Source organism: Aythya fuligula, chromosome 1, assembly GCF_009819795.1.
Source record: "Aythya fuligula isolate bAytFul2 chromosome 1, bAytFul2.pri, whole genome shotgun sequence".
Lineage (NCBI taxonomy): Eukaryota > Metazoa > Chordata > Aves > Anseriformes > Anatidae > Aythya > Aythya fuligula.
Genome location: NC_045559.1, coordinates 143,893,292 through 144,009,769, shown reverse-complemented (window position 1 = coordinate 144,009,769; position 116,478 = coordinate 143,893,292). Strand labels below are relative to the sequence as shown.

Here is a 116,478-nt window from a genome sequence, read left to right as displayed (position 1 = left end):
CTGCCGACCTCCCTGCTACCCCTAAATCCTTCCTCTCACTTTCTCCCTCCTCTGCCTCAGCCTTGCCTCAGCCTCTTGCTCCCGTAGGACCCTTCCCAGGGGCATCCCCCAAAATACTTGTAGGCAGCATGACTGCTTCAGACACATTTCCAGAGCAAGTCAGGAGAAAAGCATAACAAAACTCTCTTGAGTAGGCCGGACATGGCCACCCTCCGATCCCACTGGGGTGTTCGTGTCCCATTTCTTTTCTTTCCACTTGTGTTTCTCCTTTCTTTTAAGACTTCGACCCTCAAAAGCAGGTCCCAGCCCGTCTTTTATCCTCCCTCATATGGAAGCCAGGAGATGCTGGGTGCTGCATGAACAGCACATATACCACAGACTCACCGTGATAGTCTCCTAAAAGTGTCATTCATCAAAATGGAAAGGATAGAGGTCCCCACAAACAACTGCCATGCATAAATACACGAGGAGATAATATTAAGATTAAAGGCCTGATGCCTTTTGTTTGGTAGGGAAATATTGGATGTTGTATAGCAGGAAATTTTATACACAGTAAAAAAACAGCAGCTCATAAATCAGCAAGTAGCTTCTCGTTTAAAAAAAAAAAAATCTAAGTAAGAAGTAAAAAATGGAACAAAGTGCTCTAGGAAGGGAATGCCTAGTGCTTATTTATGGTGCACTGTAGTTAAAAGGGCAAAAGGAATGGTAGACATTTATGTCCAAAGCAGAATTGAACACCCACCTGCATGCATGGAAATTGTTTGCTGATAATTAAAAGTCTCTAAAAGCTGGGTAAGATTAAGGTTTGTTGTCAACAGGTGGCCATAATCTTCCAGACTGATTAAGATGGTTTTGTTGAACTGTGTGGAAGTTCTCTAGATTTATGAGGATTCTGTAGTAATTAAAGTTATTAAATACTTGTGTACAGAAAGAACAACCTACATGCATCAAGAATTAGAATGATGTGCATTTTTTATTTGACCACTTTCAAAAATTGCTTTCATTATAGCAGGAATGTTGGTCTCAGTTCTTGCTATATTTCCGTGGCTTATATTGCTTTATTATCATTTTTAAAATTTATTATCCTTTTTCCCAGTGGAATGGAAAGTGGCCTTGTGTTCATCATGGACGAACACCATGCACATGAGCCCAGCAGAAAGCTGATAGAGGTAACATTTACACAGTAGTTCAACCCATGTTAATAGAGGTGTTTGTCCATAAGCTGATGATCATACAAGTTCTGCCCAAGTTGAATTCAAACCTTGGAAACAGCCCAGGGACTGTTACGCAGTGTGCATGGAGTTTGAGGAAGGATCACAAAGAGTGGTCTGTAGCAATGCCATTCTCCAAGATTTAGGTACATCCTAAATGGCTGCAGGCAAGATGCCTCTGTCAAGGGCCACGAAGGATGTGGATTAATGGTGTACCAACCATTAATGGTGTTGACAGTAGCCCCGTGGCACTCAGCTATCTGCCTCTGAAAACATTAGTACAGGATTTGAAGGAAGAATTGCCAGGAATCTGTGAAGAGATTTAACATATAGCTATGAAACAATGACTGGGAATGGAGCTTGTCCAAACCGAGGTCTTTAAGCATCACACTATTTCTTTATGTTGATATTAAATAATTCTCATATTCATGTTGTAGATTATGAATGAATTCTGTTGGGGTTCCAGCTTAGCTGGTGTGTTCAGGAAACTTGTGTTTAATTTTACTCTGCATACCCTGAATATTTCCTTTTTTTTATTTTTTTTTTATTTTTTTTTCCCCAATTGTGTGAATTTGTGAATTTTCCAAAGACTGTGACTTCAGGCCTAGCTCGTTTGACTTTGCTAACCTCAACTGTGCCAGATTCTGACATCATGCATAAAAGCTTCCTACAGATGTAAGGAGGGCCAGGCTCAATATCTTAAATTATGCTAAGTGTACTGTCAGGATGGAGAGCCCTTGGGTCTCATGCCATGTCCCTTGAGCATGCCAGGCTGGCATTATGCTCAGCAGGAATTTGGATGCAAAGGAAATGTAAAATCAAGGTCCATACAAGCAGACTTGGTTTAGGATATAAGTGCTCCCAAGCGACTAAAAAGTAACTTTGGAAAAGTACATCAGTAATCTCTTCTCAGAAAGCCCTCCAGGGATTATAAAGTGGATCAGTAAACTTCGTTATTACTAAAGGATTTATGTGGAGAGAAAAATGCCTTTACTTGAAAGAACATGAATTAAAACTTAACAGCCAAATGAAAGCCCTTTTGGAAGTATTATTACAGGAGAAAGCAGTAACCACCTATAGCACTTGCAATGAGCCGCTGTGTATTAGTAGGTGTGATCACATCTACTGACTCATTTGGACCTCGGGGTAACTATTATTTAAAATGAAACACATACATAGCACGTGTTTAACTCAAATGCAGCAAGCAGCAGCCAGGTCCCCTGTCTCCTCTTTGTCCTGTGCAGCCCAGCAGATACAGGGAGCCATAAAACTGAGTCCCTCCCTAAAAGTCCCTCCGCAAAGCCAGAATTCACTTTTATGAATGCTGATGCAATTCAGATTTAATGCAAAGTTCCCATTTCAAGGTTTGGTGGTTTGATTTTACTAGAATAAGACCAAAAATATTTCAGACTCAGAAATATTTATTCTTTATAACTGAATGTCTAGGCTATGCTAATTATGTTACTTTTATTATAGGTTGTTCATAACCTTTGTGCAGGTGAAATTTTGTTTGCATAAATGTTCAAGAAACAGCTTACCTCTGTATAAACTCAAACATTGATGAGCAAGCATTGTAAGAGCTATGTCAAATTGTTATTCACATTTATCTTAAAAGGCTTATCTTCCTAGGCAAGGTGGGCACGTGGGCAGGAGCAGGTATGTTTGTGCAAAGGGGGCTGAAGCCTTGGGTTCAGGAGCCATCAGCTCCCCACCATCATGGCAAGGGACTTCAGTGCCATCCTGGGAAGTCTCCTTGTCCCTGTATGGGCATAACACGAGGCTGAGGACATACAACAACACTGAGGCAGTAATCCGAGGGAAAATCCTTCGTTCCTTCATTCTGGGGCAATGATCCCATGCCACAAACATTGGAAACCATCGAAGAGAGGTGCCTGACCACACACCACAAAAATAGATCAGTGAGAATAGATCAAATGAATGGCTTATTTCTTGTATTAAATTACATCTTTAGGATTAATTATGGTAACACACATATGCATAGACCTTAAGATCAATTCACAGGGGAAGGGTCAATGTAAATTCAAAAATTTTCAAATAGCTACAGTAAAATATCCTACTGGTGCTGAGCCCCACTAAGGATGGGGATGTGTGGTACAGCTCATGCCTTTATGAATCCAACAGCATGTTCTAATAGGGTGCATGAGCCTGTCTGTATAAATATTTAAATAGAAATAGATACTCCCATAGAGGGGAGTAATGCCAGTGTGACGGCTTTAGCTATGTGCAATTGCATTTCATTCACCAGGTATTTTTTTAACATCTCACCTGCACCCTGTTCCACTGCTCTGTATTCTTTGGGCTTAGTTTTTGTATTATAAAACCCTGATGCTTTCAGGCTGCTGCTGCCACGGAGGATGAGCAAGTGATGCACTCCTGCCAGCACCAGTTCTCAGGAACCATTCCCTTTCTGAAGATGGATCTTTCTCCTACGCTGTCTCTGCAGTGTTTTTCCTCCCGTCCTTATGCCCTTCATTATCCCTCCCAATGACACTAGAGGTGAGGAAACATCTTAATTCCTGAAACAGTCAGATTTAAGACCTGAAATCTCAACATGCAACAAGGCCAGCGCTGAAGGCTTTATGCAAGTGGAAATGGAGAATAAGAAGAGAACAGAACAGAATATTTCACTAAACAGGAAAGAGAAGAGACCATCATCTTCTTCTCCATTTCCCCTCCTCAGGAAGTTGTAGGGAGCAGTGAGGTCAGCTCTTAGCCTCCTTTTCTCCAAATAGACAAACCAAGAGTCTTCAGGCTGTTCTTGGAAAGGGAAAGATACATAAATATTAGCCTAAATAAATATACAATAGTGTTTTCTTGGAGGTTGTTTATTAAAATATTAGGTTTCTTACAGCTTCATTTATCTCATCAACATAAACAGAAGTTTGATTTGTAGGTAACTGATCACAGAATTAGAACTTTAAGAAGAAGGGCCAGGAATTCAGGAATATCTGTTGCATTTATGCTGCAACCAAGCAGATGCTGTGGCTAAGGGGAACAACCTGAAAAATGACGTCTTGATCAAAATCTGGGAAGGAAATCAGAACTGTAGGAGACCTTGTGTGCAAACCCATCACAGCTACTTAATAAGTTTAAGTTTGTTGAAACATGAGTGGACAAAGTTAATGCAATATCAGATATAAATGGTCATTCTCAGTCTGTGAGGCAAAAGAAGTGCCTCATTTACCAAGATATCTGTGTACCATGAACAGCCAGCTCACCTCCACATATAACCTATTTTGTCTCTTTAAAAGTCCATGAAATCAAGAATGATACACATGTACCTCCCCAAGCGTGTCGGTGCTTACAGCCCACAGAAGCTGATAGATTTTTCCCTCTCAGTCTACTTTTAACCACTTTTGTTGCTGGCACTGAAAAAGTGCATGATGGGGAGGCTGATTTCCTGCTCTCAGCCTGTTTTTCTTATCTGTTTTCAAGCATGCATAGGCAAAAAAAAATACATTTAAAAAAATATTTTATTTTTTCCCCTCTATCTAGTGCTGTACCTTGTTTACTGAGGAGAAATAAAGTAGCTAATTAAAAAGTGTCTGTCTTCTGAGGGTGCCCTCCCAGAGACTTTGAAAGTCCTCCTGAGCAGCTCTCTAGTCACTTCGTCACCTTTTGAGCTGCCTCACCGGACTGTCACCCTTCAGCTCCCCTGCACCACTGCCAATATCAGCAGGGCTTTCTTCCAGGGCAGCAGGCAGTTCTGCATGAAAGAGAGTGAGTGAGACAGAAGGGCTTTGATTTTGTCCTCCTCCTGCCACTTCAGTTCTGCGGGATGGGCAGGGTCCTTCAGGAACATCCTCTTCGTCTCCACCCAGCCCCTTGCATCCAGTGTCCAAAGGGCTCTGTCCGTGGGAATCCACAGAAAGGGAAGATGCAGCTTTGTCAGGGGGAAAAAATCGATGTATGAGAGAAACGTCTATGACTGACAATTGAAGGAGACAAAAATGGGGGACAGAAGTAACCTAAAAGTGATGCGTGCTTCCTAGACCAAGTGTATTACTGTCAGCATCAGAAGAGGACACCTTCACAGAATCTCTTTCCCTCTGACAACTCAGGTGAGAGGGACAGAGGAAGACGTACCTGTGTGAAGTGTTCCCCTTAACTCCTCTGCATATCATGAAATCATTTAGGTTGGAAAAGACCTCTAAGATATGAGATATGAGAGCCTTAAAGCTGTGAAAAAGAGACGCGGGGAATGAAAACACTTTTTAAATTTTCCAAATGTAGTTTTCTTCTGCACATTTTTTCCCTTAGTGAAATGTTTTGGGCTCTGCATCTTTTGTCCTCTACCTGGATTGCTAAGCCATAGTCCATCTCCTGGATGGTTAAACCTGCCTGGCAGCGAGTCATGGTCCACCAGCTCCTTTTAACTCTCATTTACTGATAATTTACTATTTTACAAAACAAAGTGACTGGAGAACTCTAAAATGCTGCTGAAAGTGTCTTGGCCCTGAAAGTAGAGAATGCATTTTAAAACCCGTCACCTTTTTTTATTTCAACCCTCCATCTCTCCGTATCTCCACAGGCAGCCCATGTCATCACAAGCACCATTAATTCTGGTACTTTCAAATCAAGCAGAAGAAATAAACCAGGCTGTTGCCCTTCCTTTGTGTTGCCATCATGAACCGAGCTAGGAATTTGGAAGATGACGTAATGGCATTTTAACGTTTGATTGAAGACTTTCTTCCCCACAGAGGTATCAGCAGAGAATGGAGCATCATCTTTCCTTTTAAAATTAAAGGTCAAGCTCCTTGCCTTTGTCTGAGCCAATATATTCTCACCTGACCAGACCATCACAATTGACCAAACCATCACAACCTCCAAACTTTGCTGTTCTTCTTACCAAGAAATTTTTGACACACTGGAAACCGCAGTGCATGCCAGAATGTTACTTGTATGTCATGTTTTGTTGTCCAGAGTTTCTGAATACTTTGAGTTACCTGAGCTTGAGGATTACATCTGTAGAGCAATTATGAGATCAGCTTAACATATGTTGGGATAAATTACAATTCTTACAGGGGTTCTTGGTGTGGAACTTGCCTCTTGGCTCTCCTCAGTAGCAGGTAAACTGTCAAACAGCCTGTCGAGGTAAGGAGGAGAACCTTGTAACTGAGACTTTAAATCTGAACTGAACAAAGCTGTTGAGCACATACTAGAGGAAACAACTTTGCACGGGCAGAGAGAGGAGCAAGGAGTTCTTTTCCATCGCTGGGACTGCTTTGTGCATTGTCCGTGACTTTAACAGTGTCTGCTCCAGCAGACAAGAAGGGCACCTTGACTAAATGTGGCATCAGATGATAGAGGAGAGGTGCAGGATGCTTCATTTACTTTTGGACTTAAAAAAAAAAAAATAAAAAAAATCAATGGATAGTACAATTCACTGTGCTGCTAAAGGAATTTTTGAAGATGCTTTGAGACAGGCAAAATAATTAATCAAACTTTATGTTTACTACTTAGAAATGTAATTGAAATTATGCCTTTTAAAACAATACCAGTACCACATCTGCATTTCAGATTGATTTATTCTTTCAACAATGGAATAGATAATTTTGAAACTTAAGCCACATTTTCCAGAGGAGTTCCTGTAACACGCATTCCAAAAACTGATGATCCATTTCTGATTGCACTGATAGAGATACAGCCATATGTATACACTTTTACCCATGCACAAATTCATGTAACAGTTCACAGGACAAATTAAGTGATTTCATTTTTTTGCTTGGTCCCCCTTCTGATGTGCTATCATTGCTGCATTGCGAGCACACTTCTACTAATCATCTTGCAGAGGAAGACATCCAATGGCTTTTGGTATCATGTAGCAAGTGTTTTCCTTTGTAAGGGCAACGTTCCTTTCCTCAGGTTCATTCTCCTGTGGCTCTAAATACTCCTGGCATTTAACTTGACTTTTTTTTTTTTTTTCCTAGCACTTTTCAGTTTGCTTCTCACCCCCATTGGGACATCCCACTTCTTCACGTGGCATACAGATGTCTGTGGAACCCGTTGTCAGAAAATGCCGTGAATCCTAAAAGCTGATAGAGTTAGCAAACTGACTGCATAAATTGATGGATGAAAACCCTATGGAAGGCAATTAACTCCCCTTATGACACACATGTACCTGTGTGTCATTCATTTATCTTGGATACCTCTAAAAATTGTTATATACAGCTGTACCTTTTTGAGTCCCTTTTTAGGCTGACAGCCTTTTAAATCTCCTGCTAGTGAAAACACAACACACCACAACAAAATACACCTTGGAAACTGGCTGGAGCCAGGAAGCAGGTTTTCTGAAGTGAATTCTTCAGCAATTTTCTTTTAATAGCCAATGACTGTTTACCTCATGGTTACTTATCCTGGACCTTTCTTCGCTTCCTGCATGATTTCCTTAGAATGCCCAGCTGAATTACAGCAATGTATTCATAGAGGGACCGTGCCAGTAACCGTGCCAATAAATACCATTTATAAATTATGAACAAAGGAATTCTTCTTACCTCATGGTCATAATCCCATATCAGTGGGTGAGCTGGCTTATTAAGAGCCCTGAATTTAGCCTCAGCGATGACTGCTTTACTGGTTTTCAATTAGGGGTTCAAATAATGGGAGGTGGGGACGAGTCCTAAACTTTTCGAGGAATACAAACGCACTCTGACTATTAGGGTGAAGAATTAGGAGCATCAGGATCATTTAAGAAATAAACTCCTGCTGAGAGCAAAAGTCATGGAAAAAAGCTGGGTTTTGTGCTTTGAACTTTATTAAAAAACAAATAAACAACCTTTCCTCAAAGACACTGCCACCACCAACAAAAGCCCACAATGGATTTCCAAAAGGGGCTATTGAGAAAATAACTCTCGTGAGAGAAAGAAGCTGATGTAATAGGACTTAGTACCAAACCAGACCTTTCTACAGAGAAATAGTCTAAATTACAATAGTACAGAAGAGATGAAAAATGTAGCTGGAGTGTCATGCCCACAAATAGTCATGGAAGATGGAAAGTGCTGAGGTATTTCCACTGTATGATACCACTCAATTATCACTGATGGCCTTGATGGGATAGAGGGTGTATTAAATTTGTGGAGGACGTAAACCTGGGAGAAACTGTTGAGTATGTTGGAAGAAGTATGCTTGTAGACAGGCTGTGAGTTCAAAGTGATCTTGAATATTGCCCAGCCTTTGGGCATCATCCTTTAAGAAAGGAATGGCCTCCAAAGCTTGTGATGACAGAGACAAGGGGAAAGCAATGGGAAAGTCCACTAGCCTAGAAAACATGACCTGTGAGGAATAACCAGACAGGCTGTGTTTGCTTAAAATAAAGAGGAGACTTCAGGAACCCACAGGATACAAATTTCACGTGTCACCAACATCATCTCCAAAACATTCACCAGTATAAAGAAGATCTGTAGGATGGGAAACAAAAACCTTCAAAGCTACAGTGTGCCACAGGAAAGAAGTAAGAGAAATCAAGGTCATTGTGGAGGCCTTCAGGCCCTCTACTGACAGGGAACATTTTAGGTGAGAATGCAAACATTATCCTGACAATTATCTATGCTTCATGAGACACAGTCTCTGGAAAAACTCTTAACACTCTCTCCAGCCTGCCCTTGAAGCATGGGGACTTCTGGGCACAGATCTAGCAAATTATTTAATTTTGACATGTAAGCAAGTACATAAGCCAGACATCTAAGAAACAGAGATCTGAAAAAAAAATATTAATTAAGAAAATTCAGGTCCAAGTTACACACAAAATTAGGGAGAAAAAACAAAACACAACACCCACAAAAAAAAAAAAAAAAACACACGACAACAACAAAAAACCCTTTTGGCTTTAAAGACAACCAGAAGTATAAAAAAAAATGAAGTTCGACCAGACTTACAGTGCATTGAACTAATTAGCAATTATTAAATAACATCACAGAACACATCTGTTTAGCAGTCCTTGAACTGGAGTCTTGCAAGTACTGCAAGTACTGTCAGTGGTTCACAGATCCCTTCTTGGTTTCACTGAACTGGTGAGACTCCAAAGTTGCAATAAAAGTTAGTTTCTAAGTGTGTAAACTCCACTTCATCATATTTTTAATATGCTAATATGCTCCCATGTCCATAGTCCTCAGTAATCATAGAATCACAGAATGGTTTGGGTTGGCATGGACCTTAAAGCCCACCCAGTTCCAACCTCCTACCATGGGCAGGGACACCTCCCACCAGCCCAGGCTGCCCAAAACCCCATCCAGCCTGGCCTTGAACACCTCCAGGGATGGGGCAGCCACAGCTTCTTGAGGACATCTGTTCGAGTGCCTCACCACTCTCATCGTGAAATATTTTTTATTTTTCTCCTGTGAGGTTTGGGTTGTTCAGCTTGGAGAAGAGAAGGCTGTAGAAAGACCTTATAGCGACCTTCTAATACCTAAAGGGGTCTACAAGAAAGATTGGAAGAGACTCTTTTTCAGAGAGTGTAGTGATCGGTGTGTTGGTTTTACTCCGCTGGGCAGCTGAGCTCCACCACAGCTGTGCTCTCCCACTCTGCATCCTAAAAGGGAAAGAAGAAGAAAATACAATAAAAATGGCTCAAGGGTTGAGATAAGGACAGGGAGATAACTCAACAATTATCGTCACAGGCAAAACAGACTCAGCACACGGAGATTAATGAAATTTATTACCTATTGCTAACAAGCTAGAGCAGTGAGAAACAAACAAACAAACAAACAAAAACAAACTTAAAAACACCTTCCCCCCACCTATTCTCTCCCACCTCCTTCCCCCAAATGGCACAGGGGAACAGGGAATGGGGGTTGTGGTCAGTCCATGATGCTTTCTCTCCACTACTCCTTCATGGTCACTTTCTGCCCCTGTTCCACTGTGGGGTCCTTTTTGCCACATAAACCCAATACAATAGGACCAGGAGTAATAGTTTTAACTGAAAGAGGTTAGATTTAGATTAAACATTAGGAAGAAGTTCTTCACTAAGAGGGTGGCGATTGCCCAGAGAAGCTGCAGATGCCCCATCCCTAGAATTGTTAATTCAATTGCTCAAGGCCAGGTTGGATGGGGCTTTGGGCAATTTGATTTAGTGGGAGGTGTTGCTGTCCCTACTGAGGGGTGTGAACCAGATGATCTTTACAGGTTCCTTCCAACCCAAAGCATTTTATGATGCTCTTATTCAGTGACGATAAACACATATACCTTAAACCCAGTTCCAGAGATCTTGCCTTCAGATTGGTCCCTGAGGTGTACCCAGGCAGCCTGCCTCTTTCACTATCCTGGCTCCCCTTTAGCAATCTCCACACCTGATGGGTGAACTGTACTTGTACTTGGCTGCTCCAAGTTAAGCCATTTTCTCTGGAGGACTCTACCAAATGCTTCATGTAATCCAGACAGATTTGCTTCACTGCTTTCCTTTTGCCTCAGGAATTATTTACTTTATCAAAGATTTTGTCAGTTTGACATAGTCTAGCTTTGATGAAAGACACTGGATTTGAACACATTTTTCACTTGCCTGTAAGACTTTTCCTAGTCAAATCAATGGGGCATGGAGTTGCTGTTCTCACCTCCTCTGCCTTCTTGTGGGAGAGGTTTCCTGCTCTCCAGTGATACAGCTTCATTTCCAGCTTACCTGATTCACTTTGCTAAGGGCTTGAGAAGATAGCTACCAATTCTTGCAACTTTTGGGGTGCAATTTTCCTGGGCCTGCCACAGGAAACAACCTAAGTTATGCTTCTACTTCACTTCTGCTAATGTCATTTACATTATTCCTGCTTGCTTTGGGTTCTCTACCATTACCCTCATAGAGATAAATTTTTGATTGAAAACTGAGTCAATGTGTTCATCCAAGGTTTGAAGCAGCCTCATTCTTCATCCTATCCTCAGCATCTAGTGGTCATACATCTCCCTTATTTGAATCACGGTTATTTATATAACTGAAGAATTCTTGGTTATCTGTTATATTTTTCTTTGCAACATCAGCCTCAGCTAGATTTATATCCATTCTTTCTCCCTGGTTCTGCAGTTCCTGCCCTGCAGGATGTAGCTCACCTATTTTCTTTCCTATAGGTTCACTCACTACTTCAATATCCTCTTTCAGGTAGTTACATATCCAGTACGTCTATAGCTGTTCTGAAGCTATTCTACTTTTTTTTTTTTTAGGGGATGAGAGTGCTACATGTTATTTTTTACATTGGATTTAAATTAATTCCATGACTCTTCCACAATCAAATGTTTGAGTACTTAGGTCCAGGCAGTCTCACCAATCATTTTCCCATAGTTTCCTGATATTTGCCCTCTGATATCCAGGACTTTAGGACCAGATCTATTTTTGACTCTCCTGAAATTTACAGTGAAACATATGAGTCATCAATCAAAGGTTATTTTCCATAATCAACTTATTTTTAAAACGTTTTATAAGATCATTTCTGTTTACTGAAAAGAAGTTGAAAACAACTTCCCATTGGGCTGTTGTGTCTGTTCGGTGGCTGCTGGTAGAAAAAGCTATTGCCCATCACACCCAAGAATACATTCTGCATTCAGATATATTTTTTCCAAACTATGGCTGGGGAATGGACATTTTCCACAGTCCTTCCTGTTAATGTTAATGGAAATCTCTGTCCAAAACCACCCCTGAAGCTGAGGGGCTATACTAGCTTTTGAGGCTTTGTTATCACTCTTCTGCATCTCACTTTCACTAGGAGAAATGTTTCATTTGTACCATCACCTCTTCTGTCTTCATGCCTTCATTAATTTCTGTTAATAATTAGTAATCAATACGTAGAACAAATAATACATTTATCCTCATTTTTCTCTTTTCTACACAGACTACAGCCTTCAAGCCCTCCGGGTTAGAGGACACAAAGAGAAAAATGTGGCTTTGACTCAGAGTGGACATAGTTTATGCTTGGCCTGAGCTCCTGGCTTACTTGACTTCATAGACTAGGAGCGGTATCTGAGAAAGTTGTCTCCTTTTATGTAAACATTTCCTGGGGAAATATGGGAAAGACTGAGAAAGTAGGGAGAAGTCCTGCAAAAGGAACAGCAGACAATGCAGTGGCTGGTGGCTGTTTCTTCTCGGCTGTTCCTAGACTCTTTCTGAAAGACCTCACACCTCCCTGCAGTGGGTAACACCAAGAGCAGCATCCAGCAGCTCCTGTGTAGCAGCAGGACAAGCAGCAGGATCAATTGCAGGAATGAAAAATAAGATGTAAGGAGAGAGATGGTGAGGCTGAGAAATTGATAAATACTCTTTAAGAAAAGGAACAGCCTTGCAATATGTCTTCACTATTGGCATTGCCTGTCTTAGCCTATGCCTACCTTAACCTATATCTCAAAGATTCCTACTTTTTTTAATTCATTTGATTAATATTTATGGTTGCTGTGATATTTTATTTCTGTTTGGTATTGATTATTTTTTTTAAAGGAAAGAGGAAAGCTGAAAGGAAAGCTTTATAACTCTAATCTCCACCAGGTGACAAATTGGTCCCCTGCCATAGGCCAAGAACAAATGAAGAAGTGAAGCCAAGCCTGAGACATGGTTAGAAGATGTAATGAATGAAGCTATTGACTACTGCACAAACAAAAATCTAGTACCTGCCCCTCCGTCCCCCCAAAACGCTCAAAGGCCAGCCTGAAAATGAACTGCTCAGAGTGTGCACAGGTAGTTTTGGGGGGAAAAGGTGGCAGAAAGACAAGAAGAGCTGCATCTATTAAGGGTGCAGGCGGAGAGGAGGTGGACCTGCACTTGGAGCAGACCTGAAAAAGTTTGTGTGAGGTCCCAGCTTCTGGCTAGGACATTTTACAGAGCAGGGAGATGGGCTGAGGGAATTTAGGTTGGACATTAGGAAGAACTTCCTTTATGAAAGGGTTGTGAGGCATTGTAACGGGCTGCCCAGGGAAGTGCTGGATTCCCCATCCCTGGAGCTCTTGACAAGACCAGAGACCCCAAGAAGCTCCGGGGACATCCCTACGGGAAAGAAGCTCCGGGGAAGTCCCCCCCTCGGGTCCCCCCCTCGGCGAAGCGCCCGCTCGCCCCGCCTCGCCCCCCGCCGGGCTCCCCCCCGGGGCGGTCCCGGGGCCGGGGCCGGTGCCGGTGCCGGTGCCTCCCGCACCCCTCCGCGGGCAGCGGCGGAGCGGAGGCTCCGGTGCGGGGCTGGGGGATGGCTCCTCCGGGCGCCCCGGCCGTGCCGGGCCCGCTGGCCCTGCTGGACCCCACAGGTGAGGCGGCTGCGGGACCCCCGGGGGGGCGGCGGGCAGCCCGGGAGCCTCCCGGAGGGGAGAAGGGACCGAGGGGTTTTAGGGTCTTTGAGGGGTGGGGGGGGGGGGGGGGCGCAGCACAGCGTAGATTTTTTTTTTTCTCTTCATAATGCAATCGTGAAAGAGCACAGCAGCGTTTCTCAAGGAATATATAAGGCGCGGATGGGTTCTTCCTCGCAAATTCGTCATCAAGGTAAGAGACAGACCCGGCGCGGAGCCGCCGTCTCGTGGCTCGCCGTGGATGCTGTTGCATGGGGTTTCATGAGTTCAGCACGCTGGACAAGTCAAGCATTTCATCAGGAAAGGGAAAAAGCGATTGGCAATAGCGGCTGCGGGTAGCCCCCCGAAGCATCTCAGCCCATCGCGTTTAGTTTTGGGAGGCAGCAGAGTAGGATTAACTCGCTGGCACAAGCCGCTTTTGGAAACGCACAGTGCAAAGCATAGCCAGGGGAGAGACGGTGCTGAAATGAAGACTGCGGTAATTAAAAATGATTAATTTAACTCCAAAGACCTTCCCTTAAATGTTTGCTTGACAACATCAAAGCAGTGCAGGCAGAATTGGCATTTCTGCTTTGATACTGTGCTCCTCTGTCTGTGGTGACTTTCTGCTTAATTATCTGGTTACGTATGGTTAGTGCCACTCTGTCTGAAGCAGGCTATCACAGTTCTTTCATTAAGTAATGAAAATATACTTTCTTTCTTTTTTAATCCTGCTGCAAAACTTTCCTCCCTCATCTTTTCTCGTATTAGGATGCTCATACACATTTGGCTGGAGCATTATTTCAGATTGGTGTTTCCATTTGGATCACCTTAACGGGCTCAAAGAGGAAGGTATGAAATTGGGTGGCACTGATGTCCAGCAAATGTGATTGTGGTCCCAGCAAATTGCGACATCCTGCAGTGTTTTCTTCCTTGCCAAAAATCGTTCCACACATTTTTATAGGTTTTATGATGTCTGGAGCCTGATTTTTAAAAGGAGTTGTGAAGTTAGCAAAATACAGTTGCCTTAGTTTTAATTAAGCCTTTTTACAGTTAAATTCCAGACCATATGCAAGTTTTCTGGAGTTGAGAGATACCGTTTCACTCTATTTTTCTGTCCTTTGACCATTGCCCACGTTCCATGCTATGGACACATTTCATTGTAAATTCATTCGTTCTCCTTTTAAACTCATCCTTTTCTTCATTCAGATCCGGAGCCTACTGTTTATCAAAGGATCTACCTCTTTGCATTCTCCCAGAAATCTGATCTATGCCCTCCCCACAAAATCATCCATTTTCCACAGTCTTCCTGCAAATTAAATTTACCTCTCTGCCCATTGTGAGCAGGGTATTGTAAATACAATTTTATTTTCTGCACAATAAATTCTGATGAACGGAGAAGTTCTGCTGAGTCTTTTGCTGCTGTGTGGCCTGCGGAGCTTGATCTTCAGCAGGCACTTTTTCTTTTTGCTCTGGAGGAAGAGGTAATAATAACACGTTCACGCCCTCTGTTGACCCTGGCCACAAGCTAATGCTAATGTGGATATGATGAGAAGATTTCTTTCCACACGCTTGATTTTTGGTAAGCTGAATTGTAAATTTGAAGCTTTAATAAATTGGAATGAGGTTCAGACTAAGAGTATGTGCTCACACTGAATCATTGTTAAAGAAGTTAGAGGGGATGAATGTCAAAATTATTTTGAGAGTCACTTAATTATTAAAAACTTGGAAGGTCAGTAGCCTTCAGTAACTGTTTCCTGCACTACAGAAACATCAGCACTGGAGGAAAAATCAACCTAGAATTACTGATAGCAACACTTCCTCCACTCCTAAATGACTTTCCTTTTATATGGTTGGCCTTTGTTCCAACACCTGGCACAGAGATTGTTGGGGAAGAGGGCTGAATCAGACCCTCTGTCTGTGCTACGGACGGTGTTCCTGGGGAAACAGTCTGGCATTGCTTTTTGGCTGCACAGACCCATGGGTAGGTACAGTAAAAGTGGATCCAAAAAACTGCTTGGCAACTGCTACAAACAGCAGTAAACAAAGATTCGAAAAATCTCGGGAGCCAACATGACCGAAATAGCAGAAGGGTGGTAACAGTAGGAACCATTTGCAGCTGTAGCCCTTTTCGTTTGAAGATACCATGCTGCTTTATGAAAATTACTTTGGCCTCACAATAAGCTTGTGACTTATATACATATAATTGTACACATTTTGATAAGGACAGCAATGATTTCTGTTGATGTGACTAAGGAAACCCCGACGATCAGAGCAGAAACCAATTGAGAACCCAGTTTCTACCCATCTACCCTTAGCATGTGGCAGTCCTTGAAAACAGGGGCTTGCATGTGCCAATCTCTGCTCCAGAAGGGGCCTTCCTCTTCCCCAGTAAGTCACCTTTGCTAAGCGTGGAGTTTGTGGCTACCTGCAGGTAGTTATGAGGGCTCCCAAAGTGGGATATAAAATAGAAAGTATGATTGGATATTTGCATCCAGCGTGAGGTGCAGCTGGTAAAAGATCAAAGCACGTGAGGATTGAGGGGTATCACATACATAAATCGATAGTGCTTTCTAGGAGCTGTACATTTCAAAGTTAAAATGTAGTTCAGTCCAAAAAAATGACCTTATAAATAAGGGCATCCTTTTCTGTTTTATCTCAGTAAGTCCGTATCCGATTCACTCCAATTACAAATGAGAGCATGCCTTTTCCTAAGACATTTTTGAGAAAACACAATCTGGAGAATCAAACTCACATTTCTTTTTTGTGTATCATTGATAATCAAAACTTTGGAAGGCATCTTGGACGTATGCTTTATGTCCTTTCAATCTGATCGGCCTTTGCCAGTACAGGTGTTGCTGTGAAAATGCAGTAGCTTTGCTCCTCAGGCACTTCTCATAAAAGCCAACACTCAGTGCTTTCAAAAACACCTGCCTGAGGAGCATCTGTCCCATTGACTTACAGAAGGTTTGTATTACTACATCCCTTTAGTGTATGCCTGCATTAAAGCTGTGGTTTTGTAGCAGTGTGGGTGTTTAAATGAGCTGTCTTGACCATTGTAAAATCACAGAATGATAGATTAAATCAGGTGGGAAGCTACCTCAGGAGGCTGCTAGTCCAACCTCCTCCTGCCAGCAGGGTCAGCTGTGAGGTCAGGCCAGGTTGCTCAGGGCCTGTGGTACTCCACTTGTCACCGGCTCCAGGTAGAACCCAATACATTAACCACTCCCTCTGAACCCAACCATCCAGCCAATTTTTTAAACATTTGCATGCCTACCCATCCAGGTCATGACATCCTAACTTGGTTTTGAGAATAGTGTAGGATGCAGTGTTAAAATCTGTGCCAAATGTGGTGTAGATGATATCCACTGCTCCACAAATACAGACATTTTGTCATAGGAGGCAGTTGGCTTGGTCAGGCATGATTACTTTTGGTAAATCCATGTTGACCGTTGCCAATCTTCTTTTGCTTACGTGCCCAGAAATGTCTTCCAAGAGGATCTGCTCTGTAATTTTTCATTCCAGTCTCCAGGAAGCCAAGTGAGACTGATTGGCCTGTAATTCTCTGCATCATTGTTTTGACTCTCTCTGGAGATAGACAGAGTGTTTGCCTTTCTTTACTTATTGGGGATTCCCTGATCTTCATGTTTTTTCAAAGGTGGTAGGGAGCAGCAAGGACATCAGCCAGTTCTGGTGGCATCCCCGGATGCAGTCAGTCAGGTGGACTTGAATGCACTGAGATTTCTCAAGGAATCCCTAATTCAATCCTTACCCACTGCTGATCATTCTCCTCCTTGAATCATCTCTCAGAGGGGGACCTTGCTGGTGAGCATAGGCAAAGAAGGTGCTGAGTACCTCAGCTTGATTTGTGTCTGCTGCCACTAGTTTATCTGCTCAGGGTTGGCCCACATTTGTTTTCTTTCAGTCTCTGTAAGGACATGGCAACTGGGAATAACAGAGTGGCTCACCACTTGAATAAAGGTTTAGGTTTCTAATAATATTTTATAGCTCTAGTTTTTCTAGGTTGGACTGTATGGATTAAAGCTGGCTCAGGTCTGTGCTGCTCTCTACTGCAGCACTTCATGTTGGTGACCCTGGTCCTGGCCACTTCTCCCATTTTTCCTTTGCCTTTCAAGCACTTGTTTACAGAAATGCTCTATTTATAGGACGGGGTTCATTCTCCTCCCTGTTGCATCAGTGTTGATAGGTCTGAGCTGTAAACTGGAGTAATTCAGTTATTAGGGCTTAAAATAGCCCCTTACAAATCAGTTGTCAGGCTCAGTACTGCTAGGAGACAAGATGGGTGGGTGACCAAAGATGGGCACTTAAGGTGACCTAAACTGTGAAGCCAATATCTTGGAGAGCCAGTATCTTGGTAGCTTCTGGGGATACTGCACTAGTAAAACCACCGGGGATACTGCAGAGTATCCCCTTTGGCTGAGTGTTGATGTTTTCATGCCCTGTCACAAAGCAACCTGTACTTCATAGCCATCAAAGCACTGGGAAAGTGGAGAACGACTTAGGTTCTGTGAAGCACTGAGCAAACTTAAATTTCTGCTGTCTCTGAGACCTGAGGACACCTGGCGCTTGTTTTAATATTGACTATGCAATGGGGATTCCTTTTGGGGAGACTTAAATTTCTGAGTGCAATTCTTACAAATGCAACCACAGGTAAATGAGTTTCTTGTGTTGAAACTACATGTGGGCCTTACACTTTTTTACTGTCAGGCCCTCCTTTCATTTCCATCCACTTGCATAGTTTTGAGCTGGCATATGGTCTGTGAGCTGCACTGGCTATAAACAGCACACAAAGGTACATTTTGAACATCCACTTTTCCATAGCAGCTCTTTCAGGTATCCAGTAGTTCTGAAAAGGCTGCATGGTTATGAAGCTTCACCATTTCTCCCAGCCTGATTTTCATGGCTGTGGAAGGTTGGGCTGGGATAAAGATTCCCAATAGTGAATTTAGGTCTTGCCCGCAGTCATGCTCCTTTTGATTTTGCACTGAAAAACATTTCTGCAATGTAAATGGAGTGGTCAACAGAAATTTCCCTGCTATGGGAGGCTTGGCTGGTTCATGCAGCAGCTGCTGCTACTAAAGCAGTAGCTGCCCTGGGTCGTATGGCTCCATCATGTAAAATCAGTGCATGCTTGCACAAGGCTTCACGCAGACACAGCAACCTCCAGACATATTCAGAATAAAGATACTTCGTTGTTTACTTCTCCCTCTTCCTTTTTTCAACACCAGTGACTTTTCTTGTGTTCCATAAAGGTTGTGAGCATAGCCAAGCATCAGTTTCCTAAATCCGTGGGGACACACGAGATTTTATGTGTCTCTTAGTGTAAGCTGTAAGGTTATGGAGTAGGCTGGACAAATGACTACAGCAGCAGTGTAACTATGAGATACAACAAGCAACTAGTTTGGGTATTGTCTGGGAATCTGAAGTGAAGTAGCTTAATCCATATGCTGATTGAAGCATTCCACTTCTTTTTTATTTTATTATTTTCCTGAGACTTGGGGTGTTAGTGGTGTTCTTCTATTTGCTGTGCAGTGTGCTGCATTTCCATGCATTTCCTAACACCTAGCTCCTGGAGCTGCATGCCTGAGAGCTGCATCTTTGAGGTGGAGCAGAGAGCAGTTTGCTGTCTCAGTAATGTCAGAAAATCTTAAAAGCCTGAGCTGTAAGAACACGATCACTTCAAATATTTCCAAAAAATCCAATCTTTGTGGGAAAGGTAACTGACTTGCGGAGTTGTAAGTGTAAAGTCTGCTTTCCTCTCCTGAGCTGGCTGCAGTGAAATGGAAGTGGCTTCATTTAACCCTTCGCACTTGGTAAAGAGCAGATTGATAATGAAGAGCCTCTCCGTTTCCATGTCCTCTCTGACCCTGCATGGATTAATGGGGAATCACCAGAGGCAAGCAGCTGGGGCACAGAATGGAGGGGAGAGTGCAGAGAGTTATTGGAGAGTCCTGTGAATTATTTCTTGATCTTTAACAGGAAGACTTCATACATGCAGTGAAAGAGATGTACGTAAGGGCAATAGATGATACTTATCTTCAGTAAAGTTGCTTGCTTCTCATACTAAAAGGCTGGACTCGTTTTGTCTGTTAGCGCCAGTGGAAAGATGCCAGCAAACATACAGATTTTGATTATGAATTCATTCAAATTATTTGATTTGGTTTGAGAGCATCCGTAATCTAGCCTGGCTTTTGAACTGTCACCATTTAACTGAGTTACCTGCCTTGGAATAATATAGGTTGGTTTGGATACATTAATATGAACAGCAGATTCATTTTCATGAATGATAGTGTGTAGAGCTTATGCTCATCTCATTTAAAATATAAGTTTATACGTTCTGTCCACATGGAGTTAAACTGGAACTTCACAAATGTAAGCATTGTTCAAGGCCTGCAGGGTTTGACTTAGGGACGTGAGCAACAACTTAATTATAAATGTTACTGCAGATAAGGCATAATTATAATTGTCACCGACATTCAGTTCAGCTTGATAAAAACTCATCTCGTACGTGTACCTGATGTTTGCAATTAAAAACTCTTTCCCCCCTCCACTTTCTACAGGGCAGTTTGCAAAAAGGAAGAAGACCTCACTTTGGTTCACAGTCGCCCTGCTAGTGGTGTCTACTTTCATCCTGACCATAGGGCTGGCAGCGACAACAAGGACAGAAAATGTTACTGTGGGAGGCTACTACCCAGGCATCATTGTGAGTAAAGAAGCCTACTCTAGGATATTGGGTACAACTAAATAAATTATCATCAGCTGGATATAGGATTATTACAAAGGAAAAGAAAAATCAGTTGTCTTGAATTTCACAGGAGGGAGATGCTCATTTGTTTTGATCTGGTTCTAGAGTGCGATTAAACAGGGAGGTAAACTCAGGTTTTCTGAATTACCCTAAGGGAGGGGAGGCTTTTAGGTGGCACAGGAGGGTCAAGTTTACACTGCACAGCGGTATGCTGATCTCACGGTACTGTGGTGGAGGCTGTGCTTGACAAGTGAGTGGACAACAGGCATGGGATAGATTTAAATGGCCTTTTAGAGATTCACTGCTTTGATGGCTGAAAAAGTCACTTTGCTCTTGTCTCCATGTGGCAGGAATTTTGCTGGATCCAGTGCAGGGAAAATGCTGGTTATGGGCATATGGAAGCTTCTCCCTAGAGTCTGCCCAACTTCTACATCCTCTCATACAGTCTTGGTGTCTGTCCTGCTGTACAAGTTCCCCTTCCAAAATCCTTAGTCTTGTTTTTACCTTGGAAATATGTACCCTGGAACATCTACCTGCACTGGACACAAGGCTTATGTTGCATCTCTTTAACCCTGTAGTGCCTTCTTGGTGGCTTCTGGGGAAGTGTAGCCCTTCCAGGCCTTGCACCCATGGCCCTTTCCAATCTCAGAAGTGATCAGTCATACCCCAAAAGAGTGGAAACCTCTGGAGGAGAAAGTTTTTTGAGATGAATGGGTTGAATTTTAGAAAGAGTAAGGGCAGCAAATAGTCTCTCTGCCTTATTTAGTCTCCTGTGGCCAGCCACAGGAGGCAAAGGGTGCAAGGTGAAGAAAAGAGGTAGGCATCTGCTTAGGTATGTGGCTCCACCAGTGCCAACATATGCTGTGAGGTACCCTTAGTTCTTGTTCTCTGCAGAATGAAATGCCCAGAGGAGAGGGATCTGTATCTTCTAATACAGTGCATACATTTTGCATTGCCATTAATAATTGAACTATTCTTCCTAAGCAAGTCCTCTTACATCTTGGTGTCACGCTGAGAACAGGTCTTTCAGAAAGATAATTTTGGGATAATGATCTATAAGGAGCAGTGTTCTAAAAATAGAACAAAAAGTAGCTACAGGAATAAAACCTTAAAAGAATGGGTTTTCCTTTCATTAAGCTGAAATAGATAGATTAATCCCGATAAAAAGTCTTCTTTGGTAATTTTGAATTAAAGTATTTCAGAAGGCCACATTATCTGCATTCATTCCCTTGAAAGGAGTTTCATTTTTAAAGTAGATTCGGTATGATAAGTAATAAGCCCATGTGCACAAACCAGTTTACTTCAGCATTTAGGTTCTTTTAGGAAGAAAACAATGTCTATTCACTCAGAAAAAAATAATAAAATGTTTTTTGAAATATTAATCATTAGTAATCTGTTAGAATAACTAGACTATATCAGAACACTTTGAAAGCAAAACCTTTAGTAATAATTTTCCCTGTAAAAAGATTGTTGGAGCTAAATAGTTTTCATGAAATTCAGAATTCTTTTCATGCACACATAGTGTATTATTGAAGCAACAGAAAAACGATGGTTATTTATCAATGTAAATGTTTAGGAAGAGCTAAAGGTGCTGCACAAACCCTGTGTGATAACTTACCAAAAGCCTAGTTAGAGGAGCACAGCAGTGTTCCTGCCCTGCTGCTGGAGGTTGCTGGCTCATGAGTAGCACTGACAGACAGATGGACTAAGGGAAGGCCTTGCAAAGCTGAATAACCCTCCAAAGGTGCTCCTCTTCTCCACTGGCAGTAGAGGGAGCTTAGAAAGCTGTCATAGCACTGATCTTGAACTTGTAGATAGCTAGAGCTTAGTAAGTGAATCTGACATTACATATTTAACTCTTGGGCTGGAAGAAATTTATCTTAAAGTTAATTACAATTAAAAATAAGTTATAGTTTGCACAGAATTTAACAATAAAATCATAACCTTGAGGATGGTTTATGTGACCTAAATCTCCATTGGTCTTAGGTAAGGGACTTTGGTCTTAAAACACATGTAGAATTAGACCCTTACCATGCAAACACCTACAAATGTGAACAGGACTGTTCACGTCCATTGACTTGCCTCTAGAAGCATTTGCAGATCAGGGCTTTAGGGTCAGATTCACAATAAAAGTTGGACATCTGCTTAGTTCCCATTGCTTTCAAGAAGAGTTAGGTGCCTTAATTTCTCTTTCTGTTTGGTGATTTGTCATTTGTTTTGGGAAAAGCTTTTTTTATAAATGCATCTTTTTAGCAGCAGGTATTAACTACATTTACACATCCGAAGTAATTTAACATACAATATTGCTGTATGTAGGTGAGTTAGTATAATGTTCCACTTCGGAAGGTGTCTGCATTTAGTAGATTACTGCTTGATCATCTGTTTGGGTTTAGGGCTCTCTTTGTGGAACAGGTTGCAAAGCTGGGTTGGAGCTTCAACCTTATTTCCTTATAAACACTGTTTATACTTAAGTATTTCATATCACTTCTCTGTGACTACTGCTTGTATTATTTTAATTAGCTATTTTTAAAATCTTTCAGCCAGGAGACCACAGAGTCCAGATATCCCAGTCATCATACAAGAAAAGCAGCACATATAACCCTAAACCAATCTCAGCAATGTCGTGGCTTACAACATGATCTCTATCTGGTTCTTTTTTTAAAAAAAATAATATATATATATATTTTTTTTTCCTGTATGTGGATAATAATGCTCTGCTCTCTGCCCTCATTTGTAAGCCTTAAATGGGACTGCATGGATTGCTCCTTTTAGGATGAAAAACTGGGGCTGGAACCAGCTGTCATTTTGATGTAGCTGTGTTAATTTACAGAGTTGCTGTCCCCTGAACAATGTGTCCTTGCTCACGGTTCCAAGTCTCTCCCCTACTCAGCAGTCAGCACAGACGTGCTTGCACACTCTTTTTCAAAATCTCTTCAGTACTTTTGCCTTTCTTTCACATAAATCTTCCCAGAGCACTCAGTAGCTAATCCCCTTTCCCTACATTTGTCTTCTTGAGGGGGAATCACGGATTCCTGTTGTTACGTTGAGCGATTGAAGTGCTTACAGGAGATTTGCTTTCTGCTGCGAGTGGTTGTGCGTAACAGCAAGGAATTCATGGGCCTTGCTCAAGCCGTTGGCTGGGACACTTCGTCCTTAAAAACCTAACTGGGCTTGGAAAAGAGGCTTTGAACCAGATTTGGAGAGCTAGTGCCAGCCTTACTGAGTGCCTGCAGAGAAGCATACATCCAGTAAGGCAGTGAGCGAACGCAGTGGAAACAGACCTGCTGGTGACACCGACACTCCTACTGTGGCTCTTTCTGTGTCTGTGGCCAGCTAAGTCTTAGGTGTGTGGCACTGAGGAACAGCCTTTTCTCCAAGCCCACATCAGCCTGGTGAGAATCCTGGTGCCAGGAAGGTCTGGTGAGGGCTGGAGCACCTCTCCTCTGAAGTAAGGGTGAGGGAGCTGGGGATGTTCAACCTGAGGAAGAGAAAGCTTTGGGATGACCTCATTGCAGCTTTTCAGTACTTAAAGGGAGCTTATAAAAAAGATGGAGAGCAAATTATTGCTCAGGCAGACAATGAGAGGACAAGGGGGAATGGTTTTAAACTAAAAGAGGGGTGATTTAAGTTAGAGGTTAGGAGGAAATTCTTCCCCCAGAGGGTGGTGAGGCCCTGGCACAGGTTGCCCAGAGAAGCTGTGGCTGCCCCATCCCTGGAGGTGCTCAAGGCCAGGCTGGATGGGGCTTTGGGCAACCTGGGCTGGTGGGAGGTGTCCCTGCCCATAGCAGGGGATTGGAATTAAATGATCTTTAAGGTCCCTTCCAAGCCAGGCTGTTCTATAATTCTGTGATAACATTCACCCTTTCCCTGACACACCCCAATTATCCCATCTGTATGATGCACCTGCTCAGATGTCACTGTGATGGTTTGGTATGTTGACCAAATAAGCTGACCTCATGTGTTTCTGTTGGTTTTGTTCTTTGCCTTAGCTTGGCTTTGGATCTTTCCTAGGGATTGTTGGCATCCACCTGGTAGAGAACAGAAGACAAATGGTAAGCAACTGCCCTTTTTGTATTCTTATTTTGTACCTTAGTGTCTTAAGAACATGAAAAGCAGAGATTTCCAGCTGACTTAAAACTGCTGCATCTGCTCCAAAACATTTTTTCTTTCTTTTTTTTTTTTTTTTTTTACCTTTTCTGAGAAGTTTCTGAGAAGTATGAAGTGGCCAGTGATTCTCTCTGTATGGGGCAAGGGATAATTTAAGGGGTTATCACTTCTGGATCACTTTTTTTTTTTTTTCTTGAGCAAATTAATCCCCTGATAGTTTGGTGAGTTCAACTGACTCAGGGCAGGGTCAGATGAGTGCCAGAATTTGGCCAGGAGTGTGTAGCAGAGAAAAGGATGAGGAGAGAGGTAAAATACACGGGATGTGCCAGTCTGAGCAGCAGTGAGCCATGTTCTCAGCTCTACCATAACACACGATCTCATCCTGCACGAGAAGTTTAAGTCTGCAACACTTTCCTGAAAATTTACATGTTAAGAGAAAACAAACCTCAGAGCGCTTGCTATCAAGGCTAGATCAGACAGGATCTGATGATACTTTGTGGTTTGTTTTTAGATTTATCTTGGCTTTGCAAGCTGCTTGCTTTTATTTATGTGAGGAAGTCAAATAAAGTCCTTGGGTCCCTCTGGGCAAAGGAAAGTATATGGGACTTGTGCAGTCTTATACTTTCCTTGCTCTCAGCAAAAAATTGCAGTGTCTTGATCAAAAGCATGTCCAACGTGCACTGTACAGTAGACTGATTATAGCTAAGCATTATGAAATACAATTCGTTTCATAATACAGAACCTTCACAGGTATAAATCAAAAGAGTGCCGTTGAGCTCAGAGGAGGAAATGATTGATTTACCTTGCATTTTGCTAACAATTTAGAAGTAGTCTGCTGTGATTTCCTGTTTTCTTCTTAGTAATTCCAGTCTTGATTTGATTATTTATAGTCAAACTTCTTTTGTAATAACTGTTGTTTGTTTGTTTTTTTTTTTTTTTTTTTTTTTTTTTTTTTTTAATTGTCTGAAAGTTTCAGTGGTGTATTTCAAGTATTCTTCTACTTTCAGCTTTTGTTTCTAGCTGTGTTTCCCAGAGGTGAGACTGATAAAGCCATGATGTTTGTCTGTGTCTTTTTCTCTTCCCTATTCCATTTTTAAAATGTGTTGGCCAATCTCAGGCAAATTTGGCAGGAAGGTAGAGAAGTCAGGGATGTGCAGCACCTTCAGGTTTTGTGGAAATTCATGTGTGGGTTCAGAAAAGAAGTGTAAATCCCCCATGGTGGTAAAGGCTGCAGTGTCAGCTCATCACCCTGAACAACTAAGGAGTCCAAATGGAACATGACCTGTGAGATACAAAACTGCAGCAAGCCAGGCCTGATTAATATTGCTGGTAACAAAACAAATTATTTGTTTTTAAGAATTATTGTTCCTCATTTCTACACATAGGTATATGGTCTTAGTCTTTGTTTGCATTTACCAAACTGGAACAATGAAAACTAGTTTCTAACAGTTATGATCTGGCTGTTGAAAGATTGTTGTGTTGGGGAACAGACCAAGAAGGTAACTAGAAAGTTTAATTATATGTCTTGTCTTGAGCATCATCCACAGTGTGCTAAGCCTGGAACACTGTCTAAGGCTGAGCTGCTTGTTTTCAGATGCTTTGGAAATGAATTGGAAAGGGTTTACATCATACCACAGCTGAGGACAGTAATTATTCCCTGGAGTGTAACTGAGTGTATTCAATTGAAAAGGTTTAGGGCAGCTTAAACAAATTTGTAGTCATCAATAAGACTTCAAAGACTTAGATAAGCATTAAAATGTAACAGAGATATCATTTTCTGGTAACTAAAAATTCTGTTCATTGCATCATAACAAAAGTGTGTGGGGAAGAAAAGGAATTATTTACTCAGTTACTTCTATTTTAACTGGACTTCCTTTGAACAGTTACATCTATATAATTTGAGTTTAACCCAGTGTAGCTCTGGCAATTTTTTGGCCCTTGTAATGACTCAATATTTCATTTTCGGTTTTTAAAATTGAAAATAAATGCAGGTTCAATTACACTAGAGAAAAATCCATTTTAATTGACCTTTTCTGCATATATCTATTTCTCTCTTTGTCTTGAAGTTGTATTTATTTGTGACCTATCCTCTCTAAGTCTGGATTTATCCATAGTTTATGAAACACTAAGTGCAATATGAAATATGTAATGGTTAGCAGAGCTAGTCCAGCAAAAACCCAGCACTCAGTAAATGCAAACACAGGGTTTGAGAAGGAATGAAAGCACAGTTAGGCCAAATGGACAATAGTTTGTTCTTAAAACAGAACATTAATAACATTGCACTTCTTTGACCTTCTTCTTGGCATGCCAGGGTCCACAGTGGGAGTTCAATGTGCTGACCAAGGTATAACCCTTAATTCAAAGGAACTGCTGCTTGCAGAATCGGGCTCTGCCTCATTGACTAGCATGATTTCAGCTGAGCTCTCAGCATTCATGCTTGCCTCTGTTATGCAGAGCTTGGCACCAGCAGAACAAAATCTCCCTTTGACTGAGGATAAGATGCCTTTGCACTGATTTGGGATGTTTATAACTAGCAAACAGCAGAAATGAAAGCATAATGTTTTGCTGTCCCTTTTTTCCTCCCTTTTACCCCGCAAAGCAGGTCATGGATCGAAGAAGAGCATAGCTATAAGTCATTCCATTACACAGGCACACTTAGTCCAGCCGGATGTGTGGAAGATAATGTACTGCTCAAATCAAATGGATTTGCTTGCAAGATACGAAGTCTCCTCACTTGTTTGCTTGCTTGCCATCTCCTCGTGTTACAGTACAACATATTTCCCATTAGAAAATGAGATGCTGAAATTACATACAGAGGTAGGGAAGGCTGGAGCGTGCTGGGGGTCTGTGGCTGTAGGGCTGAGCTGAGAGCTGTAGGCAGTGCTGAGCAGGTAGGTAGACACCTCTTTCAGCAGAGTCCCTGGTGTTTCCAAAAGGATGGTTTTAAGCACTGCAAAAGGTTTCTCCACAGATAAGTGTGGAGGTAGCATGAACTAGCACCAAAAGACTCATCACTCTTTAAATGTGCAGTGTTAGTAAGACACAATGCATATGGTTTTGGCTAACCCTGTGGAAAAAACAAGCACTGTCTCACACTTTCCACTCATACATCTCTCCAACTCATCAAGCCATTCTTTCACAAGGCTGAAAATGAATGTGCTGAAACAGTAGTGCCTCCAAGAGTGACCAAGAGATACCAGGGCACCATGATAACTGTTGGGTTTTGGAACATCTGCAGTATTACGGTGCTGCCTGGAATGTATGTGAGGTAATATTTCATTACTACTTCAGATTATTTTCTTGCCACCAGACTTTGTGTCTGTTGCAGAAGAAAAGCTTTTTCAAAGAGGTTATGTGTGTGGGCCAGTTTTCAGAAGTATATGAGCCAAACCTCTTTTGCTACTCAAAACCAATTATATTTTAAAAATAGATTTTGTCCATCAGAAAATCCCCCCTGGGAATTTTGTGTAAAGGTTGTGGTTAGCAATACGTATACAAAGAAAAGATACTAACACAGATACCTACTGTGCTCTGTTCAAACAAATTGTGCTTTGTTTTCCTTTTCATGACAATTGAACATCCTGACAGCAACTGGCTTTCGTACCGATTAGCATCAAAGATGCTAATTGCTGATAGATTCCATATCACACATTAAGCTAATTAAAGCAGCTTGTTTACCTTAAGAGAAATACAGTTACAATTCTGTAGATCTCCTGGGCCTGTCTTTGTTGTTCCTGCACAAATAAATGGAAAAAAAGTCTTTACTGTAGTACCGGGGGACATGCAGATCATGTAAAGGTAGTCATCATTACGGAGGTATTATTTCTCACTGGAACTCAAGCTGCTGAGAAAGTCAATAGTACTTAACTTTTTAGTGATTACTTTTCTGTGTGCTTATATCTCACAGCATCCAGGGTAAAACAATTAATGTTGATGTAAAAATGATAACAGTGGAATAAATTAGCAATCATCCTTGTCTTGTTTAGCACCTTTAAAATGATTACAACTGAAAAGACCTATTACCATCTTTTCAGCTGTAAATGTGCACTAGATTTTGTGGTGTGATTTAGCTGCATGTTTTAGAAGCAGGCACAGAGATTTGTATACAGCTAAACAGTTCACATTGACACTGACGCTTGTGTGAGCATGTCTCTTCTTTACATATCTGTGTTTCTTTCAAAATATAACAGCATCTTATTAGTTGATAAAAGTCAAGCAGTCTATTCTTTGAGAACTTCTTCTTGGTCACTTATGTCTAGTTCCTAGGCTGCTGCAATGAGGTGCCATTTAGAGGCGTCTCTTTTTCCCCTTAGATTCTAGAAGGAACCTTAAACAGTGATTAAGTATTTCATGAATGAAGGACCAAGTAAAATATTTTATGTTTTCTAATGCAGATCTTTGACCTTGTGTGTTAGAAGTGAGGATTTCCACCACATAATAAATATGCAACAAGTATAGACACCAAAGTCGTACTTCATGGCACCTCTTGTCTTCTGTAAGGTTTGAATGACTCAGTATTATTAATGTCTCAGTATTATGACAAGTTCATTCCAAATGTTGAATATGGGGTGGTATTTTCTGTTATTTCCCCCCCCCCCGTTTTCAGTGTTTTGGCAGAATCAGAGAAAGGTTTAAGTTGGGAAGGGCCTTTGGTTCAACTAGTTACTTAAAACAGGGGCAAATTCAAAGTTAGATCAAGTTGTGCAGGGTTACATGTAGACTCTAAATGTCTGTAAGGATGTGGTTGACTGCTGCCTCATGCCATGGTGTCTTCGGTGAACCTGCTGAGGGTGCAGAGTCAGAGTCAGAGACTCAAACCATCAATTCCCTTTAAATCCTCCATCTTATTAAATGTAAGTCTTTGGGGACGTAATTCCTTTAAGATCTGTGCTTGGAAACATCACACAGAGTTAAGTGCATAACAGAACTTTTTTTTTTTTTTTTTCCTGCCAGTTTGTTTTCTCATGGTGTTTATGTAATGAAAGCATTACTGTCACACAGCTGAGAACAAAAGTAAACTTTATGACCCATGAAATGTGTTTGTGGAACAATAGAGAAATCAATTATTCTCCATTGCAAGCAGGAGGCAGGGGATAAAAAGTGTTGGTAAGGAATCCTGGACAAATTCTCATGTGTGCACGGGTGAGAAGGTGAGGCAGGATGTGCCCAGAGAAGACAGGCAGTTTCTGATCCTGTTTGAAGAACGAGATCAAATTAAAGAGATGAGTATCCCAGTTGGCCAGATAAAATCTTCCAGACTCAGCAGGCAGAATTTCAGTACATGAAAGCTTGTAATTTGATTGTAATGCATTTTGGATAAAGAGCATACACATATCAGAAAACAGCGCAGTCACTGTAATGTGGAAGAGGGTTTGTAAAGACACTAACAGACTTTGGTGTTGAAAAAGTACCTGCTGCTGAACACTGTCAGCTGTAAGTAGCCTTGGTCTATGTCAGTTCCACCATTTTTCACCAGGAAGCACAAACTTCTGTGACACACAACATGCTATTTATTTCTGTTTTATTGTTCTCATACTGCTCTGAACAGCTGCCTCTGTTTAAGTGATGAAATGAGCTTGCTCCACTTGCATCAATAAAAGAGCATCCATGAAAGGAAAAATGTGCTGGATTCCTATAATGTCAGCACTGCTGAGCAGTGAATCTAAATTTATGTTTCACTTTTGTGCCCATTCCACTTAATACTGCATTTATTTTTCTCTTCTTGTCTGTATATTTGATATCCCTAAATCTGCAACCGTCTTAACCCATTGTTAAATAAGCTCTTTTGCTGATGTTTGCAATGGGAATTCTTACCAGTTTGATGTTTCTGGTGGACTAAGGCTTGCTTAGGCTTGTTCCAAAACCATCAGCATTTCTCCAGCTGTGAAATCCAGCTATTCTTGTTTATTTTTATTTATTCATTTTTTTTCCCTTCTGTTTTGTATTACTCTGTCCTCACCAAATCTAAGGCATCCTCTTTTCCTTCCACATTACTTCTTTTGCTCCCCTGCAAGTCCCAGGCAATATGACTGAGGCGAAGTAAAAAGAGAAGAGAAAGCACAGAAAGAAGTATTGACTGCAGGTTGATTTCGCAGCACAGGTACTTCCATATCTAGAGTCCCTCTACAACCAGTGGAAAAAAGAGAGTTTCAGAAAGTAATTAATCCCATCCTGTAATAGGTGTAGAAGGTTTCTGGAAGTGCCTAGCTCTCCATTGACTACAGAGGAACAGAGATGACCAGCTGAAATACTCAACTGTAGAGATGCAAAAAAAATACAAATAAGACCATTGCCAAATGACAGCTCTTGAAACAAAGTAGTAATTTGCAGTTGTGCTTCTATTTAGAAATGTTAGATTAGGAAGGCAAGGACTTGGGAAAGCAGAGTAAGATGACTGGAGAGCACGGTCTCCTGTAAAAGCACACTACATCTAGAATTGCCCCAGGAAGCCTCAGTGCTCCTCTATCTAGTAGTAAGAAGCTGAAAGAGGGGGAAAGGATTTTGATCGTATAATTGATGCCCGTTCTGTTTGGGCTGAAAGAAAAACAGAACAGCTATTTAAACAAATCTCTTTAAAAACAGTTAGAACATGTGAGGAGCAGAGCATTTGTGTTGCACCTGCTGGAAGGAGAGAGGATCGGTCATTAGGGTTGCTGTATCAGACCGAGGAGAAAATACATCAGTGCTGTTTGAATCAGTAACTGTGTGGTAAAGGTACTGGGATGTGAACAGGGGTCCTCAGATGCTATGAGGGCTTAAAATTGCACAGATAATAAAACCAGCCCCATGCCAGGAGATCAAAAAAACTTCAGGTTGCCTTCTGTTTCTTGTCTTGGATAACATGAAGCAAGTACAGCTCAGTCTTTCGTCTAACACTGGTTTAATAACATCTGCTGGCCTCCAGTAGCTGGTACTCTCCCAAGAATTAGAGTGTTTCAGCAGAGATGAGAGACAGCACAGCAGCAGTAGTGATAATTTTAATTGATTCAAGACAAGCATTTACTCATCAGTGAATGAATTATCTTGAATTTGATATGTTCTCTTTATTTACACATACATCAAATTCATTCTCTGGCTGCAGTGTAACAGTGGATCCAGTTTTAAAGTTTAAGAGCTTGTACTTGATACAGGTTGATTTCATTCAGTTGGTTGGTCATTCCAGTAAGTACTTGCTCATAAAACAATTTGAAATAATTTTCTCGCTGTTTTAGATCTAGATTTGTAGCTGATAATAGATTAGGAGAGAAGGAAGAATATATTAATCAAGGAGCCCTTCTCAATAACTTTGGCTCATGTTTCATAGGAGCTAGTGATTGAATTCCCGTTGTTCTTTCCTTGCTTGAAGATGAAAATACGGGAAAAATCACCTTTATTTCATACAGCATCTTCCACAGAAACCAGATCTTCAAATGTTTTAAGCAGGTTAGAAGAAAAGACAAGATACGTTACAGAAAATTAATGGAAAGTGGATTGGTGTAAATCATGGATTAGTTCAAGTTCATTTCTAGACGGTGAAACCATCTGAGAGATAGAGACTAGGGAACTGAGTTAACATACAAGGTTTTTATTTGGACAGTGCAATGTTAATGCAAAATGCTTCCATTACACCTCTGTAGGTGACTGGAGTTGCAGAAGAGTTAAGTTGCTGTTCTCAAAAGCAGTGAGAGTGGCTCAGTGCTGCTGACTGACAGGGAGGGAGGAGGGAGAATGGGAGAGGTGCTGTGTGCGTGGTTGGCTGTGAAAGCCCGGTGAGGAAACTTAACAACAAGAGTATTAAGGGGCAGTTTTGAACCATGGGCTCTTACGTTCTGAAGAAGAATGGCAAGAGGGCTGCTTGGGAATGGTTGATACATTTATAATGATGTCATTTTATTCCTGTTCAACAAGGCAGTAGTGAAGATGTTGTAAAGGAGGACTCCCTGATTTTGAAATAAAAACAAGAATTTAAGACTAATAGAGGTGGGGAGACAGTAATGAATGTGCTGATGGATGTAGGAGTAATAATAGATGGGTGCTCCTGAAACAGGGTGCCCCCATGCTAGACTGTGAAAACCATTAAGAAAGCCAAAAGCAATGGGAGAAGAGGTTGAGGTGGGTTTGCCTGTGCATCTCTTAAGTAAAATATTTGTTTTGAAAACATGAAGTCCTTCAACTTCCAGCTGAAGGAAACTGAGGCAAAGCCAGTTGAACACCCAGTTAGTCAAAGTGTGCAGGGAAATTTGCTGGGAAGAAATCATTGTGTATGTGCAGAGGTATCCATAACAGAGCATCTGCAGCAGAGAATCCAGTGCTGATAGCAGAAAGAGAGGTAAAGGAGAGCAGTAATGCTGCCTGGTGATTCAGGTAAGTCTTTATTCTTTGTAAAGATGTTCAGACAGTTATGTGGCATTATGCACTTAGGGAGATTGCTGTGTGGGCCAATTCCTCCCATCTCCATAACTGTCGCAGCAATTGTCACAGGTAAAGTCCCCAATAACTCAAGAAGTTTGCTTCCCTGACCAGTAAGGAAATTGTCCCTTTCCTCCACATCTCTTTGTGTGCCTGGAGGAGCTGGAGTGAGCAGGCTCTGTTGCCTGTGCTCCTTTTTCCTCTGTGTTACTTACGTGTGCAACACAAGCCGTCTTGGGCTGGAGGAGGGCTGGGACTGTTAAGTCACCCTGTTGCATGTTTCCTGACCGTGGGCACTTCTGTCATCCCTTGTCATTGTGAGTTGTGAAATTAATGAATTATCTGCACAAGTTAAGCAAAAAGACCACTGGAGGAGAAAAAGAGAAAGCAATATTCATTAACTGTGCCTACATATGATGTGAATTAACCGTGCCAATCTAAAGAATAACAAAAGATGTTATTCTGCCTTTTACCATTCTGTATGTGGGGCAAGAAAAAAAAATCTGAATGGAGATGCTGCCTTTATTTTCAAAGTGGATTTTGATCTTATTTTTTTCTCCTTGGCATAATAATTGATACCTCTCATGCGGTTTCTGTATTCTTTACCAACATTTGTTTATCTAATTACTTCTGCCCTTTTATGCATGCAAGTTTGCTTAAATTCCTCATGAGACCTTTCCCCTCCCCATGTTCCACCAACTGGCCTTTTCACATTTCTGTTCTTCCTAATTAACCCTGACACAGTGCTGGCAAACAGCAAACTTCTTCACAGGCAGGAAAACAAAAGTCTCCTTGACCACAAGCAGCACAACCAATCCAGCCCTTATCATTTATTCATTACAGCTAAAACCTACCTTTTACTTCAATAAACCCTAGGAGTGCAAATTACATGAAAGAGGTGAGAAAACCTAATAGCTGCTGCCAGCACTTCTCCTTTCTTCTCTTTTATCTTGGTTGCATGGTCCCACCAGCCCATTTGTGCTAGGTCTAGTGCTCGTCTCCCCTTTTAGCAACCTGGTTTTACTTATTTGGGGAAACAAACAAGTTTTCTGCCTCGTGAGTGAATTACACTAGCTGGCTGTGTATTCAGGCAAGCACCGGAGCTGGTTTGCAAGGATGGACCTCTTGGGGACAGGCAGCAGGAGACAGGGCTGGAAAGGCAGGATCCCAGAGGCAGGGGTCCCAGCCCTTCTCTTCATGAGCTGTACCAGCACTGGTGCTCTCAAAACAGACATTTCATGTTTTCTTTTTCTCCCCTCCTTCATCTGGATGTCAGTCTAAGAAGCAGTTCTTCTGCCATTGGTTGGGCAATCACAGAAGTCTGCATCATTAGGAATTTGTGTCATTGTAATTAGTGCTATGACTGGGATTGGCATCAATGAATAGCGAACGGGAACCAGTCAAAACCTCCATGGAATTAAACTGTATTTTGGGGAATGTAATGTTAGGGATAGCCTTCAACAAACTGCCTGGTCCATTTCTTTTCCAGATACGTTTGCTAGAATCTGCATGGGGATAAAAAGGGCTTTATAAACCTGTGGCATAACATTTACATAGGCTGTTGCAAAGCTTTCACTTCTCAGAGCAAAAGGCACTGGCTGACAGCGTTTCTCAGTTTACATTGATGAGGGTAATTGCGATTCTTCCTCTGTCTGGAAAGAGATCCCAGAGAGACTTGATGAAGAGCACAGTACTCAGAGACACTGAAGGCTGTGCAATGCAAAAAGCCATTTAGGATGAAAAAAGAGAGTCTGTTAGATATAATGTAACTTACATTTGATACCAAGGTGATTTAGAAAACAAAAATCCATAAATTACCTGAAGTATCAGATCTACTTAGTCTAAATTCAGAGGATGAGACACTTCAGAAAGCATCTGGTGCTAGAGGTGATGGTCATTATCTGAACAGTTGTGCCTTTTGACTGAAAGTGGGTAGGGGATAATCCAGAGCCATGAAGAAACCAGGCATCTGCCAGGACTGTGACCTAGTGAGCCTCACAGAGATGCTTCACAGGGGTATCTAAAACAGCTGCTGAGGTACTAGCCTCTAGCTTGTGCTGGGGACTGGTGTGATTTTCTATGTCTGCTGGACAATGTTCTTTCTGAAACCTATGTAAGTCAGTTTAAGTCAGAAGGCCTCCCAACATGACCGAGGAGAGCAAAGTCAACTCCATAGCTCCTGTCCATCCTGCAATTTACTGTGCACTTTTGTATGGGTCTCTTAGAGCTATCTGGTGAAATTGAAAAGCCAGCATGCTCTTATTAGGTGATTTAAGCTCTCCCCATGAGTGGAAAATGTTGGTTTAGGGATTGTAAATCATCAATAAATTGCTCATGTGTGAAATGAAAAGCCACCTTGAGGTCAACTTCCAGTAAATTGATCCTGAGCTCACGCAATTTGGAAACACCTGGCTAAGCCCACTAATTATGTGATTGACTGCTATGACTTGAAAAACAAGATAAGGGTATCAGACAATAATGACTTAATCTGGACTTTTAAACACTGCTGCTTTTTCAAATCAAGAGATCAGGTACTGTAACAAATGTACCTGCCACAGGGCAGCACAGCCCACTAGTCTGCATTGGTAATAACTCCCTGCAAGGAGCCCACAGCCTTATTGATCTTAAGAGTTTCATGCCAAGATTTTTAGATAGCCAGGTTCACAAGACATGACCTGTTATGCTGAAGAGACAAGGGACAGTGGGGGTTGAAGGGTGGTGCAACCAACAGTGGTTTCTCAGGGTTTCAGCTTTACTACTGCAGAAGGGGGCCGGTTGCAGGGGATGTGCAGCAGGTTCCCAAGATCAGCCAGTACCATCAGCCTCAGCCACTTCTGCTTTCCCATCTCCTCCCCACACAGGGGATTCAGATCACTCATCAATCCCTGTGTCAGTGCTGGCCTACCTGTGATTACAAGTTGCAATCTGAGAGCCACGAGCTAGTGAGAGATTAAGAGTATATCAGAAAGCGTTCGAAAGATGTGATTCTAGTTTGGACTTCTGCTTTTAAGTTGTACTTTTTGCTGATTCACTAAAAGCTCATATTTCCAAATGTTCGATATTGCTTTGACCCGTATGTCCAATGCTATGGGCTTCAAAGGCTGTAATTTAGCCAACAAGGCTAAGTGCTGGGTCCTGCACTTGGGGCACAACAACCCCAGGCAGTACTACAAAACTTCTTTACCGAAAGGGTTGTTAGGCATTGGAATGGGCTGCCCAGGGAAGTGGTTGAGTCACCATCCCTGGAGGTCTTGAAAAGACATCTAGATGTAGAGCTCAGTAATATGGTTTAGTGGAGGACTGGTTAGTGTTAGGTCAGAGGTTGGACTCGGTGATCTTGGAGGTCTCTTCCAAACTAGATGATTCTGGGATTCTGTGACTTGCTTACAAAGCTATTGTTAACAGCTGAGCAGAACAGACAGTTATGATGTTACTTAAAAGACATATAAAAGTGGTGCTTAGGGATATGGCTTAATGGTAGACTTGGCAGTGCTATGTTAACAGTTGGACTTGATCTTAGAGGTCTTTTCCAACCTAAGTGATTATAGGATTTGATGGTTCTAATTTCTTACTTGCCCAATATGCATTTTCCTGAGCAAGTCATGAGTGCCCTGTCCCCTATTGACGTTGTTGACTTTATAATCTTCTTAGCATTACATTAGCAAAAGAGTCCATTTCTTTTTTTTTTTTTTTTTTTTTTTTTTTACATCATTTTGTGGTATCTTACATGTTTTAGGCATGTAAAAACAGTACATAGGTAATGCAGATATGGGTTTTGTATATGCAGAGGGGATATGTGGACTATATGGCTGTGATTTTGGTAATCTGTACCTGGGCACTTCTGGAATAAATGTTGTGAAGGAGCAGTTAATGACTGGTAAGTAACAAATTCTAAGCTGAAACCCTCAGTAAGTGTGCTCTTCTATCAATTATCTAAAAATTAAGGTCACTGTTCTGTAAATTTTCAAAGGAATTTTTTAATCTATTGCAATTATTAACTGTAACTTAATACTGTGGTAAATTAGACCTGAGCTATCATATAGGTTGCTTCTGAGGGTTCTTCTTGTGACTTTGCAACAACAATGCCAGGAATATGAGAAAGGAATATTATATTAAAAATATAGCCAGAGAGTGCATGTTAGGTTCCTCATACTTCCTACAGGTGTCAATGGTCCAAACCCAAGGTGCAGAGTCCTCATAGTCACTAACCCATTAATCGGAGGGAGGAAGGAATGAAGTAATCCCTCTGATCAGATAGCACTGGGGAAATGAGTACCAGGTGATAGTGCCCTGTCAGGCATTTCTTTTTCAGGACCCACCTCCTCTTACTTCACTCACAGCATTGTATCCTTCAAATATGCCCTCAAAAGGATCCAGTGCCATCAAAAGTGTGTGCTAACAGCACTCTGGTTAGTCTCTGAAGGCACACACGATGAAGTACTGGCAAGCCACAAACCTATTGACTGTTGGTAAGGGAGAGGCCAAGAGTTTTGCCTTCCAAAGTGCTGTTGATATAGAATTAATAACATTTATTGAGCAAAGCTGGCTGGCAAGCTAACAGAGACAGCATGGTGTTTGTGCTGTAGCTGTGACATGGGCTGAGCTCTGCTGGCCTTTGCATTACCCACCCTGACACCGAGGGGCAGGCTGAGAGCCCCAGCCCTTCCAGGGGTACCACTTCAATGAGCCTCTGCTTTAAGCTACCTTTGCTGCAGCTCAAGGTGTCATAGACTATGTGGGATGAGAAAAGTTTTCTGAGAGTGCCCAGGCTAGGTATGAACATATTACAGTGCCTTTATCAGTATGTGTGAGTTGCTACCAGTGTAGAGATTGATGTGAGCCAACAGGAACATGGCTTTTTGCCATGCTCCCTGTGGACACCACTGCTGTTTTATTAAATAAGTTGATTTAGAAGAAATCACCACTGAATTTAATAACTCTTACAACTGACCTAATTTTCTTAAGAAAGATTTAAGCTTTTCCAGTAGACTTGATTTTAAGTCAACTCAGTGTCAAGAATTTCTGGTTTTTTTTTTGTTTTTTTTTTTTTTTTTTTTTTTCTGCTGTGTATCTGGCAGCCTGCCACACTGATATGACACGCATTACAGCAAGAGAAAATGTCATTTAAAAATGCTGGAAAAAATACTATGATTGTCTTACTTAAAGAATTATATTGAAAACATTACTCACTCTGCTTTTCTCTTCTCAGTTGGTAGCCTCCATTGTATTTATCAGCTTTGGCGTGGTGGCAGCATTCTGTTGTGCAATAGTTGATGGAGTGTTTGCAGCACGACACATAGTAAGTACAGCAATCTTCTGTCATCTTTCATTTTTGATTACTTATGTCATTTCTGGCAGGAAAGCATTTTCTTCTGTTTTATGTCTAGCAGCATATTATTTCTTGATGGTTCTCTTTGTTGGAGAAATGTCTTTTGGCAAAAGATCAACAGGAAAGCCCATCATGCGAGTGCCCAGAGATGGTGCCAACTGCTTATTCATCCCTCAGGGAGCTCCAAAGACTGATGTGATGTAAAATGATGTAATGACAGGTGTGCTAAAATGCATAAAGGGAAGACACTTTGATCACCACCAGCTTTTATTTCCTTTTGCACATAGGATTTGTGAGCATGGTCAGAATTTAGAATGCATCGAGCAGTGATGAGCACCAGAAGTCCCCTTGGGATCTGTAGCAGAGAAGTGGATTGCAACAGCACAAAGGGAACATTTTGTTGGAGCACAGGCAGCAGAGGAAGTGACAGGCTTTGGTTAGAAGTAGCATGAAGGGGTAACCACTGAGTTACGAACAACTCAGACTTCACCATCTGCCTGCCATCAGAGGATGGTTTATTTAATTAGAACAATGAGTATTTCCAGTGTGTCTTTCTCCAAATCTATTGCCATCTTTGCCTCAGAAGGACATTTATAGATATTTGCAGTACTGTAGTAGCAGTGTTACTAGTAGTTCTTTACCATCTGTGAGTCTAGGAGTCTTTCTCCTGACCTTCTTGTGTAAGTGCTATACAAACTTAGAACAAATATATATATTTTTTTTCTGCTCACAGAGTTCAAATTAAAATATTAAGCAAAAAGGGTCAATCTAGGGACAAGACAGACTGGACTGTGGGGTCATTTAAACATGCCAGTTTACACATTAGACTTCTTTAATTTTATTTTTTGCTCTTCTATCTTTTGCAATTGAACACCTCAAATCAGTCTTAAACCAACCTTTCAGTAGAGCTTTGATTTCAGAAAACCTCAGGAAATAATTAGCTGTATGTTTCAATAGGCACTAGGACTCAGATGCAGTATGCTGCTTAGCACAGCAAGTATGGTACATGATTCCCTCACTGCCATAAAATACCATGGTCTTGATCATCTTTCTGCTTATGTTCATGAAGCAGTAGCATAACACCACTGGCATCAGTAGAACTATACATAATTTTCAAATGCATCAGAATATTTAAGCTCTGGATCACTTGGAGAATAAAGCTGTAAGCCAGTTTTTATTTTAATATTACTGAAGAAGATTTTAAACAAAATGTGGGCTTGAAAACCCCATGTGCATTGCATAAGGGAGGAGACATTTATTGGTATAAACAAGTAGGTTGTGCAATATGAGCTTGAATAAACACTGCAATCATGTTTTGTGCTAAACAGACACTGTCAGATGCTGACGTGGCCTGCTTTTACTCGGGTTTGCATTTTTGTTGCATTGGATGACACCTGGTATAACTTTGTCTCTGATTAGGATGGAAGTATAAACCCAGGGAACCTTTCCATGGGAGGTACTTAAAAGAGGAAGGGAGCAGATTCTTATTCAGATATCCTGCTGCCAAAAATTGAGTTGTTGTGGCCCAGGAAACCATTGCCATTTTTTTCAAATATTGTTTCCAACTCATGATTTTCCAGGAATCACGCTTATTTTTGTCCTGCTTTGATATGATCATTAGAAAGTGTTCATACTGCACTTGTAGAGGGAGAGAAATGTTAACAATTTGTGTTTTCTGGAAAAGATCTCTGAATCTCATGCTTCTCAAGGGGACAGGTTATTCTCTTTCAATCAGTGTTGGCTCGTAATGCTATAGTTTACCTGAGACTCTTTAACATAGCAAGATTAGCTACTATTCAGCACCACTTCAACACTTTTAGTGGTTTTACTTGTATTTCTACCAAGTTTTATGGTGTGGTAGCTTCCTGATCTCCCTTGATTCCTTTGCAGGGCTTTCAGAAAATCAATGCCATTCTGAATATAAGCGTAATGTGATTTGTAGTCATCCTTGGGTACAGTATAGCACACAATCTACACTAAGAGCAGGGAGGAGGTTATATTAACAGCTCTGCTCGCCATCAGCCCGAGAACCGAAGTGGTGTAGGGAGCCCCATGACCTCCCTGTGGTGTGCTGCCATCTCACTGGCACCGTGACCACTCTGCCCTTATCACTGTGGTGCAATTATACAGCCACAACCTCATTATGCTGAGGTTAGATGTGCCGTCGCCTTCTGGGAGGTGAGCTCCTCTGTTGGAGGACAGTGTGTGTGCCGAATCTCAAACACAGAGACAGACATCAGTCCTTTTGTCTTCCTAGGCATTTCATGTGTCAGTTTTGACTTTTTTGGGCTTTAAGTTCCTTTCACGTGTGTTACTTAGGCATTCCTTCCAATCTAAATCAAACAGCAATATTGTTTTTGAATATTATTCTGTCATGACATGCCCTTAATGTGGCATTATGGACTAAAAGAGATTCAGTTCATTGCAGTGAACTGCTGTCCAGGAAGAATATGGGCCAGAGAGTCATTGCAGGGGAACAACAAGGCACAAAGTCATCGCCGTGGTGCAGCAAGAAGTCATCCTGCAGTTCTGTATCTGGTTAAGTCAGTGAATGGGGAGTGGGCATGGTTGGGTCGCATCTGTGGAACTGGAGACTGGAAGGGGCTGGTCGCTGCCCAGGCACTCCTTAGTGTGCTGGAGATGTACAATCCAGTGACATGGAGGTGGTGCAGTCATGCCGTGACACGCTTCACAGAAATCCATTTCCATCTGTTTATATTTGATCTGTATTTATATCATGGTGCTGACACCAAGGCACCACGTCCCTTTCCTCCTGGATGGGGGAGTGCTAGCTGCAGTGCTGGTCTTCAAACGTCCAACAAATACAACATCCTCCTTCACATCAATTTGGAATAAGAAATGTCTCCCGTTTTTCACTTTATTTTTAACTTCATTTGATCTAGGAGGGGTGCTAAGAAGACAAATCATGATGTTACAGATTTTTCTCAGTGTGTACCTGCTGTCAAATGGGAGACTATTACTGTTGCACATTTTCTCCTGCTCTTGTAACACCGTGGATAGAATAAGAAAACACTTTCTCTGCTTTATTTTCTTCTCAAGAAGGCATAAAACTGACAAAAAAACTTCCTGGAAAGGAACGTATTTCAGAAAAGAAATATTTAAATTATTTAAGACTCATTTAAAACCACTTTGCCGAATAGAAAGCTCTGGAGCACAGCACTTATAAAATTAAAAACACTGAGAGAAAAGTAGCTTGATTTAAAATAGCAGTAGCTAATTTAAAAAATAATGCAGATGTAATTTATTGTGTGAAGTTAATCTCACCCTTGGTCCCTACAGCTGCGCTTTTCAAAAAAAAAAAAAAAAAAAAAAAAAAAAAAGGGCCAGAATCAAATGAAACAAATCAAAGTTAGAATTAATGTGCACTGATGTTATTTCAGAAAAATATGGTGATCACAGTAACCCATTATCTGCATTAGTGTTTGCTTGAGGCATTTTGGTATTCAGCAGATGAGTGACTTGGCTGTGCCACAGCTAATGGAGGTGACTCAGCAACCTCCTGTCACCACACGGGGACACCCCCTGTCCCACCTCACATGCACATTCCCTGCAGTATCTGCTGTCTTCCTGCCCATGACTGCAAGACTTGACCATTGCTACATGTTCCAAGACTTGACCATTGCTACATGTTCCTTAACTTTGCAGTTATCCCCCAGACAGGTCCTAAAGTAGCCATCAGCAAGAAATCCAATTATGAAGTGAGGAAATTGCCTGCAAGAGCTTCCTGAGGAGATCAGGAAGATGACAGGTAGCAAAACCATAATCAGACATTTTAAGCTGTGGAGACAAACGCTTTGTATCATCTTTTTACACACTAAGCTGGGAATCAAGGAATATCAATACTGACACATGGCCAGTCACATTTTCCTGAAGCATGAGACAAAAAGAGACTCTGATGTGCCTGAAAGCTCTAGGTGAAACCAGGGACTCAGACAGGGGAAGTACTCTCTTCTTGACTATTAAAATTGCTTTTTGATCTTGTTCAATTGAATTCACAGACCACATCAGGGCAGATGTATTTGAGGAGATTTACTTAAAAACAAAACAAAAAACAGCAGAAGTGAAGGATACCTTACATGAAGGATACCTTAGGATAGCACCAGTGAGAACACCAGAAAATGTACCAGTGGCATTGCAACTTAGGATAGTTGCCATTATCCTTTCTCTACACACTTCTTTGGTTCTGTCTTCTGTGTAACAATTCTTCAGGTAGCTCAGTACAGCAACAAACATCCCCTGAAGCCTTTCTTTCTTTTCTCTGAACAAGCCTTCATACTGTCCTGCCACATCCCATCCTCCAGTCCCCTCATCATCTACTGATGCTCCGTTGGTCTGAGCTGCAACTGGTGCCTGTCTTTCTTATATAGGAGAGGGATTAAAACTGGACACCCTACTCAGATGTGGACCCATGACTTTCCATCAAAAAGGAGTAATTACTTCCTCCAGCCTGCAAGTGATGCTTTTGCTAGTGCAGCACACTACACAGCTGGCCGTAACTGCTTGCAGGGTTGCCCTTGCCAGCGTTTGTTCAGCTTCTCCATAGGAACCTCAGATCTTGTTTTGCTGAGTTGCTACCTAGCCAGCCTGAGCTGTTGCCTGGAGTTATTCCAGCTCAGATGCAGGATTTTACATTGACAGTATACAAAAACTGACAAAATATAGTGAGGGATTTTAGGTTCAGGTTCAGCTATTTTTAAAGGTTAGATTTCTCTTCTCAATTTATCACCAGCAGAAAGGAGTAAAGAGATTTGGATGCTATATTAATTGGAATTTCATTACCATTTTTGGCTTTCTTTTTATCATCAAATTGACTTATTTTTCTCTGTTTATAAAGCTTAAGTCTTTGAAAATGACCCTCGTGTACCTTGTCGTTAATTACTGCTACATCCTCTTAGCTGAAGTTCTGTTTTAATGTGGTTTATAGTCAGGCATGAACGGCTTTAAAAGAAAGTGATTTTTAAAAGAGTGTGATTTTTAAGAGTCTGGTTTTATGTGGTGCAGTGAAGGAACAGCAAAAAACTACAGCTCAGAGCTGCTGCACATATGCACTGCCCTGTCCCTTTGTTATTGGAGCTGGGCTCCTCTGCTACAGAAAGCTGTAAGGTTCAGTAAAAACCTTGGCCAACAACTGTATTGTTAAATGTCTTAGTAGTGCTTCCAGGGTGTTCCTCTGCAATAGTCATTATTTCAGGGGCCTTCTAACATCAGCCTCTGTATTTCTTATCTGGGTGGGTTGGATGGACACATCTTTGAATGCTTGTTTAAATAGTGTAATGGATGGTGACTCTTCGAGTGGTTATAATCTGCTTACGGCTTTTGGTAGTGAATGTGACAAATTGGTAGCATAATCAGATGCACTTCAGCTCAGTTTTTATAGGACACCAACGACATAGTATAGTTTCATTACATTATTACCAGGAATTTGAGGAAACACTACAGTAAGGTGCCATATCAGGAGTGAAACCTGAAGTGGGCTGTCTGGAGGGAAATTATGTTGTAAGAGCCTGAAGAGAAGAACATCTTGCTATATTGTTATGTGATTTCAGAACTTTTCACATAGATAGACCCTAATCCATTCAAGAATTTTCTTAAGTCTTCATAAATAAGAAACTGGGAAAGTGATGGAAAGTGAAAAGTTAGGAAAACTGGTCCAGAGAAAGGATAAAATAGAAAATCCTTATCCATAGAATTATTCTGCCCAAGATCAGTGGAGATTTGCTGATCTTCACTGAAAAAAACAAACACAAATGAATGGTTTGATTTTGGAGGTCTGGGGAGTTTTTTTTATTCTTGCTCGACTTCTCTGTATCACAGCAGTGAAATGGTGGAGAAATGAGAGACCACCTGCAGGTTTTTGATGAGGTAGGATAAGGAATTCTGTTAACAGTAGCTGTTCCAAAGGAGGCAAGGCCTCAATTTTAGAGCCTCTAGGATAAAAAAGTGTGTTGCAGTGGCTTTGAAATTGTATACTGTAAATACACATGATGAGTAATCTTGTCTAGCCGAAGCATTTTGATGTGACTGCAAGTATATAGAGGAGAGGCTGCTAGGTGCCTCAGGAATTACATCACTCATTTCAAGCAAAGGTTTAAATTCCAGTCTTGCCTAGAAACAGAGACAACACATTGGATTTTGATTTACAATAGCAGATTCTCACAAGCTGTTCTCAACACTTCAAATGTGCAAGAATTGGAACAGAAAAAGAGGTAGGCTCCAGTCCTGGGCTCCCTTCTTGCACTCTTTCTGACTTTATGTGCCAGCATTACTTTTATCATAGGTGTCATTCTCTTCCACTGAAGTTAACAAAACTCATGTAGATACTCGAGGGATACATGTATAAGTAAGGTTGAGGGTGCTGTGGAAAGGCTGAGTTGCTTGTCTGTCATGACATCTAAAATGTACATTAAACCATGCAGTGCTAAACTATCCCTTAGATTCCTCTCCCTTTCTGCAAAACCACTTCAGCTCCTCATTTTTTTCATTTCATTTTTGGCCGATCTGGCTTCTTCCTCTTGATAGGGGTGGTTTAAGGAATTAGTTAAAATGGAACATACCAAGATAACTAAGCCCTGGGCCTGCAGCTGAACCAGAGGAGGCTAAAATACATAGTTCTCATGTGGGATCTTTACCCAAATGATTTAAGCGTAGCTTAAATTAGTGCACTGCAGAAGCCTATCAGCTGAGTATAGATTTGGGGGTTTAGAAACTAAACCTGAGATATTTGTTTTACCCTTATGCATGTTAACTCAGATTGCTATTTAGTAAAACTGGCTTTATGTAAACTCACTTTATAGGAAGCTTAGATACCTGAGAATGGAAAAATGGAGTCTTTCATCTGGGTGATGCTAACATGAGTTGACCTCTGGTGAGCAGGGCTCAAAATCTGCCATACTAAGTAATAGCAATATGGCAGGCCCCAGCTAATGAATAAATAACTGTGTTATAAAACTACAGGCCCAGCCAGCCCCAGCAAAATGTAGTGTTTGACTAATGTGGATTTCAGTTCCTTCAGCTTGCGCAAAGGATTTAGATCAGGGCTATTTTGCACTGTAACTCCCAGTTCTGGCTGAAACACTGCAAGCAGAACCCTTTTTCCCCTGGGGGCACTGGCTGCCCTTCTGGAGCCAGGCAGCCTACATCCCTCTGCTTTGAATTGTTGGCAGTCACAGTGTGACAGTCCTGACGTCTACACACACCCCTGTGGGTCAGAACATGGGCTGCCTGGGACTGCTGAGCTCTAGCTGTGGGGTCTGGACATACACACATTGCTGCTGGCCAGTATGTTCTCTCTGCTTTCTGCACTACAGCCACATACCCATATCAAGGAGATGGGCATTGCTATTTTCTCACAGGAAGCATGTGTAAAATACTGTTACGTGGCATTTTATGGCTTTAGACTGAATCATCACAGCCATGGAGGACAATGGGTGGCAGTGAGACTAGATTGCCTGGCTGCAACATTAGCGTATTTAGTGTTTTATGGATTACCGAGTACTGTAGCTCAGGTAAGCTGTCTGAGGTCAAAAAAATTGTGAGATTTCAAGTAAGATGGCTGTCAAAAAGATGCATCCACCTTCCCCTGCTTTCATGTTTCTGCCTCTCCTCCTGTACTAAAACTTAGGAGCCTGCCTGAAGGGAAGACTCACCATGTGTGTTTGTCCTGCTAGGTTGGCTCATTTGGATGGGCCCTCCATCCAGTTTATCAGGCAGACCCACAGCAGTCAGTGGCAACCCAAGGTAAGGGTTGGAAGGCAAAGCTGAGAATGGAGGGAGGACAGGACCAGGTCTTCTGGCTGTAGTGTTCATTTGGTTCAGCTTAAATCCAGTGTACAACCAAGTTGAAAGCAACGAATCCAGTGGTGACTGAAAATCAAACGTTGTGAGGTCTCTGCTCTGGACATGAGTTAGTCAAAGAAGTACAGTCTGAAATTACATAAAGATCTGATGATTTCTGCTTTTTTGAGTTCAAGAAGTGTTTGGACAATGCTCTCAGAAATATGGTTTGATTTTTGTGTGGTCCTGTGTGGAGCCAGGAGCTGGACTCGATGGTCCTTGTGGGTCCCTTCCAACTCAGGCTATTCCATGAGTCTAAACCAGAAGCCCAGGCAGGGATGCCTGCACAGCACCAAGCTACTGGTTCCCTGCTGCTTCCCGACAGACAAGGCTGATGCTGCATGTGTGCACTCAAGAATTGATGGCACCATCTGGTGGTTGTACGTACAACGGCCAAGAATTTCAGTCTTTTCCTCATCTTTGAAGTTTCTTGTGCAGATTGCAGAAACTCGGCTTGCAACATGCCTTACCTGCACGCCTACACCAATGCCTTGCAAGCTTCAAGCCAGGTTCTGCAGATCTCTTAAAAAGCTATCCAAAATGTTCTGAACGACTCTGTTGACCTTTCATTTAAAGAAAAACAACAACAACAACAAACAACAAACAAATAGCTGTATTTCATGTCTAATGAAGTTGTTACCTTGACAACTGGCGGTAGAAAGCTCAACTCAAAGAATAAGTAATTTCTTATCGCAATTAAATTAGCTAGCTTCTCTGGAGAAGAACACTAAATGCATTTTACTTTCTCCATGCTGCTACATGAGGCAAAATTACAGCTAATTACTTTTAATTCCATTTCCATCCTGTATGACTCATTAATATAATAGCATAGAATAGAATATACCATAGAGGTGTGTTGTTTTTTTTTTTAGTGGAGTGAGCTCTAATTATTTCTAACTGAAAACCAGCACTAGTTCAGTACAGATGTTTACATTGGTGGTCCACCAAGGTAAAAAATATTTTATTGATTAACTTCTTAAATACAAAGTGCTTAAGTTTGTATTCTGCACATTTTGAAGCCAATGGTCAACTACCCCACAGTATTTATTCACTTCAGTATTAGACCTTGCATCTGACATTGAGCTGGAAAGCACTGACTGTGTTCCTGTAGTACCAATTAATTATAAGGGGAAATTTATTCTTTTTTATGGACTTAAGTTAGAGATTGGAGCAAAGGAGGACTCTTGCAGCCACCTTGAGCCATTCTTCCAAGACTTCTCTGTTGTACTGTAAGATGACCACATTGGCATAACAGTTATGTTCATGCATCAAAATGCGATTGAATATGCCTTAAATCAAAGGACAAATACTCTTGTTTGAACATCACAATTCAGATGGTAGAGCTCCTCATGCTGGATAGGTCTCCAACCTAATTTGAAGAGCCCTGGCCTGAGTGACAGATATCTTCAGTAGTCTGTACCCTTCCAGCCATAGCAGAGCCTGGAATTCCTACATTGCTGTCTGCTCTGGCACATACTCAACAAGCAAAACCAGTTCCTTTCAGGTAAAGATCTCCCCCACAGCAACCACAGTTACACTGGTGCTCTTGTAGGTCAATGTTTCAGAAGAACTTTCCTGGGAAAGGAGGCCTTTTGGGATGCCTTTTTTCTTAGCAAATATTTTCAGTCAACACACAATGATCAAAGCAAAGAAAAAGAACATCTAGCTCGAGGATGCAGCCACAGGAAAAGTGGAAAGCAGTAGGTCTAAGGAAGGTTTAGACTTCAATTTGGTAAAGAATCTAAATGCAAAGTCATCTCCCAGGGTGGTGGTGTACTGCAAGAGGAAGCTGAGTTACCTATAAAGACAGGTATTTTGTGAAATATTAGTAGCCATGTCTATGGAATAAATTGAAGCACTAAAACCCTGTCTAATGGCTTGCTGCCACTGCAGCTCTGTTTCAGACCACCCCCCCCCCCCCCCCCCCACGCTCTCTTGAAAACAAATCTGCTCTAGAGGGGTAATGCTAAGCTGCATGGGAGTGAGCAGTGTGGATGGGTCTATTTGAACTCAGGACCAAAAAATCAGTCCCTGGATTTTGTTTGGCAATATTAGTATAGCCTGTGGGAGTATTGCTAGATTGCTGACTCCAGCTCTTGTGTTTCTCTGTGTGTCACAAAAGGCATTATCCTCTTGGAAGGAGTTCAGATTGGTCTTGGCCTCTATATGGTATCTATATAATCAAAGGTTATCTGATAGCAGAGGGCTCTTTAGTCTCACACAAAAGCACAGTTAAGTGCATGGAGCTGAAATCAGAGTTAAACAGATTGAAACCATGAAGTAGACACTGGTTGGATGGTAGTAAACTATGGAAACAGCTTTGTCAAGGGTATGTATGTTTCTTGATCAATGATGTCTTTAAATCCCAAGTTTCTTTTTACATGATCTCATGAAATTTATCCAGAATTTATTAACTTGATGCAGATATCTTGGAGCAAAATAACTCTTTCAGAAGGTCATTCTAGAGCAAGGTCTTAAAAGAAGGGTCCTGTGGAGTATTTTTATGGTCAGATAAAAACTCTTGTTGCCAGGACCTGCTCCTTGGTGAAAGATATTTCGGGGTTCACAGATTAAAAACAGCTGAAAGCACTGGTCAGAATTTCTGATTCAGGTTTTCTGGATTTCAAATCTGCAAAGGAAACATAATCTTTGACATGACTGTAACTGAAGTAGTATCTCTGCTAAAATCACTATTCCTCAGGTATCAGATAACACACAAGACAACCCAATGAGGAGTATGTTGGATGCATACAAGGGCTTGTCAGCCAAACTGTCATCCAGCGAATATTTTCTAGGCTAGAACACAAAGAGCTTACACTGTATGAGGGACAGGGGAAGGCTTCAGGGTATTTTTCTCAAGAATCTGCAGTCTGATGTTCCTCCATTTTTGGTCAGGTAAGTACTATGCATACAGCCTGAATACATTGATATTACAGAGGAGCTGGTAGGGTACTTTAATTTGGTTGCCAGATATTTTTCAGCAAGAAAAATAATTACAAGCCTTTCTTTGGAGAACTCCCTCTAGTTTGCAGAGCCTCTCATATTGGCAGGGATAAAGCCTTCTGGTTATACAGCTCTTTTTTCTTTTTTTCCCTGAAATTCCTTTCAAGTTTAGCTGAGTTGCAAGTTCTTAAGAATCACATTTTCTTCCCTGCTGTGACTTGTTTTCCTGAGGGAGAACAGTTGGCATTGTGTCAACCACATACAAACGTCTGAACCATTAGCCAGCACATACATTGTGTTTGGATGCCAAAGAGCAATTCTCCTGTCAATGGGATGGAAAAAAAGAGAGATTCCTGGTCCCTTTCCTAGCAGCATCTCTCTAGATCTACAGTGTGGTCTCCTCCTTCTTTTCTGCAGCCCCAGGACAGGACCAGAGAGCAAGCTCCCTCAGGCCTCCCAGCTCTTCATCTTCTGCACTACAGGACAGGACAAAAGCCTTCACTATTGAGGAAAACAAGGACTAGTGCAGCTTCTTCTAGCCCACAGTGGACACAGACCTTGCTCATTGCCTCCCCTTCTTGAGATCTAACAGCCCACATTTAAACATTCTACACAAATAATTACACTGCAAAAACAGGGGGAAGTGAGCAGGATTTGATCCATGTTTAAAACGATGCTCGTATTCTTGTTTCCATAGGTTATAGTCTTCTGCATCTGTAAAGTGCTCCTTGTCTCCTAGACATCCAAAATTCAATTCTGGGTGGAATTTGTTTAGTAAAGTAGAATCAACAGCTTGAATCAAGGGAGATTTACTGTCTACTTCCATCTTTAACCTTCCTTATAAAGCAGTAGCCATGCTGGAATTTATGCAAGGCATACAAAGCAGGTTAATTACAATTCAGTCCTACGAAAGGTGGTGCCTGGGGCAAAGGGTTTGCAGTCTGCTCTGAAAAGCATCATCTACTTCACTCTTATGGGCTGCCAGCAGAAGAGAATTCCCTTCATTGTTTCTTATTCTCAAGAAATGTTTCTAGACTATCAGCAGATGTTTCTATTCTAGGGAAAAAAAAAATAATAATAATAAAAAAAGTAAAGCTGCTAGAAAGATACATAGAGGGGATAGAGGGGAGAGGTAGTAACCACCTGCAGAGTTCAGACTGGAACAATAATACTTGGCATTTTTTTTCCAGTCGTTTGTCAAAAGAAGATCAGTGCTTTAGGTTGCTCTGTGCAAAAACTAGTGGAGTGAACAAAGTAAAATGTGCCATTTATTCACATTGATCTGAATTAGCAAAGCAAAGCACGTAGAAGTCCTTAAATTCTACTGGAGTAAAAATTTAGGGTATTTAAGTGTATGCTGCATATTGCCCTTGCAAAAGGTTTCAAAAGGCCAGAGGTTTTATTTGTTTCATTTTTAAGAAGAAACCATGATTAATATGAATAATAATATCATGTAGCAGAAATTGTTCTCTGTGGGTGGATGACTGTCGAGCTTCAAATAGTGTCAATAACTAGGTTTCCAGGTATTCTGTAGTTTTGCTCTGTCACACCAAGATTGTGAGTTATGAAAGTTCACACTTCTAATACATTTATTTAGTCTTATATGAGAAATTCAAGTTTAAAAAAATTTGCTTATCTATATACGTATGATGCTTTAAAACTATCATAGCTCTAAAAAAAATTTACAGAACCTGCCTCTAATCTCCTTGTGTGTATGCCCCAGTGCAGTTCTCTCCATGCTCTCATTTACCACTATATGCAGTAGGGTTTTTCACCTCTGGAGCACTGAGCACCATGTATTTGAACATCTCAGATCTTCTGAAGTGCATGCAAGCTTCACAATGACAAGCCCATGGAGATAGGCTCATCGTGCCTGAACAATCAGAGTGTGCATGAACCATTTCACACTAATTGTTTAGACCATCTTGATTCTGTAACTTCTGTCTCTCCATTCCTCCCGGGGCTTCTTGCATGGACTTTTAACTTTCTTAAATTCTGGGCTCTGGTCCTGCAGTCCCATCCATTTGGGGGGACCCTTTCAGCCTGGCCCCTTGTGTGCTGTGATGAGTGCCAGCAGGGGGACTTCCCTTTACAGAGATGAGAGGGAGCTTTGATGGCAAATTGCTGGGCATAAACACCCATAGACATAAATTTGTTATTAGATTACTTAGATTATAATGGGGTTACTTAGGGGTCCCTATCAGTGGTGTGCCATGCCCTGAAAATTAAAAGCAACAGTGTTCCTATGCAACATTGATTAAGCCTCAAATATTTTATTTGAATATGTGTATATTCAATATAAACACTGCTCAAATAGTGCATTTAATACAGCCTCTTTTCCTTCTCTTTAAATTAAAAAAAAATAAAAAAATAAAAAATCCAAAAAAGTATTATAAATGTAAAAAACGCTATGTTTCAGTCAGCAAGATATTCGGTATTTCAGATGTGTAAAGGTTAGTGTCTGGCAAAATGCCATTTCCCGCAGTAGTATACTTAAAGATTCAGATATTTGTTATATATACTAAAAGCTTTAAAGGAAAGGGAAGGAGATGAGTTGTATTTCATATATCTGAGTTACGTTACCAGAAGCAGAATAAACAGCCCTTGCTTTCTTGTGGAAAAGTTAATTACTTATATGACACAACATCATTTTAATCAAGGCAGAACAATCAGTTCACATTACAAACCCTATAATTGAGGTAATGTAATCAATGTAAGTAATCAGCTATAACAAGTAATTAAATATCTAACCCCATCAAGCAATAACTAAAATTACAGCTTTGAATAATATCAGCTAATTGCATCATTAGAAACTTGTGTGAAAGCCATTGGTAAATCTAAGTTTTTAACTGTGCAAAGGAGCTCTTGCAGGTATCATTGGAAGGTCTGCAGCCTCATCCTGAGGCACATTAGATACAACATGACTACAGAAATGCAGCCATATTCTAGTGTCAGGCTTGGATTTATCACAGATCTGACATAGTAAGGTAGGAGTCATCTTCCTCCTTGGAGTCTTGTGTTGCCCCAGCTCTCCAGCACAGCCAGAGCAACCACCTGTGATGACACACGGGTTTGCACACACCTCTTTTCTGCCTGCCACCACTGACATGCATCAGCACCCGAGCTGCTGAACCTCGACGGTGATGTGCAGGGATGTCAGCTCTTGCTTCTCTTACTTGTATTGAAAATCATTAAAACAACACAGCAACAAAACAACAAAAACTATTTGGAGAGGATTTAACCCCTCCTAACAGAACTGTATCCATATGGAGCAGACCTGTCTGTGCACATCATGTAGCAGTGGATCAGCTCCAGCATCTGAAGGCTATTTATTCAACTGCAGCAGTACTGCCAGCTCAGAAACTTTCCCAAATAAAGAACAGTGCAACTGAGGCTACCAGTACAAAGCATTTAAAATGGAACAAAAATCACAGAGGAAAACCAAAGTGAGATAGATCCACGTATGTGTATTTTTCAACCATGATGGTATGTAGGTATTCTGAGTGCTCACTGGTTTGAAAGAGCTGAATGTGAATATCTAGTGCTCCTCGGCATTAAGAGAAGAGAATTCTGTAGCATCTAGACTTTCAAATTAAATAGAAAGCCTAAAAAGAGCCCCTGGAAAGCACAGCATGAAATAAATCTAGTTTGTGAGAGTAAAGAAGTGTTTCAGCCATGCCAGCTGCTTTTCCTATTTTCAGCACTGGAGTTGGATTATTTCTGATCAGCAGACGAGACAGGCAAGGACCCTAGACTGGAGCTCAGCATTTCTGGAAGAAGCTTAGCTCCTAAGTTAAGTTCATGCAAGGCAGACAGAGAAGCACGAGACAGAGTAAGTGGTGAGTGAAGTCTGCAGTGAAGCTCACAGCATTGCCATCGTGGCATGGCATCACTCAAAGTATTTCAACAAATACTGACCTGACTGCATCCAAAGCATTGAACAAAACTGGGAATGTGTTATTTGCACTAGGAGATCACAAATGTCTTGTTACAGTAGTGGTACAGTCTGGACAGAAGGAAAACCTTTTGTTCCTGATGCTCCAGTCCATTGCAGCCCTTGGGCAGTAGCATAACCTCAGGGCTAGGCTGGTTCACAGAAGTCGGTCTGTGGGAGTCCAGAAATAGCTGGCTCTTTGTCTTTGTGCTCACCCTTCCAAATCCCAGCCAGAATGCACTGGATACTCTTTAGCAGCCTGGGACTTTCTATGTTGTTAGTCAAGGTGATGCTCCCAAGAGGACAAAACAGAGAATAAAAAATAGGAAGCAAGCATTGATATCACAGGGGAGGAGAACTGCTGAAATGCAGAAATGGCAAGATTGGGAGTCCCACTTGATGAAGTAAAATTACACTGACATTTGGATTCAAAAGCTGATGATGAGCTTGGTGGCAATGAAAACAAAAGCTGTTAATAACTCTAGGAGAGACTCACAATGCATAGTCAAAATATGAAACAGGTAGGAAATATAGAGTTCATTTGTTTCCCATAATTGGTTGTACTTTCCCAATTTACTTCCTTTCATAAAAAAAAAAAAAAAAAAAAAAAAAAGTAAACAAAGGTACAAAATTTTCTTTACAGTTGCTGTCTTTCAGACATCTTTCCATATTATTATTTATTATGTGTTTTGATTTTTTTAGTGGATGTGAGAGAGATGGAGATGCTGTAGCTGGTTCAAGAATCAGCCCCCTTAGCATCCCCAGCACTGAAGGGGCACATTTTTTTTCAACCAGAAGAGAGGATACAGGTCTATAAGAAGCTAACTGGTTTAAAAAGGTTATTGTAATTAGTTTGTTTTCTATCAGCTGATGTGGATTTAATATTTGGAATTGGAGAGTCTGGTGGGGAGAGGGTTATTATTTCTGTCCTTCTCTTAAAATAGTGAAATTATGCAAGATAAGTTGTTTTCTGAACGCCTCTTCTGCTTCAGAAACTGAAAACTGAAAAACGAACTGCATATTTAGCTGCCAATTAGTAAAAGCTGAAAACAGCAGTGAAAAAAAACCTTGTGTCTTATTTCAGGAGGTGTAATTGTATGTGTTGTGTGTGAGTTGCAAGGCTCAGGAGCACCTATAAGATGTTTTGTTTCTTGTGGATGATACCCTCTCGCTGTCGTAAGATGTTCCTTAATGTCCACCTTGTCACAGCCTGTATGGAAGCTAGTCATAATGTTTCAAAAATAAGCAAAAAATATTTTATTAATGAATGAAAGCACAAAGATACTTACACTGATCATTCATGGGAATCCTTGGGATCTTCTAGCCATGGTCCTACTCAGAAGACACCCATCTTGTTGGGAATGTTGTTGAAAGACTGAGAAATAGTTCTACAGAGAGGCAGTGTGAGGCGGACAGATACTTATGCTCCATCTTGCTCTCCAGAAAAGCATAAGAGCTGGTTGCTAGTAACATCTGTTTGTTCATATTTACAAGTCTGCTTCCATAAAGCTTGCGGAGAGCCTGATCCTGAAGGGATTGATAATCTCCAGAACACCCAGCTGCTGGCACAGGGCTGAGCTGGCACTGAAGAACTGAGTTTTGGTTTGTGCTTAGGATAAAACTTGAAAAATCTTGGCAGCTCCCTCTCCTGTTCACTGCTAGCTGTGCTGTGGATAAAAAGGACCTGCAAAAAAAAATGTATTAGGAACAAATAGAAAATAAGAAACTTCAAGTTAATGAACCACTAAAAACCTCAGTCTGATTTCGGACTCATCAGTTTTCTTTATATTAGTCTTTCAAATGTGCCTGGGAGCATTTTGTGGTCCCCAGGCCAACTGGTGTGGTAAAGCCCACGTCCTTACTGTTAAAGTCTCTTAGAGTCACAAACAGCATGGCAATGTCCAAATTGCTTATTGGGAATGGTTCTTGGCCCACACTGATGTCAAACCAGGCCCAGAAATTGTTTTGGAAGAGTGATAGCTTGCCTAGGCCAAAGTTATCGCAGGCCCAATTCTAGCAAGTTATTGGGCTACATGATCAAGTTTCAGGCCTGGGAACAGCTGCTGGCAATGATTAATCTACGCTTCTATCGATGTAGCCATGGAAGCTAAGACTAAATAAATACCGTAATTGGAAAAAACCAGCCCTCGCTATGTCATTATTTCGGTGGATTCTTAGCAAGATTATATTTTGTGTATGTAAAGTGTGGCATAAATTTCAGTCAGTCCAATTTATGCTATATCTCCCTTTTCAGAAAGTGGTTTTAAGCATAAGGGAGGTGGAATTTTCCTTATGTTATCCAAAATATGTGTGTTCTCCAAGGAAACAAAAACTGGAATAGAAAAATCTACTTTCCATACCTCACTCAAAACCCACACAACCTCTCCCCCCAAAGACATTCTATCAAGTTCCCCAAAGATGCTGTTCATAGAGTACTTTCCTTACACAAATAACGTATTGCAATGCTCTCACCATCAGATTTTTTATTTATTTATTGTATGCTCTTAAAAGAAGGCTACCAACACAAAAAAAAAACTCTATATTTGGACCTAATCTTCTCTTTCTTGGCGTAAAGCCTTCCTTCTTATCTGTCTGTTTATCACTCCCAGGTTCTACTGTACATGCAAGCAAATATGGAAATAAAAAACATGCAAAAATATCAGGGAGAGCTACAGTTTTCTCTGTAGGGTTCAAGACTGAGCAATTTTGATTTCCTTGAAATTACAGGGAATAACTGGGTGTCCAGATTTCTTTTGATAACTCTGAAAATAGCAGCGGTAGGCCTCGTAGGAGCCGTGACAGTCAAATTGCAGAGGCGTGTGGGTGTTCTTCAGTAGCCTGATTTTAATATAGCACTGAAGCCAAATCCTGTTTCTGCTGAATTCAGCAGCAAGCCTTCTTTTTATTTCAGTGCATCAAGTTTTCATAGAGTGCCACAAGTTCAAAATTACTTCCTAGCACAGTGTATTACATGACCATATTTTACCAGCAACTTCCTTAAACAGTTTTGAGTTAGAGCTGTGCAATGCTTCCCACTAACATTAATTTATTAATACATGATTAATAACATATTCCCCTTCTCTGCTTCTTTGAGTAACTCCTTTTAACTGGAAACGGGCAGGCTGGAAAGATCTGCAAGCTAAAACTCTGCTGGAGTACATAGAGCTCAATCACCAGTACGCTGGCCAAAGAGGAAGAAATCTGTACAGAAATTTAGCTGCAAGCTTGGGTTTGTTCATTGATGTTTTTATGAGTGGTAGTCACCTTTTCTGCTCTGTGTATGCATATTTAGGTCTTTTTTGTTATATGCTAATGACATTTTTATATATATATATGTAACAGGCAAGTATGGTCAAACTTCCATCAGTTTAAGTTTAGAAAATGTAGTTTCATTTACATTTATTTATTTATATATAGTAATAAGTGAGGATATTGGAGAATATTGTTGCTGTATGCTTCAAAGCCACTGTGAAAAGCAGATATATCTATATATGCACTTATATATAGTATATGCACTTATATATAGTATAGCATAGAAAAGTAGCTCTGTCTCTACCAGCGTTGCTCTGAGCAGTAGAATCAAGTACTGGTGGCTATCTTATTTTCATACACTGCCTGTAATGAGCAATATAAAAGTACGAAGTATTTTATGAGCAGTCCATGTGAGCAGTCCCATCATGAATACTTTCATAGCTTTGAAACATGTCTCATTTGGCTCTGTTTTTAAAGAGGCCAATAAAATCCACTGGGTGCTAATGCTGTTGGATATTTTTTAAACACTTTTTAATGTCTGTGTGGTGTCTTATTCATGTAAGTGCTTTAGTAGTCAGACAAACTGTAGCACATCTGAGACATGGAAATCAAATTGAAGCTTTTAACAAGTCAGCCTTTTGGTATCCCCAGTGTGCCTGTATTTAAAAGCTACACGCTTTAGGCGTTGAGTTCTGTGGGTGTCTGAATAAAGTCAATGTTATCTAACCTTTGTTATTTTTACACACTCATCATTCATTTATTTTGATTTGGGATCTCCAGGCTGACTTCACATACGGATGCATTTAGAAGAGCAGGATGGATGTAGGAAGCTGGCTATAGCAGCACAGCAGGCTTGCTTCTCACAGTCAGGTGGATGAAGGGATGTACATGTCTGCCATGGCTGTGCATACGGATGTATTGACTGCATTCACAGTGGTAACTTCCATGTCACAGCTCTGATCCCTTTGCTGCACACCACTATGAAGCAATAATAGCTGGTATGACTTAATTAATCACCTCTCTCTCCTGGAGACAGTGCTGCTTCCAGCCACAAGCACACCCAGATAAAAACTATGTTTGCATTCTCCCTCAAAAATCAAACCAATAAAAGGACCAATTTCTTTTTTCAAGAGGAAGGAAGTGTAAAGCGTCAGAAAGCTGTCTGAAAACTGCTTCCTTGACTGCTGGTTCTCATCTCCCTCCCCTTTTGTTCTCAGTTTAAAGCTCTCCTCGCCAGTTGTCTAGACTGCAGGTAAAAATGTTGTTGCCCTGGTCAGTCACATAGATCCTGATTCTTCCAAGCAACCCTTGGTTGTTGAAGATGGTTCCATGGCCATAAACATGAAGTTACTGTTGCCAACTCCAGATGCACAAGCAGTTGTTGACCCACTAGATCCATCCAGTCCTCCTCAAGCCATTCTCCTCATCAGCAGGACCACCTGGGCCCCCACGCTCTTGACCATTTTCCCCTTCCAGAATCTTCCAGGATAAAATAGAAGCTTGTTGTTGATGTGAATATGACAGACATGTTTTTCATGGATTTGCTTCTTTTGGTAGAAAAAGACATTTCTACTGCTCACTTTTCTCTCATTTCATCCTGATTTCATCCCCATTCAATAGGTGAATCAGTGCTGGAGGATGGATGGTTCTCTATGAAAAAAAAAAAAAAAAAAAAAAAAAAAAAAAAAAAACAAAGAAAAAAATGATTTTTATATAAATAAATAAAAAAAAAAAAAAAAAAAAAAAAAAAAAAAACAGCACAGCCTTTGGCTGATCCCATGCTTGCTGTGCTGACTGAGAAACTGCATCCTGTCAGACCTCACAACCAGATCTGTCCCTCGAAGTCATGGCTGAAGCCTAATGCTTTCCCAGGCCTGTAGAAAAATGCTGTCCTAGTTCAAGACATGGCATGCTGTTTGTGTGATACTTACTTTTTCTCTAGAGAAAAAAAGAGTTACTAATGCATTTTTTTCTTATACTTGTGTGATACAAATAAATATTTTGGATGCAGGAAGCTAACCTTTCCGTAACCCTTCATAGTTGGTGTCCAAACTTTCTTAGGTTTGCCAGAAAAATCAGAAAGGCAAACAAGTTGATGGATGACCTTTATTCATTGACTTGCCTGCATTCCTGCCTAGCTCTGCTTTTTTACTGGTTATGTATTTTGGGTCAACAGATTTGTACAGTTCACACTTCATTATCTAACAAACATCGAATACTGAGAAGTGATCTTAAGTAGTGTAGCTCTTTCTGCAGTTCCTGGGTTAGTCCTGGATGGGTCAAAAAGTTTTAAAGCCCATGCTGATGCAGTGAAAGTTAATCGACACAGCTTTCTGCTAAAATCTGAAGTATTCCTTTGCTTGAAAATTAGTGTAGAAAGAAGAAATGGCAGATAGTGAATTTCCATCTTCTCTCTTGGCATTGATCTGACTGGCAGTGGCATTTGAGTGCTTTGAAGGCATAGATCATGACCAAGGACTATATAAGTGACAAAAACTTGAAAAAGACTTCTTCAACAACAAGTTACTCCCACACTTTGCTTTGGGAGATACAGCTTATCACAGAGAACTCTTCAACCATTAAATGCTCCCTAGACAAATATGGTGAAGTCCTGAAATTGGCTCTAGCCTTACAGGGGCCATTCCCTAAGTTCAGAAACACACATCTTCCATCTAGACAAGGATATTTCATTGAGTCCTTCCTTTATATCAGTTTTTGGAAACTGTCCCAACCCAAAATATAAATTGTGAGCAATGAATGCATCTTTTGCAATAATCATAAATGGAGAAGGAGGCAAAAGCAAATTTATTGCAAATTACTTCTCTGAATGCCTTCATTTCTTCACTATTCCTTGTTTTGAAGTGTATGTAGTAAGCAGAATGCTCAAAGTGTTAGGTGCTTTACCCTGTTGTCACTGTGGACATTGTTGAAATCCTTTAAAAGAAAGTCCCATCAAAGTAATTCTTTTTGCTGGGTAAGAAACTGTACCAGCAAAAAGATTGACTGGACAGTTCTCATAGAGCAATGCTATCCAACATTGGGGAAGGAAGTATTTAATTAGAGGGGTGACGTCCTCTCAAAAAGGGTGACTGGGATAGAGAAAATTAAGTGATACTCACATAGCTTAGTGGCAGAGTGAGGAAGGAAAATGTAACCCTGAGGAGATCCTTTCTGGAAAGAAGCCAGCGCTGGAGTGTGCGAGCTGCTTACCCGGCTGTCCGCTTTGGCTCCAGCTCCGCAGGGCTGTAAACATCTGGCAAGGGGACACGGGACATGACGCCTTCAAACTTCCCCCAGACCGAGTACTTTGGCTGTTTTTCTCTCTACAGGAACCCAGACCTTTGTATAACAGAAGGTGCCAGTTTTATTCGAGCGGAGTAGGATTCCTGTATGATGCCTACCAGACAGAGGTAAGCAAAGTCACCTCATCGCATGTTCATTTCTGTAGTATATTGAGGGGCTGGGGAGGAGGGAGGCAGCTATTTGAGAGTGTCTCTGTGCATGTCAGCCATGGGTTGATGAAAACCCAACTGTTTTTTCCTCCCACAAGTGATTCCCTGTCTATCCAAGCCTCCGATGATTGCAAATCATTACAACCAGTGAGGTTTTGAGTCATCATCAATGTCTGCATCCAGCACACTACACTGGGACTGGAACAATTCCTAGTCCATCCATACTGTTTAATAGCTGTCTGGAATGTATTTATCACACCGGCATCATTCTCTAAGGAGGGTTTTGTAGACTTCAAGTGGTATAGGAAATATCTAGAAGAGTCCATCTGCATTGCCCAGAAGGCTTCAAATATTCTCTGTATTTATCCAGCACAGGCCAAGAATGTCAGTGGTTTGTGTGCAGCTTTTTATTATCGCAAGGACATTAACATGGTAGGAAAAGTGCCCATACCCGAACGGCTGGCCTCCTGAGAAGTCCAGATTTAGTTTCTTCTCATATTTTTCATTTGGTTATTATGGTAAATTGGTGGGAGTGAAAAGGAAATCAGGCAGAACGGGATGGAAAACAAACCCTCGTATAACTTGCAAGAAGCCAGATGTCCTTCATCACCATTCCTCCCGTTGCTGTGAAAAAGCATGTGGGGAATGTTACTGTTAATAATTCTAGACAGGTTAGCAAGGTCTATCGCCAGGCTAATACTGCTTAAATCTCACTGCGAGGGCACCCTGCTGTTGGTTCCAGAAAATGCGTGACAAAAATGTTTCAGTGACCTCCTTGCTTAAAGACCTACCCAAACCAAGCCAGGGTCAGTGACAACACACTTTCCTGTACGTTTTACTCTGTCTCTAGTGTTCATGTGCATTCAGATGGAGACATGGCCCAAGGAATGCTTCTGAGTCCTCTAATTAAAATGCATAGCTGGGGTCACACCGAGCACATCTCCCTGCAGGTGACCCCAGCCTTGGGCTTCTGGCCAGACAGCTTCCCCTGGCTCTGCAGTTATAGGCAATGTCTCAAGATTGGGCACCCTGAACTCCCGTCTCTATTCTGGGCAAAAATTCCCCTACAAAGCTATCTTTTTAAAGTGTAGCTAGCTTGTAATAACATTCCTGTCTGCTTGTCCACTGATCTAGAGTCAGCATGTGCTAATTCAGAGTTAATGATCCATGGCATTTGAACTTGGCTTTCGCTTTCCTGAAGTTAGCCAGCTGGTGAGCAGGGGACGTGCTCTGCAGTCCAGGTGATCACCTAAGCAGGAAGGCAGATTGTTTACGGAGTGTGAGTTTCCTTTTGATCACCATCACTCATGGAGTCTTGTTTTCAGTTCTTTCCTTTGCTGATAACAGAAGCAATTTGATTTTATTGCAATTACTATGAGGTGAGAACATCTCTTCAATTGTGCTGAGGGGATAGACAAGGCACAAACAGCCAGAACCTGAAAAAGCGAAATGTGTGGTCACTGAAATGAAAAAAATAGGTCTTGACATGCAGGATACCCACAAATGGCCTGTTTCCACCATCCTTGCTCACACCACACAGCAATTTGTTTATTTTGGTTTATCCACTGATCTCCTAAAAAGGAGTGTCTTGCTCTTTGCATGTTTTAAAAATGCAGTGATAAAAATAGACAACTACAGTAACTCCCTTGGCCAAAAATTCAGTATGTCTTGTAGCCTAGAAGCAGCTGAAAACATGTCTAAGATCTTGCTGAGCTCCCTCTGTGTGGGTCCTAGGCCATTTTGACCCAATACAGAGGGTCAAAACCAAGGCCTTATGTTCCACTCAGTGCAAAAGGACTAGAACATCCCAACAAAATATCTTTGGCAGCAGGTACATTGGCATGGTCTGCTCCAGGATCGGTCTTCAAAATGCTTTACGAAATAGCCACGTGATATTTCAGTCACTTCTGAGCTGGATGTTGATTAGTCTGACATAATCGTTGACATTGGTGTCCTCTTCTGCAGTAAACTGCAGCTTGGGCTGAGGAAGGCTACAGCTGATTATGCCTTCAGGTCAGCAAAGCCCTTGTGTGAAATTCCAGTATGTTCAAACACAAGAGGAGGAGGTTAATGAAATTAGGTCATGTCTCAGGTTGAGATACTCTTGTGACAAGTGGGACATAGGCTGTGAACTCCAGTTCTGGATTGCAACTCAGATTGGAACCATCCTTTTGTAACCTAATTTCAGTTTGGGGTTAGAACAGCTGATTTGTATTAGAGACTAACTAACCATATGTATAGCCTTATCCTGGGCAGCAAAGCAATCCTGAGGCATCACTTTAACTTCTTTTTAGCCTTATCACCCTCTCACTTCCACTGCTCAAACAAGTCATGCTGAGGACAACAACTGTAGCAAGTCTGAGACCAGCAGCAAGATGAAATTTCTCAGGTGCTGTGTGTAAGACTTTTTTTTTCTGCCTGGAACAAACACGTGAGGAGTATAGGCACATAGCCAGTGGCTGTTTTCACACTAAAAAGGATGCACAGATCCAAAAGTTGGGAGCTGAGAAATGTGGTGTAACATCTTTGGGTACTGTCTCACAGAGGAATGCATTCATGGCACAGCAGGAGTGAGAATGACTGGCTGACAGATGCTTTTCAAAGGCAGGCATGTATTCTTAAGCAAGCTACTTCTACTCTTTCGTTGTGAGGAATTTTCTGTTCAATAATGTGTTTTATATGCATTTTTTAAGCAAAATACCTCTCAGTTGTTCCAGCACGTTCTTTCTATCAAAATAAAAACTATAGCAAGAATGTGTTTGCTGTCCTGCTAGCTTTTAAAATGTGACAGTTCTCCAGGATTTCAAACTCAGTAAACTAAAAATCTCAGAAAACAAAACAAAACCAACATTGCATATAAAATATTTCAGTTGGTGCCACATAGAAGTGCTATATCCTAACCACACCTAAGGATTCATTAAAATGATTTCTTGTCTGTGTGGAGAGTGGCTTGTGTGTATCTACCCTTATTGTTCCAACATCTAGTCCCTGTAACTCCTGCTCACACAAATAAATCTTTTGAAGTTTTATATCCAAGAGCCTCTGTAAATGGTAATTACTTGCTGGAGTGCTTGGATCTTTTCTGAGTGGTTTTGTTTGTGGGTTTGGAGATTGTTGCTGTTGTTATTCTTACTTCCTTCTTCAGGAGGATGGTACTAAAAGGAAAGAGCTCCCATTTACCAGAAGCTGCTCAGAAAATTGTCATTTTTGCCCAGTTCCCCACTATAATGGTGCGGGGTTCTTATCCGCTGCAGTGGCTTGCCATACTGTATCCCTCAAGACCTGTGGTGCCAGTGTCACAGCTGTAGGGATCTGCTGTGGACTCTGGGTCTTCAAAATAGCATGAAGCAGTGAAACTGAAAACTCCAGCAGCCCTGGCACATTGTCCAGCCAACACAACAGCCCATAAAACCTGGTGCTGCTTCTTGGGGTCAGTAGGACGACTTGAATGCTGTGCTGAAATGCTGAGACTAAAAGTCAGTCTCTTCTCTTTGGCAGGTGACGTGTTATACCTTAAACAGCAAATGCCAGCTGAAAGTAAAGAGCAACACGTGCTATTGCTGTGACCTGTACAACTGTGAGAAGTAAGTACCTGTGTGCAGTCAGCGGCCTCTGAGAAGTCCTTGGTTGGTTGTCCCTCCTCCTAGGTGATGGGGAGTTTTGCCCTTAGGCCTGGAGAAGCAGCATACAGGGCTTGTGTGCTGTGTGATCCAGCTCCTCTCTCACTGAAGTTCTGGTGCTGGGGGAGAAGAGCTCAGGGGCTACATGTTAGTGCTGTCATGATTTCAGTATCTTTTTCTTAAAGTATATCACTAAGCTTTTTGGTGTGTTATCAAAGTCAACCACTCAGGCATAGCCCTGTCAAGATTTACCGGTGATCTTGCAATGCAGTTTTCTCATTAGATTTAAATAATAATTTTTATTTTCTACCAAACTCTACCAAAGACAAAATAAATAGGAACATAGGTGTCCTTACAGAGAGATCATGTGGCAGACAAACGCAGAGCTCTTTGGTTAGCAATAGCCTCTAGATGCGTGGGTTTTCACTAAGTTGCCAGTGTAGATACAGAAGGCCTTGTGAGTGTTTCCTGAAGCTGTCTGTTTGACTTCATCATTACTAAAGCATGAGAAGCCAGGAGATAAGAAGTGAGGAAATGTCTGGGTATGCTTACAAAGACCAGCAGAAGGTTAGCACAGGGTTGCCATGCAGTGATTTATCAGGAGTACAAGGGCGGTTAGGAAAACTACATCACAGCCAAGCCCGCGGGTTTGTAATGTGGAAGATGGATGAAATGAACTCACACAGCTGACTGGCCACCTGGAACACAGAGATTTCAACTGCAAACAGCATCATGTCTTGCCATAAATAAGAGGCTGGAGAGAATTTCCCAGGGTTGAGCTTCTGCCTGACTCACTCCCTGTGGGCTCAGTATCATCTATCATGCACCCTCATGCAACCTTTGTAACCCTCTAGTTGACTCACAGTCCCTCTTCTTCCTTTTCCTCTGTGTCTTTCCCATCTTTCTTCCTTCCTATGTCTCCTGAAGTTTGTTTGTTGTTTTTTTTTTCTTCCTCCTTTTCTCATGCCACCAGTCCTGAAAAACCTCAGTCCTGTGTAAACTTTGGCTAGCATGCTACAGGACACGAACGTTTTTGGTGTGTGAGAATGAGGCTGGCACTATGAAGTAAAACACAAGGTTTCTGCTTGAGAAAGTAGTTTTTGCCCATACCCTAACTAAATTAGAGAAGTAAATTTAAATTCGGGACTAGAGGGAAGTCTTCTGTGAATATTGCTCAGGCACACAGACACAAGGTGAGTGCAGCTCTGTGGAATGAATTAAAACAGCCCAACCCAACACAGAAAAGAACAGGAGTCTTAAAGGGGTGAAAGCATTCAGAGTTATCAAATAAATTGACTGAAACTCTTTTGCTTGAAGCGTAAGGTAGCAACGAGGAGAGAACAGGAATCCCTAGCAAGGTGGGGATTGGGCTCTTCTCCCAAGCACCAAGTGACAAGATGGGGGGAAATGGCCTCAAGTTGCACCAGGGGAGGTTTAGGTTGGATATTAGGAGAAATTTCTTTACCAAAAGAGTTGTGCAACACTGGAGCAGGCTGCCCAGGGAAGAGGTTGAGTCACCATCTCTGCAGGCCTTCAAGAAACGTTCAGATATAGAATTTAGTAGGATGGTTTAGTGGTGGGCTTCAGTCCTAGTTTAAAAGTTGGACTAGATGACCTTGGAGGTCTTTTCCAACCTGAATGGTTCTATGATTGCATGAACCCTCCTCCTCCATCTCCTCAGTGCCAATTTTCTAATACATTGGGTTTGTTGGAAACATCAGAGAGTCATCATTGCTGTGGCAGTGTTTAATGATATAATTAAAGGTGTGTTCTGCCAGTGTAAGCAATCCTCAGTGGACAGCAAGACCTTATGGGACAGGCAGGGACAAATCCAGAGTAGAGCAGCAGTCTCACTGCTTTACAGACTCAGCAATTCCAGTTCCTAGGACAGACAAAGAGAAGCTGGAGGATGTCACGGTCACAGTAAGTGACTTGGTGTCAGCCATACAACAGGCCAGTACACAGGCAGGGTCGCAAGTCAGACACCCTCAGCCTGATGGCAGCTGGAGCTGTGGCTTTATTTAGTGAAGTGATGTCTGGGCTCGTATTGGAGGGCCCAAGTGAACTTGACAACAGCAAATCCACAGTGCCAGAACCATGCCCCACAACAAATGATTTGACATTTCCAGAGATTCCCAAGCTTGGCTTGGTCCTACCCAGAAGTGTTGTGGGTTTCTCCATGCTGCTACCTCTGCAGAGCTTTCCCTAACCACCCTTCCCACACCTGCCCCACGTGCTGGGGAGGAGGGAACAGAAAAATATTCCACAAACCGCTCGCTTCTGCTTTCCGCCATAATCTGATGGCACTTTCCTAACAGTGCAAAACCAGACTTGGCATTTAACAAATCTTTCCAGCTCTTTTCCAGCTGCTCTGGGAGCTCATTAGTGGGCCAGTGCTAAGACAGGTGCTGGGAAGAACTGCAGGAAACTTCTTAAATTTTGGAGTAGAATATTTCTCACTGTCAGCGAGGTAATGAGGATTGACTTCATGACATGCCTGATTTACAGTAACCATTGCAGTGTAGAAATACACAGAAATAAAATTTTCTGGATAGTACAACCCATAGTTTAAAGGCACATCTTTATACTGCAGTAAGTTGCATCTGTTAATTTGGAACTGCAGACACCATAACCAAATGGCCAGCTGGCTAAACCTCCCTTCCTGTGGTTGATAAATGCTTAAGCAACTTGTCTTTCCCGCTGTTGGAGATGCCAGAAGATTTCCAGGTGAAGTGGGAAAGAAAGTCATGTTAAATGTTTTGGTTGGTAGCTACGTGGCCAGGGCAGCACCCATATACCAGGACTGTCTCTGTGTTCAGAGACCCTTTGCAAAAGAGGGAGTCCCAGCCGAACCAGGGTTGGTATTAGTAGGTCTACATGTCTAATGTCAGCTGAGCAGAGCTTTCTCCAGTTCATCTGAGCAGTGTTCACACCCATAGGTGGGAGTATGGATTACGTCCTTTGCCAGAGAGAAAACTAAGCAGGAGGGACTCAGATCCTCATGCTCTTTATTTCATGCAACGTGCAGTCGTGACCCCGTCTGTGTTCCCTTTCAGCTCAGAGCAGTCCTCCAGCTACTACGAATTTCTCGGTGTGAGCAGCTGCCAGGACGTGGTTCACCTCTACAGACTGCTGTGGTCCTCCACGGTCCTCAACATCATCGGGTTGTTCCTGGGGATTATCACGGCAGCCATTCTCGGGGCCTTTAAAGACATGGTAAGGCTCGCGGTCTCCTGCCTTCTGTAGTGACTTCCGTGCTTGTTGACGTTATCAGGCGAGTTAGAAAGCCAAGGAAGCGTGAGTGTACAAAGGAGGCACTTTAAACATGTTTCCTGTGTGGTCTGGGAGTCTGGAGTCGCATATTTAGGCTAAGCAGTTGCCAGCTGCTCACAGCTAAGTAGGTCAGGCCTGGTCAATACATGAGTGGAGGGGAAAAAAACAGGCGTCTGCATGAACAGATGCTGGCCCTTCGCTTACTGACATCTTTTTTCTTCTAATTCAGCACTGGACATGGGGGCCAGCACAGGCTTTAAGCATGCTAGTCTGTAGGAAACGTAAAGCGCAGGTCCCAGGTGTGCCTATTTGTGCAGCTCTTTTTCCAAGAATGGGGATTAACTCTGAAGGAGCTGTCAAGTTTTTATTTGAACAGTTGTATTCGGGTCACATTAATCCTCTGCTGTTGCACTAAGGAGCGCCGCTCTCTGACTGCTCCCTGTGCCACACTGATAAACGCTGTGGCAGTCAGAAGAGTTTGTGCCAGGAGGGGTAGAGAGCCAAGAGGCTCCCAATTTACTAACACTCAGAAGAGTAGATGGTATTTATTCCCCCAGAGAGCTTCCAAACTAAAACAGGCAGAGGTGAGGGGATGGGGCTGAAACGCAGGAGCAGAGGGGAGGCGTAATAGCAACAAATGTCCTCTTAGTTCCATGGTGTTTCAGGTGACTGTTCAGAGGGGGGAGAATTAAATAGAAAGAAAGGTGAAAGGAAAGAAGAGAGGGATGGAGCAGGGAAGAGAAAGTAGGAGAGCTGAGGGTGATGTGCACTGGGGGACAGACTAAAGGAGAGGGGCTGCTCCAAGCTGGCAGCCAAGGACCCGGTCAGTCTGGAGGACACCCAGGGCTTGCTCTGACCACCCAGCATCTTTGCAGCACTCCTCCACGCAGAGCAGTCTCCTCTTCACGGCCTTTACCTGAAATTCACCTTTGTTAAGTTGCAAACATTTGCTTTGTAGCAGGGTGAGCTCAAACCCAAGCAGATCTCCGTGCTGTGAGGATGTCCTGGGAGAACTGGAGTCTCGGTGACCTGGTGGGGTTTCGGTGACCTGGTGCATTCCCCGTGCTGGGAAGCAGAGTCCCAGGTCAAGCTCTGGGTCCTCCAACCAGGTGGCAAAAAGCCATGCAAGCAATTTGCAGCAGCTTCCCCCTGGACTTGGCTGGCGTGAGTCTGCTGAGGCTCCAACCTAAAACCTGATCTGAATAAGCTGTTTAATAAGACCTCTGCAGCAGTATTGGGGAAAAAACAAAAAACAGAAACAACTCACTAGCCTAAGGGGAAGGATGAATTTGTGTCAATTAGCTTAGCAGAGGAACCATGCTATGTTTGTGACAGTGTTACTAAAAGCGATCCAAAATTAAATGACCATTTCTTGCTCCTTTGCTTTTTCAGGGTCCTTTTGAGGTATGTACCATGACTGTTTTGTTGATCTGCTGCTTGCTTTCATTACTAACAGAGTAATTCTTGGGAAAAGTGTGGGGGAGAGGAGGGGAGGGCAAGAAAACATCAAACAGAAGGGAGAGAGAAGGGGGCATGGGACTGAAATAAGAAAAAGCTTTGAAATGTGTGGGAGAACAATTCTCACTTTCTTTCAGGATGTCACCTTCCCACAGATATGCTCACTGGCATTTTCCAGGGGGAGCTTTAAAGCCCATTGAAATGCCTCAGGGCATTGCTCTGAGGTTGACTTCCAGAAAACACAAGGCTGGCTGACTAGTCAAACAAAAAAAACCAGCATGTTTATCTCTGGGAATGCTGGCAGCCAAAACATGCTGCAAGGAAGAGAGTTTGCAAAACAGCGCAGTTGCTTCTAAATCCATCATGTTTCCTGGACAGAAAAAAAAAAAAAAATGTTGTTTTGGTTGTTGTGTGTTTCTTCCTTGTGACAAATTCAGTGCAGACCTTGGCATGCTTGCCGTGGCTTTGCTGTGTGCCAGAGAGTAGTGCTGGCTTAGTGGGAAACCCTTCATCCTTCCCTGACCCCAGGGTATCAGCTCGTGGTGGCCCCTAGGTCACCTGTGGGGCTGTCCCCTCTGATCTGCTGGGGGAGCTGTGGTGTTTGTGATGGTACCTTCCTCTCCAGATCTGCCATGAGCCTGGATATAATCTTAAATTCACCTTTAACAAAAAGCAGGTTAAGACGTAATGGAAATAGGAGTGTCCAAAACGGTGAAATGCCCTGATCATTTCTTATGTGAGAGGTAAAGTGCGTGAAAAAAATCACTTGCTAGTACAAAGGGTTGATCTCAAATCTCTCTTCCCTGCCCTGGTATTCAGCTGATGACTTGGAGATGTTTTCCTGACACACCTTGCCAAGGAATCTGCCTGCCCTGAGTTTAGGGTTGCAGTAATCAGAGTGACCTCTGGTCCTGGAGGAGTATTCTGGCTTTTAATTATTATTATTATTATTTTATTAAATTAGTTTCCTCCTCAGAGTCCTCAGGGGAATGTGGACAGATGAAATATCATTCCTATCTCTCCTTTCCTCTTCCCTCATCCTGCTCAAAAGTAAAGAAAACTAAATAACCCCCTAATCACCGAGCTACTTTCCACTTGTTCGTATCTTAGCACTCCTGCAACTAAGGTTGCAATTTGCTGTTAAATTCGTTGTGTGGAGCTGCTCCCCGGCTGGAGATGCCTACACTGACAGTGCTTCCAGGCCGGTTAACAGCTTATCTCTTTGACTTGGGTGCATGTTTTGGTTTAAAACATCTCCACCTACCCTTGTGTTTTAGATGACTAATTAAATGTAGTACCACTACTAGAATACCTGATGCAGGACCAGAGGGAATGGCCTCAGGTTGCACCAGGAGAGGTTCAGGTTGGCAATGAGGAGCCATTTCTGCTCAGAAAGAGCAGTCAGGCACTGGGACGGGTTGCCCAGGGAGGTGGTGGAGTCACCGTCCCTGGGGGTGTGCAAGGACAGGTTGGGCCTGGTGCTTGGGGACATGGTTTGGTGGTGACAGTGGTGGTAGGGGGATGGTGGGACCAGGTGATCTTGGAGCTCTCTTCCAACCCTAATGGTTCTGTGATTCTATGAATACCTGCAAGTCATTACTGGCTCCAGGCTGAGACCAGATAGTCTGATAATAAGATGCTCGATGAGTGGGTTTGGAGTGTTTGACTCCCTAAATCTGCCTACTAGGTCTGTTGTGATGTTTGTCCTTAGCAATGGGAGAGTGTTCCTGTTATTGGTGGAGAGAACGTGAAAGGATTTAGAGGCACTCTTGGAAGGACAGAGACACCTTAGAGGTCCCAGAGCAGAAAGTTGGTAGCAGATTCAGACCAGAAATCTGTATTTTGTGTTGTGCAAAACAAGTGTTTCTTGCCTTATGTCCATAGCCAGAGGGATACGGCTGCTCTAGAGCCTCCCTCCTCCAAGGATGGACATGTGCTGGTTGCTGGTCCTGCCCCAGCCCGTGTGAGCCATGTTGCTGGCCTGAAGCTTTTGGATCTGAGGCAATCTCATGAGCTCCTTCTTGCTACTGCTGTCTGAAGGGCAGTTTCTCTCTTTCTTCCCACCATACTCACCCTGCAGGGCAGATAGAAGGGAAGTGTTTTGAGAGAGTACCTCAAAACGGAGAGATTTTCCTTCTCACACGAACTAGGCCTTCTGCTTTAACCTTGTGTGGTACATCAGTGACCTAGATGACATTTTCCATGTAAAAACACAACGAATGCACCCCTGCCTCAATCACGACGTGTGCGCTATCTCTGAAGGATGCAGTGGTTCATGTCTCTCACAGATAAGTCTGAGAGGAAATGCCAAAAAAATCCTGGCAGCTGCTTTCAGTATGTGTCTTGCAACCACCAACTTTTATTATTTCAATAAAAAGAGAATTCCATGCTCTCATGTGAAGGAATCTGCTAATAAAAACCAACAGAGCAGAGAGAAACCACTGAATTTGTCTCAGTTTGCAAAGCAGAGGGTCACGAAAATCTTTCACAGAGCTCTGCTGTCCTTCACAAATGGTTATGTAGCACGGGGTTTTAGGAACACAAGTCCCCCGTCACGTTCAACCTTCTGTTTTGTTTGTGCTTTTTTTTGTTGTTGTTGTTGTTTTGTTTTGTTTTGTTTTGTTGTTTGTTTTTTCCTAATTTTATTGGTTGGTTTAAAATGAGCTATTACTTCCTCCTGCAAAATTTATCTCACATCGTGGTCAAGGGACATGCCACTAGAGCCATGAGATATGGTCAAGGAGTCGATTCAACTCTGATACAGATGACAATCCTAATTTTGTGCAGTAGAAATGAGATACACGTGTAGGGAGTGGTATTGGAAAGCCAGCAGAAAACTCCATTTCACAAGTGAGAAGAAGCTGTGAAAGACAAACAAGTGGTCTGGACAGATCTGTGTAGGAAAGTGGTGAGAAAAGACACGAGGGCATCAGGTAGTTGCTATTGGGAAGAGTCTGCAGCAAAGGGTGAAGGAAGGGTTGCTGGAGTGGGTAAGACGAGGCGGTCAAAGCCGTATGCTGTGCTTTTCAGGGTGTCTCTGGTCTGGAGCCCTGCCAGAGCTTCTGTAACTGGTGCTAGGGAAGCACCAGTAGTCTTTTTTTTTTTTTTTTTTTTCTTTCCGAGGGAAGAAGATTAAAATAGCAGTGTAATTCTGGCCAGAAAATTCACTCCAGATACACCCTCTACTCATTATGTCTGTCACTTATTTTTATTTATTTATTTATTTTGTAGTACTGGCGTTATACAGGAAAATAGGAAGTTGTTAGCTGTTAGTCACTTCTGTTGGGACCGGTTCCTGCCCCAGACCCCTCTGCGCTGTGCTGATAAATTGTTGTTTTCTGTGCTCAACAGGTACCTATGTCCCAAATTGCTTTCAGTGCTGCACCTCCTCCTCAGATCCTGTACAATCCTGCCCAGCAGATCCTGACGTATGCTGGGTTTTGTCCTTCTGCTGCCACTATTTCTACATATCCATCCTACCCGTTGCCTCTTCAGGTACAGTACAAAATGGTGCCATTTGCTCCATCAGAAAACCTTGAGCTGCTTCTCGGTACAAACTCTGCAGTGGTAGGTCTTGGCTTCTGCGGGGTCTGCAACCAGGTCAGGAAGTTGGATCCCAATGCACAGGTTTGCCTCTGGGATGATTTAGCCTGGGTCTTGTTCTGAGGTTTGTCCCCAGATCTCCGATTTTCTCTGGTTGTCCTTTGGTCTCTATCTGTTGGTCAGAAATCCCAGTGTGGGATAAGGGCTGTGTTGTGGCAGTCACAAAGGTGAAAGCAGCCCCTGTGTTGGGCTAGATGAAACAGGAGCAGAGGCATATGGGGGAGCCAAAGGAATATCAGTTACACAGGACTTATCAGAAAGGTTTACATGCCTTAGTCCATGCTACTCATAATATAGGAACTAGTAGATGAGGACTCAACAGATGGAAAGGAGACAAGAAAGGTGAGGAAATAAGAGGTCTGTAAAACTGAGTGATATGGAAAGGACTGTGGCTGGATATTATTGATAACTACTCATCACACAGTTTTGGTTCTACTGGTAGAGCTTTTTGGTGGCAAGACAAGCCAGATGGAGGAAGTGTTTTGACACACCAAGGAAGATGCAAATGCCATGGGATGTTGTAGAAGAGTATAAATGAGGGGTTAGGGGCATAGTCCCTCAGCTGCTGTTAAACAGAGGGAGTCCAGCCCAGAGCTGACCTGGAAAAAGCAGTGAGTGATGCTGAGGACGGTGCTTGATTTTTATTTATTTTTTGCCAAAGTAGCCTGGTGACAAGACAGTTCTTGACTCTCCTTTGCCTGAAGGGTCCTTCACCTGCTCCTATGCCACTTGGCTATCAAATAGCGTCAGTGGAGAAGGCACCATTCCCACCATCAGTCCCACTGCCAGGGACCCTCTGTGGAGCACAGGCAAGACTAATTCCCTCCACAGAGGGTCCCTGACAGCATGTCCCATGAGCTACGTGCCTTTTGTCCTGACAGGACTGTTGTGGAAGGTAAATGCTCACGCATACTTGTCCATCCACAGTGGCTCCCTACTTAACATGGGTATTACTCAAATTTTCTCTTTTAGGACACTTGTCTCTCCCCCTGCACAACATCTAGGTGTCTGTTCTCAGAGTATACGTGCTCTGCAGGCCCACGCTGGTTGCTGTAACTCTCCCTCACAGAGCTGGGAGGCCAGCAGTGCTCCTGGCCTTGGGCCTGGCATGACAGGCACCAGTCACCATCATGGCTGGGCTCAGGCCGTACAGCACAGAGCGGACAAAGCGAGATGAAGAACATTAGGGAGGAGGTGGTAAATAGCCATACTGAGACACTAGAGAGATTGCTGGCATTTTTTAGGTTTTTAAATCACAATAAAGCTGGTTTGTTCAGTCCAATGCCTTGTTACGCTTTGGCAGTCTACTGTCAGACCGATGGGTACTGCATGTTTTGCAATTCTTAATAGAAAACACTGCATGTTTAGCACAAGCTGGCTGTGGACCAGCTCCCCACAGCCTCCCAGGCCACATCTCCTCAGGGCCAATGACCACCCACACCAGTGAGTTGTTAGCATCCTCCTGGCATGGGTTTGGCCCAGACCATCTAATAGTCTCCCATCAACACCTAGGAAGGGGTCAGGAGCCAGCAGGAGCCTTGGACCATTCCTGGTAAGTGGTATGCATACAGAGAGACACACTGGTTTGGTTCAGCTGTATGGATGTGATGTGTGCTGTGCCAGTTGGCTTCACAGCCAAAGAACAGTCCTTGGCACATTTTAATAAATAAGATAATGGGGCCAGGCACTTTTGGAGACCACTGATTGAGAGGAGAAAAAAAAAAAAAAAAAGAGTACACATGGAGATCTTTTTTTTGTTTGCTTTTAGCTGAAAAGCTGTGCTGTTCTGCAGAGTTCAGTTAGCACGTAGCCAAGAATAGAGAAGGGGATAAACAGAGACGAAAGAAAGCAATGAGGCTGAAAAGATGCCTGTAAGTAGTCTTGAGGATCAATTATAATGGTTCAGTCCTGTGTCCACTGAGAAACAGAAATATTTACCCCCAAATTCTTAACTGCATTCCAAAACAAACACTTTTTTCCCCTACATTTCTACTTTTTCTAAGAAGGGTGTTCATTTATCTTCTCTCCCCTTCATAACACTCAGGGGCAGACATCACCAGCTGTCCTCAAGCCAGGAGAGGTTAGCAAGAAGCACTGGGCTCCAAAAGGGGAAGCACTTAATCCTTTTCTTGGAAAAGAAAAAGAAAAAATAAGAGAGATACTCATACTGCATGTATGAGCTAATTATGTTGTAGTTTAGAGAGAATTAATTTCTGCATCAGCATTCAGCATAATGGAATACTTATGAGTTAAAAATTGTAATAAACTTACTCAAAGTTACAAAAGGGTGAATGTGAGAAGCCGGCCTGATTTGCAACAGCCAGATGCTCAAATGACATGCACATCCATTGAGAGCTGTGGGCTGAAACCATAGGGCTGGAGGCCTTCATAATCCATCTAAGTGCTCCAAGCAGCTGGTGGCCTGGTGTCTAGCTGCTGAATTCAGGCCTTCACAAGCCCTCCTCAGCTGGTTCTGGTCCTTAAGGCAACTACAGGCTTTATGGCTGGGATTCAGCTGGCTAAACACGGTCTGTTGACATGTAGGGATCTAGTGATGTGAGATAATGAGATCAAGTAGCCACCTGGCCCATGATGCTGCTCTATGAGGGTCCAGGTCCTGTAGTTGCTGTACCACGTCTGTGTGGATATCTGGCATGCCCCATGACATCCCCAAAGGGCTAGACACTCGTGTGGGCAGCTGAATTAAGCTTTAGATGTCTACAGTGTAGAAGACTCCACCCAAGCAGGTCTACCCTTCAGAGTCCACAGAGAGCGCAAGGCACTTCTCACATGTGGATTATCACAGGTGAAAGATGTATGAAGTAAGTGCTATGAATGCACCCTAGAGGCCTTTCCACCGACCAGGGGTGGGAATCAGTCTTTATGCTGTGCACTATGTGTTTGAGGTGGCGCTGAGCGTGCTGTGCTGCTGGCCAGCCCCAGCAGGAGCTCACCCCTGTGTCCTGTCCACATGTGAAGCCCAGCAGGAGGCCAGCATCTCACCCTCAGGCCTCATTCCTTTTCCAGTGACCTTGCTAACCATACAGCAAGGTGGGCCCCATGACACACCTCTCTTTTCAGCATTCCCTTTGGCTCCCTGCTTTGTTGGGGTCCCCAGTTGGGGTCACACGTGGAGGCTCAGCTCAGCTAAGACTAAGATTTGTTCTCAGTCTTCTGCTGAATTCAGTATCTCACTGCATACCTGCTTGCTGAGGCAAACAAAGTCTTAAAAAAAATAATCACACCTTGAGCTGGTGCCAAACCAGCTTAGTTTACCTCACAGTTTGCCCACAAGCAGAAATCAGCCAAATACACAAACAGAGGTGACACCAGGAATGCATTTTGACGAAGTTGTAACCAGCATTTCATTTGTTTACCATGGCATGTGGTAACAAAATCACTCATCCCTTACTGGTACAGGTCAGTCACAGCCGGTCTGGGTAGGAGGCCTGCCAACCAGGTAAATGATGAGCTGTGCAGGGGCAGCTGGGGTTGTGAAAACCAAACCAAAACAAACAAACAAAAAAGAGCAATAAAACCCAATAACTCCATTTGGAGCTGATCTAGCCAGCAGGTCTATAGGTATACTTGCACTGCCTCCTGCATAGTTACGGTGCACAAACAACCTTCCTGTCACAAAGTCCCCTTTCGTCAAAGTCCCCCCCGTGGCATGGGGACTGGCAACCCTGGGCAGCTCTGAGATGCCACCAGCCAAGTATCAGCCCTGGTACTGGCCTTCTAAATGATGACTACTATTTTTTTTTTTTTATCATGGTAAGTACCCAAGACAGCATTGTTTCCTTGCCTGGATTTTAGATTTCCCTTGAAATAGATCCATGTTTACTATTTTTTCTTTTAAATTCCAGGCATTTTAGGCCTGAACTTGAAGGGAGCTGAGCCCAACTCTTCTGATGGAGCCCATGGACTGGCATGTGAGGGGAGGAGTGAAATCCTGACCCTCTTGAAAACAATGGCAAAACTTGGTTTAGAGTAGTGGAGGATTTTATCCAGAACAATAGTCCCTAGAGGCATCCTGTTGTTTTAATAAATCCTAGTTGTTACTCAACATGGGCTGCTTATTTTTCATGCCTCTTCCAGCCAAGGCCTCCTTGTAACTGGGACAGCCGAGGTGAAAGACCTACAAGGAGGTCTTTTAAAGAATGCCTACCTGTAAAGTTTCTCTTATAAGGAGTCTGCATTTGGCACATCAATAAGAAAAAAACCTGCATTTATGCAAGTATTACAACTTTGAGATTTTAGAGTGATGCCTAGAAATTTGCAGCTATATGTAACTTAATCAGGCAGTTGGGTGCCATGCCTCACCCAGGAAACCAAAGCACCTTCTGCAGAAATTCCTGTTCTGTTGTCCAGCTGTATGCACAATGTCTATTAAAAATGACTTGGATTACAGGTGGAATCTGTCTTCTTTCACTGCACACTGTAATCGCTGTCCTTTAGCAGGTTCTCTAATACTGAAGTGAGTGTTGTGCTGCGATGCATGAGAAATGTAACCGTGGGACATAATACTTACATGGTAAACACTTAAATCAGAGCCACAAACGGGATCATAATCATTTATTGAAGCGTTTTTCTTTGTCTGTATACAGCCTGCCAGCAATTTTCCAGGAACATCATCTACTGACATTTCTTTATCAGAAGAAACTCAGCCTCCATCTCAGTCCAGCTCCAACTACGGCCTTCCCCCCAATGCTCCACCCCTCTATGCACCGACTTACTTTTTGCCTGGAGAAAAGCCTCCACCGTACGCACCGTAGGACAAAGAATGTCTTTTAGGCAGCTGGTAGGCTTCTTTGTTTTTAAGAAACCTTTGGAAACCCTGTGCCCCGCAGGCACTAGACTTACCAAGGAACCCACCACAGAGTGTGTCACGGCCACTCTGCTTTTAGCCACATCCCCCCAAGCAGAGCAGAAACCTGGCGATGTCAGGGCAGGCACATCACCAGCAGTGTGACAGGTAACCACCCAGTTTGCCTACCTGCAGTCAAATGCAGTATTGCTTTCTGCCTACCCTGAGTTTTTTCCTTCTCCATATACTGCAGAGTGATTTTTCTTCAAGAGGAGAAGTGAAGAAAACGCTCTGGATACGTGTTCTGCTTTCATAGACCAGTATAGAGGGGTTTTAGTCTGTGCTGTCTGAGTGGGTAGTCTGGAGCTCTCTGAGTAAATCACTTTGGGTAGGAAGAGCCTCGGTGTTTGTTTGCTTGTAGTATTTATTTAAGAACCCTTTTTTTTGGTGAAAGAGTTGTACCAATAAAAAAAATGTGTGGCAATTATTTTGCAATAAAATTGACTGTGTATATTTATACTGTACCTAAGGCTGTTATATTTATTAGAACAAAAGAAAGAAAAAAAAAAAAAAGAAAAAAAAAAAAAAGAAGAAGAAGGAAAACTACCCTATGGAATAATTCCATCAAGTTTCAAATAGAAAGGTTAATTTTATTGGATTTTTTTAAAAATTTGCACCTCATGGCAGTCTAGTCTGCATAGTAAAATGTCATGTCAGCACGCTAGAGGTGCAATTTCTAGACAGATGTTTAATCTGCACTTTAGTGTTGGAATTAATTCCTTTCTAGTCAAAAGAGGATCACAACCAAAAGCGCTCTCTGTGAACCCCAGTTATTTAAGTTTAACAAGGTCTGGTAATTCTGCAACCACTGAAAGAGAGCTGGTGAAGGGTCGGAATTCCTTCATAATTTTCCCCATTGTAAAGCACTGGAAATACTTTGACAAGGCTAAGCGGCAATACTTGTAACAGTGCCTTTGACAGGAACAGAGTTGTGTGTGCCCTGTCCCCCTTCTGTACATCATATTGGTTGAGATCCCTCTTAGAGTGTGGCTTTCATATTTAGTGGCTACACAGGCATGGAAACCCATCAGATTATGGCACCACGCCACTGCGTTTTGCTCCTGGAAGAGGGATGGTGCTGCTGCTTGCTCTGTAGATCTTGCAGTCTAGACAGCAACGAAGCTATAGATATTTTCTGAAAGGCCAAAGAGCAAAGCAAGGAAAGGGAGGTATTTCTCATTAGCTTTTTAAGCAGCTGCTTCATATTATGGAAATATAAAGAAACACTATATAAACAAAACCAGCCTACTTGACAGTTTCCTTTGAAAGGAAGTGACACCATCAGACCAGCTGAAAATAGACCAAAGAATGATCATCCTTTTACATAATACTTTCCACCTTTCAAGAATTTCTATTGATTCATGTGCTGTACCTCTACGTATAAAAAAAAAAAGATTCAGAACTAATACAAATAAGGTCAGAGGTTAATTTATATGGATCATAAAAAACATACTGTATTCCATCTTTTTTTTCTGATATGCAAAGTTTTAGGCCAGTGATGTTAACGTTGGTGACAAGGCGCCTTCCTTGTATTGTTGACGAGGTCAGTGATATGAACTGGGTTAAGAGAAACAAAGTCAGAGGGGAGGCTGCTGTTTACTGCTACTCATGAATTCAACACATCGAAAATTCGTAGTTGTTGTGCAAATGCATGCTGTGAAGAGCACGATCACCCTAATCATGCACTGAGTGGAACTGCAAATGGACTTATTTTGAGTTACTATGCATACTCCCTGGGGAACCACCTGGGTTCATTTTTGGGCACTTTTGGAGTCAAAAGAAAACCACACCCCAGACTTGGTCCCTTTGAGCTGAGCACCTAGACTGCAAACAGAACAAAAATGAAATCAGTGTTTCTCTTGGGTTGAAGCACAGTGACTGAGGAGGAATGAAGGAATGCTTATCATTTCATTTCTTCATCTCAACAATATATAGAAGTAGCTGCCTCTTCCTCCAGTGCCCAGGGTATTAAAAGCAATCAAGCTTGACAGAAAAGCACCCCCACACACACTCCTTGCCTCCCTTTCTGTAATTCTCCAGACTTGCAAACTCTGGCTTTTTTTTCTAAGCCACATTTTGGTTGGAGTTTGTTGTAGTCCACGCAAAATATCTTCTCATACATGCACAGATACGCACAATCCTAGCGATATTTTTAGTTCCGAATTAGACTGTTATTAAAAAAAAAAGAATTATAGTCTTTTTCATATAATACTAAGCCTGCAACTGCAGGCTGCCACAATGTACCACAAGATTTGCGTTTCCAGGATCTGGCTTCATAAACAGTACCACTTACATTAACACAAAGGTCAGACATATTTGTGATTCATTTATGCCACATGTTATTTTTTTGGGATCCACCACAGAAGCTATACCAAAAAACAAATGCTAGACATAAGACTGCTTTGCTAACATGCTTCCTTTGAAAAGAACAAAGTAAAATGGGGTTTGTTCCATCTACTTGGTTTAAAAAATAGTAGGTGCCATCCAAGTTTGTACTGTTTTCATTAGAGCTCCTCCAAGTTAAAAGAATGGGAGATGTATTTTGGTAAAGTACTAAAATAACCAGGAAAAGCAAACAGAAAACAAACCACCACAGTGAGGAAGTGCTGTTCACCACAATACCTTCAGGATTCCCTGCTCTCACTGGAATAATAAGCTGATGTTTCTTCGGTTCTCCATCAAATCTCAAGTTGATCCAGCATCATTGACTATAACAGAAAGCACTCCTGCACATAACTTGGTATCCTTTGCTCAATATCAAAAAGCGAACCCATAGAAATACTTCTGGGTTTTCCTATCCACACACAGTCCACCAGTGAGTCTGTCCCCGTTATCACTGTCTCATTAGCAATTATCCTTCCAAACTGGCATCTGGTCATTCCTGAGTGTAAAAACCTTTGTCAGCTGGATACAGTTGGGATAGTCTTGCCCTGCCTCCCTTCATTTCTCTGGGACAGTTACATCTCCACACCTCGGTCACTTACCTTGTCACGTGTGCTTTATTAGGTTAATCCATCAGCTCCGTATTTGACTAGGCAAAACATGGCATAGAACGACTGGGAACAATTTATTAAAAAACCCTTGTAGAATTAGACCTGTTCCATATTAACCCTGTGAAGCACAGGGTGACCTTAGCCACTTAATGTTCAGATATCCACCACAGCATACCTCTCGTTCTCATTTCTTTAACCCACTGGAAGGCAAGGAGCAAATAAGCAAGATTCAGTTGCCTCAAAGCAGGCTAGGCAAAGCCTGCCCCAGCAGCACCAGGATAGTTTAGAAGTTAAATGCACTTTATGGCTCTACAACCTCTCCCAAGTAAACCCACAAGCATATTCTCACCGCACTGCAATTCAGCCTGGCTAACTCTCAGAATCACAAGCCTCTGTACTCCCGTTAGGCTCACGGTGAATGAGCCAACCTCAAAATTAAGCAGCAAAAAAATGTCATCACCACTTAATATTCCCAATTCTCAACACCTCATCATTTGCTTCAGTGGTTATTGACACAAAAGCCATATGGCTTTCAGCTTATGAGTCTTTTCTTCTAATTGTTTCCTGCTGACCCAGTTTTTTCTTTTTTTTTTTCCATTCTCTGTTGACCAAGAGTTTTTCTAAAGGTCACAACTGAGTCTTCCATCTGTGGTACCAGCAAGAAAAACTGTAGCAATAATAATAGCAGCAACCGTGCGCTTTCCAGCCCAAGGATATGTAATACTGACACAAACACATAACCCCCACCTCCAAACAAATTGAAACAAAAAAAACCCAACACTGTTGTAATCTCCATATCAGGCACAGCCTGAGTCATCATCTCCAAATAGCAGAGTACAGAATAATGTGAGTACAGGTAAATTAAAAACTTGTATGTAAATATTTTATTCTCTCATACTTTGCAAATCAGAAAGCAGTGTTGGTAATAAAAATAATACAGAATTATTATTTTTCTTCCAGTCCATACTCATATATTACCAGGTTTTCCACATTCCAGATAAAACTGTCTCTTACAGTTTAGACATGACATTCATTTAGGCATATTCTGTACTTTTGGCTTATTTAATATTAGTCTTCTGAACTATTTACAAATATATTACAACCTTTAAACCTCAAAGCAAAGGAGTATTTCAATAATCAATCTGACATAAGGATCAGTAGCTCCTACATAACTTCAGTGTTTAAGAGAAACTATACACGCAGTGCGGTAGGTCTGAATAATTTATATCTTAAAAAAAAAAAAAAAAAAAGAAAAGCATTGAAAGTTCCCTAGTATAAAACTTTCGCCTTGCAGTGGTACCTACGGACCCGCCTCAGCTGGAGGACACGAGTGTGACGTGATGTCGCTGTGCTTGTACAGTGCCTCGTCCAAGTCCAGTGCCTTGCTGTTCAGCTTCACAGTCATGCAGCCGTGGTAGAACGCCGTGACCGGAGTCGAGGTGACGGGAACATCTGTGCCAAAGGGGAGACAAGCATCTTTGGGGGCCCGTTTTGCACGAAAAGCTGTCCCACCTATGCTCTGATGAGCATCAGTGAACATGACAGGAAGGCTCACTACTCCTAACTTCTGCTGTATTACTTACACGCTGACCATAAAGAAACGAGCAAAAATTAACACGACCCGTGTCCTCTACCCTTCCCCGAAGGTTATTAGCTTACTTACAACCCAAAGCTGACCCAGCCGTGCTGGTTGTGCAATGGCAAGCAAGGAATGTCTCACAGATGAGGCAGCCTCCCACTGAGGCAGGTAGCAAAGCAACCCCCTTATCTCTACACCGAAGCAAGGACGAGGTGAACAATAGGTTGCCCTGTTGGTCTGAGATTACACGCCATTTAAAGGGTTCTGCCAGGCCAAATTCAACACTGATGTAATCAAACACAGCTCACACTGTGGCGGACTCCAGGACTGAGCGAGAGAAAGAGTGTTTGTGTGGGGTTTGTAAGCCACAAATAGATACTATAAATTTTTCAGCTTTCTGGCTGGAAAACACCATCGCTCGGTGCTTGCTTAAACAAATGATTTCAGCTATTTCCTGTGCCTCCCTGTTTACCAAATTTTATCTCTGGAGTCTGCTTAAGATAACTGGACTCTTACAAAGAAGTGGGTCTCTGTGTTACAGTACCTCACACGAATTCAAACTAAATTTTGACTCAGAAGAAGTTGACAGCGTTGGCCTCATGGCTTGAGCACTTATCTAAGGAAACATGCTGACTGCTGATACATGTGCCGCACGGCTTAAGGAAGGACAGCATGGGCTGGATGAGATGCATTTATAAGATACTGTCAAAAATAAATATAAAAAGGATTTTTTTGTGTACCTTATAATTGGAAATCAGGTCAAATAAATAATTTTCCGTTATGAGTAGACATAGATCTGTCTGTTTGGGGCCATGTGAAGACTGAGAAGGCTTGTTTAAAGGCTCCTTTACCAGGTTTGTATACACATTGCCTGGAAAAATGACTATGCATCATATAAATTACATAATTCAGGATTTATCCAAACTGAAAATACCATAAAAAGGTAGTAAATGCCTGTAAGTTCCCTCTTGTCTCTTAAACTCTGAATAATAGTTCCACACCTGCAATCTTATCTGTACTTAGTATGGGACATAATGCATATTTTGACTCAGGATTCTCTATTTATTTATTGCAAATGGAATAAAGAGATTAAATGTGATTGGTTCTTTTCCACAGGGTAAAGAAGCAGGGAAAAAAAAAAAAAAAAAAAAAAAAAAAAACGTTATTCAGATCTGAATGAGCCAAACTCGCTTCGATCTGCCCATTTGATACAGTTATTTAACCCAGAGTTATGAATCCAACCGAAGTGCTGAAATGTTTATTCGTCTGGCAAGGAACAACGCTCCTCAGCGCAAGCGTTGGGTTCCACTCGATGGTAAAAGCAGAGCAGAGGCAGCAAAAGTCCTGCTGATGAGTACAACAGATCAAAGGGTGAAGGCAGCTAAATCTACAGAAGCCAGCTGGGGCTGAGAGCAGTAGTTAGGATACTTCCCACCTAGCCCTAGGTAATTAAAAACTGCCTTTCTCCCAGCACAGTTAGTCTGAGCTAACCACAGACAACCCAGGACATGGTGGCAACAGTCGTGCCATGTGCCCTAGTGCACACAGCACCTCAGCCACTCTGTTCCAGCTTGACTGCTTCAAAACCTATCGAGAGGCCAACGCTGCTCCCTCTCCCTCGCTTGGGCGAGTAAGGGCAAGATTTTGCTGAGCTGCTGGCAACAAAGTAGGATGGACTGCGCTGTGTCACAAACACAAGTGTTTCCTTAATTGCATTCCTCAGCAGTAGGGACTGATAAACCAGTTCAGCCAGAACAAGAGACAAACCCCCAAAGTTTGGCCAAAATTCATGAGTCAGATGAAAGCTTGATCTTGCAGGCTCACAACAGAGGAGCAAACTGATCTCGTTCAAGAAGCTGAAAAGCCACCAAAGCTATAAACTGTGGTAGGCCTCTGGTTGTGCTCTAACTACCTTCAGCTGGGAGGAAATAAATTAATTGTGGACTGCTGTGTTCAGCTCAAAGACAGCATCAGCCAGGGAGAATCAGCACACTGGGCTTTCCAAATTTCAGTCAAAACAATGTGAGTCAGGAGTCTGACGGGAGTGAGACAGAAAAATCAGATTTTGGAGACAAAAGGGCAGAAAACCTGTCCATATATATTTGGGAGGTTGGGAAGCTCGGTGCTGTGTGCTATGGCATGAAAAGTTTAGCCCTCGCAACAGGTTCTTGGACCAATTCTGAAACTTCCTATCAAAGATGCTGGGATATACAAACTCCACAGAGGAGAACAGATGAACACTGAGATCTCTTCACAAGGAGTGCTTAAGTAGCAACATAAAGCTTGCACATTCTAACGTAATGAATGTTTATGTGTGTAAAAACTGCAGGATCCTGAGGTACAGGTCCTATGGATCTTACCATGTCTAAGGTATTACAGCTACCCTTCAGAAAAATCGATCCTATTGCTAAGGAAAAGCTCCTCCTTTTTTTGCCTCCACCTGTCCTCAGAAGGACACAATCATTGAAGAAAAACAAAACAAAACAAAAAAACATCAAGCACACCCTCACTTCTGTTGGGATCACACATGCCTGCATCGCAGACAAAGCCTGCTCAAGCACAGAGAGTGAGGCTCCTAGGTTTAATGAATAGGGACAGTTTTCCTGACTGCCAGCTCAGGGAGGTGGGATTTTGTATTTCATGCTATCAAACTGGATGCTCACCTGGCAATCCTCCCACATATGTCTTCACCGTTGATTGCAAAGAGCTCTCCAAGACGGACAGGCTGTCCTCTAACTCTGAAGCGCTTAATTCACTCTCTCCTGCCATCCCATCTACCCTCAGGGATAGCTGGTCCTTCTTGAGGAGGATGTCCACAGAGTGTTCCTTCTTATCGCAGAGATTTATTGCCACTCTGGACACAACTGTGTGCTCCAAGGCCAAGATGACAAACTAGACAGCAGGGGAAAGACAAAAAAATGAGGCAGTGAGCTGAAATATACCTCTCCACACTTATGCAGGGCCAGGATGACAACATTGTGGCCTTGTTTATGAAGGTTTTGCAGAGCCATGAGAAAATTAGCATTATTATTATTATTGCTGATCTTATTCTGATCTCAATTGCACTGAAAGAACTATGAATGAGGGGAACTAACTGTTTCTTGTAACCACTTTCTCCTAGGAAAGAATTCTTAGTGGGTTTTAGTGGACGTAAGTACACCATAGCTGCTGTATTGTACATGAAAAGTTGGCTGATGTGAATAATTAGTGAAATTATTCCTTATTTATACTCTTGTAATGCCAGAATTTAGCCCTTCATTCTGAATGTAATTAGATTAGCATCTTCAGCCCTCCATCATCACTGACCTTTCACAGCATCTGGAGTGACACCTAAACCTGTCTCTTGTCTGCCTTGGGATTATTACTGAACAACTCCAGAGAATGGAAACTCTCAGCTTATGAGATTGAACAGCTTCTAAAACCAGCAAAATTTAACAAAATCTTCTGGCATTCAAGAGACCAGTTCAATCTTTTGCCTAGGCCACATTTGCAAAGAGCTCACGAGTAGTGTCTGACACGTACCCTTCAGGGGCAGAATTTCAGTGTTGGTGAAGCAGCCCAGTCTCAGACCACGTTCTGAACTGCTGGGCCCAAATAAGCAGGCAGGCAAAGAACCTGACAGCTCTTTCTTAATAATGACTCTCAGGTCCCAGGAAAATAGCAAGGAGCTTTCTCTAGAAAAATGCTTAATCTATACCTGCTGTTTCAGTTTCTTTGTGGAGTGATAGTCAATCAGAGACAGTGATAACGGGACAGATGCTTCTTCCGTAACCAGAGCAAAGAGCACACCGGTGTCTGTTGCTGGCTGAATTGCAGCATTTAGTTCTATTTTCCAACTTGTCTTGGTTTCATTTCCAGAAGAAGGTTGCACTATAAGAAAAAAAAAAAAAAAGTGTAGCAAAACAAACGTAAGAATATCAGGTTAAATGGTAGAATGTGCGATTTCTGGCCGGAGAAGAGGATAGATGGATGAGCATATGGAGAGACTGCCACATTCCTTTTACTCAAAAAAATGCTGAAGCACCTGAACATAAAATCAGAGAAGAAAATGGCATCAGTTCCCTCTTTTTACCTTCTTCAGTGTTGCCTTTCAGAAGTCAAAAGACAAGGTTAAGCTTTGTATCACAAAGAGAGATGCAAATTCTCATGGCTGTCAATCTATCACATTCAAAGAACTGCTGCAACACAGGGCAGCCATTTTTTACATGGTTCTTGACTGTCAAAAGATCATGGGAAATCTGACATACACTTCTATAAAAGCCTGTATTAAACTGAAAAAGCATATAAGTATACTACATCGATCACCAGTTAATCACTTCCTGATCATCACCCTATCACAAGCATGGGACGTTGCATCTCATCTGTTGAACTTGGAATTAAACGTGCTGGCATCTTGCTTACTGATGTGTGTAATTCATGTAATTCACTATGGCTTGCAGCTCTCCTTGTTTAGGAGAAGACAGTGGCCAGGGCTGGAACCAGCTATGATTTTGACAGATGAACAGGGAGGCCCCTAAGGCTGAGGATGAGGTGGAGCCAGCCCAGGTGTGAAATGCATTGGTGGAACCACACAGAGAGAACCTATTCTGTGCTGGCCAGGTCCCTGCTGGCTCTAGTCTCCCTTTGCTAGGAGCCACAAGTTCAGCTGATACCTCCTCATCCACAGCTGCCAGTCGCTTCTGCATTAATCAACACTGAGTTGGGCGTGCATGCAAGTTTCAAACTGTTCATTAACCAATTACAGTTAACGGCAGGACAACAGAAATAAAAATATGAAGTACTTACTGTAAGTAAGATTAAATACAGCAAAACCTCGCCCAGGATAGAAAGACCCTCGCCCTGCTACAGAAAAGCACTGCATCCTTTCATTCATCCTTATGGTCTCTTGGATAGTGCTGTCCTCCCCGTTCAGCCAGTTCCACGCTCGCATGCAGCCATCCAGCCGAGGGTTGATCTGGGAAGACAAAGCAGTATCTCACACCTTAAACTGCAAGAATGAGTGATTTCAGGTGCAGGGGATATTATGATATCAAACATGGAAAACAAAATCCTTTGTGTCTTTGCAAACAGCCTTTGTGACACACAGCATGTCAGACCTGATTCATGGTAGGTGGTGTGGTGTTCTGCTTTAAGTGAGGGGTGCCTGAGCCGTGAGATGGGCACCCTGCTCTGTGCACACCTCGTTTGTTCCAGCTTCCCGTGCTGTTATCCTGCACCAGCATTAAAATGTGAGGCAGCATGCAAGGAGAAGGCTCCTTGCAAAAGCACCTAAATCAGAACCATTATCCCAAATTAACTGAAGCAGACAGAATTAGGTGTCTGAGCCAGGATAAAAACCTCAGGAGTTTTTGGCCCTTAATCGTATACGGAGACCACACCCCTAGCTTAGCATTTCAGACAAGCATTGGCCCTGAATGACTTCCTGAGAGGAACAGAAGCCCTCCTCAGCTGCTGCACTCCCAGTCACGGAGCCACAAACTCATCACCTCGTTTAAAAGTAAGGGGATGCCAGTTTTGGTTTCAAGGTGCCAACTCCGTGTGTGGCAGGCTTTCAAAATAGCCTGAGCAGCAGCTATTTCAGAAACACAACAACCATCCAATCCCATCCAAAAGATGCTTTAACTTTCATCTGTGTGCTCTATCTGCTTGAATTAGGAAGAAGTGAAGAAAAACAGGCTCCTGTTTTCCCTTGGGTCTTACAAAACCGAAAGAGTAAAAGCCAGGAGCACAAAGCTGTGATACAATACCACGAAGCTCAAACCCCAGTCACAACACAAAAATTGCCTTCCACGTTGATGCAAGTCCCACTGGGCACAATGTTACCCTCACTCAGCAGCGTGACACGCCAGGGCCACTCAAGATCTCCAAGCCAGCATGATCACCATCAGTTCCCAGGGCTCTGCCACATGCTCCAGCTTTGCTGTGTCCTAATTCTGCAGGCCAAGGGTGGGATACATCTCACCCAACCTCATCAATCAAAAAATCAGGACTCTCACCTTTGCTACTGGCTTAGGCTCCCTCTATAGTCAGTGGAGAGAAATCTGTATCCAGGAGGTGATAATGCCACCTGTGTCAGGGCAGGCTGAACTGCTCTCAGGAGGGACCTACATCACCCCAAGAAAAGATGAAATCAAGCCCTTCAGGCATGCAAAACAAGGTAAGTGCTGATGCTGTACTTACTGGCAGAACAAGGTCCTTTGTTTTGAAAGGAATGCCTCCTACTGTCAGATTCAGCTGATACAGTCCTTTGTCCAGAGTAAACAGATCACCTGAGACAGCTATTTTCATAACTGCATCCCTGTTGACCTTTATAACCAAGCTTCTCTCAAGTTCTTCAACAGAGATCTGAAAAAGTAAAAATGTAAACAGACAATTTCAGTACAAAAAGACACGCAGACTCAACTATAGGACAGACACTATAGTAAAACCCCTACGATGCAGAAATATTTTCTGTCCCCAAGCCTCTTTTTTACCTTTTAAACTACATTCCACCTCGATATTCAAGTCTTTAGAAAGCAACCTGGAGTTGCCCTAGTGGCAAAGACAGCCCAGCTACTTCAAAACAGAAACACGAATGCATGAATGAATGAATGAACTACGTGACATTCGCAGCTCGCTCTAAGCAAAATTTAAATGCAGTAACAAGTTATTAATGAGAAACTTCCTATTGCGCCAGCCTGCGAAAGGCAAAGCCGGAAGGACAGATAAGAGGATGTCTTTTGTTGGCTCAGCAGAGGATAACACAGAAGCCTTCCAGCCACAACAAGTCTAGTCTTTGAGTACTGACCCCTGAAAAAAGAACAACAGAAGATGTTGTTACGTTTGAGAGGGTAATAAAGATGTCCAACAGGCACTAATTTTTCTCTCAGAAAACTTTCTCTCAGGTCCCTGCCACTTTTACCTCCATGTCTCCTAGGAGCTACTGCTAGGAAGATTCTATCCCCACTAAAATCTAAAAAAAATAGTTGTATTTTTTAATAAAATCACTGTATTTGTGGTGTCACATGGGAACAACGATCTACACCGAGGTGCCCCGCTGGACAGCAAGAGGCCGGGCTGCACAAACACCACGAAGCAGCCAACTGGACTCTGCTGCCGTGGGACCTGGCTTCTGCTGCCAGGCAGGGCTGAGCAGGTTCATACCTGGACACTCCCTTTGGATTAGAGTCTGTGGTGATGAAGATAAAGGAAATTTGAGAGTTGAAAAGATCATGCACAGAATATCAATCTTCTTCCTTCTCCCATGGATTCCAGTGCAGCCTGGTTTATGCTTTTAAAACATTGGTTACATCTGACATGTTGCTCCATGCTGAATCCTCTCTGACATGAATTTACTTGCCCTAAGCCTGCTCGTTTGAAGCGGCAGCTACACCACTGCTCTGTGCCCAACGGAGACACACAACCCGCTCTCAGACGGGCTTTTTGGGGAGATGGCAGGCTGCAAAGTCCACCCAGAGGGCTGGGAACATTGGCTGTGGCTGCTGGGCTGCTAAACTCAAAGAGAAGGGATTAACACCCCTTAACAAATGCCAGTTGAGGAAATTGGATTCTGCCTACCTCAGGATGCCCTCTGGCACTTTCAGCTGTGGCTCCTCACACCCCAAGCTCACTGGCTGGTGCCCCACCAGCACCCAGAGCCCAAACGGGCAACGGGACCGGGCTGCAGGCAGCCATGGGGTGAAAGCCAACTTACCAATCTTCTTGTGATTGCTTAACCTCAAGCTTGGACATTTGACAGTGCACGTAGGTTATTATCGGTGCTAAACATACCGTCTTCATGCTAGCGCTAAATTAAGCGTTGAAAAAAAGACAAAATGATAATTTTTGGAGGGGGAAACGCAAAACAAACAGGAAAGCGAGTGCATTCTCCGCTCTCCTCAGCTCATACGTGACACTTCATTCAGCTGGATTACATTTACAACGCTGTGTTAAAAGCTTTTCCTGAGGCTTGCCTGTTTGTGCTTTCCCTGCTGGGAATGATCACCTAAAAATAGATCAGGCAAGATTAACATCAGAATATACCCAGGTAGAAACGCTGGCCTGAACGTTTGAAAATGCCTTCACATTTTCATAAAATGATGCAACTTTTGTTCAAGAGACTAAAAACTTGTGCTTTTTATTGTAATTTCATTTTAAATAGTCTTTTTTTTTCCCCTATCTCCTGGAAGTTAAATTCTAAAATGACTATTTTCTCCCAACACCTGCAAAGTCACCATCAGTACCCAGGTCTAACAAGAACTAAGGGCTTGATCCCGTGCACACGGATGCCCAGAGTAAAGCTCCCAAATTGCACCTGAGTCTGGACTGTGACCTGTGAAGGTCTGGGTTGTGTTTCAGAAGGTGAGGGTGAAAAGTACACAGAAGTCCACACTTGAGGTTCAAAGTTGTATGGCTCAGACTTACTGATTAAATGGTATTTAGAGACAGGGCTGGCACTGGATGTTAAGCAGAAGAGGACAAACTACCTGCAAGGTGGAGGTAAGGGATAAGACAGCAGAGAAAGGAGCACCCCAACAATGCAAGCAGCATCCCAAGCCTCTGAGGGGAGTCAACCATGGAGCAAGGAGCCTGAAGGCTCCTTTAGCTCCTTCTGCCTTCAAGTTGCTTCAGCAACTCAGCCAGGCAACTTCTTAGGTCTGACAGTACGTGGGGATACGAGCCCTGGAACCGGTGGCTGGCAGGAGACCAGCGATTGTACTCACCGCCTAAAAATGATAATTGCTTTTATCATGCTGCCTGCTCTCCCTGCAGGAAGCAAGCACACTGCTTACCCTGTAACTCCCAAGCGCTCGAGCATTTTTGTATTATTGCTTGAAGAAAGAAAACACGTTTCTGGTATCTCTCCCACAACCAGTATGGGAAAGTTTGTAATTACTTCATAATGAGGTCCAGCACTTAACAAGTTTACACTCCTGTGTTAAACGGTTCGGCTTGGTAATAACAGCTTTTCGTGACTCATCTTCTACTACCACCCTCCCTGTGCAGGCAATTACAATCACCATATTTCAAATTAGCAGGACAAATCTTTAATTTAGCAAGAATTGCCTCGAGGCTATTCCTACCTGCCAAGATACAGCATGTCACACGTTTTATCTGCAGCTTTGCTGAATCTCTACAGCTCTCCATTTGGAGCCTAAAATTGTTTCAGTGACAGCAAAGAAACTGAATTAAACATCACCTCATCTGCTGAAAGTATTACCAAATGTCAGCAGCTGACAATGTATGCACTCAGGAACTTCTTTATTTATTCATTAGAAACAAATTTTTTCCTACTGTGCTTTTTTTTTTTTTTTTTTTTCCTTTAATGTATAATTCTGATTTTTAACGCTAAAAAACTTTAAACAGAAAATGACTCACAGTTACCAGCATCTGCATTTGTCTCCTGTGGAAGTTAACCAAGAGATTCCCACCCACTGCCCAACAGACACATCAACTTAAAGGCCACAGATCTAATTAAATAAGACTAGAAGGGAGGGAGGGGGAAAGCACAAGTGAGAAGATGTACATATAATGCTGATCTGTTGTAGATCATACTAGAAGATGCTTTTTATGATCCTGTCACAAAAGGTAACACCCCAGAAATGCCAGAGACATTTGAGAGAGTGCCAAGAACATGAATCCTTACAAGCTCCAAGACGCAGTGCGCCTTCTCATGAGACTGCTGGGATTATGTTGTTAGCAAGCAGAGATCGACACGGTTTCTAATAGACCCCAAGATCTTTACAAGGGAAATTGAGTGTTTTATTTATAATCAGATTTGAAGAATATAACATAGCGTAATAGATTTGTCGAGGTTCAGAGCTGAGCTCTGCCACTAAACAAATAAACGAACAAAAACAAATACACACCCCATGCACAAAACAAGCCACCCTTGGAGACTTCCTTAAAAGATCTTTCGCTTGCCAACACTACCCAGAGGACATCGTCTTAACCTTGCTAACATAAAGTCAGCTCAGCACCGCTGCATCTTGGAGGCACTGTGTCTGTTTATGGTAGCATCATGCAAAGTGATGTTTAGTTTTGCTGGACATAAAGTGTAATTCAGCTTCTTAGGAAAAACATCCTGTTCTCACCTCAGCATGGATAACATCCCAGTGTGCATGCAGACGCTCTGACTATTGAATGCATAGGTTGGGAAAGCATCTCAAAAATATGAAGACACACGAAGACCTATGCTTAATAGGGTTCAGCAGGAACAAGAAAAGCAAGGCAAGCTCTGGGAAGTGGCCCACACTCACCGTCTGCCACATGCCATGGTTGATAAGTGGTCCGCTGCTGGTCACGCGGCCAATGCCGTTGTATTTCAGCTGCAGCTCTAACCGTCCCTTGCGCAAAGCCAAGACTACCCATGTGCTGTCTTGATGGCCTCCAGCAAAGAAAAGGATACCTTCAGGATCAAAGGTTCTAAAGTCGAACTCAGCCACAAGTCTGACCGCACAGGTGTCAAGAAATAAATTAGTTATGCAGAGTTCAAAAACCACAGAGTACTTTCCATACAGACAGCATCAACTCTAGTAGCTCTACAGCTCTGTTAGAACACACTGGCTTTTAATGCACCCTCAAAAAGCTTAAGCTATGAAGATGGGTCTCAAAATTGCATCAATAGTAAAAATGACATTACTGTGCTTCAGTAATTATCTTAGGAGCTCTGTGGTCAAGACTGCCTTTCCCAGTTACTGGTTTGGATAATGTTTCCCGTAAAGCACTCCATAACCCAAACAAATAAACATGATCACAGCAATACTCGTTATTTTAATGGCTTAACTCCCTTGCATGCATCAAAGCTGGCCAGCACATTTGACTGTCCTTCGAAATTGTCCTCACCTTGTCGGTTGTTTCCTTTTAAAGCGCAGTCTGATGACAGGAGTCCCACTGAACATCCTCCCCAGGTACAAGGACTTAACGCTTTTTGCAACAGCAAAAGGCACACATGGTATTATGTTCTATAACCAAAACACATTTTTTGAATGCTTACTCTCCTCACACAACTGAATGAGAATCTAGCATTATGCTTCCTTGTCTTTCCTCAAACATGTAATTGCTATACATATAGGGCTAGGGCACTTTAGTGGTCATACTCTCAAAATAGTGCTGCTTTGGTCCTGAGAACATTTCCTTCTTCCTTCCCTCCTCCCTCCTATTCACCTTGGCAGAATGCTTTCCTGCTGCAAAAGGAGATGACGCTCACAAGACACAGCATAAGGTTTTCTACTGCAGCTTAGTGCCTGCAACACAAGATATCCTAAGAATTTCCTCATGGTTGGCTTATGCAGAAGCAGCCTTTGCCACTGCAGCCCATCCACCTCAAAAGCCTGGACCATGGAGTGTAAAGTGCAAGTGCTGCTCTTAACTCACTCTTTTTGGAATGGGGACAGGAGGAGCCTGAGAAGAGAGACTTTGGATAAACATACTCCCATAACAGGCCAACAAGACCCTTCTATCTTTCCAGGAGAGCTACTGTCCCCAGCACATGTGGCCTTGGCCCTCTGACTCCTTCCTGCTGGTCTCAGCTCAGATGGCTTTGGTCCAGAGCTTTGTCTGTTATTCTCAGATGCAGTGTAAACTAAAGGTCTGTTCTGCAGTTACAGCAACGAAGGAAGACTGACGTACCTCACACGTGTTCATGTCCTGGGAAAGTTTTACTCCCCCTCTGCCATCACAGTGACAGGTGTAACTCCCTGGTGAGTTGACACAGGTCTGTTCACAGAGCTGTTGTTCACATTCATTTATATCTACACAAAACCAGCAAAGAAAGGAGAAAACAGCCGTTGGGTTTGTTTGAACATTAATTGTCTGTGGAAAAAAGGAGTTATTAGTGATGTTTTGTGGCATTGTTCACTTGAGTGTGCTCAAGTGTTCCATGGCCAGTGCCTACCCTGTACCACATCTTTACAGGAGAGAAGAGTTGCATTAGCATCTCTGCGCAAGCCTATTCTCACACACAGATTCCTGCTGCCCAAACACACTCAGCAAGTGAGCAGGAGGGCTGGATACAGAACCCAACTCCTTGTCTGCTGGTTCGGAGTCCTGGGCTTTACCTTAGAGGTGAGATTTCCTCCCTGAAGGCCCCTTCTGCTACTCCTGTGCTGCCTGGCTCCTGCTCCCGTAGCTCAGGTTAGCAGGGGCTGCTTGCCTCACTGCTACTCACCAGATGGATCCTCAACAGACAAGTGAAAACTGATTTTTTCACTCAGTATTTTCTTAATCCTTCAGCACGTTTTTTTATCTGCTTCACCAACAAATGCAGGGAAACAAAGTGTGACGGCCCCCAGAGATCATTTCAGGCACAGATAAACACGTAGGGCCCAGTAGGGCTGGTGAGGGTGTGATTCTAGTCAGTGCATTCACTTAGACAAACAACAAGGCATAATGCTAGTTTTGGAATGCTTTCAAAACGTACTCAGTTGAGAAAGCTTGCAGGCAGTGCAGCCAGCAGGGCTGTACATGGTTCCAACGCATATTAAGCTCCTCGTTCTGAGTAATACCACAAGACAGGTTTTGACAGAACAACAGCTACTGCCCTGTAACTCTTCTTGTCCTACAAAGAGAGACAGCAATATGTACAGATGCTCCCACCAGGTCTTCTACTTTGCATAAATCCAAGAAATCTCAGTACTCTAGGTCATATAGTTGATTAAAGTCATCAAAAACCACTGCAAACTCAGTGTGTTGCTCACAACTACTGAAAGGCACTAAGTAAGATTAGAAAAATGGTTTTTACTGAAGCCTGAAGTTAAATTTCTGATCATTTTTTTAATAGCTTTAGACCACATAATACATGTTAATATGCTGTTATTTCATGAGCTTACCATCACAAGTCTTTCTCAGCTCATTGTACTTGTAGCCTGAATCACAAAGACACTCATATGAGCTTATCAGATTTTTACAGCGAGCCTCTCCACAGATGTCTGCCGATGCTGCACACTCATCTATGTCTGCAAAACAAGCAATTAAACAACACTACTTCAGATGAGTATAATCACTTCACCGTTTGCACCCCAGAGTGGGCTGAGAGTGAAATGATCCCTCTACGATTTTTGTAAATGAAAAAAGAGTATTTTTAAGAATCTACCTCTACTGTTCAGCTAGCTAGAAGGGATGACTGCAGGCTTTCAAGACCAGCTGTTATTTCTTTCCCTAAGCCATCGACCACTATTGGAAAAAAACAATGCAAAGCAAGCCTAGAGGAAAACCATAAAACAAAACAAAGCAACCCCATGATAAAACAAAAAACCCACTCAGTTCAGGGGGCTGAAACTGTGGGATAACAAGCAGCCACCAGGATATTAGGAAAAGCAGTATGTTTTTGAATAAAACACAGAAGCAGCACTCAGTCTGTGGAAAAGCCAAGATCTCTGTTCTTCCTCAGACAAGCAAACAACCCTGTTTTTTCACACATTCACAAAACTGAGACCCAAATCTGCTGATCTGCAGTGGTAAAGGGGAATTGAGGCAGTCCAGTTTGTCACAGAGAACAAGTCTTGTTTAAGAGGTGTTGTGGAGTTTCACTACAAAGGCAGGCAAGGGACTGGAACTGGAGGCCCATAAAACAAAAAAATGTTTTCCTAACATGTTAACTAATCCCCAGAAAAATCTTGGTGGTGTCAAAACATTTACAGTATGTTGAGAGTTTCATATTTACTTTTGCTTTCTATTGCACGTGAAGAACTTCTTATTTAGGAAGAACTTCTTCACTGAAAGGGTTGTGAGGCACTGGAACAGGCTGCCCAGGGAAGTGATGGAGTCACCATCCCTGGAAGTCTTCAAAAGACGTTTAGATGTAGAGCTTAGGGATATGGTTTAGTGGAGGGCTGTTAGCGTTAGGTCAGAGGTTGGACTCGATGACCTTGAGGTCTGTTCCAACCTAGAAAATTCTGTGATTCTGTGAAGACTACAGTTACACTTGGTGATTTTCCCACGTATGAGAGAAGTAACCTATCTCGTACGCTGTGTAACCTAGTCTACAAATCAACTGGCAAACATAATGTTTTCGTGTGCACACCTAATGATAGGAAAAAACTGCAGGAAACTAACAAAATGTACAAAAGCATTAAAATGCAATGCCACATAGGTGTCATTAGTCGTATCGGATATTAACACCAGCAACCTGATGGCCACACGTCAGATACAAACCTTGTATGCTATGTTCACAGTGTTCTTATAAGCAGCACATACATAAAATAACAACTATAATTGCAAGCCCACTTGCTGCCCACCTGTTCACACCAGCTGGCACGAGGGGGAAATTCAAAGGTGATTTTGGCTCATTGGAGTGGCTGTGCGCATTAGAAGCGGATCATCACTTTAAGCAGTGGAAGTGGCACAGAAGTAAAATCCTGCTTTTTTTTTTTTCTGATAGCATTAACAGGTTGTTCAGGTCAGGCATACAAAAAATTGCTGAGAACTGTGTTGTCATAGCCGTTAGAGTTATATACAAAGACTCACATGTTTTTCATGAGATAAAAAAAAAAAAGAACATTAATAGCTACCTGTGATCATTAATGGGTCTATGTCTCAGCACGCAGTTTCTCAACACTTTTAAATGTCAGTTGCTTAAGTTCTGGCTATGTAAATTCATTCCACCATTTCAGGCAGTTATCTCAGATCCTTATTCTCCATTCCTGGATGCTATGTAAAATAATTGCCTGCCTTCATTAGCGCCTTTCTGCAGCTATTAATATTTAGTGGCAGGGAATTTATCTGCCTTTCTCTACCCCAATTCATTACCTGCAGCTGCACGTATTCAGATACAGAAAAATAAAACAAGAAATGCATAAAATAAGACCAAATATCTCGTGTACTACAACACCATGAGACTGGAAAGATGCGTAATGCTGCATCTGGGCAGCCTTTCCTCCTCTCAGTGTTGGGATACGAGGACAGATCAGCTACACCAATTTAGCACAACCCCAGCCACAAACCCTGGTGAATCAGACCAGTGTTGAGACACAAGAGCAGGATGGTGGGACCACTGAGGAACCCAGGCACGTAGTGCTGGCGTGAGCACCCAGTACCATCCCAGCCCCAGAAGCTTCCCAGCTGGGGCTGGGAAGTAGGAGAGGCCTGCTCAGCACAGCCCAGCTCTCCAACGTACAGATCCAAGTCTCCAAGCACCATCTGAAGCACGCTGAGAGGGCCAGGGAAGCTTACCTTCACATGTTCTGCTGTCTTTAAGGGCATAACCACTGTAGCACGAGCAACGGTAGCTGCCGAGCTTGTTGAGACAGATCTGGTTACAGCCCCCGTGCTGCACTTTGCATTCATCAATATCTGCAGCAAAAGAAAGTATGGCAGTCAGCTTTTCACCTCTGCATCTGACCTGGGGAGTGAGAGTAGGGTAAGAGCTGGGAAGGAGACAGAGCATACAAGAAACACTGTCACATCTGCAACGTGACGATTACAAAATGTACAGAGATTTCATTCAAACATTTCAAGTGCATCAGCTCAAGTTCGTTTGATAATAACAGAAAAGGCAGAGAACAAACTGTAACTGAGTACCTCCCTCTCAGTTTGGAGAATGCAGAGTATCTTTAGCCACTGTGGAAGTGAAGAAGAAGTTTGTTTGCAGAAGCAAACTACCTGTAACTAATGTATTTTTTATGATAACTAACTTTTAAGATGATACAGTGACCAGTAACTTTGGGGTGAAAGCCTTAAATACGAAAAAAAAAATAACCTCACTACTACTGAGAATGAAAGAACACACAAAATTCCAAGTTCCAAATTCCAAGTGCTCCACTGAAGCAAAAGCCTGTTAAACTGAGAGCATGGATTTCACCCTCCATGTGCCCTACCTGCTCGTGGTGTCCTGCTTGTATATGGAACTCCAGAGTCAGCTGATTGGTAGGACAGAAAATTTCATGGCACTTTGCAAGAAAAAGAGGGGATATGCTTCAGACTGACTGACTGCTGAGCTCTCAAGCCTGTTTGCACACTGATGGATCAGTACACAAACTTACCAGCACACAAACTGCCTCAACCGTTTAAATAAGCTGCTTGTGAGTGATCCTGTAACTTCTCCACAATATTCACACCAGAAATACAGTGTGTGGATCTCTTGCTCTCTTGGTGGCCACAAGTCTGGACTGTCAGAATGTGATTCCTGGCAGCTACTCAATTTTGGCAGGCACAAAAGCAGTGGCCCTGACAAGAAAACTTGCAGGCAGAAAAAAAAAAAAAAAAACACAGAAAGAAGATAACAAGAGGAGGGAAGGAATGTCCTGCACAAATATTCTGCCTGAATACTCTCTTTGGAGTTGATGGGAATACACAGTGGGACGCAAGTGGACTTGGAATAAGATCCCACTACCGAGGAGTCTTTAACAGTCTAATTTCATCAGTTTGTGCATCAGCAGCATAAGACTCCAACTGTGTGCTGAAAGTCTGTTCCCGTTGGAGGGGAATGGGAATATGGGCCAGCCCCTCAGGCTCTGCAATTTGTCATCTGTTACACTGGGGTAAACAGCACCAATTGAGGTGCCAATACAGCTTGATTTCTGCTTCCCCCTTTGGAGGGGTGGGACAGAAAGATGGGGCATAACCTCTCCGATTTCTTTGTCAAGACCATGCTGAAATCCATTAAAGTAATCTGGAAAATGTATGCAGGCTTAGTTATATGATTCCCAGAAGCACAAAAATATGAGTTGCGTATAATGCAAGTTCAGTACCATGACTTTTGAGCTGGGCAGCACAGCATCAGTGATCATTTGAAAATACAGCAAAACCCAACATATCACTGATACAGATCTGAAAGATTAAAAAAAATGTATATTACCTTTGTCACATATTTCTCCTTGCCAGCCACGTTTGCATTCACAGTAGAAGTCCCCCTTGAGATCTTCACATTTGACAGTTCCCTCTTTGTAACAAGGATCGGGAGAACACTGGTTTGGCAAATCTGATTTACAGAAGGAATAAAAACAAATAAAACAAACAGAACAATGCGTAGAGGTCACTCATGAAAAGGCGTTTCGATCTTATTAAAAACCAAGACCCTTAAACACTAATGGAAAATCACTATCAGAAATACACCTGGGAAACCTGGAAGCTAATGCTTATTGCTGACACGCCAAATGAGCTATGCCAGGAGCATGCAGTGGAATTCATTTCATTGCAAAGGGTAGTGAGCTTCTACCCCCGTACCTGAAGGGCACATCCTGAAAGAACAATTTGAAGTAGCTCTTTTAAAATCAAGTCAATTCTACTCTTCCTACTTCTGGAGAAAACAGAAAGCAGGCAGCAACTAAGCACTCAAGGAAGGATGGATTCTCTTTTTGTTTATTTTTGGTAATTTAACTGCAGATCTCACCGAGGCTGATAGATTTGTTGTTAGGAAAGGTTTGTATCTGAGCTATCCAAATTAGGCTTTTCTATTACACTGAATGAGAACAAAAAAGAGACAGCAATGTGTTAACAGTATAAGAATTGCTAAACACTAATTCAATAGCTACGTGAAGGAAGGAGCAGAGGATTCCCTCTCACACTGCAGCAGTTCCAAGTCACTTGCTCTCTGCGCACACCAGCACATGGGATGCATTGGATAAGAAAGTCCTAAGACATGAACATGTGACGTCCAGGCTTTTCTTCTGATGAAAAGATGTGGCTGTTTCTCGTGCCTGACCAACTCTGCCAGAGTGGGGCTGGCACAGCTACAAAGCAATGCTTCCACCAGTCCTTTTGGTGCGAGAGACATTGGAGTTGTCACAGCTGCTGCAGCAGCAGCCTTTAGAAGAAGAATTACTGTCATTAGCAAAGCCTCCTACAATCCTACAGTCTTGGCAACACATCCTTACAACTCAGCAGAAACCCAGTTCAGCCCAGACAAAAGGAAGACTTTACAAAAAGCGGAGCCAACAGGTGAATTCAGAGCACCTAATCAACAGCAGCCCTCTGCACAGGGCCAAGAACTCTGTCTACTGCTCAGCCAAAATATATCTGCTTAAATGACAGATCATTGCACTGTCTGCCTTAGATTTCAGTCACAGGACCCTCTGGAGGCCACCAGGCCCCAGCCCTGCCCCAGCAGGGCCACCCAGCGCAGGCTGCCCCAGGCCCATCTCCAGGCAGCTTTTGGAGATCCCCAAGGAGGAGACCCCACAGCCTCTCTGGGCAGCCTGTGCCAGGGCTCCTCACCCGCACAGCACAGAGCTCCTGGGGCTCAGGGGGAGCCTCCTGGGGGCCAGGTTGTGTCCATTGTGACTTTTGGACTTGTGGGTTGTGTTTTGAACAGCTGTTAAGACTGGTGCTATGTTGGACAGAAAGATAAGACAAGAGAATATACACTAGGATTGGATGACATTTGTGTTATAATTGTCAGGAAAAAAATAGTCAGATTCTTACTATGGGCTGCACTGCACACGTGTCTCATTAATACAACCCCAAAGGACAGACTTCTCTGCACTGCATGAACATACACTGTTTCTAAGCCTTGCACTCTGACTGAATTACCTGAAGGCTGAAGTTAGCAGCACATTAGTGCAAGGAGGAGAGAACCAGAGGGCTGATCTGGGATGGAATATGACTAAAATCCTGCCAAAGAAACACATATTCTCAGCATTTCATCTAGTGCCTGAGAAAACTCTTCAGGAAAAGCATGCATACGCAAGTCAAAGAGCCCCACAGAAATAATCATCCACTCACCACAACCAAAGCATAATTACTTTTCTTCCTCACCGCTCTAGCTGTGCAGAGCTGGGGCAAAGCCACAGCCAAGGCAGACTTCAGGCCACACAGAAGACACCACAGCCACGTGGGCTGCCTGCAACAGCACCTTAGAGAATAGCCCCAGGTACACCACTGCCCAGCTGACACACCACTGGGGGTGTATAGCTCACAAATTAAGACAGAGAATAAAAACATAGGTTCCATTTTTTTAAGTCCACATGGAAACAAGACTTTACCTAAGTACACGGACTGCTGCTTCCAGTTCCTTATTCTGTATTCTGAACTTGTATTTTGCTATTCAGAAACGGTGCAAATTAGAACTTCATTCGGAAAATGCGAGGTCGTGAAAACTATGACACTCGCTGTTAAAAAGCAGACACTCACAACATAACAAAAATCTTATTGTATTTTTAAGGTCAGATGTAAACTCATTTCCAAAAAATACCGTAGCCTTTTCCAAACTCTTGCAGAACCAAATCCCTAACTCCTAGCCGACCCACAACACCTCTTTTAGAAAAAGCCCCAGTTCTGCAGACCAAAATATAGGTATCTATGTGTAAAGCAAGTATCTAGGTGTGTAGCAAGTGTCTAAATTGTGACTGCAGTCGGTGGAGATCTCGTTGGTACAATAAACAGTCCATAAAGTGATTCAGCTCTCCCTAGAGCAGACACAGCTTGGTCAGTGACATCACCCTAGGGCTGTGACTACAGATGAACTCCCCACTGACTACAACGGGACCCACGTCTCATGTAGGCACCTATGCTGGGAACATCTGCATCTACCTGTCCGAATCTGCAGCTGAACCCTACCTGCAGCCCCGACCTACAGATCTTTCGAGACAGAGAATCCTCAAATGCCCCACGAAGCTGCCTGATCAGTACCACAGTTAAAATCTGCACCTTATTTCCAGCATAAACTAGTCTACTATCACCCTCCAGCCCTTGGGTTGTGCAATGCCTTTGTAATGCCAGATGAAAAGAGCCTTCTACTACCTTGTTTTGAGAATAGAAGATGAATGTTAAGAAACACAACGCTTAAATGTGTCTCACAGGCACAACCCCGAGGAGCTACATAGCCTTTTGGCAGCATCTGTGAAAAATAAGAGACATGCTGGAATCAGCTAAGCACAAAGTCTGTAATTCTTCCAAGCGCGTCTCAGGCTCCTTCTCCTGTGAGTTAACAATGGCTAGCCAAAACTCAGCCACTTAAAAATATTTTAGTATCTTAATGGGGGAAAATATTATCATTTTATTGCCAAACCGCTGCATTTCCAAAGGACTGCATCCCTAAAAACAATTATTCAGCTCTCATTTTTTTCAGTGCACAGAAAACATCATTGCCCTTTAGACTTTCTGAAACACTGATCAGCTGGTCAGAGTAAGTGTTCCCAGTTGATACCACCATTTTCAGCAGCAGCTCCTGCCTTTATACCATCCACGCACAGGAGCAAAAGGAAGCATCCAGCCTCACGTCCCACTTTGAGCTAGCTTGCACACCACGCTGGTACTTCAGGACCAAGAGTTCCCAGTTCAGAGGACTCTAACATCTGTCTAAACATCTTGACTAAATCCTGATCCTGCTTTGGCAGAGCCTGGTAGAGCTGGTATGAACATGAGACTGATCAAACTCGATCACAGTAAAAGACTGAACCACAGGGGTAAGCATGAAAATAAATACGCATACACATGGTTTTCTCCCCATCTTAGCTGATCTGCTCCCAGAGCGTATTTAGAATCTTTAGCAACAGAATATTTATGTGGTTTGTATCTTTAGCACTGCTGAGCTCCAAGAGGGAACTGGAAAGGTCTTAGAAGAGTTACTGAAATTCCAATCTCCGGTGTCAGTGATGAACAAATACCTCTCTCCCTTCTACATAGATATCAGATGGACTTCTGGATTGATCTGGATTTTTAAATGTTGTAACACTTAAACCACAATCACACAATGAGTGAAAATGATCTCCTTACTTAAAGTTGTCAAAAGCCTGACACAAACTTGGGCTTGACTGTAAGCTTTATTTAAGATTACTTAACAGGGGTGAGCCAAAGGTAGCATTCAAGAAAAAAGAAGATGAAAGGCCAAGCACACGGTACGACCTTATGGTAAATCCATGTCACTCTTGCTTCTCAGTTTATTCAGACCTTGAGAAACTGGTGGGAAAAAAATGTCTTGCATCAGGAAACACCAAACAACTGAATGATGAGTGAGAGAAGGCAATAGCAGAAAAGCAGAAAAGCCTTGGTTTATTGCTTCCATAGAACAATCAGTATGGAGTGTCAGGCATAGAGAATAGGAAGAACAGTACTAAAACACTATCCAAAATGTCCGTAACTGAGCTGGTTCCACTACTTCAGGTATAATGAGAGAACATTTAACTACAACATACGAAACAAAAGTGCTTACTGTGAACGCACGTAAGGAAATCTGGACTTCTTGTATACGGTGACCCATATTTTTGAATACAATCTGAAGAACAGAAAATGAAATTGTCGTTATTATAATGGCCACATGGCAGCTGTTCAAAGCATGCAAAACGACAGATAGCCTGCTGATGTTTCATTAAACAAGGCTTTGGAAGGTGAATGCAAAATCTATGCAACGTTATAATCTCCGAAACGCCTTAAACTTCTTAAGTTCATAAAAATACTTTAGCTCTGATGTACAGTAGAATTATAATCATTTTGCCAGAGCTATGATGATTCTAAAAGCATATTAGTAGCTACTCAGATTTGACCTGTTAAATCTCTTTTGAATCTAAAAAGCACATGTAAAATTGTTGGCATTAGTGATTTCAAGAGCTACGTATTAAACACAGATAGAAAGCAGTACGGTGGCATGACTATGATACAGCCAGTAAAGAAAGCCAGGGGATCGATCAGCAAAGGCACTTTTTAAAATAAGGAGATCAGTTAATAGCTAAGTTAACTAAAAAGGAGAGAAGATAAAAAACTAAATTATTTACTAACGCTGCAAGCTACAGACAATAAATGCAATACCAACATTTTAACATGCAGAATCTCTGGATGCAAACCTATACGTAAGTGAAAAACAGCCCTCAAAACCACATCAGGAATGTGGAGTCTGTCTTAAAAGTTGGATGCTTATTGCAGGCCCACATCCACCACTTTCCTCAGCAGAAGCTTCAGCTGCGACACGCTCCAGTGTTAGGCACCACATACCACTGCTGCCACAAAGTAAAAGTAAAAGCTGCAACTCACCCAAGTATTTCGGGTAAAAGTATTCCTGTAGGAGGAAAAAAAAAGCAAAGATTTATTGAATAATATTTGTTTCTATTGTCATTCTACTAATATTTAGCAGCTGCTGTTAGTTCGGTGGTCTTGCGTGGCAGTTGTTTAACAAGATCCAAACACAAACATCCTCGTTTCTTTTATTCAGAGCCAGAAGAAACACAGTGTTACAGACACGGTTTGTCCCATAGGGAAGGCGAGAGGCATCAGCTCCAGCCTCTGACCTGTCACTAGCACGAAGCCACTTACCCACTGTCCCAGAGGCAAAGGTGCTCACCGTGAGGTGCAGGGAGGAAAAGATCTAGGGACAAAAACCAGAGGGAAGGTGCAGAATGGTTTAGTCACCCCCTGCCTCCTCGGGAGTCCTGCTGCTGTTGAAGAGCACGGGCAGCTCCATGACACCATAACCAGTAAAAGAAAAGGGTACACCTTGCTTTTACAACAACAAGCACCCTACAACTCAAACAGCACCCACTGCCATGGTCCCCACTACCCAGGAGATCCTCATGGAGAGGAGGAGGGAGTGAGGAGCAGTTGCAAGCAGGGGGAAGGCAGAGATCGAAGTACCATGAAAGTGCCACGGGATTGTTTCCAACAGCATGGGGCCAGAGCAGGAAAATGCAGCTGTGAAGGGTGGGAGGTTGGCCTGAGCTGGTCATTAAACCACATTCCTAGAAAGTAAGAAAACTCCTCACCTTGAGGAAGGTTACTTTCCAATTTCACTTCAGACCGGATTTCGTGATGGGTAAGGCACTGGTTCAAGGGCTGTTCAAGTTGTAATTGAGGCACCCAGTGAGGGAAAACTCATGGGTTGCACCAGTGCTTAACTCTTTTTGGTTAAATTAAGCTATTTCTCAGCTAATTATGAAACTGTATACATACTGTCATTCTCTTGCACACAAGACAGCAATTTCCACAAAAGAAGATCAGAAACTATTTTTTCTCCTCTTACTACTGATGTTTGGATAAGCTCTTGCATATATACAGACGCGTACACGCCACAGCGACAGGCACACACTGCGGCTCCATTTGACCTGGACAGCCTAATGAAATCAATCGGCTGACAAGGTCATCTAAACCAAAAGTTTTGCATTACTGTCATCCTCCAGAAAAATCAATCACTTCTGGCAAATACGCTGCAGTTACTGAAATGCACCATCCAAATATTCAGCTGAAATCATGAAAACCTCTACGAAGAAGCAGCAGCCCAAGCTTAACTTAATTTTCAATTCCAACAAGAGGGTAATAGGCTTAGCATCCTTTGGGGCTGAGCTTTGCAGTATCTCTTTGGGTTAACAAACTGAATGTGGAGCTCAGAACTCACTACATTCCCAATATTTTTTTAATTATTTCAACCTTTTTTCAATATTTCTCCTTTATTCAGTATACAGACTGTATTCTTATAGGAAAGACCAAGGTAGCTACTTATTTTCGTCGCGCAAATAACCTTCCAAAGGCAAACTCACAGGACATTGATTCGATGATAGCTTGTGGTGTCAGCAAAAAGAGAACCCACAGAGCCTCTGCCATTGCTCCCCATCTGCTCAGTGAAACCCCACGCCACTGTGCCACCACGAGCTGCATTTCATGAGGCAGGTAGCAGAGGGAAGCAACTTCAGTGGGAGGCTACTAACAGAAACTTAGCCTCTCTTTCCATATCTTCCTCATTTCCTTACAATTACACAAAGCTACTTTCTGACCACTAACACTTCTCCAGATCTACAGGACCTATTACTATATAGATAATCCTCGTTCCTGTGCGATTAACTTTTCACTTTTCTCGCCAATCAATTTTCATTACAACAGGCTTCTGGAAATACCATGACAACGTTATTTCCATTCAGCCAAAAAGACTGATAAGAAGTGAAGGATGAATGATCTTCCACCTTGGGGAAAGGACCTTGCTTAAACTCTAGGTAGCAGCCTCTTTAAAACAAGCAAACAAAACTGATCAGAAGATTGCCTGGTTAAAAATTCAGCTTGTGCCTAACTTGCACAGAAAGATGGCCAGGTTTGAATTATTTCCAGTGTAAGCACTCGATTCTGCAACGCCTTTTCAGACTTCTGTGCTGTATTAAGTCTTAATGACCCACAGATGTCGGGGAAGATGAGATCCCTCAGCCCTGCACAGATCAGGTCCCTGGTAAAAGTCATCTTTCCTCCACCAGAAGTCTTCGTTGCTACTTTCAGGATCCAAGAAAAACACCAGGAAAAATGCTCTGAGGCTTGCTAGCAAGAAGCCTGCTAACAAGAAGATTCCCAGTAGCTATTTGGCCGTTTTCTCAGCTCCTCACCTTGTATTTCAGGCTCACTGAGCATCTCGCCATCCAGAAAGCCACGCAGGAGTCACAGGATCAAAATGCAGGAGGGAATTGTAAGATGGGGAGAGAAATGTTTGCCTTTCCATCCAGTGCTGAGCTCACCAAGCTCTCCAAGCAGTAACACCTCCGTGCAGACAAGAGGAAGGCAAAGGTGCTCAGGCCAGCGCCTCACAGGAGCACCAACCTCTGTAAGACCTTCAAGGGCCTGGCCTCTGGAGACCTGCAGCGTGCAGGCCCACTTTCAGTGAGGGTTACAGGTGACAAGACATCTGCCACCAGCAGCACAGCTCAGCTGAGGCCTCAGGTGGAGAGGGAGAAACAGCAGAGACCGGGAATTGCCTCACATCTGCAAGGCCCTGGCCTCACAGCCAAGTTGAAAACATGGCACGGGGCCCGGCCCTCCAGACAGGTTCGTGCCTGCTGTTTGCAGCTCAGTGCAAGAGACCTTTTCTTTCCTGTCCAGGAGGCAGAGCTGTGAGATTTAACAGAGATTTAAGCACTACAGCCCCCACCCTTGCCACACAAACCCAAGTGCATGCTATGGAAGTACAGACACACCTTTTGATGCCTTAAACACAACGCTTGGGCTCCAGCATTCAACAGTGGTGCAAGACCTAGGCGTGCACACTTTTGTTTTGGGGTAGAGTGACACCAAATATTTTTTCAGGGGGCTAAGAAGTTCCTCTCCCACCCACCTCCACAGCTAGCCTTATAACGCAGTCGCTACGACCCTTAGTGTGGGTATCTAAAATGGGAAGAGAGCTTAAGTCTGTAACCTCTGCACAGAGAACAACAAAGCAAAGCAAGCCACCGCCGACAAAGCACAAAGCTCCAGGTTGTTCAGTGTGTTTTTCTTTAATTTAATTTAATTTTATGTCATGTTGTGTTACTTCAAGTGTTAATTTCAAGAGCAGTAACCTGAAGGTACGGATCTGTCCCAGGGCTGTGGAGCTGACGGGGCAGAAGTATCAACGTCAGCCTGCCAAAGGAAACCTACCCTAAGCTCATGACCTCTTTTCAGCTCGATGGCCAAACCTTTTCTTAGTGCTAAAATCCAGAAGTCTGTGAAATTATACAGGGTATGCTGCGTTTTCAGAGAAGATGGAAGAACGTGAAATCAAGCAGCCCTTCCATGAGTCACGGTGTATAAATAGCCCTTCCGAAACCATAACAATGACCCCGTCTACACCAGCAAAATGTTCTCACTATTGCTTACAGCAATTGGCAAGGCCGGGAACCTCAGCCAGGAGGGCCTGCCAACTGCTTCTGTTTGCTTTGTTTGAGCACCAGGTCAGGTAATCCCGATCGGGGCTGAACCTAATCAGAGCCTTGTCTGAGCTGCCGCAGCAGCAGATAACCATCTACACGAGGACCTCATCGACTCGCATTAGCAATGGTAATTTCTGAAAAAGCATTTGCTTAGTGCAGACAGGCTGCTCCGTCTCTGGCAACTCCCAAGTTGCTGATATTATGAAAAGCAGAGCGAATAAAAGCCGCAGCAAATTCAGGCCTCCTTCAGACACTGCAGAGAAGCATGGAAAGGCACAAGTCCAACTCATTTTGCCTTCGCGGCTCTGCTTCTCGACGAAAATTTGCCTCCAGAAATAAAATGCCGAGAAACAAAGCCTGTGTCAGAACACATGGCTTTGCCTACCAGCACAAAATCTGTCTTCAGCACAACTGCTGCTTTTGTAGAGCATTTGCTGAGTAACTCGTAGCTGACGTGCGTGTCGTGCTGCCTCTCAGGCTGCAGTGACAGCTCCCACACCATGCCCTTTTCTCATTTCCATATAGTGACTCTCCCTTTTTCTCCTTTCAGTACTGGATGTTTGACGTGGGCATGGCACAACCTCTTTATTTATAAATACACTTCGTCTTTCCGCACTGCGGGCCTGCAAAGAGATGGCCAAACATAATTGTCTGTAAGTTATTGTTTAACTTGGGTGTGCAGTTATACCAACCACTGCTCGACTGCTGTAACTTGGGAATGCAAATCTCATTAATGCTCAGGAGCGCCCTGCATTGTTTTTTAAACCGGGCTCTTGCTGCATGGCAAATCTCATGCTGAATGATTAGGCCTACCTCCCAAACAACGTGATTAACCAGTCCTACAATTCAGAATTTTAACTCTATAGAAACCCTAGGTATAGAAATTAAGCTCCAGTCAATGCCATGTGGCTTGCACAAGCTTTGCCTCTCCGTGTGAGGAGCTCAACCAGGTCAGTTTGCCTCCTGTTTTGCTTTGGAGCAATGTGCATTCTCCACGCAAAGAATAAAGAGAGCTTCTCCCCCCAATCCAGCAAGCAAGGCCCTAGAGAACCAAGTGGGTCATGCTACAACCCAACAGCAGCCTCAAAGTCTTATCTCCCATGACCACAGTTAAATTGGTTAGGGCAGCTTTGAGATTTTGTGTCCATTTTCACATTGCCCAGCTATTCTGATGCACAAAGCCTATGAGTGCCCCTTCCCCTGAGTTGCTGATCTTTCCAAACAAGACCATCAGCAGTAGTACCTGTTTCATAGAGATGAGGCACCCCTGTGCAATCTTGAAGACTGGAAACCAAAAGGATCTGTTACCTCACCCTCTGAGAGGCAGGACTGCTTTTCCCACCTCAGCAAAAGATGTTGCGCCGCGGTGAGGAAAAACACAGCAATGATTAGAATGCACAATCACAGGAAAAAAAAAAAAAAGTAATGAAAGGAAAGAAAAGAAGGGGAAAAAAATGTTCATGTGTGTCCAGCCAAGCAAAACACAGATACTTGACATTTGTAGGGCATGCAGGGAGATTATTTCTATATGCAGCCTGAGGCAGGGCTTGATTGGACAATAACAACGTGAAATCAATGCAACCAGTGCTGAGGACCTAATATTCCAAGAAAAATCACTGGAAGAGTGTTTCCAATGAGTGGGTTGCATGCTTTAAAATTATTCTGAATGCTCTCCAATCACAAATGCCTTGAGGTTTTCTCCATTGCTACAAGACTTAAAGGCTACTTTCCCTCCAGCTGTATTGATGTGCAATTTGGAAAGAGGATCCCAATTTGAGAACAGATTTTCACTCAGCGTTGCTTGTTCGAATCCTCATTGCAATAGTTATAATCCTTTTAAATGTGGTTCAACTCATGCTTGCTTATAAGCTTTAGGCAAATTAAACACAACTGAATCTGAAAAAACCCTACCATACTCCTTGACACTATGTGACACTCCATGGCACTCTCCATGACACCAAATAGTGTCATTACTCTGCAATTATTTGCTGTATTTAAAATAAAACAGATTATACGTCCCATCCAATGTGATTTAAATGTTTGTGATCTCTCTTACAGCTTCTGTAACGTTTCATCCACTGAAGTGAGAAAATACTGCATTTTTCACCCCCTTCCTGTAATCTAGAGGCATTGTAAATTGCTCCTTAGGATTTTGCATAAATGCAGCTGTTGCAACTCACAACAACAACATTCAGCCACTTTCAGGCACGGCCAGATTTTGCCTTAGTGTGGACAGGCGAGCAGGAATGGGGAAGTGACATCTGAGACAACATTAGGCCCTTGTGACAGAATCCGATCTTACACTTCCCTGTTCATTATTTTAATAACTAAGTAACTTTTGCATTTCTGTTCCTGTCCCACACATTTTCTTGGAACTGACCTCGGACTCGTTGTTCCAATGGTCAGCCAAATGTGGTAGCTCTCCGGATGCATGTGATTTGGTACAGTGCAACCAGGATGCATTCTCCTTCTGCCTCTTAATGTGTGCACCCCAATGTCCTGACTGGTAGCGTAACATGAAGCAGAATGAAGGCAACACCAACATTTGCCCCTCTTCCTGGGTTTCCACCTCACTTTCCAACTTTACCTTTCCTGTGGGTCGCAGTGCTGTTGCTCAAAGGAGCAGGAAGAAAACCCCAAACAGTAAATAAGGGAACTTCCCAACAGGCATTCTGCATGTGTAAAGAGCCTCTAGAACAGCAAGTTAAAACTGTGAGTGGAGGAGAAGTGAAGAGGAAGAATCCCTTCCCACTCCTTCCACAGGTTCTGTTTTCAAATTGCCACGGTTTTGGTGACTTAGCATTGCTGAATTACTTCATTGTGGACTGCACTATGAGAAAACAAATGTTGCTGCTGCTGCTTTTGTAGCTGTCCTGCCTTGACACTTTCCCCTCTTCATACCCCAGCTCTTTGTCCCGCAGCCTCCAGAGCAGCCGTGCAGTGTGCACCGCCCTTGCCATGTCCCTTCTCAGTTTCTTCTGAACCTCTGATGCTGGCTCCGTTCTTGTTCTTCATGCCTATTGGAAAGTAATTGCTCATAATTCATTAAGTTCATTTAGAGTTTGGAGCGCACATGAACCGCAACTGCCAGTTTGTACAGTTTCAATGTTTCCCTTACCTGATTCTCAAGCAGCTGTACTAACACAGTCTATTAATTCCTGGTAGGCTGTTCCTCATTTTTTAATTTAAAAAGCAAACAAAGCAAGCCCGTAACCACAAAACTGTTGTCTTTATTTAATTGGCTTTCTTCCTCTCTCACACACTTTTTAAAACCTATTGTATTCTGCTAAAAAACTCCTGACTTACCCAAACCTTATCTGCTTTTTCCATTGCCCTGCTCCTTGCCCCAAACCTGCACAATCCCCCTGCTTCAATTTACCATTCTTAACATCTTTTTCCATGCTAGCTTCAAGCAGCCCCTTGGTGTAGTATCAGCCACGATTGTTTTCTCTTGCCGCCCCCCTCCTGCTCCATGGGCAGTGCAGCGTGGAGTACTTCCACGATGGGCTGCTTCAGTATTTCCAGTCCTATTCTGCACTCCTGGGCTCAATTCACACGAGTGGAAACAGATAAAGATCAAGTGGGCACAAGTCCAGCAGAGCTGACGGAGCTTTGTCTGCTTCCACCAGCTGCAAACTTCGCTCTCCCTTCTCAATAACCTTTGATAACGCAGCCTTTAGCTAACGACTGCCTCCTAAGGCAGGCGGCAGTACTTTTGTCACCCTCCTGCTACCAAACTCCACTACCTCAACCAAACCCTGTGTCCTCACCACCACAAACAGGGATGCATCTTGCTGCACTGTCCCAGTCTGTCTTCCAGAGCAGTTAGGCCCACTAACGCTTGGTATAAATCCCTTCCATCCTTTGTTTCCTGTATAAAAAACTAAAGGGAGAAGGAAGAGAGGGAAGGGAGAACCTGGTGCATCCCCAGATCTCATCCCAGCTATGCTACGCCTCCATGGCATAAAGCTGGACACTCAAACTTTTCTACTTCCTTCTTCCCTCCTTCAAGTCATTCCTGGACAAAAGTCTAAATGTCCTCACATTTTCTTTCTCCAAATCTATTGAACAGGTAGCAGTGTGCCTAGGAATCCATTCTTCCATACACTGAATCCAAACAGGTTAAATCCTCAAGCCCAGAGCTCTCTGGTAACTCTTTCCCTCTCTCAGATGAATTCTGCAAGAAGAAGAGACATAAAAATCTAGACCAGTTATAAATCCAGCTCTTCCTCCACACTGCCAAAACGCCATAACAAATCGATACACTTTGGCAAGAATTTTTGCTGCAAATAAACCCAGATTTTTGCCTGGATATAGAACGAAATATTCTATGCAGGGATGATGACATCTCTATTTAGAGATGATATCAGGGTTATTCATGTCTAGACAGCACAACATTCACTAAATTACTCAAAGAAATTTTACACTGCTTAACTTCCCCACTTCACTCTCCTCCTACATGCCTTCATGCTTTTGTTATTAGTATTTACAAACGTGCATCTGTCTTGGTGTTCTGAGAAATAAGACCTAAATGTTGCTTGCCATGCATTCTTCCCACAAGATCAGAGTGAAGTCTGGACTACCCCAGTCGATGTGTGCAGCCCATCTGTGCTACCATGACCACGCCACGTCACGGAATAAGTAAAGAAATAAAAAAGGACCCATAGCATTGTGAAAAACAACCCAACTGAGCGTTATACCCTACACATTGCTTCATCTGCATCTCAGATTCCTGATAAACCCAGCCCAGAAGAAAGATTGCTGGCACTGCTGGATGTTTTGTCAGGATCAGCAACTTTCAAGCCATGGCTGCGAAACGCCCCAAGTAGCCTGGTCAGATCTCCCTGCTGACCCTGGGGGACAGGACAAGAGACCTCCTGCATCCCTCTCAGACCAAGTGTTCCTGCAGTTCTGTGCCAGTGCTTTCTGCACCTGATTTTAACATCAGATTGCATGTGAGTCTCTCAGAAAGCAACAGAAGTTTTCATGCAATCAGACACTTGTTTTGCACGTGTCTGAAAAGCAACTGGCTTTCCGTGATGCCCTGTTGTGGGGCAAATCCACAAAGAGCACACACAGGTGGCCAGGCTGACCTGCATCCTCATTTTGTGGTGGGCCTGACTGCTTTCAAAGCATTCACCGTGGCAATTTCAATGGCAGACTGCAGCTCTTCAACACTAACAGCAGCAAACACGACGAGCAGCGGCAAACAGATGCTGTGCTGATAAGCCGCAGTCCGAAATGATGAGGCTGCACTCAAACATCTTCGCTAGGCTGAGCCTTTCAAAACAGAGAAAATCCTTGCACAAGGTCCCTCTTTTGCTGTATTTACTCTGTAGTGAAATAAATCCAGTGTTTTCCAAGAACACCAGCAGCCACGTTCCCTTCTGCCCTTTGTTTTACATGCTCGGATAGCCGCATTTTTAGAACAGGTCAACCAAATTCCAGAGCACTTTATCAGTCAGTTAACAAGCTGCAATACCTTGACTGCATACCAAGGTCAAATATTTCTGCAGCACTGCTTTTTATAAGGCCTCATCAACATTTGAGAAGAGATAACATCCTTATCTCCACATCCAAGATATTTTGTAACATCACCCATCCATCACACCTCAAATATCTTTTTAATAGGCTGCATTTAGGAACATAATAGGCTCATACCTCCCATGAAGATGCTTTCCACCCTTATTTTTTCCCAACATGGTGTCTTTTCATTTTCCTGCTTGGTATCCCTAGCCTGAAAGACATTAAAACACAGGGGCCTTCCCAGAAGCCTGCAGTAATACCTAAGGACATTATAATCAGCTCCATGAACAAGATAGGCTGCAAGACTCATTAGCCAAGGCTCACACTTGTTTTTACCATGTATAGTCATACAACTAGCACGGACTGAGTTTTGTTCAGCCTCCTAAAAAAAAAAACAACAACCCACAATCTAAAAATGTTTCAATTGATCTTCCTTCCTCCAGTCTGGGTGAGCTGATATTTATATTTTCCGTAACATAAAAGACAAAAGCTGCGTTGGCCTGCAAATGAATGGCCATTTGGCCCCACCTAACTCGCTATTATTAGCGGCTGATGTAAGTAATTGCACATGTGGCCACACTCGCATGCAGGTTTCAGAAAATGCCCTTCTTCTGCTCACCGCTTGCAGATGTCCCTTTGAGAAGGTGGTCGCTGGATCAATGAAAGCCTGATGCAGAAGAAGTGTGCTCTGGTACAGGCACATGTCATTTTGTTCCTACATGCTGGCCTGCCCACTAGATAGGTGCCTTGCCATACCACACTGTTCTTGGCAAGGTGTCACCGTTGGCTGGATCAAGCCTTGGTTTTACCTGGGATGCATCACGCAAGCTGTCCTGCAGCCTTGCTTCATCTTACCTCAACTTCTGGAGCTGCCTGATCGAACTGGTTAATGTCATTTCACATCACAACCTGAAGTCTTAGGTCTTTGCAGTGGGTTAACTCTGGTAGGCAGCAGCTCGCTGTCACAGGACGGGGGAGGAGGAAAAGAAGAGCAAAAGCAAGAAAACTTGGGGGTCAAGATAAAAACTGCTTAGTAAGCGAAAGAGAAGTGGGAGAAGAGAGAAAGAAAACAAAGCAGAACAAGTGACCCACCGCCTCCAGGTAGATTGATGCCCAGCCAGATGCTGAGCAAAAGAGGGCCAGCCTCCCTGACCCCAATTCCTTTCCCATTGTAGTGCTGATCATGATGCTAGGTGGCATGGAACAGCTCTTTGGGCAGTCTGGGTCACCTGCCTGGCTGTGCCCCCTGCCAGCCTCTTGCACACCCCCAGCCTGTTCACAGAAGGGCTGAGAGCCTTGCAGAGAAGGCCTTGACGTTGTTCTAGCTTTGTTCACCAACAGCTGAAACACGGGAGTGTTATCAGCATTGTTCTGGTCACAGACCAACAACACGGCACCATACGGGCTTCTGTGAAGAAAACGAACTCCATCCCAGCCAGACCCAGTGCAGTCTTGAAATTAGGCCTCAAAATTCCCTTCACACAACCGTAGGAGAAGTAAGAGCAGCGTGGCTTGTAAGACCCATACATTTTGTTAGACTGTATGATGGGCAACCAGGGATGAGAGACAAAGCTGCTGTGCTCAGGAGACAAAAAAATCAGGAGACAGGGGTAGACCTGACAGTGAGATGAGCAACATGCAGGTGTGTTCCCCATGGCTGGCCCACCACAAGGTTACCCACAGGGCTCCGTGCAAGACGAGAAGTGCTGCAGCTCTCTCTTTCTGATGCCACCTCAGCAGTCAGCCTCTGCGACCACACTAAGCCAGCAGAGACAAAAATTTCAGCCCTCCTACACACAAGAAATCAACAGCTGTCAACTGTAATCTGTGCATTTTCCCCAGTCAATAAAAAGTCCTCGCCTAACCAACGTGGTCCAGCTGCAACCCGACCACATGCTGAAGCGTGACTGCAGATACCGTAACTCCTCGAACTGCTAGGCCTTGGTTTTTCAACAGTTTTCATCATTCCCCAGTGAACTCTCTCTCGGCTCTCTTCCTTCTTCTATCAGTCACCAGGACTGGGTGCAAATGCAGCAGCAGGGAGATGGCAACGTGTTAACTCCCCGGTGTTTAAGGGAGACCTCCGTTACCTCCGATGCATGGTAAGATGTGAAAAGATGAAGTCAGTGAGGAAAATCCTCTGTCCGTCGACGCCACAGACACTGCCAGATGAGTAGTCATCTGTGCCTTACAAAGCCCTGAAGGCTTCCAGTGTTTGTAACAATAACAGTATCTCGTGCACATGGCCTCTGCCACTACTTATTAGAAAGCTGCTAATGAACAGGGCCATCAGCCCCCCGGGCAGGAGGTGCTACGGCTGCTTCCCAGGCAAATTCAAGCAACGTGACAGCAAGGAGCTGCCTGTAGCAAGCTCTACAGATGTACTGCCTGTAGCAAGCTCTTGGGAGCTCTGTGTCTCCGAAGAGAAGGTGGGGGTTGTACTGCTACAAAATACAGTACTTTGGTGTAACAGTGCATGTAAAATAAGCAAGGGGGCACAGATGCTTGAAGCTCATCCAGCTTCGGTGGTATTTCTTCAGAGGTTTCCGGAACTAGAGACTTAGCAGTAACGAAGGGAATGCACAAAAAATTAAATCCTTTGCAATGACAGGAAGTTTTGTTTGTCCTACAGAACGTGCTCCGATGGCATGTCTGGATCTTAGAGAATTTCTGTCAGACACCGAACCCAAATAATTTAATTCTTTTCATTAGAGAACTGAATGTTTGTTTGTTTTTTCTAATATGTAAAATACCAAGTATAGCTAAAAACTCCTGACATATTTACACAGCCTGCCACCCTCTACACTGATCTATCAGTGTCACCCACCTCTGGCAGCTTCCTTGGTCGGAAGCCAGTCAGCCAAGCTGGTGACCTCACATCACCTTTTTTTTCCTGAACGCCACAAAATCCCATCTGGGAGGCGTTTCGTCCCGTGCAGTGGATATTTACACTGTCAGCTCCGTGCCATAAGGACGGCCAGGAAGAAAAGCTCGCTGCCGTCCACAGCGCCTTGTGAGATGGATGTGCCAGCTGGGAGCTGCCTCATGAAGCACACATGTCAAGACTTGCCCGAAACGTAACACATCTGCTCCGCAGTCCCTCCCTCGCCTCCGGTGCGTGTGCCCTGTGTACAAACACTTGCACACGCGCTGCCTCCGTCCTGTCATCTCCCGGAGGTGCCGCACCATTAGCGGGAAGGCTCTGCACAGCGTCGGGCTTTTCCATCTGAGCCCTGTGGAAAACCGTGCTAAATCCCTGCAGGGTCACCTCTGCAAGGAGAATCTGAGACTGGAGGCAGGGAGGAGAGGGGGTGAAGGGTAGCTGGGTGTGCAGCTGAGCTTCGTCAAGCATCTCGGCGGCATCCATAGGGCAAAGAGGCTGGCTCTTGGTGCAGGTGGAGCTGCGGGTCCTGGGGCGCACAGCAGCACCGCATCCCTGTACGCGGGCTCCCCTGCTTTCGTGGTGACAGCTCCTGAACCCACTGCTCCCTAAAACTGCTGAGCATGACCCGAGGGGCTGCCGAACCCCTTCTGAGACACCTCTGCTCGGGCACACCGCTTGGTGAGGGCATCGCACCCACCTGGGGAGGCAAGCAGGGCGGCGAGGCGCCCGGGCTGGGGGGCTGCAGAGCCTGCTCCCTCCCAGGGGTCAGTTGTGGGGTCTCCTCCCCAGCTTACCGTCTCGGGGTCGTTCTCGAAGACCTCCCGGGCCTCCTCCTTGCTGCAGCGCTCCTCCACGCACTCCCTCTCCAGGTGCCCTTGCTTGGCCTCCTCAAACACCTGGTAGGCTCGCCGCTGCCTCTGCCGCAGGAACTGGGCAGCCTCGGGGGCTCGCAGCAGCACGGCTGAGGACGAGGACGAGGAGGAGGAGGAAGAAGAAGAAAGGAGGCAGCAGTCAGCAGCCTTGCGGGAGAGGGAAGGGGCTGTCCCCGTGTCCCCGTGTGTGTCCCCAAGAAGCCGCCCGGGGGGTACTCACTCTGCGAGGAGTCCGCCGCCAGCAGCACCAGCAGCAGGGCGGCACCCAGGGGCGCCGCGGGCTGCGCCATGGCGGCGGCCGGGGCCGGGGCCGAAGCCGGGGCCGTGGCCGGGGCCGGGGCCGGTGTCGGAGCGGAGCGGCTCGGGGCGGGCGCTGCTGTGGGATCGCGGAGCCTGCCGAGCCCAGCAGGGAGCCGCTCGCCCATCCTACACAACCGCTCCCCCAGCCGCCGAGCCGCGGGACACCCCCGTCCCCTCCCTCCATCCCTCCCTCCCTCCTCCTCCTCTCTCCTCCCCTCCGCAAAGGTGGAAGGCAGCGCCAGAGCCGGCCGGGGTCTGCTTGAATTAATAAACGTGTTCACCTCTCCACACACAAGCCTTCCCGGTGTGTTTTCTTCACGGTTAAACATTAGGATTACAGTAGGGTTTTAGGGTGGGTGAGTGAGGTGAGGGGTGTGGAGGCGCTGCGCCACTGCGCCACACGCCGCGCTGACAGACCGCCACCACAGCTCCCTGTCATGGGGGCTTGGAGGGTCCCAGCGCCTGGGGACCCCCAGAGCCGCAGTGGGGATGGTTCTAGGCTTAAAAATTATGTATAGATTAGATATA

At 43.1% G+C, this 116,478-nt stretch overlaps 2 protein-coding genes across 2 annotated transcripts; one reads left to right on the top strand and one right to left on the bottom strand.

Moving 5' to 3' along the window:
* The first annotated feature begins 13,631 nt into the window (after window positions 1–13,631).
* On the top strand, window positions 13,632–76,688 carry TMEM255B (transmembrane protein 255B). Its single transcript, XM_032202208.1, has 9 exons — window positions 13,632–13,662; window positions 20,030–20,172; window positions 24,204–24,266; window positions 37,919–38,008; window positions 59,351–59,431; window positions 62,972–63,057; window positions 66,150–66,309; window positions 71,176–71,319; window positions 76,035–76,688. Exons 1-9 carry the CDS (start codon window positions 13,632–13,634, stop codon window positions 76,200–76,202), a joined length of 966 nt encoding a protein of 321 aa, XP_032058099.1. The 3' UTR covers window positions 76,203–76,688.
* Window positions 76,689–80,557: 3,869 nt separating this feature from the next.
* On the bottom strand, window positions 80,558–115,940 carry GAS6 (growth arrest specific 6). Its single transcript, XM_032199642.1, has 15 exons — window positions 115,871–115,940; window positions 115,573–115,739; window positions 102,749–102,773; window positions 101,934–101,996; window positions 97,641–97,763; window positions 96,017–96,136; window positions 93,676–93,801; window positions 92,477–92,598; window positions 91,691–91,809; window positions 91,105–91,294; window positions 87,047–87,211; window positions 85,652–85,820; window positions 84,564–84,736; window positions 83,530–83,758; window positions 80,558–80,739 (listed from the first exon to the last, which is right to left on the bottom strand). Exons 1-15 carry the CDS (start codon window positions 115,938–115,940, stop codon window positions 80,588–80,590), a joined length of 2,013 nt encoding a protein of 670 aa, XP_032055533.1. The 3' UTR covers window positions 80,558–80,587.
* Window positions 115,941–116,478: the final 538 nt, after the last annotated feature.

Coding starts and splice junctions, on each gene's coding strand:
- TMEM255B (XM_032202208.1), top strand. CDS start 13,632: ATGGGTTCTTCCTCGCAAATTCGTCATCAAG. Junction 13,663..20,029: donor CTCGCAAATTCGTCATCAAG/GTAAGAGACAGA, acceptor CACTTTCTACAG/GGCAGTTTGCAAAAAGGAAG. Junction 59,432..62,971: donor ATGATGCCTACCAGACAGAG/GTAAGCAAAGTC, acceptor TCTCTTTGGCAG/GTGACGTGTTATACCTTAAA.
- GAS6 (XM_032199642.1), bottom strand. CDS start 115,940: ATGGCGCAGCCCGCGGCGCCCCTGGGTGCCGCCCTGCTGCTGGTGCTG. Junction 85,821..87,046: donor CAAAGGACCTTGTTCTGCCA/GTAAGTACAGCA, acceptor TTGTCTTCCCAG/ATCAACCCTCGGCTGGATGG. Junction 84,737..85,651: donor TGTATTTAATCTTACTTACA/GTAAGTACTTCA, acceptor TTTTTCTTATAG/TGCAACCTTCTTCTGGAAAT.